The 101884-nt window shown below is 39.6% G+C and overlaps 9 protein-coding genes across 14 annotated transcripts; 5 read left to right on the top strand and 4 right to left on the bottom strand.

The window, feature by feature from the left end:
- The first annotated feature begins 291 nt into the window (after window positions 1–291).
- On the top strand, window positions 292–17000 carry rb1 (retinoblastoma 1). The gene is made up of 26 exons (XM_061055454.1): window positions 292–429; window positions 1023–1126; window positions 1385–1519; window positions 1611–1649; window positions 1761–1810; window positions 2023–2133; window positions 2456–2601; window positions 2712–2789; window positions 3574–3683; window positions 3766–3843; window positions 4701–4788; window positions 4885–5001; window positions 5099–5155; window positions 5448–5479; window positions 5628–5704; window positions 5853–6073; window positions 13563–13678; window positions 13940–14094; window positions 14374–14519; window positions 14607–14711; window positions 14846–14959; window positions 15063–15211; window positions 15335–15365; window positions 15474–15616; window positions 15739–15785; window positions 15890–17000. Exons 1-26 carry the CDS (start codon window positions 367–369, stop codon window positions 15952–15954), a joined length of 2577 nt encoding a protein of 858 aa, XP_060911437.1. The 5' UTR covers window positions 292–366; the 3' UTR covers window positions 15955–17000.
- On the bottom strand, window positions 10285–12404 carry LOC132988213 (lysophosphatidic acid receptor 6-like). Its single transcript, XM_061055457.1, has one exon. It carries the CDS (start codon window positions 12046–12048, stop codon window positions 10921–10923), a length of 1128 nt encoding a protein of 375 aa, XP_060911440.1. The 5' UTR covers window positions 12049–12404; the 3' UTR covers window positions 10285–10920.
- A 1924-nt stretch (window positions 17001–18924) lies between the features above and the next one.
- LOC132988210 (short transient receptor potential channel 2-like) lies at window positions 18925–26927 on the top strand. Its single transcript, XM_061055452.1, has 13 exons — window positions 18925–19001; window positions 19356–20048; window positions 20144–20344; window positions 20423–20587; window positions 20687–20861; window positions 20998–21198; window positions 21295–21457; window positions 21567–21659; window positions 21899–22091; window positions 22170–22297; window positions 22393–22465; window positions 22551–22647; window positions 25062–26927. The coding sequence occupies exons 1-13, from the start codon at window positions 18987–18989 to the stop codon at window positions 25949–25951; spliced, it is 3087 nt and encodes a 1028-aa protein (XP_060911435.1). The 5' UTR covers window positions 18925–18986; the 3' UTR covers window positions 25952–26927.
- A 425-nt stretch (window positions 26928–27352) lies between these two features.
- On the bottom strand, window positions 27353–32888 carry LOC132988209 (ribonucleoside-diphosphate reductase large subunit-like). Its single transcript, XM_061055451.1, has 19 exons — window positions 32751–32888; window positions 31886–31974; window positions 31573–31750; window positions 31187–31287; window positions 31032–31091; window positions 30909–30948; window positions 30639–30801; window positions 30383–30524; window positions 30197–30280; window positions 29928–30089; window positions 29749–29828; window positions 29461–29662; window positions 29195–29344; window positions 28879–29100; window positions 28718–28794; window positions 28477–28612; window positions 28294–28389; window positions 27991–28179; window positions 27353–27896 (listed from the first exon to the last, which is right to left on the bottom strand). Exons 1-19 carry the CDS (start codon window positions 32767–32769, stop codon window positions 27705–27707), a joined length of 2382 nt encoding a protein of 793 aa, XP_060911434.1. The 5' UTR covers window positions 32770–32888; the 3' UTR covers window positions 27353–27704.
- Window positions 32889–34294: 1406 nt separating this feature from the next.
- rnf121 (ring finger protein 121) lies at window positions 34295–41507 on the top strand. Its single transcript, XM_061055442.1, has 9 exons — window positions 34295–34449; window positions 36531–36568; window positions 36788–36929; window positions 37312–37466; window positions 37582–37689; window positions 38760–38880; window positions 38979–39112; window positions 40375–40476; window positions 40983–41507. Exons 1-9 carry the CDS (start codon window positions 34372–34374, stop codon window positions 41101–41103), a joined length of 999 nt encoding a protein of 332 aa, XP_060911425.1. The 5' UTR covers window positions 34295–34371; the 3' UTR covers window positions 41104–41507.
- Window positions 41508–42572: 1065 nt separating this feature from the next.
- LOC132988206 (interleukin-1 receptor type 2-like) lies at window positions 42573–43730 on the top strand. Its single transcript, XM_061055443.1, has 5 exons — window positions 42573–42666; window positions 42747–42788; window positions 42873–42935; window positions 43152–43281; window positions 43415–43730. The coding sequence occupies exons 1-5, from the start codon at window positions 42642–42644 to the stop codon at window positions 43593–43595; spliced, it is 441 nt and encodes a 146-aa protein (XP_060911426.1). The 5' UTR covers window positions 42573–42641; the 3' UTR covers window positions 43596–43730.
- Window positions 43731–43921: 191 nt separating this feature from the next.
- Window positions 43922–50464, bottom strand: nlrc3l1 (NLR family, CARD domain containing 3-like 1). The gene is made up of 7 exons (XM_061055441.1): window positions 50444–50464; window positions 48526–48779; window positions 47802–47903; window positions 46828–46905; window positions 46613–46733; window positions 46286–46526; window positions 43922–46163 (listed from the first exon to the last, which is right to left on the bottom strand). The coding sequence occupies exons 2-7, from the start codon at window positions 48681–48683 to the stop codon at window positions 44566–44568; spliced, it is 2298 nt and encodes a 765-aa protein (XP_060911424.1). The 5' UTR covers window positions 48684–48779; window positions 50444–50464; the 3' UTR covers window positions 43922–44565.
- Window positions 50465–54603: 4139 nt separating this feature from the next.
- On the top strand, window positions 54604–86929 carry LOC132988208 (connector enhancer of kinase suppressor of ras 2-like). Of its 6 annotated transcripts, none has more exons than XM_061055450.1 (22): window positions 54604–55101; window positions 59434–59597; window positions 61802–62004; window positions 63248–63335; window positions 64184–64225; window positions 64335–64454; window positions 66913–66972; window positions 67085–67153; window positions 71955–72101; window positions 73597–73715; window positions 75729–75937; window positions 76131–76220; window positions 77785–77978; window positions 78108–78156; window positions 78290–78468; window positions 78551–78624; window positions 79707–79778; window positions 80002–80069; window positions 81294–81394; window positions 81482–81968; window positions 85449–85648; window positions 85742–86929. In XM_061055450.1, the coding sequence occupies exons 1-22, from the start codon at window positions 55038–55040 to the stop codon at window positions 85787–85789; spliced, it is 2847 nt and encodes a 948-aa protein (XP_060911433.1). In that variant the 5' UTR covers window positions 54604–55037; the 3' UTR covers window positions 85790–86929. The 6 variants fall into 6 exon arrangements, with proteins under 6 accessions (XP_060911433.1, XP_060911431.1, XP_060911430.1 ...); XM_061055448.1 differs by having other exon boundaries at window positions 73582–73715; window positions 77788–77978; XM_061055447.1 differs by having other exon boundaries at window positions 73582–73715.
- A 1455-nt stretch (window positions 86930–88384) lies between these two features.
- Window positions 88385–95799, bottom strand: zgc:56585 (uncharacterized protein LOC393297 homolog). Its single transcript, XM_061055440.1, has 7 exons — window positions 95637–95799; window positions 93878–94001; window positions 92396–92502; window positions 91975–92071; window positions 91634–91710; window positions 90236–90393; window positions 88385–89588 (listed from the first exon to the last, which is right to left on the bottom strand). The coding sequence occupies exons 1-7, from the start codon at window positions 95727–95729 to the stop codon at window positions 89471–89473; spliced, it is 774 nt and encodes a 257-aa protein (XP_060911423.1). The 5' UTR covers window positions 95730–95799; the 3' UTR covers window positions 88385–89470.
- Between the last annotated feature and the right edge of the window lie 6085 nt (window positions 95800–101884).

The raw sequence follows: 101884 nt of genomic DNA, 5'->3' as shown, positions 1-101884 counted from the left end.
CGTATTTTCACGTGCAATTTGCAGAAGCATATCTAGAGTCATAGGAAGTTTACTCTGTAGTCTATTATTCAGTGAGTCTGTGCTAGTGTTGTTCTCCAGCCAGGCCTGTATTAAGAGCTAATATCTCTTCACATTAACGTCATTCAACCCTAAGAAATGGCCACTATATACCAAAAGGTGTAACATGAGCTTTAAAGCTGTTGACTTCTCCACAGGGGGTCTGTAGTAATCACTGCAGCATGTTTTGGATTTACTGTAACTGTTTTTGTGCTGTCCATGATCATCTTTTTTTGTCTTTCATTCTCTAGACACAAAGACAAGGATACTGAGTTTGTCAGCCTGTGTAAAGGTCTTCATGTAACAGACATGGTGTGTGAACAAGCCTGGAAGCTGTGGAAGACTGTTCAAGACACCATGGAAGAAGTCGCAGTATGTGTTTGTCTTGTGTGTGTGTGTGTGTGTGTTACAGGCTGAATGTGATCTTGTTGGCTGTCTTGTTCAAGTGTGTTATTAACTCGCATTGTTTGGTTGAAGACTGTCTAATAATAGAAGGAGGCAGCTCAGTTCACTCAGTTTGGTCAGAAGAAAAAGTCCACTCCGGCATCAGGCTGTAACTATTTAATGAAAATGTTGTCACGCCAAATAAATGTCATTGTCTAAACACTTACTGATGGCTTTCTTCAGATAAAGGATCTTTAGTCGAACATGTAAAGTGTGTTGCTCAGTCAGTCGCCTTTCAAGCAGAAGCCGAGGTCAGAGACAAAAGTTGACTTTTATGAAAATATAGTCCCAGATTTTTAACTCCAGAAAGGTGCATCGTACTAGGCACCCACGGGTCTTGTGTGAGAAGTTGCATCCTTGAGATTGAATGGTAACTTCAAAATGACATCATATCTGTATTTAACACGTTTGCCGATGTGGCACACTGTGTCAGTGAAGCTCTAGCCGTTGGACAAAGGTCAGGGTTAGAATGTTTTCTCTAAGATTCATATGTAGTTTTTTAAATTTACATTTCATTTCAGGACAGTCAGAAAAGGCTGTGGGGGGCATGTCTGTTTGTTTCGGCTACAGACATGGATGTCTCCTGTTTCACTGTAACGCAGGTCCTGAAAGCAGTCAATCTGAAGTAAGTATTGACTTTGAAGTCACAGTGCGTGATGTCGTGTTATTATCATGTGCTCCTTATCACTCACAGTGTATCTTTGTTATCCACAATAACCTGTGATGTAGCACTCATTCTTACTGCCTGACGTAAAAACCTATCAAGTGTCCTTTTTACTTTCATGTTCTAAATCCCAGACAGTGGAAGAATGTTACATGTTAACAATTTTAAGTTTCATGCATTTGATTTGATCTCTCACCCACATTCATATGATTTTTGCAGTGTGAAACAGTTTGTCGCTCTGGTGAGGAAGTTGGATGTGAACTTGGATACTATAAGCACCAAGGTGAATTCAGCTCTCTTGCGCCTGGAGAACAAGTATGATGTGACCCTGGCTCTCTACCAGAGGTTTGAGAAGTGAGTGATCACATGAATTCAGATTCAGTGCTAGACGCGTGTAGAATTATTTTGGGTAAAGTTGTTACTCTAAATACTTCTTTTGTTTCAGAACATGCAAGAAAATATTTGCTTTGGTCACGGATGAACAGTAAGTTGGACATTAAATCACCATATAAGTGAAATGTCCTTATCACCCTTCTTTTTTGTTATCTTCATGTGGTGAAGGTGCATGATTAATGGTTCACTGTCCCTTTTCAAGGGAGAGGGAGACCATGCGGAGCTGTTGGACAATGTTTCTTCTGGCCAAAGGTAGATTATTAGGATAGAGCTGGAAACACACTTCATAGAATAGCATTATTGTGTTCCCATCTTCTTCCGCTCATCCTCCTCTCATGCTCTTTTAAGGGCTCTGATTTAATTGTAAAAATGAATCTTCTTATTGTCACGGTTGTGTTGTTGTCAGTCCACAGCAATAGTGTTATGGCGTTGCTTCTCATGTTCTGCATCTCTGCTGTCTGCAGGAAGGGCCTTACAGGTGGAAGATGACCTGGTCATATCGTTCCAGCTGCTGCTTTGTACTCTGGAGTTGTGCATCAAGCGCTGCCCTCCAGAGCTTCTGCAGCCTCTTTACAGTAAGCTTCATTAGATATACTCGTTTAGCCTCTCTGTTTCTTTAATAAGCCTTTATTACTGAATAGAATAGAATAGAATATATCTTTATTGTCACTGCTATGTGGGGGCTGTGTGCATCATCAGTTGATCTTTTTTGCTTTAATGTAGGAGAGAATTATTCTCTCAAAGAATTTGTGATGATGGGGGTTAGAGCAACAGGACGGTAGGCATTCAGCTTGATTTTCTTTGGGATAGGGACGTTTTCAATGTTCTCTCTGACAGGATACTTTGTTTATGAGTATCATTAAGACATCAAACAACTTCAATGTTTTCTCCCCTCAGAATCAGCTATCAGCAAAGTTCAGAGCCCCCCAACACGGACATCTCGTCGCAACCAGAGCAAAGCCAAATCACGACCTGCAGAACCAGAGGTGGATCTGCAGCTTCTGAAAACCTTGTGCGACGAGAATGAATGCAACACAGAAGAGGTCTGAGCCCCCGTCTCTGTACACTTCCTACAGTCATATTATAAACATATTTCAATCCCCTTCTGCTCTGTGAGTATTTGGTTTCAATTGCCTTGTAATTGTCTTTGTAGGTGAAGAATGTATACCAGACGAGTTTCTCAGCCTTCCTGGACTCACTGGATCTATCCAAATCTCCAGATTTTCCTCAGGTAGGGAGGGATTTTTTTTTTTACTACATCTGCTCTTCTCCCACTGTATTAGTTATCCCTTCCTGCTTGCTGTTGTCATTGGTGAATGTTTTAGTGTGCGACAGCTGTCAGGTGTTCTCTTTGCCGCTTAGACATGTTTGTTTTTAAATACACGGTGTCAGGAAAATGTGTACTCAAGCAGGGGACCATTTGTTAGTGTTTCAGGGTAGTATATGGCAGAGGCAGGTATGAAAACAAAAGAGACAGGATGCTACTGTTTGCTGACAACATCACACTCCTCTGAAGAAGAACACAGGACATATTTGTTTAACTGTTCAATTTCCCCCTGTACTCTACAAGGCTCTCATATACCTTATGTGTATGTCTCCCCTTATTGATCTCAGCTATGAGAGGCCTGGGTACATCGTAAACAAACACCACATCTGAGCTCTCTTAATCTATGTAGCAGTACAAGGAATAGTTTGCCTCCTGCAAATCCTACAAAGGGAAAACACCCTCTTACAGTAGTACAGGGTGCATTTCATTTTCACCTCAAATATAGAGCTGGTAACATAATGTACAATGCTAACGTACTCGTTCATAAAGGAACCATATTTTAATCTACATGTATATTTAAGCACAAAGCACCTTTGGCTTAATTAAATATAGAATTTAATGGTAGAATCAATGCATTGCAGATGTTTTATTAACAATGTGCAGAAGTAAGTGCAGTTTATGAAACAGGGATGCTCTTTACTTTTGTTATTTTACTTTGAGTAAGTTCATCCTTTAATTTCCACCACAGGTGTCTGACCTAAACCAACAGTATGAAGAGCACTACCTCAAGAGCCGAGACTTTGACGGACGGCTGTTTTTCGACGGGGATGAGACTGTTCTCATGCCTAAAGTGGAGATGTAATTTATTTTCTCTTCTAAGGTTTTGATTGTTTAAATGTCATGTTAAATATAGTGTTTAATAATCCCCACCTGAATTCAGATCACAGGTGGAGAGAACGCCAAAGAAGAACTTTCCAGATGAAGACGCTGGAATCATCCCTCCCCAGACTCCCATCAGGTGAGCACTTAGCAGTCACTAGCCGACTCTATATTGTTTATCCCAAGGTGAAGGACATGAGTAGTGAGAAGCAGTGTTGGTTCTCAGCAGCATCTGTTTGAATGTTTGTGCAGTTAAAACAAACAGTATTGGCTGTTTAGCTATCAATGTGTGATTTTGGAGTGACTAATGTGAATATTTAAAAAAGTTTAGGGCTGAAAATCAAATCAAAAAACTACAGTGTAACATATCCCAATTCAAAATAACATCTTAAAACGTGCAGACATATCCACTAAATATATTTAGGAGAGTGGTCCTATACATTTTTTTTATTGTTCTATTTTAAATACTTTATTAATCCCTGAGGGAAATTCTTGTTTACACTCTGTTATTGGACAGACATGCTTCTCATACACACAGGCCCTAAATACACACACATGCAAAAACAGGACGTGTGGACATGCATTAGAGGAGAGATGTCAGAGTAGGGCTACACAGGGAGCACACCAGAGCTGTTGGGGGTTAGGTGCCTTGCTCAAGCGCACCTCGGCTGGCACATCTCCAGCTACCAGACCAACTCCCATATGTGGTCCGCCCCGGGACTTGAACTGGCGACCCTCCGGTTCCCAACCCAGTCCCTATAAACTGAGCTACTGCCGGCCCCTAAAGCAGGATCAACTACAAATTAACGCAAAAAGCTTACAAGATAATAAATTGTACAAATATGTATAGCATTATCTTTAAAATGTTTAAAAGTCCAAGCTTAAACTTTTCAAATGTTTGTAGCACCCAAACATGGGGAAACCAAACATTACAGATTGTTCTGGTTATTACAGTATGTCTTACAGCTCTGTCTGGTTTTTTTTTTTTTTCATCAGAGCTGCCATGACTTCCATTAAACAACTGAGAGGTGACCTCACCTGCAGTGGGGACCAGCCATCTACTAACCTTGCTACATATTTCAAAGTGGGTGAAGTCAACTTTTGGCTCAAATTAAAATGCTTCATGGAAGGGCTTCTTTGACCTTTTATTGAACTTGTTTTTTTTTCCCCATGTCAACAGAATTGCACTGTGGACCCAACGCAGGGCGTGCTGAAGCGTTTGGAGGTACTTGGTCTGACATTCAGCCAGAGGTTCGGTCAGGCAGTCGGCCCGCGCTGTGTCGTACTCGGCAGGCAGGTATGGAATCCACCCAGGAAGATGATGAACAACGATGACAATACGTGATAAACTGAAATTAATTGAATGACTTTCTTCTCTGACTTTTGCCCTTCAGAGATTTACCCTCGGTGTCAGACTGTATTACAAAATCATGGAGGCAATGCTGAAATCGGTACTTTTCCTTTTTTCCCCAATAATTGAACACTGTCTTGGTTTTTCCCCTTAGTGGATCAGGTTAATGCAGTTCCCAGGGTAGAGATGTATCTCAAAAAACAACAATTCATGTTCTGCATTCAGACATTTTTCTTTCACTCTTCAAACATTTGTTTACATAAACCATGTAGATAGGCCCCAACTTGCATGATCTGTAGTTTACATAGTGTCACGAGTCCCTAACATTCATGTCGTTTTTGTGTTCTTAAATTCATCACTTACTGGTATGTATTTATTTATTTATTTTGTAGGAAGAGAAACGACTGTCGGTGCAAAATTTCAGGTATGTGCTTTTTCAGGTTTTTTCATTTATCAATGGGAAATATGAACTCGTTTGTTATTTGTTTGTATTCACATATGTATGATTTTTTTTTTTTTTACGTTCTATTTTATTTTGAAACCTACTGTATTCTGTTTGATTTTCATTTCAGTAAACTCCTCAATGACTCTACATTTCACACCTCACTTGTGGCCTGTGCTCTGGAAGTAGTTATGGCGACTTATGGAGGTGTGTCCCACATTTTGTCTCATGTTACTTACAGATGCAGTGGCATATTAAATCTGAGGCAACTATTAGTATTAAGTTGTACTGGTATTTGTGTTGTCGATCTGATACAGGTTTTCAGTATGTTTTTTTTTTTGCTTTTTGTGATCAGAGAGCAGTTTTAAGACGGGAGGATACAACCTTGATGGTTGTGAAGCGGCTGAAACAGACATGTGTTTCCCCTGGATACTGGATGTGGTCAACCTCCCAGCCTTTGACTTCTACAAAGTTATCGAGAGCTTCATCAAGGCCGACCCCACCCTGAGCAAAGATATTGTCAAGCATCTGGAGATCTGCGAGAACCTCATCATGGAGAGGATCGCATGGAGGACGGTCAGTTTAGTCTCCTATCATTTCTAATGTATGCTAGTTATTATGTCACCGCACACTCATTACATACAACACAAGACAGATAGTGCTGTGAAATAAGCTTTATATAGCATTACATACACATTAGAAGAAAAACGTTCCTGTAGATTATTTAGACTACTTTTAAAATTCATTGCATTTCACACACACATTAGAGTCCTGACAAAAATATCTGAATTGAAATAAATGCTTCTATGTATAGCACTGAACCTCAGACTGCTTCATGTGTTACCACTGCTGTGGGCTTACGTGAACATATTGAACCTTTTCAATGAATGTAAATGATGTCTCAAACACACACCATGCTCTAACTTCGAAGAAATGTACACAGTATGAGGAATACTTTTAGTCTATTTTATGACAGGTACATTATAGTGCTGTAGTTTCTGTAAGGTATGGTTACATCGTTCCCTTTATTTTTTTTATAGAAAAGCTTTCTGTCACTGGGTCAAATTATCTGTGTCAATGGCTGCTCTCTCTGTGCACCAGGCTGCTGGAAAAATAGTAGATGAGTGGGTTGAGGCAGCAGTTAGAGCTTGCTAGAGATAGCACCACAGGGTGCAAAGCCCTGGTCACCTTGGCAAGACCACAATGTGGCAGCAGCCCCACATGTGTGAGTGTGTATCCCAGGAGGTTAATATGATAAGGGACAAAGCAGAGCAGGAAGACACCCAGCACACGGTAAATAAGTCTTAGCGTGTGTTGCCGGCTGTGGCGCTTGCTGCGGGAGCGGTGTCTTGGCTGGCGGAGCACACTCAGCACTCGGCAGTAGCTGTAAAGAAGAACCACTGTTGGCAGCAGAAATGACCCACACACTAAGCAAAGAGCTACCAGGATGATGGTGCGGTGGCGGTGAGAGGACGGATCCAGCAGGCAGGGCTGATGTTGTTGAGCAGCTGCATAGCGCAGCAGAGGCAGACCTATACTCAGCCCCAGCACCAGGCACCAGATTCCCCCACTCAGCAGCTGTGCAACAAGCTGTCTGCTATGCATAGTCACCAGCGGGTGCACTACAGCTAAGTAACGGTCCACAGCAATGCACACCAGGAAGAAGATGCCTCCATACAGGCTGATGTATTTGGGAATGAAGGTGAGGTAGCAGTAAGTTATTCCAGGAGTCCAGCTGAAGGGGTCTTTAGCCTTCTGGTTGTAGTAGTAGATTCTTAGAGGCAGAGAGATTACAAAGAACATGTCAGCAGCAGACAAGCTGACCATGTAAATGGCGGTGCTGCTCATTGCGCAGGAAGACTGACGCAGTCTGTGCAGAGCTAGGCTGTTCGTTACTAACCCCAGCAGGAAGATGACACTGTAAGACACTTGATAGAAGGTGAAGCGGTAGCTGGTGTCTACCGTGCAGTTAGACAGAAGTGAGAATGGCATTTCTGGCTCATCTGTAGTATTCCACAGCTCCATGTTCGAAAATGATTTTCTGCTCCAACACTTTAACTCACTTCAGAAGGTTCTGCTGGTGTAGTTAAACCTGTGACAAGTCAAAATTTAATAAACCCCTAAAGTCTGCTGTTTTATGGATGTAAATATACGGCGGCGACATGAATACACTACGTGAGCTAACACAGGTAAATTAATATTTGATATGCAAGACGACAATGAGACGCATTCTGACAATAAAGTTTAACTGCCAATTCCTGCTCCCATAAAGTAAGCACACATTTGGTTTCATTACAGGCAGTGGGGAAAAATAAAGATCTGACTTTGTAATACCATCACCCTGCAGTAAATACTTAGCAACGCTCATAATATTTAATTGACATATTCATAGTTCATTTACATAAAATGATGGCAGTAGTTTTAAGTGTATAAGCAAATATTTGGTCAGATATCTTTTCAGTCAGAGCGTCTCATAGTGAGCATTCTTTCTTTTATGTAAAACGTACCATCACGATTCAGAACTTCTTTGTCCGTAATATTTTTTCTTTTGAAATTTAGTCTTTTGAAAAACTCCACATATTCAAGACACAAAATTAATCTCTACATGAATTTATTAAACACTGATCACCTTCCAATTTAAACTTTCAAAAAGTTTTCTTTCAATCTCAGAGAAAGCATTTAATGAAACTATATTATTTTCTATAACAAATTTTGGATTTTCTATAGTCCTACTCAAATTGAATCTCCTTTTTGCAGAAATACTGAGTCCTGTATCATAATTCAGATACGATGTCTGATGAGTCCGTTACTCTGGCATTGATCTGAATGCAATCCTGAGGAACTGATTGACAATCCATAATCCTAATATCACGTAGTGTTCCTACGAGCACAATCGTTGTAAACGCAGCAAATAAATAAACAACACTCACCAGTATCAGGATGTCATCGATTCAGTGACCCTTTGATGAAGACATTTATCCGGTCAGCTGGTGTTCGGCAGCAGGATCAATGTTAGGATGCTGTGATGACACGCCTACCCCCACACACAGGTTAAATTCTCCCTCTCTCTCTCTCTTACTCTCTATCCCCTTCTACTCCCTCCCTCACTCCTCGTCTTCACACACCTTTGTTTTCAACCTCTTTGAAAATAAATACTGATACCTAGTTAGGGTTGAGTCTCCTTATCTGGTTTTTAACATTTACTTTGTCTGAATCGTGTCATCAGTTCAGAAATTATGTCACAGATTTTTTCATTACGTCTGATCCCTTTATGGCTGCCAGTTATAAACCTGCATGTGATTGGAGTTACCGGTAATTGTTAACTTTATTTGTTAGCCACCAACAATGCACATAAACAAGGGGTTGTAATTGGACATCGGTGTATCTGTGTCCTTGTAGAAAACCTTTGTACAGGTGCTTTTGAGGAGGGACGATCAGGGGTATGCCGCAGTCTATGGCTGTTAGAGCCCAAGAGAGATCATGAAATAATTTTCTTTTATATGCAGACGTAAAGTTAAAGCCTCTTCACTATGTAAGTTGTGTAAAATGATTGTTTTGGCACCTTGAATGCACATCGTTTTTCTTTCATATTGATCATATTAGATGTAAGGTTCAAAAGGCATGTAGTAAGACTTAGCTACACTGTTTAGCTCTGGTGAGACAATTTCAATTACCGTTAAGTAGGAATATAATGTACAAACAAAGGACACAAGTCTTTATCTAATGCAAATAAAATATACACCTCACAGTCATGTTATGAATGACGTGACAACTGAGACAGAGTTGGTGGTGAGGGGTAAGAGTTTCACTATTTATTCAATAAATCCTAATGGCACGAGCAAAATTATGTTCTATTGTCTGATATCCACATTATTTTTAATAATCACTAGTTTTAAAGCGGTATGTAGTATTAAATGATAAAAGGCTATATTTTTATGATTTCATTTTGGATTAATCAGATGCCTTTTTTTTAACAGAATCAATTATCCATTTTAGTCAATCAATCTTTTTATTGTTATCTCAAGACATAGAGACCAGGTCCAGACCTTATTCTAATATTATTTGCAAATGTAAGTATCTGCTTTCTGGGTGGAATTATATTTGTTTGCCATAAATAAGAATAGCAAGTCCAAACGTGGCAAAATCAGACATGAGAAACTTTCAATAGTCTTTTAGCTTACGCTTTCTGTCTCTATTCTGCATTATTTGCCATTTCTTTTTCAGTAACCTCCACTGTGCTCTATTTAGTAAATGTACCTTTCTCTCCGGAGGCATGTTGTCGCTCGCCTGCTTTGTTTCACAACCCTTCCCATTATTGAGCAGTGAGGATGAGTGAACTGATCTCAGTGCAGACCCTTAGGCTAAGCCTCGCAACAAGAATGCAGTAGCGCTCGGTCTTGCAGCACGGCTTTTTTTTAAACAAGAAAGAACAAATATTTCACTTGCATTCCAGCTGCTCTGTTTTCCATTTACAAAGAGTTGAGCTTTAGATTTTCTTATGAGTAAGCGTGTTAACAAATCGACATATCTTCATTTTTTCTGTTCTTATAGAGTTTAACACCTACTTGATGAGGCACTGTTCACTTGTTGTTGGCCGTTGCTACAAAGCTGTCAAATATATACCATACCTGGAGTCTACATTTTAAAACAGATTGACTAATTCAATAAGTGTGTGGCAGTGGCCAACTGCGACTTACAGGTCTTGACAAATCATTTGCTTGCACTCACAGACGGTGAAATAGGAATGACTAATACCTTACGATGTCAAATATTTCACAACACCCCAGTTTATCAAACAAGTAGAGAATCATTTTTATTAGCTTTCAGTAAAACAAATAAAAGCTGTTATAGAGCACACCGCTCTATAAAGTGCTTAAAAGCCTTAGTGAGGCCACAGTTGTTTTCAAATGGAACATAAAAGAACATAAGAAGAGTTTAATACTGGATGAGCGTTGCTACAGCAGTATTTTCCCTAAAGGAGAATCTGCTCGGGGGGGAAAAAGTCTACATATACAACATCAGCTCATACTTATCTGCAGCACCATGTTCCTGACTATGGAATAAACACCATCATTATTTTCACTTCGACATTACTATCTCGTATCTTTATAGAATTAATACTCCTTTTACATCCAAGATGTAAATTGCCGTCCTTTTTTAAGGGTACCTATGCTGCAAAACACAGTTTAAAAATGTCTTGTCTAAAACTTTCCCCTTCTTTATTGATTGGAGGGATCAGCCTCTTAAGTCCCAGTCTAAAGTCTTTGTGGCGTCCAGTAGACGAGAGTGTGACTCCTTAGTAACCATTATGTTTGTGTGTTATGATCTCCAAGGCCACTCTTCTTCCACCTGCGTCCTCCAATACAAATCGAGTATTACCAGCAATACTCACTGAATTATTCATCACATTACATAGTAGATGTTCAGACAGTCGACTCATTGTCAAACATTTCAGGTCTCTGGGACCTCAGGTTCAGGCTTTTGAGTGTAGTGCTTGGACTGCTCTGCGAGCTGTCTATTTGCAGCCTGTCGAATAGCCTGGCACCGTTGTGCCACACTTTGGTCTTGCGTTTGATGGAGCTCTGAATGGTCTCTGAGGTAAAGTAGTAAATAACTGGATCAAAACAGCAGTTGGTCACGGCTATGCACAAAGCGATTGGGTAGATGGTTCTAACCACATCTTCTGCATCACACCCCTTTAATATATTGGAGCGGACCAGGGCATAGAATATGAGATTGACATTGTAGGGAATGAAACAAAAGCAGAAGAGGAGCAGATGCACAATAATCATCCTCAGGATTTTGGTTTTGTTGAGGTTACCTCCACGGCTGATGGCTTGGGGTTTCCCTAAAGTCCGTAGCACCATGGCCGAGCAGGAGACATTGAGCAGCAGAGGAATGATGAAGCCAACAGTCTCGATAAACACCACCACCTTCGACAGCTCGGCCTTCCACTGCTTTTTGGAGTAGTTTTCAAAGCAGTAGTGTGCAGAGGAGTTGGCATTTTTGGGTGAAGTGGTATCCAAAAGGAACCCAGTGGTTATCCCTCCAGAAAGAACCAACACCCACACTGTACAGCAGGCCAGTTTGGCATTCCTCTTTGTACGAATAGTCTGGGACCTGAATGGGTGCACTATGGCCAAGAAACGGTCAACACTGATGCAGGTGAGGAAGAGGATGCTGCTATACATGTTGATGTAGAAGAGGGCAACAGATATCTTGCAGAGCACACTTCCGAACAGCCATTCACGTTGAACAAAGTATACAATCCGAAACGGCAGGCTGAGAACAAAGAGAGAGTCTGAAACAACGAGGTTCATCATGTATGTCGTGGTCTCATTCCGCAGCTTCAGTGTACAGCCAAAAATGTACACAGCCACCATGTTGAAGAACAGTCCTATTACAAAGACCACACTGAAAACAGAGCTATACAGAGGGTACTTGAAGTCATCACTTTTGTTGCAATTCATGTGATTTTGGTTGACGCCCGTAAGGCTCATTAGTTGAGTGCTATTAGACATGTTTAGATCTGCATGAAAAGCTTCAAACATTTAAAAAAAAATCCAAAAGTTATCCTCAGTCTGATGCATTAAAATCCAAGTTTGTTAGACAAGCCTTGTGCTACAGGCAGGGAGCATTTACCTGTAGTAGTATCCAAACTCGCGCTGATGTTTCTGTAAGTGCAGCTGTCCTACAGTTTCAGTAATTCCAGAGTTAAGGGAGCTTTTGAGTCTCTTCCCTTTTTCTCTCACGGATGAATGTTGCAATGTTTGTCCCTCGTAGAGAGGAGTCATGTGCCTCTGTTCAGCTGTGAGCCGCCGAGTAGTTCTTCCCTTCTCTCGCTCTCCTGTCTGTCCCTGCAGCAGCCTAAGGGGGCACAACTCTCCTTTCTCTTAACCCCAAAGCAGGTGTGAAGTCAGAGGCTCCACCACAAAGAGCTGTTGAAACAGAGGGAGGGAGGAGCCTAAACCTGGGCCAAAGTCCTTCTATTGCTGGCTCTTTTTTTGCACTGAATGAGACCCTGATACCCTGTGTGATGTGGTCCATCACATTTTTTTCTTTTTGTTTTCAAACTCAAATCAAGGGGCTTTCTTAGTAATCGTTTTAGATGTGTTGAGATCAGCCTCCTAAAAGCAATGTGTGTTTTCAGCAGGAGACTGAATTTTCTCCCTGCTAACACAGTATACAGCATAGCGTCATACCTACTCAATGCATTGCTTATAATGAAAACACTAAACCAGAGCAATAATACATTGAAGCGTTGGTATCAATAAGTAGTTCAATATCAAGTGTACTTTTGAAATGTGTGTGTGGTGTCAGCCGGGCGTGGCATGCATGTCCTGACGAATGTTCTCTCAGCAAGTCTGTACCTGCAGTTACTGTAAACTGCTGAGTAGTAAATCACACCCACTTGCTCGAATGATCTCAAGGCAGATTTTTTTTAGTTTTTTGTCTTGGTGGTTTGCGTGTTGAATGAGTGTAGGTAGCTGTGGTGTCTAGATGCTACACATTTTAAACCAAATGATTATTTAGTCTCTGTTAAATGGGACTTCTTTTATTATCATTTCTATCAGTTAGGTATGTTCCAGGGTGTGTCCTTGGGTCAACACAAAGCAGGAACAAATGTGTTATCTGTCTTTAGTTACAAATTAGCCTTTGGGGTTATTGTGTAAAATGTCATTATGAATCTTTTCCTGATCACGTTGATATTTATTAACTTCCAAACTTTCAACTTATTTATTTGATAGGGTACACTACAGTGTAAACATCAAAATAAAGTATGTTTCCTCATAACGCCCTGATTCTGTCTGAGGGTTCTTCATGCCAACAAAAAGCCGAGGTTGCATTATCTGAGAGGAGAACAAACGATGGTTCCTCTGGTTAGAGTGTGGGAATTGAAATGTCAGGTTTGTTTCACAGATCCAACACACTGCTTTCTAGAGCTGCAATTTTCCTATAATGTCCAAATATTGAACTGATATGAAGTAAACTATTTATTTTTTTTCAGTTTAAAACATACCAGTTTTCGTTAAATGTAAAAAAATGTATGTTAATGTCTTTGCAGGGCTGCCCGCTGTTTGAGCTGCTGAAACAGGAGCATGATGGCGGAGCAGCAGAGCAGGTGGAGACTCCAGCCAGCTTTAGCCAACCATTGCAGCACAACCACACTGCAGCTGACCTGTAAGTCTGCCATCCCACAATCTATCTGTCTTTTTATGAGTTGCTGGTCTAAGACTGTAAAACCGTTACTGCTGTTGAAAAAAAACACTGTGAGTCATAAGTGCAGAGATTGCATCATAATATTGAAAAAGAAAAAACAAATCTGTTAAATTCCATGACTAATACTTCCTACGAGCCTTTCTGTCTGTAGCTTGAACCTCTTCTTACCTTATTGTAAACCTTCTGGTCGTGGTATGATGGATTTAATCATTGTCTTTGCAGATATCTGTCTCCCATGCGGCCGGGTCTTCGTGTCCTGCCTCCTGAGTTCTCGGCCACAACCAGCTCTCAGACGTCCTCTCAGCCTCCGACCCAGCCTGCTGGTCAGACTCCAAGACTCCCAAAGTCCAACTCCCTCAGCCTCTTTTATAAAAAATGTAAGCTCTCATTCAAGCACTCACACTTCGTTGGTGTAATTTACACATCAAGTTATTCTGGTTAACTTCTGTAAGACACTGCCATGTTCCAAACTCTTATTCATTACACTCACCTTATTGGTCACAACTGATAAATAATTACATGGTATACATTTGAGGATAGTTTTTTTTTTTTTTTTTTCTCCCCTTAGAACCCATATCATTTAGTTTTTCATCAGTAACATGATTTCATTGTGCTTATCTCTTAGTCTGACACTTGATGGTTTCTTCCCTCCGTAGTGTACCGCCTGGCCTACTTACGGCTGAAGATGCTCTGCTCCTACCTGCTGTCCTCCCACCCTGAACTGGAGCCCATCATATGGACCCTGTTCCAGCACACTCTGCAGCACGAGCACGAGCTGATGAGAGACCGCCACCTCGACCAGGTTACAAGAGAAAAAAGGCTGCTCCCTCTTTAATTTACTCATTCATTCTCCTGATCCCTCTCTAACTAATTCATGTGGTTGTTATAGCTGATGATGTCCGCCATGTACGCCATATGTAAAGTGAAGAGCGTTGATCTCCGCTTCAAGACCATCGTCACAGCGTACAAGAACATGCCCAACACCAATCAAGAGGTGATTCTGTTTGATATGAATACCTCTTTCATCTTCAAAGCAGTATTTTTGCCGATTCAAACTTTTAATGATGAACAATGACATTTAAAGGATTTTTAATTTGTACAATCTTTGTGTCATATTGTTTATTGCAGACCTTTAAGCATGTGTTGATCTCTGAGGGCCATTATGACTCCATCATCGTCTTCTACAATCAAGTGTTCATGCAAAAGTTGAAAACCAACATCCTGCAGTATGCATCTACCAGGGTGAGGCACATAAAAAATAAATGTGAATGTGGTTAACAAATTCACGGATGGGTTAAAATGTGTATTTTGATTCTCTCTCATTGCTGGTGCTTTGTTTCTGCAGCCACCCACCCTCTCTCCGATCCCACAAATTCCACGCAGCCCCTATAAGTTCCCCAACTCGCCCCTGCGTGTGCCTGGAAGCAACAACGTGTACATCTCCCCTATGAAGAGCTCCCGCATGTCCCCGGGTATCATGACTCCTCGCTCCAGGTATTTTCATAGAATCATTTTTTTTCTCTAATATTTTGACCAAAATGGCCGTTCAGGGCTTCTTTAATTTTGAAGAAAATATCTGCTCATACATTTTTCTCATCCGTCTGTTTGTATTTGCAGAATGCTGGTATCAATCGGTGAATCTTTTGGGGTAGGCACTCTTGTTTTGCAGAATACCAGAAGGATCATCTCATTCTAACAACTGGAATGGTGATTATTATATCTAGATTCACTTATTTTTTTCTGTTTTCATCCTCAGCTGTCCAACAGGTTCCAGAAGATCAACCAGATGGTAAACAGCAGCGATCGCTCCTTTAAGAGGACTCTGGACCTCGGCTCCACTCCGAAACCTCTGAAGAGGTTACGCTTCGACGTGGACGGACAAGATGAAGCTGATGGCAGGTTGGTCACCACTGGTGCTATGTTCTTTTAAACTGTACATCATAGACACTTAAACACAGCACTTTTTGAAGCATGTGTTTGTACATCGAAAAGAAGTTCACCTCATGTTTTTCCTTTGACAGCAAATCTGGAGGAGACTCGACGCTGATCCAGAAGCTCGCAGAAATGAGTAAGTCAACAGCATTTTAGATTCAGCTCTCTTTTTGCCTTTTTATATTAAAAGTTAGTCTCCCTCGTGTTTTGTATTTTTATACCTTGTTTTGTTTCATTCAGGCTCCACTCGCAGTCGCATGCAGGAGCAGAAGATGAAGGAGGATGCAGAATCCAGGAAGGAGTGACTCTAAAAGCTACTGAGCTGACTTGCACTGTTAGTCGCAACGTGAAACATGAGTTTCTGTGTACATTTAGAATTGAATTTTAGTTTTTATTTAACTTTGTCTACGAGGAGTGATATGTGAATATAGAGGACTTTCTCCTCTCTTTTGTTCATGCTTTAACGGAGTGTTTTAACTGAATAATGATTGACAGTGAATGTCATTTCAATTTTGACTTGTTGAATTTTGACGTTTGGTTTTAGGAGTGATATTAACTTTGTGGGTGTTATAAGATTTTTTTTTTTTTCACAATAGCAAAAATGTTGAATTGTCAAGAGCATTGTTCAGATATTGATTATCTTGAAAAAAAAAATGGGTACGTCTATGTGCTATCAGGACCTTCACATGTTGACCTTCTTTTTGACAGACTCGTGTCCATGTTTCCAAGGTTTGAATCATGATGAGACATTTGTGTTAAATCATGATTATTTCCCTCAAAGGATTAGCTGCCAGCCTCAGAGGGAAATCATTCTGTCTTTTTTAATGCAGTGGTTTTACTTTTAAAGTGAGTGTGTGTTGGGGAATCTCCACACGATCTGAGGTTCATTTTTTGTCTGTGCCAAACGATAGAAGCTACAAAACGATCAAACGTCCCTGCAACAAAATCCTGCATGATTTACACTCAGCTTCACTTCTTGCATTTTGAATACCTTAAAGGATTCCTTCACAGGTCATGCTTTTGTTTGAAGTATTGGTTTACATTAACTTGAGTTTTACTTGGCAATGAAAAAAGCTAGACATCATATGCAAACACCCTTTATGTATCTCAACTGAAACAATATTTTTATATGTCTGCCAGTCATATCTTTCAAATACCATGCTAGTAAATGTTACATTTTTTTATGATGTTTTTTTAGTATTCAGAGAAAAGTGTGTGGGGGCATAGCAACTGTAATACAGCACATAAAGCAAATTCATATTTGGACTTTACTCGCAAATCTGGATGGAGAAAAAAAATCCTAGAAATGTCAATAATCTGACTTTTTAAATAAAATTGTGTTAATATTGTACTTTATTGATATAGTTGTTTGAAGGTGTAGTAAATATTTCTTTTAAAAATATTTTTTTGAATTGGTACTTTTTTTTGTAGTCTTTAAAACATTTAGATATTTTCAATTTTGGTTTTCAGTTGCCATGACTACCCTACCTAACAGTTTTAGTGAATAACAAGCATAGAATAGCCTTTGTTTAATTGATTATAGTGTTGTTTTTTATTTTCTGAGAGATCTATTTTTGTTGTTACACTAATGTGTGCAGGGTTTTTGTGTATGCTCCTTCTTGACACATGTCACAGGAAGACTTGTGGCGAGAAACACTGTTTTTGCTTGTTGATTACGAAAAGGCAACAAGTTAAAACCCAGTTCCTCTTTCTCAGGAATTGCGTGCCGTAATTTTCTACTTGCTTGTACAGATTCTGTTGTCGGTGGTCCCATTTCCCAGAAGCATTAATGGTAAGATTATCTCTAGATCCATTTTAGGATTCCTTAGGCTACATTTGAAGCTTTAATACAGTTCAAGATAATTTATTATTGGACCCATATACATAACAGTATTTCACCAGTCATCATAAATCAATAAAAAAAATACATTTTGAAAATAGATTTTGGAAATGTAAAGTTTTCAGTCTGTGTTTTTTTTATTTCCTGTTTATTCAAATGTACTGATATAAATACAAAGTACTTTAGAGTCACAGGTTGCTCTTTTACTCCCTCTACTGTACAAAAGTATAATCACAGGACTCGCCTCTACTTTCTCACATGGTTACCTTTGAGTCAAATTACTGATATCTAATGACATGTAAATGGACTCTTATTAGATGTAATACTCAAGATAATAATCATCTCACATTTATCTATAGTTCTGAGATCCATGGATGTTGTTTTTTGTCATATTTAGAAAATCCAATTATCTCTTTGGAGAGAAAGGAATCAAACTGATGAACCTATCCCAACACTTTAAAACAGCATTCCTCCTGTGGTTGATTATCTAATCTCTTGTTGTTATAAGTAATCTTGAGCCATTCACAAAGTGGAGGACAGATATTCAGAGGGGTAGCTTAGTGGTGAGTGTGCAAGCCCCATGTATGGAGACTTTAGACTTCTAAGCGTGCAGCCCGGGCTTGAATCCAACCTGTGGCTCACTTCCCGCATGTTAAATTAGTATCAACTCGTCAACTACTAAGTGTTTTTAAAATATCTGACATTACCAAAATAGATACAAAGTCTTTGTCATGTTATTGTGTGGTCAGAAATCTTTGATAGAAAACCCACTATGATGATGAAGGCTTCCAGGTACATTTTCTGAACATTTCTTCCTCAAATTTGAAAAGATGTACAAAGAGGCATAAGTGAAGTACGAGTATGAGACCTTAGATTTGTAATTTAATAATACTGCATTTAAGAGGATCTATAAAGTGACATTCCATCACAGCGTACAGTTACGGTGAAAAGCCCAGCTGAGAGAAAACCGTCCAGAAGTTTCACATCAAAAAGAGAAATGTTTAATGTTATTATCTCTACTTTTTGAAAGTAGAGTAGTGAAAATGATCAGTGTATATTTTAAAATTGCCACTCCTTGTTTTTCCCACTGCTGTGAACTCCTTCCAGGCCCTCTGGGGGAAACAGTGACAGCTGCTGCCTGTTCAGTAACAGCTACCTTAATTGTGCCATTGCTGTTTCCAATACAGAGGCTAGAAGCAGAAACAGTTGGGTTTGGAGCCAGCCAAGCATGAACACTTGTAACCGGTTAAGTTTTAATTGGCCATGCCCAATGGGGGATTCAAATGTGTTATTGAGTTTGTGGCCATTGATTCCGTGCAGTCAGCCGGTACCACATGATCGTAGGACTCCAAAGTGCTCAGTTCTCTTCTTGGAGCATCTTGTGTAAAGATATCTCCCTTTCATTTCTGAAGCTTGAAATAAAAATAGTCGGATCAAAACATATTTCATGCTTCTCTCTAGGACCACTGTTCACAACTGCGCTGTGATTTATCAGGGATGGAGAACCTCACGGTAAGTAGAGTTTTATTCACGTATAGTTGGTAGAATTTGGTGTTCATTGTGTCAAAGTTTAATTTAAGAATTATCGTGAGGCAATCACATTTGACTTTTGCTAGAATTATTTTAGTCCTGTCTTCTCTGAAAAAAAAACTTGGGAAGGCTTGGGAAAATGTCTTCAATTATGCACTCATTTGTAAAATGTGCCATGCTCATGTGTATCTTTTAATTTCTCAGAAAGTCTTAGCCATTTATTTAGAATTGAACTATGATGTTTTTCAATAATACCTGGCAACATATCTTGTATAAAAAAAATTGGATTTGACATCTAATCATGCATCTACCTGTCTTTGTCTGTCCTGTCCTTAGCCAGAACAATGGCGCGAGATTATGAACAGAAAGATGCGGTTCCCTCCGGAGCTCATCAGTGCCATTCAGGATGGGAAAATTAAGCTGCTGTGCGGACTGTTGAAGACCGGTGATGGCATTATCCGCCAGTTGGATGAGTCTGAGGATCGCCAGTGGAGAGAAGCTCTCAACCTTTCCATCCGCCTGGGCAATGAGGATGCAATGGATGCTCTCCTTCAGGGGGTTAAGTTTGACTTCCGGCAGATTCATGAGGCCCTGCTAGTTGCTGTAGACACCAACCAGCCCAAAGTGGTCAAGCGTCTGCTGGACCGTCTGGACCAGGAGAAAGGCAACAAAATGGATGTGCGATCCTTCTCTCAGGCCATCTTTGACCACTCTATTGACAACTCCCAGTTTGCCCCTGGTGTGACGCCTCTGACTTTAGCCTGCCAGAAAGACTTGTATGATATAGTCACAATGCTAACCCAAAAAGGCCATGTCATCCCATGGCCTCATAAGATTTCCTGTGCCTGTCTGGAGTGTCGTAACGGCCGACAGTACGACCTACTCAAATTCTCTTTATCTCGTATCAACACATACCGTGGCATTGCTAGTCGGGCCTACCTCTCAATCACCTCTGATGACTCCATGCTCAGTGCTTTTAGTCTCAGCAGAGAGCTGCGTAAGCTCTCACAAAAAGAACCAGAGTTCAAGGTGTGGGGAGAGTTGTACGTATTACTAGTTATTGTTCATGTTGGGTGTCTTTGTTGTTACTTTCTTCTTTTCTTTTTGGTGCCTCTCTTCCACAGCCTCAATACCTGGCTCTGGAGGAGCTTTGTCAGGAGTTTGCTGTTGAGTTGCTGGGCATGTGTCGCAACCAGAGCGAGGTAACCACAATCCTGAACAGCTGTGGAGACCAAAGCCACAATTCCATGGATGAGCAGGCCTTTGAGAAAGGAATTCCTAACCTGTCTCGTTTCCGGCTTGCTGTGAACTACAACCAGAAGCAGGTAGGTAGACAATACTGTCAACCCATTGATGAGAACAAGAAAACCCTTCTGATGCCAAATCCTCTGTACTGTTTGTAGTTTGTGGCACACCCAATCTGCCAGCAGGTGCTGTCATCTATTTGGTGTGGGAACCTGGCAGGATGGAGAGGTAGTAGGACAGCCTGGAAGCTTCTAGTCTCTGTGGGGATCTTCCTCACCATGCCCTTTCTCTGCCTTGTCTACTGGGTTGCACCCAAATCTAAGGTACCATTAAAAGAATTTGAGATCACTAAGTTCCAATTACTACAGTATAAAGGCCAAATGTGTGGTTTGACATGTAATTATTTTCTGTGGTTTCTAAAGATGGGAAAGATACTGAAGATTCCTGTTATCAAGTTTCTTCTTCACTCAGCCTCTTATCTATGGTTCCTCATCACCTTACTTGGAGAATCAATAATAATGGAGATGTATCGGGACAAATTTGCTTCCCGCCAACAGAACATCCTGCATAGCTCCTTCCACATGGTGTGGGTGGTTGGTAGGGTCACTTAGTCTTTAAACTTCTCTATGCAGTCAAAACAGAAACGTTTTTATTATAAATGGTTATAATACCATCTTTTACATTAGGGCCTGGATATCTTGTGTTGTATTTCAAATTGTGCCACATCTTGTAGGATTCTTTTGGTACGAGTGTAAAGAAGTGTGGATTGAGGGGCTTCGGAGTTACTTTCTGGACTGGTGGAACTGCCTGGACGTGATGGTGCTCAGCATGTACCTAGCATCGTTTGCATTACGTGTGCTCATCATGCTTAAAGGACACTTTCTCTGCAATGACCAAAGTGGCGGGGAGGATTGTATCTACTTCACTCAAACAGGTTAGTCAATGATATCGAATTAATGATTGATAGAATTTGTAAAAGTTGTCAAACATCTAACTTGGTGATTGGTGTTGATGTTAAACTGCCTTGCAGTGCGTGACAACTGGCGTCAGGAGGATCCCCAGCTGATTGCGGAGCTGCTGTTTGCAGTGACCAGCATGTTGAGTTTCACACGGCTTGCATACATCCTGCCAGCCCATGAATCTCTGGGAACTCTGCAGATCTCCATTGGGAAGATGATTGATGATATGATGAGGTTCGAGGACTTTTTGTTTCACCATCTGCTAATTTGTGGATTGGTCATTACCAAGGAGGGAAATCATCTTACAGGACTGAGCCAATGAAAATGTTGTCTTCTTTTATAGATTCATGTTTATATTGATGATCATTGGAACAGCCTTCCTCTGTGGGATCAACAACATCTATGTCCCTTATGTTGTCTCTCCACATCTTGGCAGGTACGGCATCTTCAGCTTCTTCAACTGTTATTAGCCCATAAACCCAAAAAAGATACCAGTCTGATTAAAAACCTGACTCTATTGGATACAAAATTTGGTTTCAGGTTTAAATGACAGTGTTGATCAGTGTTTTTTTTTTACCTTTGACTTTAAATCAGCCATTTCCAGAAAATGAGTTTATCATGTTAGTAAAGAAAATGTATGAAAACAGTATCATGACATCTACCCCTCCACTGCAGGTTTAACGAGACGTTCCACTTCTTATTCTGGACCATGTTTGGGGTAGCCAACCAGGACTACGTGGACATGCCACAGTTTGTGTTGGCGGAGTTTGTTGGGAGGATTCTGTATGGCATCTTCACACTCGTCATCGTCATCGTCCTGCTCAACATGCTGATTGCTATGATCACCAACTCCTTTCAGAAAATTGAGGTACAGAGAATTTTTATTGTCTAAGCTAAAACAAAAGGACAAAGGACTGGCACTGAAATCTCAACTTCGTTATTTCAGGATGATGCCGATGTTGAGTGGAAATTTGCCAGATCAAAGTTATACCTCAGTTACTTTAGAGAAGGTCTCACTATGCCTGTGCCTTTCAACATCATACCCTCACCCAAAGCTGTCTTTTATATTTTAAGGTGAGCTCTGAAATTCAAAACACCTTTTTCCTGCAAAGACAACAATGTTTTATATCTAAAGTATATGAATTTTTGCTGTTTATTTTCTCTTACAGGGGTATCTTTAGACGAATCTGCTGCTGCTGCACTTGTAACTCTGAAGAGAAGTATCCCCCATTGGCCTCTATGGTAAGTGTGTGTTAAGTCCTCACATGCAGAAGTTAGTTTGACATTGGTATGAAAAAATAATCTACATGTTTCTTTGTGTCTGAAGACCAATAATAAGGGATCTGAGCAACAGGTGATTGAAGCTTTAGTTCAACGCTACATTGAGTCAGCTCGCAAGGAGTTCGAGGAGACCAAGAGGAAAGGTAACAATGGCATAAATCTCACAGATCTTAACAGTCAGTAGAGTAAGGATTTCTGGCACAACTTCACCAATGACCAAAGTGCCTAGAGAATATACTACTGCTAAGAATATTGTGGGATAAAAAGTTAAACCACGAACTTGGTGTAGAACGGGGAAACATAGGCTAGCAGACTATATTGAACAGAAAAGCTTAATAGATACCACAGTACAGTAATCAGGAATCACAGGTTCTGCAGGGTACATATAATATACAAGACTGGTCGCAGCATGATTCAGGCAGCTAAAATGAAGTATATGGAAATTTGGTTTGGTTCAGTTTGGAGTGGAATGCAAATTTTTTTGTTTCTCCTAAGCTGATGAGTCATCAGTCAGTTTTCAGGGCTTTTTCAGTTAGTGCAGTACGCTGTGGAGGAGCACCATGAAAGTTAATACATTTGAGTCCTTTAGAATACCAGGGGTTTGGAGCTTAGTTCAGGCAAACCAGTGGACTAAAGCAGGTCCCAGAAAAAGAAGGAAGCTGGTAGCGGAGGAATTTTGACAAGAGGAAATGATAAGGTGCACAAGAGCAGTGGCTAAGGCAAAGCAGGGACAGTGGATGATCTGGGAAAGTGCAGAGAAGAGGAAGCTTAGTTGGAGGGACCTGTGGAGTATGGAGGACAGTTGTATTCAATATTTGTTAGGGGGTTCTTACAATGTGCTGCCATCACCAAAGAAGCTAAAACATTGATTAGACTGGGAACCATCATGCCCATTGTGTTCAGAGACATCAACTTTGAGGTATACTCTGTCAAGCTGTAAGAGTAGTACGTTGCAAGGTCATTATACATGGCGACATAATCAGATTTTTAAAAGCTTAGCAGCAGGTATTGATAATCGAAGACAACAGGTCAACTTGTGCTGAGGATTGGGAGATAGTTTATTTCATAAAACGGACAGTTCCATGGGAGGACTCTGTGGAGGAAGCATATGGAAGGAAAAAGCTTAGATATGCTTAGACTTGGGGGACAGAAGCTGAACAGCAAGGATGTATAGTCAGGGTTTGTCCGGGAGAAGTGGGGTGAAGAGGATTCATAGAACAATCAGCTATTTCATTACTGAGAGAATTGGGAAGCTGTGGGCAGGGTTTGCAAAAGATTGTAGGATAGATAAAGCAGCTAAAACCAGACAGTGGATTTGGATGATAAGAAATAATACCAGTTGGGGACAAATTAAAAAGTAGGAGAGTCTGTCTGCTTTGGTTTACTCTCTTCTCTCACAAGAATAAGGAAGTAGGGGGGAGGTAGAGCAACAGCCTGATCTGGCGGGGGTGAATGCTTCCACTGTCCATATTTACAGACTTTTCTCTGTGTTGCTCCATTTTCTCTTGTTTTCTTCTTGCCGTTCTTTTCATGTGTAATGTTGTCACCAGAAATAGATTCATTTCGGTTGTGAGGGCCAATAGGCGCCATGTTGTATGATCTGCCTTGTCACTTCCTGGTAGCTTGCATAAACAGAGCCTGTGTCTGTTGAGGCTGTGATGGCCATGTTGGTAAAATAGGTTGCCGGAGCTAACTGTCCAGCCTTCCCAAGGTGTCGAGGGTCTAATTGTCCTGGCTCTTGCTGCCCATGGGTCTAAACGGTTTAGTTATGGGGGCCAATAGGGGCCATGTGATAGGATAAGAAGTATCGGCATTGTCACTACCTGGTAGCTCGTACAAACAGAACCTGGGTCTGTTGAAGGTGATAATGCTGGTTTGGTTTCTGTGGCAGGTTATGTAATTTATCAGTAGGGAATAGGGGTATAATTGGGATGATGGGTTTCTTCACTCAGCACTTATCCTTTCATTGGGGCACAAGTATATTGTGTTTCTTTCAAAACTCCTGTTGACTCTCACCTCGACATGGCATGACACCCCTTACCCCTTACAATCGACAAAAAGGTTGTGCTTTTAAATGGTCTGAAGTACCGTATTTGAAGGAAGTGTAAGTAATGATGAAACTTGGCTTTTTTGGGCTTCCATATAAACATTTTATTTATTTATTTCTGTTTATATTTTCATCACTAGGTGAAAAATTATTTAAAAAAATTATAACAATGGCTTTTTTCTGAATGAACCAACTACAGGTTGCTACAATTCAAAATCACCAACACAGTATCTAAACCTTGATCCTTATGATTGCTCTTGCAATCTACTTCACTTTGAACTTTGGCTATTATCACTTTGGCATCAAATTGTGGAGTCAGTGTTAGCAGTGTAAGATAGCAAATGTTGGGTATAGCAAACTACCAATATACCCTTTTCTGAAAACTAGTTACACAAAAACACAAACATAATAACAATAAAACCCCAAGATTGCTTTAAACCAAAAGTTAATAGAGCAGAATTAAAAGTTCCTGCATTCTGTGTTGTGATTGGAGCATTTTCTTCCCCTTAGATATCGGTAATCGGATCACTGAGCTGAGCAAAGCAGTCTCCAGGATGCACATTGATATGAAAGTGATCCAGCAGCTTCTGGTAGATGATGGACACACTGCAAGTGATGCCCTGATCAAGGAGGGCTCCTCCGTACTGGGAAAATACATCATTGGTGCCAAGAACAATTTTGTAGGTTTTAACAGCAAACAGGATGAGAAAAATGCATCACTTAAAGTGACTGTGCACCATGGAGAGGAGGAGGTGGGTAAAGAAAAGGTTGACTCGGATAGAAAACAGGAGTCTGATGCTCAACAGAATCAGTTGAATGAATGTGTAGCAGAGGGGTCAAAGCCAGTAACAGACTGTGATGTGGTGAAAATGGAAGAAGGAAGAGCAGAAGCAGAGAAAGGAGACAAGGATGAAAGTGAGGAAAAAGAGCAGGTAGAAGCAGACAAAAATGAAAAAGGTGACAATGTAAAAGTGGAGGTGGTGGTGAGGACAAGTTTAAATAATGTAGAGGATAAAGTGAATGAGGCTAAGCAGGGTGAGGTAGAAAAAACAATGGAAGAAGAAATTCTGACAGGGACAAAGGCAGGACAAAAACATACAGAAATGACCCCTGAAGGACCTAAAAGCAGAAAAGTGAACTTTGAAAACCCAGACACACAGAGAGTAATGAACAAGTTTAAAGACTTAGAGCTGCAAGAAAAAAAAGTGGAGGCAAAAAGGATAATTGGTAGAAAGTTTGAGTATAATGCACCTGAGATGTCTGGTGCCACGGAGGGCAAAGAAAAAGCTGGAACAAAGAAAACAATCCCTTCACCTACAGGCAGCAGTAGCTCACAGGACACGGGTTTCGGTTCCCAGGAAGGTGAGGAATCAATTGATGGGATACTAGTGAGACCGTGACAGTGTCAATGTCCCTAATAAAGACATCCAATATGTTTGGTTAAAATGTTTTCTTGAAAGGTTTCAGCTTTATAATTTTGGCTATGTTAACAACAAGGCTTAGTGGTAGGGATGTTCTCAGTGTGTCCACTCAGAACTATAGTCCAAAGCAACAAATTGTAAGCAAAGGTCAGATTGCTTCAAAATATCTGATCGATTTGAAGTAAATTATTCTGTGTGATTTTCACTACCATTTGGACCTCATGAGCAGGGTCTAAGAAAATAAGTACCAGCAAATATAATGTAAGAATACTTGCAGGATATTTTTTGTAATTAAATTGGCTGAGCACACATCTTTATTGTCAGGTTACTGTTGTGCTAGAACCATTTGTAGATTTTTTTTTACAGATTTAAAAAAATCTTGAAGCAAAATTTCCTGAATTTAAGGAATGTAGCCCTTTACATTCCCGTCCATAAAACAGCAAATAGTTCATTTATTATTTTTCTACCATTAAAAAAAGCATTTCTTGTAAATAATAGAACTTTAGGTGAATTGCTGTTAGCCTAAAAGCGAGGCTAGCTTTTTTCTTTGTTTACCGTTGGGCTAGCATAAGCTAACCTGCAGCCAGCTTTAGCTTCATAATAACTGTACAGACTTGGGGGGTAACTATCTTCTCATTCATCTATCACCAGAATGCAAATCATGAGATACTTCGTTTATAACTTTTAATTGAATCCATGCTAATTGTCAAAGATTGTAGCATGAAGCTTTCCAGCTAATTCTACTCACATCATGGGTGAATAATATAATGACTCACTTAAGCCAAACGTATAAGACCACAAAAAAGTTATATGGTGGAGGTTCATGTCAATTAAGGCTGAATATATTGTTGTTTTGCTGTCCCTTTACTTACTCTTCAACTTGTCAGTAGCAAAGAGCCTAAGTCATTCTAACTTATACATAAAAATGCGCTTTGGTCTCACAAACAAGTTTCAAACTGGAGTTACTTTGTAACACTATTAAAACATTTACAAATTATTTTCTCTCTGTCTTTTTCATGATCATATTTTAAGGTGTCGTTAAATCTGTGATGAAAGAGATTGTGTCGCTTTAGCCACACACCGCTACAGTGTGACAGTGCAGGTCTCAGCTTGCTTAACGCGTATTGCTCCCATGAGATCATGTAGATGAACACACCACATAATTAATTAATCACCTGGAGCATCTACTGTCTCAGGGCACAATGCTTGCAGACTCTTCCAGCCGATAAACACATTAGCATGTAGCTCTTTATTTCAGTGTTGATTCCATCTCCACTTTTAGGTTTTGTTGTTTGGTCCTCCCCTGATCTACCACATTGTTTTAAGTATTAATTTAAGTATTCTTGAAAAAAAAAGAAAATAAACTGTAATAAGAATTTAATTTATAGCATTGTAAAACTATTTAATAACCCACACACGTAAAATACAAACATTAAGTTCATTTATGTTACCCAGATAATACAAAATTAACTATAAAAGGGCAAATATCAGATCACTGTATTCTATAAATTCTATACAAAAATGCATAAAAAAATGTTTCATGATAAAAAATGCAGAAGATCAAATACAAACTGCAAAAATTTGTGAGTTGAAGACAGCAGCATGTGTAAAACTCTTGTTACATCTTAAATACAATACAAAGAACTGATTGTTTCCAAAAATAGATATATATATCTTGTGGAAGCTGGAGGATAAGGGGGGAGTCTTTCTATCTGAGTGAAAAACACTTGAGTTAGGAGCCACACATCAGGCACTCGTCTTTGTTCGCCAAGGAGCACACCATGGCAGCAATGTTGCGCTCTTTGGTCTCCTCATCCTCACTCTTGGCTGTCTGGGCGTCCTTTAATTTCTCCTTGTTAAGGGTGAACTGGATGGGGTTGGCAGCAGGCTTCGTCCTCAGGTAGTACATGCCAGTTTTCAGGCCCTACAGAGTAAATAAAGACAGGCACTTTAAGATGTTTTACAAAGTACTACGACGCAGCATGCATCAAGTATGTGCTCCCTCAGTTACAACTTACCAGCTTCCAACCATAGAAATGCATGCTGGTTAGTTTGCCGTAGTTTGGCTCAGCAATATGAATGTTGAGGGACTGGCTCTGGTCAATGTAAGCGCCGCGATCTGCTGCCATCTTCAGGACAGTCTTCTGTGAGATTTCCCACACTGTTTTATACAGCCGCTTCAAATCCTCAGGGATCTGTTCAATTTCCTGTGGGCAGTCAGATGTGTATTAAAAAAACACATTTTAAAAAAGTTAAACATTGTTGGAATTGTACTTTATAGTGTATAATTTAATTCATTAAATTTATGTACGATCTTTTACCTGGATTGACCCGTTCTGAGCAATCAGCTGGTTCTTCATCTCATCACTCCACAGTCCTCTCTCTGTGAGGTCCTTCAGTAGGTGAGGATTTACAATCTATAGGGGAGGCAGAAAAGACACTTTTCAACATTTTGTCCATGGACACACCCCTTTGGAGTAAAAGCTCATGCACTGAGTACTGACCTGAAACTCTCCCGAGAGTACCCTGCGCGTGTAGATGTTGCTGGTGTAAGGCTCAATGGACTCATTGTTTCCCAGGATCTGGGCAGTGGAGGCTGTGGGCATTGGGGCCAGGAGCAGACTGTTCCTCACACCGTGCCTGAAGACACACAGAGGGAGGTGGATCACATATGTGCTATAATCTTTACACACAGTAGATAAGAGGTGAGAAAAATAAACAAGGAACATATTCAGAAAGACTCACTGTGCAATTCTCTCCTTTAATGCTTTCCAGTCCAACAAGTCTGTTGGGGTTTTATTCCACATGTCATATTGAAGAATCTGGAAAATAGAATAACTTAGGATCTGCTGCACATATTAACCTAATACCCACGATGGATCAGCTATATCAACAAAACGACTCACTCCCTTGCTGACAGGAGAGCCAGCATATGTTTCATAAGGGCCGAGCGCCGCTGCTAGCTCACAGCTGGCCTCCAGGGCAGCGTAGTAGATGGTCTCAAAGATGTGAATGTTTAACAGCTGGGCCTCCGGGCTTTCAAATGGAAAACGCATGAGGATGAAGGCATCAGCTAGACCCTGCACGCCGATTCCAATGGGCCTGTGGCGCTTGTTAGACCTTTCAGCCTGTAAAACAAAACAGAGGAGCCATTCTTTAACACAGAACACATTAGACCAGGCTGCATGTTCGACAGAGAAACAGCACTACAAGGAAGCCCACCTCAGGCACTGGGTAGTAGTTGATGTCGATAATCTTGTTCAGGTTTTTCACGATGACTTTGGTGACAGATGCAAGCTTTTTGAAATCAAAGGTCCTATCTGAGGTCACATACATGTTGAGAGCAATGGATGCCAGGTTACACACCGCGACCTAGTGAATAAAAAAACACAAGAAAACAACACTTAAATATTACAAAAGCTAACTTTATATTAAATAAACAGCAAGTTATACCTTTTAGTTATTGTTGTTTATGCATGACCCCTCACCTCATCTTTACTTGTGTACTCGACAATCTCTGTGCACAGGTTGCTAGACTTGATGGTGCCCAGATTCTGCTGGTTGCTCTTCCCGTTGCAGGCATCCTTGTAGAGCATGTATGGTGTACCAGTTTCTGTCTGAGACTCAATGATGGCATGCCAAAGCTGCTGAGCCTTCACCGAACGCTTAGCCCTGCCCTCATTCTCATATCTGAGGACAAAATTAGTTTGTGACAGGTTAGCTGCAATGAATGTGTTTTTTTCTCTTAAGAAATGAGTTTGATGTGCTGGTGTTACCGAGCATAGAGCTTCTCAAACTCCTCTCCCCAGCAGTCCTCTAACCCGGGACAGTCACTGGGACACATCAGAGACCAGTCCTACAAAGGCATGAGTGGCATTAGCAGGAGCACCAAACTATAAAATACAGTTGATGACATTTAAAAATGTAATATTGGTAGCAGAGATTCCCCATTCACCTGATTGCTTTCCACTCGCTTCATAAAGAGGTCAGGGATCCACATGGCGAAGAACAGGTCCCTGGCCCTCTGCTCCTCTTTACCCGTGTTCTTCTTTAACTCCAAGAAGTCAAACACATCGAAATGCCATGGCTCAAGGTACACGGCGAAGGCCCCAGGTCTCTGAACAAACAAACCCAGGTAAAGAGTGTTTTGATTTACTACCAGAGGAGACTCTCGATCCAAAATCTTAAGCCCCATTACGATGTGTTTTAAATGTCATTCCTTACCTTGTTTCCTCCCTGGTCAACATAACGAGCTGTGTTGTTGTACACTCGAAGCATAGGGACCAACCCGTTGGAATTGCCGTTAGTCTGAAAAACAATAAGCAAAGTTAAGTTATACAGATATGAGAAAGTCTTCATTAAAGCTCCTTTATATGTGCTTTCAATCGATGTGATGCTGCTTTTTCTCACCCCGGCAATATAGCTGCCTGTTGATCTGATGCAGCTAACAGCCAGTCCAATTCCTCCAGCTGATTTGGAGATGAGGGCACACTGCTTCAGTGTGTCGTAAATACCTTCGATGCTGTCGTCCTTCATGGATAACAAGAAACAACTGCAAAAAGCCAAAGCAAATTAGAAAAGAAAGGTTTAAAGGTGGAATAGTTACATTGGTCAACTCTGCCTAAAAGCCTAAACGTTACTGCATTATTACTGCAAGAGTCCTTACCTGGACAGCTGCGGCCTGTTGGTACCGGCATTGAACAGAGTAGGGGAGGCATGGGTGAACCACTTCTCTGACAGCAAGTTGTAAGTCTCAATGGCTGCATCAATGTCACCTTCATGAATGCCGACTGCCACTCTCATCAGCATGTGCTGGGGCCTCTCAGCAGCTACAGTAAATGAAGGTAATTGGCAATTCATAAATTAAGTATATGCACTTAACATGACATGTCAGCATGTCTCTACCTCAATGTGTTAGTGGTTGGTCAACACTCACCTTTGCCATTAATCTTTAACAAATACGACCGCTCCAGAGTCTATAACAGCAAAGTGATAAAATTAGATTTATAATCTTAACATCTGCCTGACATGTTGAATTTTAAATGACATTAAGAAATACCTTAAAGCCAAAGAAGTTGTAAGAGAAGTCTCTGTCATAGATGATGGCTGAGTTGATGCGCTGCAGAAAGCAGAAAATGCAATATAATATCAAAAGAATATTTTTTAATCAATTTGAAAACATGGACATAAAAAGGCACATTTAATGTAACTTACCGCCTTGTTTTCACAAACAATGTCGAGCAACTTCTTGGAGATCATAGGAGAGTGACGCTTGTTTAACGGATTCACGTAGTTGTACAGGTCTTCCATCACATCTGCAAACAGCAAACCAAAATGTTAAAATTGTAAGTGGCAGGGGTTTTAGTAATGGCCATGTCCACTAATCTTTAATATATATATCATTTAAATATTTTAGGACTATTTTGTAGCAACTACATGTAAATGTACCACTTGGTTGTATTATAATGTCTTAAATAGTGAATTAAGTAAATGAATTGTGATTTAAAGTCATGTTTATAAAGAGATGTATTACTTACCAAAAGAAAAAAAGGTATAATAGAGCATTGTATTCTTGAATGTACCTTAAATCTACAACTCACCACTGAACACTTTCTTTGTCTCCTTGTGCAGGTTGGACACAGCAATGCGTGCAGCCAAGATAGCGTAGTCAGGATGTTTGGTTGTTAGGGTTGCAGCAGTCTCTGCAGCCAGAGTGTCCAGCTCCACAGTGGTCACTCCACTGTACAGACCCTGGATCACCTTCATTGTGATCTGAGCCTACGAAAACAGAGAAAACTAATAGTTGACTATCACTGAGGTAGACTTTGCAACCAGTGCAAAAACATGACTTCAGTTTCTTTTTTTTTCTTACACTGATAATAAATTGTAATGTATTATTTATTTTAAACTTACAGGGTCGACAAATTCACAGTTGAGTCCATAACAAAGCTTCTGGATGCGAGATGTAATTTTATCAAAAGTAACCCCCTCCTGGCGTCCATCTGGAATACAAAGACACATTCAAAACCTTAATCCTATCCGAGATCAATTATCAATTATCAATTATCGACCAGGATTGATTCTCGGGTAAGTTGAAAAATGATGTATAACTGCAGTGGTACACAATCACATCTAAACAGAGACATTTCTATGTTAATTGGGCTCCTCTTGATGAATTAACCCGCGCACTAAACACCTGTCTAAAGAGTTATTATGATAACAAAAGAAAGGGCACCTTGCTTCTTCGCGCCATTAGCCTAAGAGATCATGATTGTTATAACTCCCTTCTCTCACATTTCTTAACTTTTAAATACGTGGTTGAATGATCAGCCTCTTTTTCTTGCCTAACAACAGGAGGAAAGGTTTAAAGATTACATTTCAAGAGAACAAGCCGATAACAGCGAGCTATAACAAACTAGGAGTCTCACCTTTTGCTGGTATTTCAAAACTCACAAAACAAAAAAATTCATAAATCATTGTTAAGTTTCAAAAAGGCAGCAAACCTGTCAAATAGGAAAGACAATGACATGTGCTTGCATTTGTCCTTTCACAAGTCAAGTCTTTGTCAGAGGTCTCAACGGAAACGCACCAAACAAAGAAACATATAACATATTGATATAACATATCAGGAACTGAGCAAGACATTAAAGTTCGGCATTTATTCACAGTATCACCATTTGAAGCAGTCACATTTTTATATTTTTCCGAGACCTGCATATTACCCTGCAGAGTGTCAGCTAAAGTGAATTTACAACAATATTGAAGTAAGCTACTTTACCTCGCTTAACAACATGCATGTTGGCAACAAAGCAGCTGGTCTCCTCAAAGCAGCTGGTTGGTGTTTTTTATTCTCTCCGCTCGTCACTTTAAACGTGTGAAATGATATGATGAAAGATATGAAGTTGTTACAGCAGTATATAACACCAGCAGACACAGTCGAATCTTAAATTGAGGGCGCCAACAAGCCACAATCCAGTTACGCTGCTTTGTGTCAGCAGCTCAGCCAATCAGAGAAGACTCCAGCACCTGTCTTAACCAATCACTATCCAGCACTCAGCTGGCACTGTTATTGCAGCTTCCGGAAAGAATGAAGCGGGATATTTAAAACAACCGGTTTGATATAATTATCTTTCTGCAGAAGCAGTTAATGTAAATGTTCAGTCCAAAAAGTATACTGACGGTATTGGAAATTATAGAAAACCCCAGTGTCCTTTGAAGATAAACAAAGGTTTATCCATAGACTGTAAATAGGGTTTAACTCATTAATTTGTTTAACAGTATGAACACATTACATTTTGGATTGTACGTTAAAACTTAATATACTCAAATTGCAATATCTTTAATAATATTCTATTGATGCTTTTTTTAATTGGGGAGACACATTCACAACATATAATTATCCATATCTAGTAGATAATACCTTTAAAATTAGTTTCTCATTTAACAAACAAAAAGAATAATTGACTGTTTAAGTTAAAAATATCTACAGGCAATACACCAGGAAACAATTGAATATACAGTAACTAAGTTAGGTAGCCTATATTAACTTGTTATTGTTCTTCTCGCATACAAAGGCTGAGCATCTAAAGTTTGATCAATATTACTCTGTTTACAGTGTAATCAAAGATAAGATAATCCTTTATTTATCCCACAATGGAGAAATTTACAGTGTTACAGCAGCAAAGAGCAAAGATTGCAAACAAAAAGTGAACACAGTACAATTTAAATTGAAAAAAAGAAAAATTAAGAATCTACAAAAAAAATAGATACTAAAAAATAGATTTAAAAAATAAAAAATAGGTCAGCTATTGACAAAAATGTAGTCCGTAATATTCCGTGTAACACAGAAATGCATCGTAATGAAAGCAATAGACTATCCTATACTTTATACAGCTTGCTATTATATAGTGTTTTATATCAATTCAAATCTTAACATTACTGTATTGTCCTTTTATCCTACTACAATTTTAAATATTTTCCTCTTATGTATTTATTTTAATATCTTGTTGCTTTTATGTGTCGTATTTTATTGTATTTTATTTTGATACATATATTTTATTTTTAATTCTTATTGGTGTACATTGATCTCTCAATGATTTTATAAACTACTTTTCGTCAATAACTTTTCTGCACTCTTGTTAAGCACTTTGAACTGCAATTTAATTTGTCTGAAAGATGCTATATAAACAAAGTTTGATTGATTGATTTATTGATTTATTACAGTAGCCATAATAAGTGTTTTACAAAAAATGTCAACAAGTAACTTTGACCTAAATTACACCACAACTTTATTTTGAAAAGGAAAAGGCAAGTCCAGGCCGGATGTGACGCAAGGTACGTGCTAATGCTAGTGATGCTAATGGTAATGGACCCGGAAAGGTAAGGCAGCAACTCCGAAGATGGCCGGGGTGTTCGATGTGGAGGTTGATGGTGTGGAGCACGACCATGGACTGGGGCATCATGATGAACCGCAGCAGGTGAGAGTAAAGGGACGCACTGATTTTTATTTGAACGATTACAAAAAGATGCTGGTGAATTTAAACTAGTTAACTAACTCTAGTGTGTGTGTTCGCTTTTTAACTCGTGGGTGTAGCCTAGCGTCAGAAGCTAGCCACGTTAAAAGCATTTGTTTTCAAACAGAGGGCGGAGAGTACGATAACATGTATTGTCTGATTAATTTCATCGAGTGCATTTTTTTTTTTACAATGGGGGTAGTGAGAAACGCCCTTATGAGAGACTAGCTGTGCTAACCTAGCTAACGCCAGCTTGCCAGGTAATGTTCAAATCTTGCATTCGCTTTAATTTGGTCGACGTGGCACCTGTGTTACTTTTTTTTTTTTTAAACATATATTTGAATATTCATGTAGGTGCAGTTCCAAGCATCCGTCATTTGCACTGCTTGTAAGAGAAATGTCTGACTCTGTGATTTATCGCAGCTTTAAAAAAAACTATTACAGCTGATGTGGCTGAGCAGGTTAAAGGTCATATCTGTGTTAAAGGGACAAGTGGTGTCAAGTCAGGGGAAGTGACCGAACCACTTCCGGCCTTTCAAGTTTCAGGTTAAACACAACCTTGATTGAATCGAGCAGGTGTAGGCCAGACTAAACCAGGTGTTAAAAGCGAAATGTAGCTGATCTGATGTGTCTTTATGCTTACAAAAGACTCACATACCCTCATGTTTGGGTTATTATTGATGTAAGCTTTGGTTTGAAAGGAAGTGACAAGGGGTTCAATTCAATTCAAAAAACTTTATTTGTCCCCAGGGGGGGCAATTCAAAGGCACACAGAGTGCAGGTAGACAAAACATTTTAACCTAAATATAAAGTGTCAATTTAAATACAACTTAAAGCTTAAACTTAACTTAAAAATATAAAATATAAAAGAGTGGACAGTGATCGGACTAACAGATGTAACCATAACTTTGTGCAGTAGTGACCCGATGTCATCTCTTGTGTAAAAAAAGAAAGAGGACAAATGTTTAATCAAAGATGTTTTTATTCCTCTAAGTAAAAAAAATCAGTTTCAATCAAGCATGGAGAGACTCGCCTATCTCACAGATATGTCAGCAGCATGTGCAGTAGGGCTGCATCGTACAATGTTTTTCAGTATACAAATCTGCATGCCTTTTTTTATTAGGATTTATTGATATATGGAAAATACTATGAGAAAAACCTAGTATTTTCAAGGGCCCACAGTTGAGTCTTTACATTTTTAAAATCTTGGATCCAAAAGTTCAAATCCCCCAACTTTTTTATTCATCTTCTGTAAATATGCTGTAAAAATTGCATCTAAGAAGCTGTATCCTGCAAATGTTTCACATAATAACTTGAAAAATATTCTGAATTATTGATGGGTTATTTGAATATTTGACATTTAATTTCTTCAGATCCGTGAATTTCAACTCTAATGTATTGTTAAAGCAATAGGTTCTAAAATGTAGGATTTATGATCAGAGGAGTTCATTTCCGACCTTCATTCATTTCCCTTTTTTAAAGATAGGATGCTCTGACACAAGAAAACATTGCGTCCCTTTCTTGCTGCCAGCTTTTAATTTCAACCCTCAGAATGGTCGTTAAACAAGCCGAACAACCTGGGAGTGACTGTTTGCTAAACATACTTTGTGTGATCTAATAGTTTCTTAATCTACGTTAGGCACTCTGAGTTTTCACTCAGATTTGATACATTTGCTTTCTTGCCACACAGGCACAGCTGAAGTCATTTGAATTCTAATCAATAATCCTTTTAAAGACTGATTTGTTTGCAATTAAAGATGTAGGGGTTTAAAGACAACTGTGTGAGAGGTCATTCTTGAGTAGTTTGCTGTTACTACTTGTATAAAGTTACTACTAAATCTCATCTGGGTCGGGTTTGACGAATGAATATTAAAATGTTGTCACTTTTTAATAAGGTTAATATACACGCACTGTGCTCAGCAACCCTACAGTGGTGTTTCTTCAACATCGTTTGGTGTAATTATCCTTAAAATGTCGAAGCTAACATTTTGGCTTTTATATAATTATTTGTTTTTTCCTCTTTTTTTTTTTTTTTTTTTTTAAAGTTCGATGTGTCCAAGCTTTCACCAGAAGAGAAGTGGAGGTTAGTATCTTTATAATACTTTTAACACTCTTGTCTAATTTTTAAATGTGTTCACTATGAAGATTCAACTTGTACTAGGTTTGCCAGTGCACTGTACAATTCTCCAACTTCTGGGCAATTGTGCAGCACACCTGTATTGGCACACCTAGCCTTCTTTTATACATTAACAAAAAATGTAGCTATGTGACATTAGCTGAGTGTGTTCCTCTTTGTTCACAGGGTGGAGCACGCAAGAATGCATGCAAAACATAAAGGCCACGAGGCCATGCACGCAGAGATGGTGCTCATCCTCATAGTCACCCTTGTCGTCGCACAGCTAGTCCTTGTGCAGTGGAAACAGAGACATCCAAAGTCATACAATGTAAGACACACTGGCCAAACTGTTAGCAATGCACCCACATCGTGAAAATATCTTGTTTGTTTTTGGGTACAGATAAATTCAGCTGTGTGCTTAAGGTGTGTTTTTACTGTGATGGGAATTAGAGACTATGAACACGCACAGGCTTGTACTTTGCAAGTAACACTTTTATTTCATTCTCTACTGGTATGTGGCAGCACATGACTATATTAACATTTCTGTATCCGTTGGGATGTTGCGCTTTCCTTTTGGTCCCCATTTCTATGTTAATGTAATATCTTAAGCTTTTTTCTTTGTATATTTTTGTTGGATTTTGAATTGTATTATTATTTTATTTTTTTACTTTACACACATTTTCTAACTTATACACTGTGCTGTCTTGTAGCTAGTGACTCTGTTCCAGATGTGGGTAGTTCCTCTCTACTTTACCACTAAACTTCACTGGTGGAGATTCCTGAGCACGTGGTTCATCTTTTCAGTCATCACAGCGTACGTCTCCTACCGTGCCACTCGCAAGCCTCTGGCCTGCACCACACCGAGGTATGACCCCCGTTTGAACTTCACCATATCCTGTCACTTTACATTTATTTGGATTAATTATTTTCTAATATTCACATATACTCAAACACACACTCTCTCTCTTTGCATGCTGTAGGTTGGTGTACAAGTGGTTCCTCCTCCTGTACAAGATCAGCTATGCCACAGGAATAGTTGGCTATGCTGTCGTTATGTTTACACTGTTCGGTATAAACTTAATATTCAGGTATGTATTGTCATGACAACATCACTTCAGTTGTGTTTATGGAGCTCAACCATGAACACAAATATCATTGTATTTTCTTATTTAACTGGTGCACATAAAACATTCCAATAAGTAGTTTACAGTCGACATGAGGAGTCTTCTGTATCAGGATGCAATTTAAGATTTCCATCTCAAATGAAAGAAAAAAAAAAGTTATGTTTTTTCCTGGCCTCTGTCAAACACGTAGCTCTTTGCTGCCACTAGATGATGCTTTATTTTTCTTTTATTATATCTGTTTTGGTTCTCACTCCAAAAAAACACCTAAAAGTCACTAAGTCCTAAATCACAGCAGCTTGATTTGTCTGGATTTGAAGTTGTGTGTAATACTGCTCTGTGTATTTTCTGGCAGCTGTTAATATAATCAGAATTTTGAAAAGGGAAACTCCACCTTTTTATAGCATTGATTCAAAATGTAATAATAAATGTTCTCGGTATTCTGTATCTATTTGCTTATAGTAAATGTTTTGCTTTGATAGTAACTTTTCTTCTACCCGAAAATATAGACTAATAGTAGAAAAGAACAAAAACAAAGACATGGCATTTTTTTGCCCCAGTTCAGTTGTGCTCAATTTGGGATTAAATCAAAATCAACAGTCAGTGAATTCACTCAGGATTCTAAATCATCAAAGAGTTTACAGGTTATGCAGCCATTACTAAAGTCAGTTCATGTATTGGTGAGGAACCTCTGGAAATAAGATCAGCTGTGCTTACATTACTTTAGTGAGTCTTCATCATGATTCACTTTCTGATCCTCTTCCTACCTGAAAATACATCCTTACTTGAATACTTCTTTGAAGTTGAGGCAAACCTTGGTTTTTCCGCCTTTGTAGGCTTGGAAATGTTTGTTAAAATGTTTTTGGTTTATGAATTGCGTTTTGGCTCAACCTCTACTTTCTAATATTTAAGGCAAGTTCACGTTGTTCTTCAAAATGCAGTAGATTATCCTGTGGTATTTGAAGGTAGACATGTGTTTCATGAGCTGATAGATGTTGAAGAAACACCAGCTGAGCCACCCTGCCTTCTCTGTCCAGGATAAAGCCGGAGGATGCAATGGACTTTGGTGTTTCACTCCTTTTCTACGGGCTGTACTACGGGGTTCTAGGGAGAGACTTTGCAGAGATGTGTGCAGACTTCATGGCTTCAACCGTTGGGGTAAGTAGACAGACTACAGACTCTGTATGTGTCTGTGCTGTTGGAGATAATAGCTGTGACTCAACTTCAACTCTTTTCTGTCTTTATTTCGTTTGTAGTACTACAGTGCATCTGGCATGCCAACAAAGCACCTCTCTGACGATATCTGTGCCGTGTGCGGTCAGCCTATCCTCGTAGATGTCAGTGAGGAGGGGATTATCGAAAACACATACAGATTATCATGCAACCATGTGTATCCTTCCTTTTGAGACTTCTACTGTACTCTCTTTCAGAAGTGCAGTGAGTATTTGCACGAGAGAATGTGTCACATAAAAGACAAAGGCGTAGGTATGTTTAAGAACCATGTGGTGTACTCGTCACAGACCCAAAGGGGAATTGCCAGTTAAGTTAACCTTTACGGCAGACTGTTGATGTTATGAAGATCTGTTTATGTGAAGCTGTTACTTCCTCCATTGTTGTGCTGTGTACATAACACACGGCACACATGTACCTTTTTAGTGTGAACTTCAGTCTGCTGGGTTTCTCTTTCAATTTGTTCTAGTGGTTGCATCTAGTGGAAATCTTTTTGCACATCATTACAATGACATGCATGAATGATAATGAAAGAACCCTGATTGGCTTAGATATTTCTCTTTTCACTCTCATAACATTTAGAGGCACACAAAACCTTTCACTGCATCAGTTTCTGCAGGTTTAGTATATTAGAACTTCCCCTCGCGGGATCAATAAAGTATAAATTCTTCTATTCTATTTGAACTCTTCATTACGGAGTTGAAGTTACATATCGAGTGTCGCTGCACCGTAACTTTTTTTTACATCTGTTGAATTCTATTTACTAATACTTGTTAATTTGATAAGAAATGAATAATGCAAATACAAAATGTTAACACCTTTTTAAGGTTTCCCTTGCCCCATGGTTCTAATAATTAACAAACACTAACGAAGTAACTGCTCTTATACTAATGAAAAATAACATCCTGTTAATGTTTTGTTTGGATGGTCAACACTGATTCATCCATTTTACAGATCAGAACGTTGACAAGCATCCCATTAAAAAAACAGATAAAATGTAATGCAAACTAACAAACCAACATTCAATTAAATTGAAAACAAAAAGTAAAATCACAAACTATTATAGCCTTGCCCTGTTTAAAAAAAACAATATCTGCTAACATTTCCTTACTGGAGTTTGATTTTGTCCTTTAAAACCTTCAAAATGTTGGGGTTGATATTATAATATATGCTTATTATTATTAGATTTATATTGATGAATTAGAAGGTTCCTTTTGTCCTCATGAGATGATGTGGTTGTCTCATTGTAACTTTGTGTACATATAAGCTGATTTTTACTGTGACACATTGTTTGATAAATTAGCTGTTTATTGAACCAGATGGTCCGCAGTGCAAACAAACCGTCTTTTTAAAGTAATAACATTTGTGTTGATTTGAACTGCTGATCAAACAACGCTGTGTCGAGCCTTAACTCACACCCAGGTTCCACGAGTTCTGCATCAGAGGATGGTGCATCGTGGGAAAGAAGCAGATGTGCCCGTACTGCAAAGAGAAGGTGGATCTGAAGAGGATGTTCAGTAACCCGTATCCTTTCTATTCTGTCATTCTCACACATGTGAGCTCCACATGCTTTTTCTTTTCCCCTTTGTACATTATTTAGAAAATGTTTTATTTTCATGCAATATAAAAATGATATCAGAGATTAAATTGGTAAAGTGCATGAATATAAATCTGGCCATTTTAACTGATGACCTCAAAGCAACATAAACCCAGTCATGCCTGGTTACTGGAGACGCACGTTATCATGTAACTAAGTGGAAGTTTAGGTGCTTTTTATGTTCAGAGCCCTATGCAGACTATTTGGAACCACATTATTTATAGGTTGTATATCAAGTTCCTGTTCCTACTTGTGGTTAACCTTTACACACTGATACTCTTAATTACATAATCACCTTTAAAGAAACTACCTCCTCTTGTTCTTATAACAGCAGGTAATAATGTTATAAATGATTTTTATGAGCACCTTTTTTCACTCATTTTTTTAATTTTTTATTAAACCGTTGTGTTTTCCTTGACCCATATGTTTGTAGCTGGGAGAGGCCACATGTCATGTATGGACAACTTTTAGACTGGCTTCGCTACCTGGTTGCCTGGCAGCCCGTCATTATTGGATTTGTTCAAGGCATCAACTACATCCTGGGTCTGGAGTGACCTGGGACTGGCAGCAATGGACACAAACGCCAAGCAACGCCATACGGAGTCGATATGCACTGGCTCAAAGGACTGAGGGCCTTACATTGAACTGAAACACCAACAAAAAAAAGTGTCTATACTTTTGTACATATTTATAGGCACACATCTGTATTCACGGTTGATTTGAATTTTATTAGTATTTTGGATGTCTGCTACACAACATTGCTACACAATGTTACATCCTATTAATCCGTTTGTGTACTTTTTTGGCCTAGTAAAGCGGTTGTCAAAAATCATTAGAGAGGTGCTTTTTACTAATTTATGTCTTAAATGTTGTTGATACTTAATTAAAAGATCTTGCTGGAGTTTTTGATCCTCATGTCTGATGGCTGTCAAACATGAGTAATAAATATTGACTGAAACCTGAATAATTCCTCCAAAGTACATGAACACACAATCTGGAGACTTCCTCTGCGTCATCTAAAGTGATCGCTCATGAAGCCGTTTGACCCACTTGCCACCGATTCCAAATTTGGAAGTGACACAAACGAGGGTTTCCTTATCGCTCATAGTCATGCGTCATGTGACTGGAGGCTTCCTCATCAAAAAGCAGGATTCCTCATGCAGTGCTAATAGAGATGGAACTTTCAAAGTTACTGGATGTGAAAGTGACATCAGCGTTTTCAGAGATGTGATTTGTTTAAGTGCAAAGTGTTGCTCACCGAAACAGCAACAAAAAATCCCACCTTCAGTCGTATCTAGCCAGGGACATAGTAACTCTGCCGGATGTGATTATTTTTTTTTATTTATCTCTGTTTTATGTTGACAGCAGAAAAGTAAAAAAAAAAAAGATATCGCAAAGCATGGGCAATAGAAGCAAAACTATCTGTATTGCTCAATACTGCCTGTCAACGGTGAGTGGTGCTCTGAAATAAGAACAACTCAGAAAGCGCAAACATTTGGTACTCATATTTCAAACTAATAAGGAGCAGAACGAGGAGAGAAAACGGTTGTGTTTTAATTGAAACTCACTGAGAGTGTGGATGGCTGAGTCTTATTTTCCTAACATCTAACATCCCTCTGGTCTGATGTGTTGTGTAAGATGCTTGGTTAATTATCATACCTCATAACACCAGCTGTCTTTACTCTGACCTCTCCATCAGCTCAAAGACAGCAAAGACTGCACGCTGTAGGACATGCCCACACGATCCATTTGTGTTGTCAATGTTTTCATTGTGATCAGATAATAAACATCACATGGCCCCGATAGTGAGTAGGTGTTTCATCCATGATTCCTCAAGAATTTGTTTCCAACCATCATTGGGTTTCGTTCAGACATATTCTAAGCCACTGGATTAGTCAGCAAGCTTTATTTATGTAACCATACAGTGTTCTCAATTTTACTTCGAAGATGAGTGGGCACCTTTAGCAGGAAATCCCCCTGTCCTTATATGTCCACACATTGTGTGTAAAGTAGAGGAAGTGCATTTTGTTTGAGTGTATATATAATCCTAACCCGTAGTCAGCCGCACAAAGCTCTCGGAGGAGGAATCATCATGAAGCTGGCATCCGTTGTCAAAGGTAACCCTACTTTCTTTTACCAATGTTCTTTTCATGTTATCATGGCATCGCTTGTGATTGTTGACATTTCTCTGTGACAGCCTATATACCTCTCTACCTGCTGCTTGCAGATGGATTTCCAGGTACAGTATGTTTTGTGGATAACAAAGTTTCATTTTTTATCAATTCTCTATTTTTTTTTTTACTTACCCAAATGTGATCTCCAGTTTCCAAGGATGAATGTCCAGAGATCATCGGGCCTGATCACGTTCAAATAAAAGCTCATCCAGGTAACAGTGTAGACATTACAAACTAGTTTTCTGAATTATACGGCTAATGAAATGTGTTTTTAGAGAAAAAGATTACTCCTTGTTATATTGTGCAACCTTTTATAATCATTGTTATATATATATATATATATATATATATATAACATCACATATATATATATATAGATAATGAAGCTATAAACAGTCTGATGGGTCTGGATATATTCTCGTCTACAGGTGACCAGCTGCTTCTTCACTGTGACGCGTTTGCAAACTGTGAAGTTGACATGGCCGTCATCTATTGGCTCGTAAACGGCGCTTTCCCTGAAGAAACTCCCAGCAGTGGCAGAATAGTAGAATCAGATGAGTGAGTAATATTCACAGTAGAGAATGAGGGGAACTGCCGTGCTGGAGTTATTATTTTTCAACTTTAAAATACTGCTGTTCTGACATCCTGAAGCCGACCTGCATCTCAACACAAGCGACTATTTGTTTTTTAGATCGACTTTAGAGGACGGCGCCATCCTGCAGAGGAGTTTGCTGTTGAAGAATGTCACATCAGAGGACCTCAAATCCACCTTCACCTGTGTTGTGACCAATGCTGCAGGGACAGCTTTAAAGAATACAACCTTAGCGACCAAAAGGAGTGGTTGTAGTGGAGGGAGAAAGAGAAAACACTAGAAGAATCTGTCAATAAATGCCTGTACTAAAGCTTCTTCATATTGACAGGAGAATATCTATGTACAATATGATTGGAGTTATTTGCTTGTGAAAAATAAATAAATGAAAGTTTAAACAATTAATTCAAAAACTCAAGTGCCCAGTTCTTTCTCAGATATGTATTTGTAATCGTGTCATTTTTTCAAAAACAAAACTATTTTTTTCCCAGGGTTCATCATCATTAGAACACTGAACCCAACACTGTCAAGTACAGCACTGATGAAAGCTGTCATTCCGAGTAGAAGCAGCCACCAATCAGGAATGACACACAACACAACTTTAAAGTAAAAAAAACAAACACTTTATTTATTTAACATTCTAAAAGCATCATGACGTTGTTTTAAAGTGCAGTTAAAAAAGCTCATTTTAAGACGTCAGTTGGTGGGTACAACAATGGACCGACTGAGAAATAAACCTTTATCTGTGTAGACGCCATCCATTTAATGATTCAACATTTTTGATTCACTTTTTTTTTTTTTTTTACAAAGTAGAGTATAAAAGAATATTTATGAATGACAGTTCAAAACAAGATATTTGAGGACATGATTCTGGGCTTGCCCACAGACAGATAAATTAGTTAAAGGATTAGATAGATAGATACTTTATTGATCCCGAGGGAAATTGAAATTGAAATTCAGATTAGTGCGATCACATTTTTTAATAATAGTAATGATATATCTCTGGAAAAAAAAACAGAAGCATTCTTCATAAAGAACTTAAAACTCTGAAACACATGACACACAATCAAACACACACTCACAACCTCTATTTCCTTTACACATCACACATGCATGGTGTGTTTTGCTTAAAGGCTTCTTTAGTGAACATGTTTGTTATAAAGGACAAATGTTTCTCCACTTTTAAAAAGTGAGCCTTTTAAATTATTGGAAGTCTATTTGTAATAAATCGACTCAGTGGTTATTGACTTGGATCAACTTGAGGCAGCCTCTGTGGCTGACACGCCCAGCTCCTCCAGGCAGCACTGTAAGTTGCTTGTCCTTCCAGGGTGATGATTTTCTCTGATCTTCTGTGTGATGAGGGCTGCCACATCTTCAATGACTGTTGGCCACTTCACAGAGGACGTGCAGAACGTCTGGAGAAGTTCCATGTTGGTCTTGGTTGCCATTCCAAACAGGAAACGCATAAAAATGTCCAGTTTGCCATCTTTGCACTGCAGGCTTCTGTCCAACGCGCTCTTGTACATCTCCATCACCTTGTTCCCCTTCAACATCCCCCTGAACTTGTGTTTCAGTTGCTGCTCGAAAATGTTCTTCCCCTGGTTTCTGAAGGAGAGAAACGCGTAAAGGGCAGCCAGATACTCCTGCATGGTGGGGTGGATGAAGCTGAGGACTTTCTCCGACAGCAACACAAATGGTTGTGTGACGTATTGTGTGCAAAGCCCGCTGTTAGTCACCGCCTCTTCATCACTGATTCCAACCTCCTTCCAGTCAGACTTTGTGATCTTGAACTGGCCTCGCTCCAACATGCTAAAGGCCAACTTCCCCAGTTTTAAGAGGAAGTCTCTCTCTCTTTCTGGGTCAAGATCTGGAGCTCTGAATATGCGAAGCTGACGTGTGAGTGTTAGCAGCAGCTTTGTGTACATGTGGGTGATGCTTCGGGGCAGCTCTGCATGCGTCCCCCGCTCTGTAAAGATGCACTGGCACTCATCAGCCACAAGCGAGCAAAACAAGGGCAGGTGGCACATGATGCGGAGCGTTTTCAGAGAATCGATATATGCGATCACACGAGCTGCTTGATCTGGATCCTGAAATCTTTTCCGGAAGTACTCGTTCTTGTCAGGGTCACAGAAACCTCGTAGCTCCATCTCGTCATAATGTGCATCCCAGGGAATGCAGCGCTTCACTAGCGGGCGAGAAGTGACGATGAAGAGGCCGCGGTAGAGAAGCCTCGCTCTGAGGAGGTTGACTACAATGATGTTCAGAGTGGTGGAATCCGTGTGGTCACAGAGAAGCTCGGTGTGCTGAAAGTCAAGGTTTCCGCTGTACTCGTCAAGCCCGTCAAAGACAAACATGATTTTGCAGTCATCAGATCTATATTCCTCATCCCTCAGTTTTTTTGTCTCTGGGTAGACTGTTTGTATGATTTCCAACAGGGAGACCGTACAACCCTCGAACTGTTTGAGTTCTCTGAAAGTAAAAGGAAACAGGAAAGACACGTGTTGATGTGAACGCTCTTCAATCCAGTCCAGGATCAGTCGTCTCATCGCCGTAGACTTCCCTGACCCAGCCACTCCTGTGATAAACATAGACTTCAAGTTGGTCTGCTTCAGCTTCTCAGGGCTCAAAATATCCTTTGTAGAAAGCGGTTTCCCTTCTTCCCGGTTGCTGTCCAACTTCTCTATAGTCAAGACCTCGTGTTCTATATTCGGGCCATTATCACACGTTGTGGTCATGTAGAGTTTGGCAAAGTTGTCATCAAAGGACCTCCTCTCTCCCTGTGTGTTCAAATCCTCACATGCTTTGCCGTATTTCCTCTTCAGAGTCTCGCTTAAATCATGACGCACCTCATCTGGAAAAAAAAAGTGTAAACATTATTATCTTTGTCTGTTTGGTCCCTTAACCTGAAATCAAATAAACAGTAAAAAAAAAAAAAAAAAAAAAAAAAACATGGACATGCAGGAGCTGACTTACTTCTGATGCACAAAGTCTGGAGATAATTAACCAACTTCTTCAACCCCATTTCCTGCAGAAGGGTTTTGGTGATCTGCATAGAGACCTCCAGGCTGTAACACTCGAGAAGCCGGTCCACGAGGTCCAACAAGTCCATGCTTTGTGGATGAGTGTTAAAAGACTGTGGGTAACGCTTCCACAGCATCCCCTTGAATTTCTGTATGTTATCTTTTGACAACTTCCCAAGGGTGTTACAAATCGCCTGATACCAGAAGAAGGATAAAAGTCACTGCTGTGGTTTTAGACCAGAGGATATTTTCTGCTTTAAACTTATAAAGAAAGACCGACCTTTAAAGTGAATGCCACTGTCAGAGAGGGATGCCTTATCTCATTTGGGTCTGTCATTAACTCAGGTGTGTCCGTGAGCTCCGAGGCAGCTTCCTCTTCGACTTTATCGCTGGTGAGGCCGCTGTGGAGAATTTTAAGAATCTTTAGGGTCAGTCTAACATGTAATCAAACTCTGAAAACATTTTAAATCAGCGTGAACTGGTTGTATTTCTTACCTTGGCTTTCTCTTCTCACAGTCGTCACTGTCAAAGGAGTAGCAGCTGGAAAATGAATCCGCTCTGTTCAGCTCGACCCTAAAACCAAGAAGCAGTAATGCTTCAATAATTATTTAGGCACAACAAAAAGTACATACTTAGGTACAGAGGCCAGTTTAAGAAAGCAGGTTTAGTGCAAACTCATTTCAGAAAGGGAGGTCACTCAAACCTGAGAAAAACCTCAGGTAACATAAACCCTTTTCACACATACGGAAATCTCCTGAAAAACTCCAGAGATTTGTCTACCGGGAGGTTCTTTAGGCTATGTGTGAACGCAAACAGCCACATTTTTCGCGCGGACTTTGCCCAGAGTTTCTCCGGCCAGACCCCCAGTATTTTTTCCGCAGAAAGTCCGAGTGAGCTGATGTCTGAACGCGGCAGCATATACTCCGGAGATTTCAATTTCAGCCAATAGGAAGATAATGACCTTTATATACAGTGACCGGCTAAAGTGTCTGCACGCGACCACTACGATCTCCGTGCACGTAATTGAACGGCTGGATTATGTTTTCTGTCCGTCAGTATGTCTATAGTCAGAAGACTATAGAAGCGCTATACAAGCTCAAATCCATTTACCATTTACCATCTATGCTAACTGAGACAGTGAAGAGCAGGTTTTCTTCAATTAACCCCAAGTTTCCCTCCATCTCCCCCTCGGTATGTCTGCATAAGAATTTCTGGTTTGAGAGGGGTGCAGAACTACGACCTCTTTTTGTCGCCAGTGGCCATGGTGAATTGTAGTATCGGGGCTATATTCATGTTGGCTTTTTGATTGAGTTGATTGAACAAACTCAAATCAGCTTTGCTGGAACATTAAACTCAGAGTTTTCTATTTTTTCTATCAGTTTTCTAAACTGAGAGTTTGTTAAACCTTCTTTCCGAAACAGGCACCAGCTGCAAGCTACTCTATTTGTGTGTGTGTGTGTTTGTTTTACCCTGTGAAGCATCCGTCCTCGTCCTCCATGTTTTCTGAAGTCTCCTCACTTGTCATTGAACCATAACTGAGAGCTGGAGGCGAGGCCTGGACCACATAATGCCTGAAACAAAAAGACAGAATGACGCTTTAATTACTTAGGGGGCCCAAAAAAAAAAAAGAACAGCAGTAGCCAGATAAGATAATTAAAATCTTATAAAGGACTGATAAGTGTTAATGTACAGACACAGGCTTGAAGTTACCGCTTTCTTTCCATGGCTTTGTGTGATTCTGAGAATTCTCATACTTCATGTTGAACATCAAGGCTTTTTGAATAACGCACTTTATTTTTTCCAACATAGATTGGACCATAAATATGGTAAAAGATATAGATGGATACAGATAGCCCCCTCAAATCTGCCTCATAGATTTCTGTAAGAAGATATTCAAAAAACTAGAGAACCAGATTCTGTTTTTCCATGACATGCTTTATGAAGCAAAGAGAAGACAGCAACCATCAGATGTAGTCGGTCGGTGGACTCAGTAGACTTGATTTCATCAACAGAACATGACAACAGGCTAGATAAAGTAAGAGAGAAAAAGCTCTTCAATAAGGACCACTATGGAGAACTACTGAGCTGCCGTCCCACCACTGTTTCTGCATTTGATTGTTGTTGTCCTGCCACAAATATTTCAGAATAATTCTATTAAACTACTTCACTGCAGTGACAGAGTGATCTCAGTACCAGTGGGTAGCTTCCATTGGACTTGGCCCCAGGTCCAGCGAAGGTCTCCTCTCAGGGATGTAGAAAAGATCCTCATCTTCTACATATTCATTCTCTCCTCTAGCAGACACTGCTTCTCCTATCGAGGAGGCTTCCACCTCCATTTCAGCGTCGTCCATCACACCGTAGAAATGGTCAGCCAATGACTAACATGACGGGTATTCACATCGTGAATTTTCCAGGGCTGATCCCTCAGGACGTCAACCAGTCCATACCTGCAGAATAAACACACGCATATCAGTTCTCAAATTCTCTGTCCGGTTATTTTAAGAAGTACTTAACCAGATGTTCAGGTTTCTGCTGGTGGATTCTTAATCAGTCTGCGTCTTCACTGTATTATGAAAGTGATGTACTAAACCAATGGTAACAATAACAAAACACTCTTAGCTTTCTGTACTTTGACTTTTGTTTTAGCAGTATGAAATACAAAAGGGGCCTCAATTCAAAGTTCAATGTACAAATCTAAATAACTAGATCCAGTCACCATCAAACACAAAATCTTAAACAAATGTGCTTCGATACAAGTTGAGGAACATTCAAATCAAAGGCTCAGTCTTCACATACCAGCAGCAAGTTCATCATCTTGCAAAGAAAGATACTAGACATCTGAACATTAGAAACCTTTTAATAAGAAAAAAGAACATTTATAAATTGTCTAATCACTCGGCTGTCTTTTGGGTTTGAAATGTGGTTTGATATTTTATGCTTTTTAGCCTCAATAATGTCTGCTGTCTGTGCTTAGGTTTGACAAGTTCAAGGTTTGAAGTTGATTTATGTACCCTTTTTAAAAAAAAAAATAAATGCAAGCAGTGACTACTTTATACAGCACACATAATAGATCACAAACAACAAAACAATCAATATTTAGTAAAGTAGTGTAAAGTCATACTCTTAGGTGCTAATAATAATAATTATTATTATTATTATTGAAACATAGGTTTACAAAGTGCTTTGACAGATAAAGAAAAGGAGGAATATAACAGATTAAGCATCAATAGTCATAATATTTACAGTCTAAAGGTCAAACAGAGACAGTAAGCTACAAACTTCAAACAAAAGTCAATCACAAAATGCAAAAGCAAAAGATCAGCAGAATAAATGCATACGGAGGATTAAAGTAGAACCAATAGGTCTGATGAGGTAGTATAAGTTCAAGCAAAACAACTGAAGTGAATGAAAGAATAAAAGCAGTAACAATGACACTAGCATTAAATATCGCAAGACGACTCAAGATTATGAGAGGATGTTAAGATGACGTGACAGAAAATAAAAAACAAAACAAAAAGGTAGATTAATTAACAGGTAAATAAAAAGCAATAAAGGCGTTTAAGAGCGCCACATCAGAAGAAGTACTAGAAATATGGATAATGCTTTTACTCACACCAAACTGCAGATACTTAAATGTGTAGATACTTTGCAGACTTAAAAAAACTCTGTTCCTGCTCACTGCATCACCACCATGTCTCTCTCATGTATAAACCACACACTGTAAATATTAGGTATAAACATGATAAAAACTGAAGCTGTCTATCAAGTAGTCTGACTTTACCTCAGCTACCTGGTCATATTTACAGTCTACGCCTGGTACATGGACGATCTGACAATCTGCTGCTGTATTGAGGCCTTACGTCACCGTCATACAACACCTCCGCACACACCATTAGAAATAATATTGACATTTTACAACACGTTAATGATTTGACATTTGCTGAGGCCTTCGGATGTCGCTCCACAAAACCAGGAACAGAAGACAAATAAATAAAAGTCACGCTATAAATACAATATAGTATGACCGTCAAACATGTGAATGTAGCCACATCCAATACATTATTCCTACTTTGGTGCTGCTATTCACGCCAGAAACTAAATGTTAACTTACCACGGTCAGTCCAGCAAAAGCATAACTTCCAAAAAGAAGGAAGCTGTGACTGTCAGTCACCTGAGCAGCGGAACCGTCCTGAATCACACTCTGCCCCCTAGAGGTCTGGAGGGGTGATAACATTCAGTCTACAGTGTCGCAGATAGCAATTTAAAGTGAGAATACCAAAATGAATGATAATAAGATCTACAACAAGCTAAATGTATATATGACTGTGCACTGCAGTACATGCCACAAATAAATAGTCTTAGGCCCAATTTAGCAAGGTTACAACCAAAACCTGAATGCAGAACCAAGTAAAGAGTCATTATCCTTTTTTTCCCCCTCAATCCTTTCTATGTTATAAGGTGGGGAGTTACAACAAATGTCCCTTTTTCGCAGGACAGCAGATCCCCTGCATGCCCACAATGCACCTTCAAGGCTGAAAGTTTTGAATGTGTACATTAGTAGATAAATTACATCATTTTAACTAACTCTCCCAGGCACCATGGAAGGCTTTGGTCTTTAAAACATTTTCACATGCAGCAGTCACTGTAAACATACACCGTGATTAAAAGAAACAATGGGTTTTCCTTTTAAATTTCTGAAAAGGTGATATATGTTTTTGTATTGTTTTTGTTTCAGGCAATTTGTTGCACTTATATAGCATCCCTTGGCAAGACATCTTGGTTTATAGCACTGCATTTATACAAGGCTGATACTGTAAGTGTTTATGTGCTTGTAATTCTAATATCCCCTTCAAACTGCAAAGAATGATTTATAAAGTTAAAATATAATTACAGCTTTTGTATTCATTCCTATTTCATTATAGGTTAAACTCATTAACATTTATGGGTGAAATTCAGCCACATCATCAAGCTTCACTTTATGAACTCCTGGTGCCTGTAGTCATTTATGATTATTGATTATGTTGAATGTCAGAGCTGCTCTGTTGGGGTTTCTGCTGTATTGATCCCAACAACCTGCTTGTTTTATATTGTTTGCGGCCTTTTTTTAATGTCAGAAAAATTACGAGGGCCATGTATTTTCAAATGTTGTCTTTTCTAAATCACATCCTGCTGTTTGTTTGATCTCATACTTTCTGTCAATGAAACAGATGCTTTTCTCTTGCTATTTTGCACATTTTAATAATGTATTTATGCTGCAGAATAATCAATTGTTATGCTGGGTGAAAGTGTCTAGACCTTTTAAGAAATGTTTAGCTAGAAACATGAATTAATTAATTAAAAACAAACAATTAGATTAATTAACAAAAACACATTAAAGCCCCTAGGCTTATAACATTTCAAAAACCATGTTATTAATTATATTTAGGGTTCACATTCAGTTTAATGTAGTATATAGAGAACAGTGACTGAAATGAGTATTGACCGAAACACTGAAACTGTTTACCAGTAGGCTACTCCAATGGGCAACATGGTAAAAGCGAGACGCTGTAAGCATCCTTGTCTCGTTAGTGACCGCTACACTGAGCTTTGTGTGATGGAGGCGTGAGCAGCGACAAAGACGGCAGGAGAAAACACTGGCATGTATGAGGGGTGATTAGTGCCCAGGCAATTAGAGGTTAAGCAAAGGAACTACTGTAAGGCCTACCATTGTGTAAAATGGATTTACCAAAGGCTTCCCAGAGAGCACAAACCGTGATTTCAATGTTGAAATGATGTTGAAATCAAGGTGAAATTGGGTCGGTATGTTTTGAAATTAATGTTTCAGAAAACCCAACTGAAAGAGTGAAGAAATTGTGATTTTGGCACTTTTGCTCGGAAATCATTTTTGCAGTGTTGGGTCTTATCTACATAAAGACCCTATGCATTTTTTTTTTTTTTTTAGCTTTTTTCATTCAAACCTTATAAATACAGGCTCATTCATAGTTTGTGCGTGTGAACAAATTGTGATAGAGGTAGATTTCCTGCGTCATTGAAAAACATTCACTTTCAACCCAGTTTTGAACATCTTTCAATGGAAATATGCTGTTTACATTCATTTGTTCATGCATCCTTGGAAGTAAGGGGATAGACATCTAGAGGGCCATCGGCATAGACATGATAGCCCTGATAATTCAGTCTCCTCTTGCTCCTCTTCAGCTCCAACCTCTCGCCCAATAAGGTCACATCTGGCTTAAAAAAACACCAACAAAAACATGGCATTGCCATAATTACAAACTCAGGGTTTTGAAATGGCAGTTCACAAACAAATCGGGGAATTACAGTCTAGACGAAGGATCTTGAATTAACATTTGTTATGAATGCTACAACAACATGACAAAAGCCTCCTACATCAAAGTTACTTTCTTAGGGCCTGTGTCCACAGACAGTTCTTTTTGTGCAGGAAAACGCTAATGATCTCTGTCAGACCACATCTTTTTTTTTTTTTTTTTTTTTTATTGAGTACACAGATAAAACATACAACTTCAGGAGATGCTTTTCAGTTACTCTTGTCCATTTTCTCATGAAATCCTAACATGCCATTTTACCAAACAACTACACATCCATATCCATACATGTATACACACACCCTTTCCTTCATACCTACATTAGATCGACATAAACTTACATACATGCATATAACCACACATATGACAGCCTTCACATCTTTTTTCAATCATTTTTCCTTGATTGACTAACAACTTCTGCAAACATATTGGCAATTTGCTACAATAGACAAGTGCATTTAAAGTAAAATAAATAAATAAATACAATTAAATTTAAAATACAAATATTAAGAGGTGACTAGAGCCCAGGCATCACTGGGGCCCATTTTGCATCAAATCTATTTGTTTTCAGCTGTAATCTGGCTGTGATTTCTTCAGCCAGGATGCTGTTATTGTTTTCTTTGCTATTAATAGCAAAATTCTAAGCAAGGAAATCAAGTCTCTGTCCATCTTGGTATCAGGATCTATGCCTAAAATAAAGAGTGAAGGATCTAAGATTAGATTGGTGCCCAGAATCTGACTTATTTCTTTTTGTACATTTTTCCAAAAATCTTGTGTCAGTACCACTTCTAACCAGCGCTCATTGTTGCTAGGTAACGAAAGCAAACCTCTGCCTTACCTCAGTAATGTCCGTTAGATGCGTTTAAGATAGCTCAGTGTGCTTAATATTTGCTTTAATTCAAGGAAATATCACCAAGAAAACATGAACACGATGTAAAGGAGTCATGTCCTGGCATCAGCAGCAGTTCTACCTCTGGAAATTTTGGCCTGTAAAAGACAAGTCAGACTAGCATCTCCTCCGCCATTGTTGTTGACAAAGCTGGTGTTGTTGGTCGGTAAGATGGAGGTGACATTGACGAGTGCGGCGCTGTTCCAAAAGTTGAACTGCTTTCAGTAGAGCGCGCTGGGAGCACTGAGAGCGCAGAGATGCCGTGGGCGTTTTAGCGCTCAGGGCGTAGAGCACTGAAAACGCTGAACATTGGTTTTGTGTTGAAAACCGTTGGACTGTGGACACAGGGCCTTAACAGTGATCCATTTGTTTCCTAAGTCAGTCAATGCTATTATTGTTTTCTTAATGGGAACATTCTGTACTAAAATATGCGGGCTATATCTACAAACATGAGGCCTACACAAAATGCTTCCTATGTTTTACATCCAACACAGCCAGATATAAATACTAACAACTTTTTTAAAAAATGTGCACAGTTTCCTAAAAACAGAAAGTGGAACAACTTCTGGTCTGTTGTTTGCTGTTGACAAGTTGCTAGCTTGTGTTTGCAGATTGCGCTGATGATGGTTAACTTGGAATCATCTGAACGTCAGCAGCAGCAGCGATGTCGTGACTTCAGCTGAAGGTTTGGTGAGTGATATAATTGTATGTTCCCTGCACACACACACACACCAGATATGGACGGTGACGTTTACATGATCCTTAACAGTTTTTGTCAGCCAGCTCAACTGGGCTTCAACTTTTTGGTTGGATAATAGCGTTTTGTGGAAGGTGCCACACTGCTCAATAAATCAAAGAACTAAGCTACTGAAAAAGTAACTTCAGGAAATAGTAATGGTACCACAATAGAACTAGTATAGGGCTACTTGTAGGACTCTAATTAACTGCCATTAAGACGCATCTCTTCCTCAGAGTTCTGCCTCTTTGTGGCACAAATCACCCCTCATACACACACACACACTCCGCACGGTGAGGGCTGTGACTCCATGTCTGTGTATGAGGGAGGATGCTCAGAGCGAACCCAACCTTCCCAGACAGCAGTGTGAAGTGACAGTCCATGCGTTGTTCTCTCTGCTCTGGATGCTAACTGGGATGTATTTTGGAAGGGGGGGGTCGGCCAACAGTGACCCAGCAGCATCAGCGCCACAGAGCCTGACATGAATGACAAGTAAAGATCTCTTTCAAGCGAGCAAACAGCACAGGAATGTGCTTAAGTCTGCTGGGCAACACTAAGGCTCTTCAAAGAGACATTTTGGACCTAGCTCGGTTTGTTTGTAAACACCCAGCACAAAACAATCGAGGGAGATTAGATTTGTATTCTTGTTTTTTTATTTTCTTCTTTTTTTTTTTTTTTTGTGCTTTTAGAGGGAGTGGGCTTTGCTGGGAGGGTTCTTGTCTTCTTTTGTGAGGCGTGAACAAGACAAACTTCTAACATGGCATTGGTTATGGAGCCTGTAAGCAAGTGGAGCTCAAGTCAAGTCGTGGACTGGATGAAAGGTAAGGGAGGCTTCAAGCACAACAACAGCAAAATGCATTGCATGTTTTGCATTTAATGAAATGGGAGTCGGAATGCATCTGAACTCGGATTCACTCGAGATGCAAAAAGAGAAGAGAGAGAGAGAAAAAAGAAAACACCTGCTGAGCCTCAGGGCTCTGCCTCATCGGCGCGACGCTTTAAAGGCTTTTAATTACAACAGACAAATCAATACATCGATTTCCAGGCCAGGCAGTTACGACACATACGACTTGTCCTTTCCAAGACAATATGTTCCTTACATCCTTTACGTCTTTAAATATCGCGAAACAGGTTGAAAGCTCCGTTTGCGTCCTCCGGTTATTGTTAACGCGAACACAGCGGAGATCCAGGAATAAACCTACACACTGAAAACGAACCCTCTGTGAGGATATGGGGGGTCAGAGTTTGTGTTCGGGGAAAACGGGTTCAAAGTTAAAGAGATAGGTTTAATTGTGTAAAAAGGACCAAAAAAAAAGCCTTCTTGTGTACGATTTAAGAGCTTGTGCAGCCATCTGTGCGAATTGTCCATCCACATATGCTGACACAAGTCATTAAAAAGTCACAGCTGACTTGTAACAGCATCATGAAACCCTGGCTTACATAGGTTTTTTTAAACCTTATGGTGCACTGAATTAGAAAGTTATACCCATCTAGTTATTTATATTCAAGACACACATTTACACTAATTTAGTCTTGACATTTTTTTAATGTAGCCTACATTTCAGCATCTCTTCCTGCAGAGAAAGGAGCTTGTCATACTCGTGCAATTTAACGCATCAAATGTGGCACTCTGAGGTCAATCTTAGAAAGAAGCTGATGTCATAAGGCCTGGACACATGGGCTATTTCCAGTTGGCAAGATTGAATATGAAGTTGTCAACATGAATTAAGTCTTATCACGCATTTGAGTTGGTAGCTGTTGTTTCTGTGAGACGTTCTGTCTGCTCATTCAGTCCCCCTAAAGACCCATATATCCCACACAAGCCTGTCAGGAGACTTCCAGGGCAAAGATAACTCATTATTTTGTCTGTTTGCATTGCAAAGTAATTACCACGGTTAGTCTGCTGCTATCAAATACAAACCGTAAGGGGAAGTGTTCAGCTCAGGAGGGGGAATGCGTTCACAGTCTGCATGTTTATCTGTTTGTTTAAAGTGCTGTAACTGTTTTTTTTGTACGTTGTTTCGTATAGAGCCGCATGCTCACATGTCAGGCCAAAGCCCTTTAGAGATGCTCTGGATGAAACACACATCTTTACTGCCTCAACAAACACGAACACACCCACAAACACACACATATCCTTACTCATAACTCTAAGCCTGAAGGCCCTTTTCTGCTGGCTCAGACATAGTGTGATGGCAAAGATCAAACCTCTCTGAGTCTCAGTCGTGTGTTACAAATTGTACCTGAATCCTGGAAACACGGGTTGTTTTTGACAGAAAATGCAAAGTGAACAGCTTCATGGAGGATTTATAAACACAAAGGAGACTCAGGGGTGACAGGATGTGGAGAAAAAGCGAAGACAGAACGGCCACAACAGTTCACAGGAGCTCTGTGAAGATGTGTAAATAAGCTGCGAGCACGAGTGAGAAAGGCAGGCAGCGAGAAGCGGAGATTGGATATGAGAGAGAGGGCTCTTCAGCGTCCCACATCTGACAAGTGGAGCAGAGACGATTCTGCGCCCAGAGCCCGGTAATGGTAATTTAAAGTGAGGGACAGAGTGGCACTGGGAGACACTGAGGGGGAGGAGAGGAGGAGGAAGGAGGAGGAGGAGGGGGGGGTTTCATTCTTATTTTACATCCCTTCTCTGCTCCTAAAGACTGGCACCGTTTTGCCGTTATAGAGTTCCATTATTAGCTTAACCCCTCTGTGATGTCACTAGAGGCCAAACAGGGGCACCCTGTGACCTTCCCACATTCCCGCTCTCCAACCCCCCTATCCCCATCCTCCTCTTGGGTAGTGTTTTGTTTGAGCAAGACGCCCTTTCCCAGCTGTGACAAAGCTGCTTTAAAGAGGAGATTGTCAACACAAAAGAGAAAGAAATCCAGCTTTGATGAGTTTTTTTTTTTTTTTTCATGGTAGCTGAGAAAACACATGATTGTTGCATTTTGGAATTGTTTTATAAATTTGATGTGTTTTTTGAAGCACAGACCAAATGCTCAGGCTTAGTATAATCTCTGTTCTCTTCCTGACTTCATGCATTATCATAATTCATGTTTAAAAAAAAAAAGTATATCAGTTTCATATTTGTGCTTTTTCATGCACACCAACCCTCACACACACACACACACACACACACACACACACACACACACTCACAGTGATCAGTGACAGGTCAGATTAGCATAAATCCTTTCTTACAATGCTAACAGTCTTAAACGTCTCTCTTACCTCACATTACCAGTGGATTATCGAGCTTGGAGATCAGGGTGTGTCAGAGCTGCGCTTTTAATTTCTCTTCATCCTGTCTGATAATCTGAGCCGAGCATGAAATGGACAGGAAAATTGATGCAGCGGAGATTACCTAGTGCAATCAGTGAAATAGACTCCAACCGAAAAGGGCTTTCTGGGAAATGATGCTATGAAATAAGATAAGGCATTTCGTTTTCAGAGGGGGGAATCATCAAACTTAAGCATTCATACAAAAAGCATGTCAGTCTATAGAGCTGTCTCATTCTTTGATGTGAGTGATATGATGTGAAATGTAAAATTCTGTGGGAGTTTTTGAATCAAAAAAAGCAGCAGTCACTTTGTGGACCATGCCCTCTCTTTGCTTATTTCTTTATTTGCTCCTGCAGTCAGAGAGAGATTCCCTGCCAAAAACCCTTTGCTTGATGGTTTCTATGGAAACATGGGGAATACTTCATTGACATAATGAGTCTCAATTAACTAAGTAAAGAGGCGGATTAGTTCAGCCTTTAAGTTTTATGCAAAACCGCTAAACTCCCTATGTTTCCTCTCCACCGCTTGGCTGCCAGCTGAACCCGGTCTGAATGCCTGATCAGGTTCAGACACAGCACTGAGGCACATGTACATGATTGGTCCACAGCAATGAAAAGGAGAGATGAGCAAAGGGTTGTCCGTGTTTGTGTGTGTGTGTGTGTGTGTGTGTGTGTGTGTGTGTGTGTGTGTGTGTGTGTGTGTGTGTGTGTGTGTGTGTGTGTGTGTGTGTCCTCTCCCACTCTCCCACTGAGAAGATGGAAACAGACCGGGTGTATAGAAAAGCCTCACAAAGGCTACTTTCTGTGTCTCTGATGGTAAAAGGATAGCAGGTTAGCATTCAGAGCACTTACTGGTGACATCCAGCTATATGTGTATCAATGAGTGAAAGCTGGAATGATACAAATAATACCTAGTCTATTAGAATTTTTTTAAATATCAGATTAACTATCATTTTAAAAGAAGTAAACTGCCCAAAATGAAAAGTATTGAATGATTAAATGATTAAATAAATGAATTTACTGTGCTGCTTACCAGTCACCACTCATTAGACTACATTAAACCCCATTACTGTTAGTCTGTAAATGTTTTCGTGGATGAGGTGTGGATGGTTGATTATTAATTAATACATGTAAATGAAAATAAGCGGCTTTTTAGGTGTTTGTAACAGCACACAATGTATGTGGTATGAACATGGTTTCATCTGTAAAGGGAGAACATGGTGCCATTAGCACATAAAGAGTTCTTCTGAAATAAACACGACCACGTGTGTAGAGTTTGTCTGGTGACACAAAAGGAATCAGTTTAAAATCCATCGACGTCGTTTGTGATGCTCTTGTTTAAGATTGTATTCTTTTGCATGAGGTCCTGGTGTTTGCACACTATATTGATGTATATGTTAGCATAGTTCCTATAGTTTCAAACCTCAGCTTAAACGGTGCAAACCACCGACTCAGACGGGGGTTGCGGAATCAGTCAGTTTGTTTTACTCTGCTGCTCTTCATCAACTGCTTCACTGAGCGACTTCACACCTGCTGCTGCAGTGAGAGATGTAAAACAAGCCAAGCGCAGACGCACAACATCCCTTTTTAGTTTTAAATGCACCTCAGGACTGTTGAGGAGGGGGGGACCTGTCAGTTTTTCTTCTCTGACACACAGACTGTTTCACACTTTGGGACATAACAAAATACAACCTGTGCTCACACTTCAGAGATTTTACAGCACAGATTCTGGTGAGAAAAACAGCTCCATCAGAACACATTATGCAAATAGATGAGAAAAATCGGGAAGTGTGATGCTACCAGGAAATAAGACTTTCACCTTGTTGTTGTGCTGTACTAAAAGTTTTCCTGTCGTCCCTGTGTGGTTTTTCTCAGGCCTGGATGACTGCCTGCAGCAGTACATCAAAACCTTCGAGAAGGAGAAAGTAGGGGGGGACCAGCTGCTGCGGATCACCCACCAGGAGCTGGAGGATCTGGGAGTGTCCAGGATTGGCCACCAGGAGCTCATCCTGGAGGCTGTGGACTTATTGTGCGCTCTGGTCAGTCCACACTTCTCACTCTGTCTTCCCACAAAACCGTGTTTTCACTTCAAAAAGTCCCAGAGCACTAGTGTTAGATGAAACATTAATCCCACATTTTGGGCGTCCTCATCTTGTCAAGCACTTAAAAACTGACTCAACAAAATATTTACTGTAAACAAACTATAACACACAATTATTTAGTTCCTGAAAGACGGACTCTTTAGATAATTATTTATTGAATGTATTTCTGTATAAAGTTATCTTAAACAAAGTCTCTTAATCAGTCAAAGATGTTTTTAGAAATGAGTGAATATTTGGTGTTTTGTCGAAATTAACACAATATTTTCAAAGATATTAAAAGGGTTCAAACTTCACAACAGGGAAACTGATTGAATTTCACAAATTTTTCAAACATCACAGCAAGTCTATCAGAGTTAATAATCTGGCTGGGATTGACTCTACAGGCGAGCCTCCGTGCTGTCATTAGTGCTGACATGGATTAAAGACTCCTCTGGAACTGATTTCTGCTCTTTTCTCAGAAAACAAACAAGTTTTGTGTGTGTCAGCACGGCGTACTGCATCTCTGATGATTGAGTTAACATGCTGCAGAAAACAGTGGAAGGCTAATATTAATACAGTAACAAATCAGCAGCCTCAGATCTGTGTCACCAAGCGATTCAGGTCGGCAGGATCCGAACTACGTGAGAGAAACTGTTGTGTTGTAACTTCCAGTTCAGGACACACTTTTCCCCTGTGAAGCAGAGTAAATCCTCATACATTATGTACATACAATGTTAAAATGAATGAGTACATACAACATCCTGAACAAAAAAAAAACGGTTTAGGATGGAGCTTTTTTTCTCCAAGAGAATAGCATTTATCAGATTTTTCATATTATTCCACTTGTTGATAAATATTCCCCTTTTCCCCTAAGATTACCCTGTCCTTATACCACAACAGGAACATTTTTAAGCAGCAGCAGAAAAAAAAACTGAAGAAAAGAAAAAGAGCACATGATGCAAATGTTGCACATGTAGTTTTGCTTTTTCACAGAAAGAAATACAGTGCACATAACGTTGAACATGTGACTGGACATTGTAAGCTCCTTGTATTATGCATATCAGTATTAGAAGTTTTTTTTTTTAAATATGGATGCACATAAGCGGTTGGAGAGATAATTTTTTTGCATTGTCAATCTGGAAACCTTTTCTTTAATTATTCATTGCCCCGTTATATTTCTCTGATGTCGTGGTTTGTTAGTTGTGAAAGTTGACTATATTTATCAAAAGGGGTTAAAACTAACAAACTAACTAACATATATTTATTGAAGAATCTGCAGCTTATTTGTCAATGGTCTTTTGTTAGATGAAATGTCAGAAAAAAGGGTGAAATGCCTGCTGTGATAAAAGCCTGATATGACGTCACTAAATATTTGATATGACAAAATGAAACAGAAAAAGACAGCCTATCCTCTTGTTATATTTTATTATATGCTGAAATCAGCCACTATTTGGTATTTTTGTTTGAAACTTAACTTAAAAGATGAATGAATTTAAAATATACTTTTAAAGTGGTATTAAAGCTGAACATTTAGACTGTTTATATATATATAAGAAGCAACAGGATGTATGAGAAGTAGACGTGATGAAGAGAGGGTGGCAAAGAGATGAAGATGTGTTAGAGAGAAACATAGACAGAGAGGACGGAGCTTTACTGGACCGAGGTCACAGATGCAATCTGAATCTAAAGTCCTCTCATCCCACACCGCCGCACGAGGGGTGGTGGTGGGGGGGGTTTCAGCCCCAAAGCTCCTTATGTAACTGGGATTTAGTTGAAAGTCTCTCCGGCGCTGCTGTATTAAATATGATTAGTGGCGCTACTGCCGTGCTTTCCCAAGAAAGTGTGACGTGACAACGCCCACAGGCCTCCACGTGCAGTTCTGTGTTCAGGATAATGAGTGTTGTTCTTTCTCTGCACATGCAAAGTAACAGCTGGAGGGGAGCAGGATGGGTGGATGGGTCACTGGTTTCAGTCCTCCTCACTCGTTTCTCATATGAGCAGCATCCTCTGTAGTGACACAAGGTTGGCTCTTCTGTCAGTGCTCTTTTATTTACAGAGAAGCGCCACACTGCAGAAATTCTTGGAAGGCATTGCTTTAAAACAAACAGAGACAAACTGGTCAAACAAAGTGAATTTACTCTCCTCTCTCCTCTCTCCCTTAGAATTACGGGCTGGAGACTGAGAATCTGAAGACGCTCTCTCACAAGCTCAACGCATCTGCCAAGAACCTGCAGAACTTCATCACAGGCAGGCGGCGCAGCGGACATTATGACGGCCGAGCCACGCGCAAGCTGCCCAACGACTTTCTCACCTCCGTGGTCGACCTGATCGCTGCGGCCAAAAGCCTTTTGGCGTGGCTGGACAGGTGAGAATTGCAAAAAGAAGTACCTATGCTTTTAAAAGCATGTGTAGACAGATTTGTACACATGTTCACAACAGACGCATATGATGCCCCCAATTGAACAAAAAACTAACAGGGTTTTTTTCCACAGAATTCATGAATTCAAGTTTTTTTGCCGGACGTTCCATCTCCAAATTATCATGATCATTTCTGACCTACAATGCTACAGTAGCAGAGCTGATTTTGTCAAATATGGCGTCAAATTTTGATAAAAGTTTCCCAGGCCCTAAAGTGCAATCCTCTAAATACATAAACGCTGATAACAAAAGTGATAATCTTGCATTTTGGTCCAATTAAATATATATAAAAGTCTTTTTAAAGGAATGAGTCAGTATTTTGAACTTGCATCACTCACTGGTTCCTGTAGTGTGTTTTCAGGGATTTCACTGTGTTTTTAGCACATATAGACCCGTTTTGTCTTTATGTCATGTCCATACCCAATGAGCTGACAAGAACAGATGAGTAAAGGCCTTATATAAGGAGAATTTGACAAGATGGCCAAAAAGGCACTGAGCAAGTCTATTTATATGTTGCTTTATCCCTTCCTTCTCTGTGGGATTCTGCCAATGTGTTTGCGTCTGCTAGTGTTTGTGTGTGTATTTGTGTGTGTGTATTTGTGTGTGTGTATTTGTGTGTGTGTGTGTGTGTGTGTGTGTCTTTGCTGAATACGGAAGTTCAAAGCAGACAGCATTCAAAAGAAATAAAGCGAATCACTGTTTCATTCCCAAAAATCGTCATCTACATAATCCAACACATCGACACTTATTGAAATTCAGTATCAAATGTTTCATCTTCATGTTTGAAGGCGTCGTAGTTGACAGAATTACACTCTGTAGTCTCTGACTCTGGAGGCATGCTTAATTTGGGAGAGAGTTGTGGAAATTAAAAATTGAATGTGAACTGTAGGCTGTGTGTATTTAACCTTCACACGGTCTTGGCTTATAATTCTCTGATGAGTGTCACTGTTTAATGTCCTTATTTGTAGCTGCGTTCATGTTGTTTCGTATTTTATTTGTTATACTGTGTATGCAAGGAGCATTCAAATAGTTCTCTGAAATCTGACTTTACACACACTAACTCTTCTATTTATGTCTTGTAGTAGGTAGACATTGTGTGTTTAGCCATGTTCCCACTTTTTTTTACCAATGATTTAGTCTCAGAGGAAGAATGATCTAATGGTTCATTCCAGGTGCTCCTTCTTTTTCAGATCTCCTTTTGCTGCGGTGGCAGATTACTCCGTGACCAGAAACAACGTCATCCAGCTGTGTCTTGAGCTCACTACAATCGTGCAACAGGTACATCCATTTTAAAACATTCTGTAGTTACCAAGTAGTTGTCAAATACAGGACAAAAGAAAGTGTTTTAGTGATGCCAAGATAACGTATAATATGTCTTGGTTTTAAGTCATGTATGTACAATTCAGTTCTGCAAAGAGTATAATTGTTAAACTGTCATTAACATTAACAGATAACTTCTTAAGGCCAGCTCAGTGCTGAGATGAAATCAAAGAAACATCAGCCTTTATTATTCTAGTTTCATAAATTTAAACCATCAGTCATTATAAGAAGTATTTCAAGTGGATTTCATCATTTTGTGCTGACATTCAAGCACGACTTCTCACAGCCAAAGAAATACATGTCAGGATGTTTTCAAACTAAATATGCAGCAACTTATCACAGCTCAGATTTTGACATTTTCTGTAGCCTGTCGATGCTGACAATCACAGTAAGCTCTGGATCACCCTGGATGACCAGAAAATAACAGCAGCACTGAGTCGTTTCTAGGATCTCTCTCTCTCGCTCTACAGAGAATAATGTTTATGTGGAGTTAAGAGAAAAATGTAAGTGGGAAAAATTGAAGGTGGGCGTGAAAGAGGGCGATCAGGAGAGAAAAGAAGACCGAGAGAGGAAGACTGTCAGAGAGAGAGAGAGAGAGAGAGAGAGAAAGGGAGAAAGAGAGGGACATGCCTCCGCAGTGGTGATTCATTTGTTTTTTGTTTGTGCATGGCTGTGTGGGAGTGTTGGGGGTTATAGGTGCCAAGCTGCTCGGTTTTTGCTTATATCCACCTACAGCAGAAATGCCAATAATAACTCCATTTTGACACGTTCTCTTGAGGTAACAGTGCTCTCTGAATGTTCCCCAGGACTGCTCGGTGTATGAAACAGAAAACAAAATCTTGCATGTGGTGAGTTGTTGACTTTTTGAATCCTTCATCAACTTTAAGAGACACTGAAATCTGCACACTCTTTCAGGTTGTATTCATCCACAATATATATATATATGTCCCCTCATAGTGTAAAACTTTGTCCGGAGTGTGTGACCACATCATCTCCCTGTCGTCTGACCCCATGGTGTCCCAGGCTGCACATCTGGAGGTCGTGCAGCTCGCCAACATCAAATCAACAGAAGGACTGGTAAGACAAAATACTAAGCCAGACTTAAAGAGCAACTCTAATCGTTTGAACGTTTCTCATTAGTCATTCAGTTGTTGAGGATAAAATCAGTCATTCAAATTAAAAAGATGAAACATTAAGAGCTTTTGGTATGGGTAATTCATATAAAAACTAAAATAACAGCAGATAATTATCATACAATAATCCATATTTTCAGTAGTTATTGCTCATACTAGGTTACATGTTAACACTCGATTCTCAATATGGCCGAGCACATTTACTATAACTTCTAAGTATTACAACATTTCATGTAAATTATCCCTGAAGTTCTTGCAGTATTTAAATTGTGAATAAAACCCCAACAGTATCCAGATAGCTTGTAACCTGATAATAATAAGGATTTTTTTTTGTTATAATCAAATCTATGGAGATACTCATTCAGAGACATGTTGTGTCGCTCCTGTGAACCAAACTCCCAAAAATGATGCCGCTGGCTTTTCTTTACTCAACAGCGTCAGTCTGCACATATCCTTCTTCTTCCTGGTAAACACAACAATCTGTGAGAAGCACACAAACCCAACAGCCAACCCAACACATGACGCTCCTGCATATAAGCAGGCTCTCTCCGTGTCCTTCTATCTTTACACAGTTTATTGTAGTAGAAAAGAATGAAGGTGTTATATTGTTTTCCAGGTTTGGTGAAATGAACACACGAGACAAGGCTTCTAAAAAGTAAAGTACAATGTTCATACTAATCATTTTACTGCTGCTGCTGCTGTTGCTGGTGATGGTGGTGGAAAACAACTCAGAGATGAAAACAGCATGACTTTGACAGCATATTGACTTCTTTTGGATTCAAATCGAGCATCAGCAAACTATCTTGCAGCATGTTTCTTGCTTATTGCAAAACGCAGCTGCCCCACACCTGGCTGTACTAACTCTTTCTACTTTATTTCTTGGAGTTATATCACAGTTTTGATTCTTTCTTCTATGATTCAAACACCATGACGGCTTCTGTACCAGGCCTGTTACTTAAAGGGTTGGTTGACCTTTATTACATAAAAAATAAATTAGCTCATTTACCCCTACAGGTGAACTCAGCCTGAACAATGTAGGCGTAGCGACTTCTATTGGTTGTGCTCACTCACTGCGTTGAGAAATTTGTATCATTCCTTCAGAAACAAGCCATTATGTCTCATGTTAATGTTGTCAACACAAAGAAGTTTTGTTTGTGTTTTTTCTTGAGAGATGTGGCTGCTTATTTTCTTTAAACATTTCTTTAAACTGAAGCATGTGTATCATTTCATCTGTTGGACGAAGGAGAATGTTTAAGTATAGAATAAACACTATGTACAGCTGCTATACTCTCCAGTAAATATGAGACTTCACTGCAGCTGTCCCAAAACTGGGCTTCGCTGAGCTCGTGGGCATATGAGTCAGTCGTCAAAAAGCAACATGAAAACAAAATGCTGCCCTGCTAGAAATGAGCAAAATACAAAATACTTAGATGTTAACAGTTCCAAGCAACAAATCACAGTCTCTGTTCGTAATGTTTGTACAAACAAGGTAACGTTGTTTACAGTAGAAGCAGTTAAGACACTTGGTATACACTGTATAACCATCAGCCCTTTGTTGGACTCCATCTTTACACTGACCTACACTCAGGCACGAGCGCCCTGCTCGGGGCCACAATAAAAAGCCCCAACCCCCTTTCCTGCCTCCCCCCCCCTACACACACATGCCAGCAGGGGACATGGAAGTTCTCTCATCCGTTCAGTGAAACCTGAACACAACAGTGGGCCGAGTGGCCTATAAATAAACCTCTTACCCTCCACTTGAAGACTGGCATGCTGCTTCTGTGTATCTGTGTGTTTGTGTGTAAGAAAGCGAGTACTCATGCAATTGTTTTTGTGATGGTGTGTCTGGGTGAGAGACAGAGAGAGAGAGAGAGAGAGAGAGCGAGAGAGAGAGAGAGTGTGTGTGTGTGTGTTTTTTTGTCTTTGTGGTACACTTTGGACCCTTTTTAGTGAAAACTTTTCCTGCAACAAACCAACCCGATTTCCTTTCGATAAATAATCCTTCATGTTTGACTCTTGTGCTTGAGGGACGATATGAGTGGGAACTACCACGTGGCATAAAATCAGATTGTGCTTTGCTTGTTTTCCAAAAGTACATCTATTAGATATTCAAGAACCTTCCTGCAGGGTTTTTCACTTTTTTTTTCCTGAACATGCAAATCTAAGATCAGATTGAAAAACACAGACATCTTTCACTGCTTGTTAGGAAAGAGTGAGATTAATTGAAATTCCTTCCAATCCAAGCTGATTAAAACAAACATCTAGATTTGCAGATAAGCTATGACCCTGATCTGCTCTGCAAACGGCTGCGTGGCTGAGCTGAGTTGCATTATTCTAAACGAGTGTGTTGTCAGAGTTTGCTGTGTAATGTTATAATTGATACCCCTGTTATCCTCCCACAGGGAATGTACATCAAATCAACTTATGATGGTTTGCATGTCATCACTGGGACAACAGAAGGAGTGAGTACAGGCCTTTTTTTGTGTAATATATAATATGTGTATTATGTAGAGTGAGGTTGTTGTATTACAGTGAGCAGCAGCTAATGACTCTTCTTCACTGTGTATCCATCAGTCCCTAGCTGACCGCTGTAAGAAAATCCATGCTGGAGATGAAGTCATTCAGGTCAATCATCAGACGGTGGTAAGACATCATTAATAGCCTGCTGGCTTATTTACATGTGTTTTTCCTATTTGCTGGCTGAATTTGCATATCATTTGTATTATTATTTTTGCTTTTTCCATGTGCAGATTGTTAATGCAAATGTCTGGTTAATTCATATATGTTTGTTTTTTTTAACTTAAGGAAACTCTTGCCTCAGAATGTGTTTTTATATACTGTCAATGTGTATGCAGTAATATCTATGTTGCAGTATGCACAGTGAGACACTGCAGCTTTTCTGGACCCTTCTATTGTTGAAGTGTCGGCCTGCAGGTAGTTGTTGATGATTTGGAGATGTTACTTTGACTGTGATTTGCTTCAGTCATTTTGGGCTCCTAAACTTTAGATGGAAAACATGTTTTTTGATGTGATTTCTGTTGGTAGTATTCAAACATCATTAACCCCACACATGTTTTTTTCTGCATTTGTAAGACTGCATCTCAGGATGTGTGCAGACTGTGCTTGATAGACGTGGTGCTCATATTTAAGCTAGTTGTGTTGCGCCTGTTAGAACAGTTGTTACAACTCACTCACTCTGTCCTTCTCTCTCACCTTGAAATACTTCATGTGAGATTAGTATAAATGAACTTGCTTTGCCATGCCTTATATTCCTCTTTTATTCTGCCTACAAATGGAACTTGTGGTCACTACAAAGAAGTCTTCTAAATAATATGTTGGATCTTTAGTGCTAAAGAGCATTTTCATTATTGTTGGTAGCTAGCAGCCACAGAGGCTATAACAAAGCTTTGCAAGGATGCAAAGTCAAGTTGACAGAGGGAAGAGATGAGGCTATTATATGTCAACATTGTCCTTACATATGTCGTCTTTTAAGAATTACAAACACTATATTGGCCATATAAACACACTTGTTTAAGGATTAGTCCTTCAAAAAATGGTGATAATTGCATGGCTGTGGAAAATGTCAGCAAATGCGTCACAGCACATCTACTGGAGCTTGAGGAAAAGTTTAACTTCCTTTGTTGTAAGTAGCATAAGTGGGTTTTTTTATGTCGCTTTATGTCTTAAACACTAAAAAGAGAAACCACAACAGACAAGCAAAGAAAAATTGGATGGAGGACAACATGATAAGCAACCACAGTCCTTGGCTGGGCTGTAATTGGGGATATGAACAATTAAAGCAGGAAAGTGAAACCCCTCGTAACCAAGGCACGCTAACCCTAGTTTATCCATCTTATTGTAACATTGGGGGTTTAGAGCTGAGCACATATCAGAACAAGTAAATGTTGATTCATTGTTTCTGTGCACTGTGCACATAGAACAGTGTTAATTCAGTGAAAATAAAAGCACAAACTTCTCGTTGTTCACAGTTTAAATATAGCCCCCCTTTTGTCTGAAATAATTGCTGCCTGTGTGTGCAACAGTAAGATGTATGATAATTACACAGCTCAGGTCAGGTTCATTTCAGTCACTCATCTCAACCAGTGGATGCAGATATTTTTTTTTACAGAGAATAAGTACAAATACAGAGCTGAGTCTGTTTAAAAGACTCCTTCATCACACTTTTAAGCCATTAGTTTAAAGGCTAACAGAAATGAGAGCAGGGTGGTGTCTGTGCATGCTCCTCATGTGAAACAATACATAACCTATAGACCTGCTTCATATAATATGTTGCCACTTATAGCAGGAACAGCACAGTTGTAATTTATAACATTAGTGATGCACAACAACAGTGTTTGGATAAAAAAAAAAAACCTTAATGTAAAGAAACATAATTATGTTACTAATGACATATTTGCATTTTATACTGATGTTTGTAGTCAAAAGATTGAGAGTCATTCATTGCTTGTATACTATCTGGTAAAATGGTATAAAGTAAAAATATTTGTATTCACTGTAGATAATGAGTGTGTACTGTAGTGTGAAACAGCATGTATGCAGTCACAGAGGTCGCAGGTGGATGCTGGGAGGTGGTGGTGGTGGTGGTGGAAGAAATGTTCCTGCTGCTGCAGCCGCCGAGTTAGATTGACAGCTTAAGTGGGTGATAGAAATATGTGAACTCAGTGTCTGCTGATGTCAAGCTAAACTGTCACTCATAATGACTGCCATGAAAAGATTACATAATGTTAATATGTTTAATTTGCTCTGGCCATATAATAAATTGCAATTTCATGATGGTTGATCCTGACGGATAATGAGGGATCATCAGCATGGATGGAACCTTTGGAGATATAAGGAGAAAAAGTGAACATGTTGAGGTCAATTTTTCCTGCAAGATGATGAGAAACACAAGTAGAAAAGTAGTGTTCTGAACACTAGAGATAAAAAAAGACCCAAGCCAAGAGAGAGTAGAACAAGCATCTGGGCTTACATTTTTTTATTCAGACAAGAAGAAGTGCTTGAAACAGTTCAAGGATCTATAATTAAGGCCACTGGGAGAAGGCCAGCACAGACCAAAGTTCACTGGGTTTGAGCGTCTGTTTCATCGAAAAGCAGACGTAAGAATGGCTGCTGAGGCAAAAGAGTTACATCAGCCAGAGAACATGAATGAAGGACAACTCCTTAGAGGCAAAATCTGCCTTGTGATGAACTTTTGAATATGACAACACATATAGAATCGTCTAAGAACACCTGAAGTGAAGAAAAAAAAACAGACAAATAGTCCAGTGCCTACAAGCAAAGGATCGAAAGGCTGTAAAAAATTAACGACACTGTGTCCGAAATAAATAACCGCAGGCAGCAATGACAAATTGAATTTCTGGTGCAGGTCAATAAACAGGGAAGGCTTCATACCCATAAAAAAGATCCATGCAGGACAGTAAATTTTAACCCTGAAAAGGGTCTACTAGCATCTCCTGAAGGATCAGAAACAAAATGAAGAAACCAGAAGCATTCTGTTTTATTAGAAACACCGTATAGAGCTAAACATTTAATTCACAGAGAGCAGTAGATGGGTTAAAAAAAAGGGGGTGTTTCCCTGCTTTAAATAAACTTTTTTGGCCACACACAGACAGACAATCTCTTCATCACAGAACAGAGCAGGTTTTGGATTATAACAGTGTGTGTTTCTGCCTTGTCTGCCTTTCTCATGCACTCTGCTTGTGAACATTTCTGTGTAACGGCTGTCAAGGTGAAAAATGACTTGGAAAGGAACATGGCGATTGCTAGGTCAGTGCCTGAAAAATGCCCGCTTTCTCAGGCTGCCTGGAATACACGAGCTGTACTGAAAGTCAGTGCAGCCTTCCAAGCAATAGAGGATATTTTCTCCCCAAACTGGACCTGGCATATTTGGTTCAGTAGTCAGTGTTTCTCTGGGCAGGATGTTTTATGTGCCAAATGTCATCAAAACTGGGTTAAAGAGTATTTACAAGGCATGCAGCTGTTCACAAAGTACAACATGGGGGCTTAGCACACCACGACAGCGCCTGCAGATTAACATCACAGGAGGTGTACAAGATGCCCTTTGGTGATTTATCTGCACTCAACATTCCCAATTTAGAGCTGCAGTTTGTTCTGCAGTTTCAAACCGTCAGGATCCACGTTTTATTGGAACGAGGACCCAATCAGCACCTTGAGTTAAAAGCCTGCTTGAAGCGTCCTTCAATCCTTGTGCGAGAGAGGAAAAGATAAGATAAACTGCATGCAAGAGGTTGATGCAGCGAGTTGATGACACCCATTATTTCTGGCATTTGGCATTTTGTCTGTTGGCATTTTAGTTTTCCGGAGCCAGATTTGACTATATGTGGGTGACCAGATTGATAAATCCTTTTTGACTTTTGACAAAAGATCTTTCCACTTATTCATAAGCTCTCCAACTGTCAACAGTCATCCATTGTATTCCTCATTGGTTGCAGCGTTTTCAAGCCATATTAGACATGTTAGCATTATTTATTGCTGATCTGTCATGCATCATTTGTTACGGCTTACAAGCTTCACTCACTCAGTGCTCTTTGATTGCACTTTGGATGTTGATGTGTGATATGTGAGTGTTTTGTTTGTTTTTTTGTGCTGTGCTGTCATTCATGTGCAACTGCTTTTTTACACAACTGATGTTCCGAAGATATTTTGCTTGAATTGAACATCTGCTGTAGAAGGTTTGAGGGTAGAAGTTACAGTGGAAAGAATTAAAAGGTGCTTGGCAACACCGAGCAGCAACCTCCGGTGTTGAAAAATTAAGCCTATGCGTAAGTGCAAAAACCTCCATCTGGGGCTGCAGAGGCTCCAGCGCTCAGCCTGTCATTAGGTTGACTCAAAGTTAGGGTGAGACAGCAATTCCAGCATGGAGACTGCCATTGACGGGATTCCAAAGCCCCCTGCGGTAACCAGTGGTGATGTCACTCAGGCTTTGTCCAATATTATAAACAGTCTATGGGCAACATGTATCGATTCTGGTGTATTTATATGGAAGTGATAAGATCTGGCAACGGTACAACAGTGGTCAGTTAGCCATGGTGGTAGCATTGATTACAAATTTAGCGTAATCAGTAGACTTCAAACTGAGTATAGAGATGATGAACTCATGTTTTAATGTTGACTGAAGTAATGAATCAAGTAAGATTTAGTGTCATTATTTCATCTGTTTTTGTTGAATCCAATTATTTATTTAACAACCAGTTGTGTTGCCCCCTACTGGCCGTTAGAAATAATGCAGGCATGAGACATTTCTGTGGGCTTCACTTTTCAAACCGAGAGGCTACAACATTCTTAATACACACTAAGTTTGATAACTAACTAGACATTTATGCTGACACGTTCAAAGTAGTAATGAGTCATATGGTTGCCTGTAACTCAAGGTTACGCTCACCGCGCTTTCGTCGTTTGACAGGTGGGTTGGCAGTTGAAGAACTTGGTGAACTTGTTGCGTGGGGACCCTGCAGGTGTCACCCTGACGCTGAAGAAACGCCCACAAAGCACGCTCACCTCCACCCCTGCTCTTCTCAAGAACATGAGATGGAAACCGTTGGCTCTGCAAGTATGATGGATACTGCCGTTGTTCTCCGCTGAGATTATGCATGTTTGTGTTTGTCCACATATTTATATTTGTATTGTAGCGTAATGCAATGTAACTGTTACATTTTAATCTCTGTGCTTCCTTGCCTTTGCTAAAAATAATAATGCATAGACTTTGGATACTAAAAACCAAAATCCCACATCAGACTATGAATAGCCCAAAAATATGAGATGAGTAGGATGGAGGTAGGAAGCAATGTAATACAAGAGACATAAGCCAAAAACTTGCTTTTCTACAGCTATGAGCCGTTGATGCTATATGTGTTTGACCCATATTTTGCAGGCATCGGTTAAATGGCGTCCGCCTCGTTTTCGTACCACAATTTTCTACTTATTGTTTGAAGGTTTTTCAACAACATTCATTCACATACTGACACTTCAGCCCTCAGTGGCATCTGTTGTCCTACTTCGGCCAAGCCAATTACAATATTAGGATCCTGTGCTGGAGCCAGAATGGGTGGAAATAAGAGGGATGAGTATTAATGTTTCTCGGCCATTCTTTGAGTTCCTGGCCAGAGAAAATGTTTTCTCCCCCCAGAGGCCCTGAAAAGCATTCCTGCCCGCCCCCCCCCCCTTCACATCACATCCTCGTACTTCTTCTTCTCTTCCACCTAAATCGAATTCTTTATCCTGCTGGCATTTCTTTTTAGGCCGAAAATGGAAAAAAATAAAGCTTTAATTTTTCTTGTTCTGAGATGTGACTAAAATTAAGACGTCATTCTGTTAAGTTAAAAGAGGTTGTGAAGTCGAAGCCCTGCAGTAACTCTGACACACATAATGGTCTTAGGATGGAGTTCTTCACCCGATTATAAATCTGTGATATTAGTCAGCTGTGAGTTATGCAACATATTTGCATAGTTTAGGCAGTGACAAATTAGTATTCTGTTGTTGCGAGAATTTCTCTTCTCACTTATTAAATAAGCTCTCAAGCACTTCTGGAAGTCCATGTTTTATCTCCTCAAAACAGGCATCTTTTGATTGGATGATTTTGCAGCCAACTGATTTGATTGTAAATGTGACAAGATAGGAATTAAAAACACATTTTGTACGTATTTTGTAACAAAATGTGTCATTAAAAAAAGAAGTAATCTCTCTCCATGTAAAGAACATGCAGGCTATCCTGCAGGTTTTTCCTCGACATGAATGAGAGGAAAAACTAGACCGTGCACTCACCTGCGCGCACTTCTTAGAACTGGAGCATCAGAAACGTGCAGCGTGCTGCTCATTTCACGCTCGAGATGCTGTGCAGCTCATTCTGAGCCGAACAAATGTTCCCCGACTGACTGACAAGTGCTGCAAAACTTCAAATGTCAATTCCTATAACTGTTCCCCTCTCTCTCTCTTTCTTTCTCCCTGTCCGCCTGTCCCTCTCTCTTTTGCACACGCTGACACATACACACATACACACATACACACATACACACACATTCACTCATACACAGCCAATCTTCCCTCAGAGCCCCAGCAGCAGTGTGGCCACCCCCACCAGCACTTTAAGCACACCATCCAGGAGGAGTAGCTGTGCCCTGCAGGACCTCTACATCCCCCCTCCTCCTGCTGAACCCTACACCCCAAGGTAAACGCATGAGCCTTGTTCACACTAACACAAAACTCCTGCAAAGCTCCTGAGGTATTCGGGGTGGGCCTTATGTGTGAACGCAAACTACTGAATTTTTCACTCTGACTTTATCTGGAGTTTCTCCTGCCAGACCCCTCATATTTTTTTCTGCAAGCAGTCTGCTTTGAGCTGATGTGAGAACGCAGCAGGATAAAATCAGGAGAATTCACCTCGAGCGAGTGGGAGGGGGTGGTGACGTTCTCTTCCCCGCATTCGGCGTAGGACAATAGACTGTATACATGGGACCGTGTGATATCGGTGCATGTAATTAAACTGCTGCATTATGTTTTCTGTTTGCCAGTATGTTCTCCTCTTTTTTGCACATAGTATTGATATGAAGCCAATATTCTCCTTAAAGCGGATTCTGTTGCTTCGCCCACTTGCTTTGAATTTCAGGAGCAGTCCACCTGAAATTGTCCTGAAGTTTTCAGGGGGGCGTATGTAAAAACCGCTATACAGTTACACATTTAACACAAATTCACCTGTATTGTAACTTTACCAAATATTAAACGATACCATACAGTATATAGATTTTCACCACTTAAAGCACTGAGAGAAATGTTTTTACATGTGATGATGAACATGGGAAAAGGACAAGCATACTCATTCCTGCCAGAGGCTTCATGAAGCACCAATGATTGACCTTTTGTGATGGTGACACAAATAGAAGTGTAGCACTGTACCAACAAAGACAATGGAGAAGACAACCGCAACCAAGGCTAGCGAACAATGAAAGATTTAGAATATTATAAAATGTAAAAGGTCTGTTTCACAACAGTTTCACAAGGAGATAAATGCATTCACCATGTCTGTCAAGTAGCCTAGATGCACATGGTGAATGTGTTTAGGTGCGTAAGACTAAATGTGAACCAAATCGAATTTTCATATTTCATTATTTAAGTTCACCACTTTGATATAGAATGAAATATCTCAGCAACTATGAACTGGATTACCATAGAACTTTGTCCAAACATTTGTAATCCTTAGAATATAAATACTGTTCACTTGGATTAATCCTTGAGATCAAAAGGTGACAACATCAATCTGTTAAAAACAAGGCCAACAGGTGTATTTTTGCTCCTCAGTAAAAAATGCTAAAACTACTCATAAAGAACAAATACACAAGAAAGCTACTCAATTACAGTAACTTGAGTAAATGTATTAAAAGATAGCATGCTAACAAGCTAATCTAAGATGGTATCTGTGGTCAATAGTATACCTGCCTGTTATCGGTTTATTTTAGGTGTCACTGTGAGCATGTGAGAGTGCAGATGTTGGCTTTAAGAACTTGATGGTGGACTCTTTTAGTACAGTTGACTGTCCAAGGAGAGATCCAAGCACCATGGCTCAGGCATGGGTCATATACCGCTGCTTTTTTCAGATGGTAGAATAAGCTCGCCTATATTTACCAAGAGCCAGATGTAGGTTTTAGCACAAATAGACAGTGAAGATGGATCGTAATGTTCTTTAAAAAGGTTTATTTTGGGGCTTTTTAGGCCTTTATTAGACAGAGAAGTGGATAGATTCATAGGTGGGGAGAGAGTGGGGCATCACAGATCGGATTCAAACCCTGGCCGCCCACTTGGGACTGTATCCTCTGTACATGGAGCACTCGAAAACCACTACCGCCTCAGTCATGTTGACACAGGAATAACACACTTGTAAATACAGATTTTATGTCTGCATGGGAAGAGTATGTCAACCTTTTTTAAAACTCAATACTGCTAGAAATTAGTTTCTAATTTCAATCCAAATTTAGTATGAATTAAATCTATGATGAAGCCTGATCAAATATTGGATTATTTACATTCATCAACAAGCGCAAACTCCAATATAAAGAGAAATGGCTGGTGGCAGCAGCTTCACAGCAGAGCTGCAGCTTACTCACAGCCTTTTTTTTTTTTTTTTTAAAAAGGCATTTTCTCTCATATTAGTCAAGCCGTCATTGACATTTTAATTTTGCTACCACAGAGACGACAAGGGAAATCTACCCAGTGATGATTCTCAATCCGATGTCCATGTCGCCGAGGGATCTGAGTCACCAAACTCCTACCTGGACCAGGAGTGTCGTGGGCGATTTCCTCTGGTGGAGGAAGACACAATACTGTACTGCTACGAGTATGACCAGAACCAGGAGGTGTCATCAGTTCGCAGGGGCAGCACCCCCACCCCCACCTATGGTATGACCTGAATCTCTTCTGAAGACTCGCTGCTGAAATTATTAGAGCCACGAGCCAATGTGACATGTGTATGCTCTAGAGACTATTTTTTTTTTAGACGTCTGCGTCTCTCTGGCATGTGTGTGTGTGTTTATGAGAATGTGTGTGTAGGCAGCTGTGTAATATTGACATTCACTGTTCCTCCTTCCTCCAGGCAGGCTCAGGCCCATCTCCATGCCAGTGGAATACAACTGGGTGGGAGACAATGAAGACCTGGCCAAGATGAAGAGAGAGAGCAGGAGAGGTGAGTGGGAGGCCGTGGGAGGGAGAAAAAAAAGAAAGAAAGGGAGGCAGAGAAAGGAGGGAGACAGAGAGGGACAGAGCGAGAAGAGGTGAGTGGGCTGATATCTTATAATATTCTCACCCTCTCAGATCTCCAAGCCAGGAAGTAGAAGGATGAGCTGGCCTGTCAAAACTGATAACATGCTGGATATCAGTTCCTACCTCCATCTCTCTGCATATGTTCATAATCTAGCTCTGCTCCTGTTCTCCCCTCATCCTTTTCTTCTCGCTCTCAGCTGTGCTGTTTCTCTCTGTTTGGATGTAAAAAGTACACTGTTGCTTTGGCAACAGTAGAAATACACCCAGAGATTTTCACATTTTGTTGGGGACTGTCAGAATAGGTGGTAAATGGAGTGTGAGTAGGCTGATTTGCTTTATTTCAGTCTCAAAGAAAGAGTTGAGTGATGTGTTTGTTTCCTCTGGGGACGATGGTGATATGTTGCTCCTTTGGGCTTTTTTTTTTTTCCAGAAAAAGTGATGGAGCTATATTTATCTACAAGAGGCAGTTTTTGGAAGTTTGAGGGCCTCCTGCCTGACAACAGTCTTTTTCTACTGATTATTAATGCCTTTCAAATAGGAAGTCTTTTGAAAAATCAGCATTCACTGATCTCAGAGAGTCATCATGAAATCACAGACAGCTGACTGATCCAACTGGAGATCACACAAAGTTTGATCACGAACCATTTTAGCAACTACTATATGATGATTAATTAACAAGGATAGATGAGAATTATGACTTTGTTCATTATTCAGACGCATTTTGGGGAATTCTGTCAATTATTTTGCATTAACTTTGTATAAAATGGATGATGCGTCTTCTTCCGTTGTACAGAAATAATCCCAAAGTACCGCCCACGACAGGCGCTGATATTTTGCGCTTGTGCTTCATTTGGGGCCAAAGTTGCGCAGTAGAGACTCTACCATGGTTTTGACATCCAGACCTTTCTACCAACTGAAAAAACCCCCCACATTTAATACACCGTTAAAACAGCAAAGACCCTCAGGTCGGTACAGACTCTTATTTAGGTCTTAAGCAGACACTCACAGTAACAGTAAAGTTCAATGTCTGTTTTTTAAGTGTTTGCTGCATTTTCTCTTGCTCAATTTATTTTCCTACTCTGCCAATCGAATGCACACAGACGCCTAATTTATCAACAAAGCTGTGAATCATGGCATTTGACTATTTTTTATAGAATCAAGTAACTAATTAAAACTTAATTTCTAAGAAAAATTAAGACTTGGACATGTACCAGCATAATGAGAACCATTTTTAAAGGCAGAAACCATGTTTGAGAAAAAGTTATTAAGCTGATTTTCTAGTTTGACCTATGTCCTGGCTCTTTACATGGAGTGGCAGGGCTTTAAGAGATATACTGCAGCCAGTCAGCAGGGGGTCTGGGCTTCACTTTTGGGGTCCTGTCATGTCATCTAGCTTTTTATTCAGTCATTTTATAGATACATTTAAGTAATGGTCCTTAAATTCAGAAAGTGTGTACGGTACTGAGTTTCCCTCTGTTGTGACCCGGCAGAGAATTCCCTGCTGCGCTTCGCGAGTGAAGATAAAGCCCCGGGGGATGACTTCTTGCTGGGACGAAGCCTGAGTCAAAACAGGAGGAAGACAGAGCGAGGAGCCAGCCCCACCCATTACACGCTCGTCCCTGCCCTGCAGATGGAAGTGTCCCTGTCCACATCCAGCTCAGACTCTGCCTCCCTCTACCATGTGAGTCACATATGTATCTTAAAATTGACATTATCCCCTGTAAAATAAAAAATAAAAATAAAAAGCCAACTAGCACACAAAAAAAAGGATCCCCGGCATGTAGTTATTCTTCTATATTTTTTTTTGCAGGTGTTTGAAAGATCCTCGCTGCTATCAAGGTCAAAGAAGAAAAGTAAAGGTAGGAGCACCTGTTTGAGGATTTTTTACCTTGAGTGCTCATGTTCACTCAAACCAAAACATGAGCAGACGTTATACAAGGCGTGTGTTATCTAACCCCTTCACCGGTTCTGCTCCCCTGCTGACACCTGCAGCTGGAAGTCCCCTGCCTTTAATCAGCAAGCGTCGGATTTCGTGCAGGGACCTGGGTCAGGGGGACTGCGAGGGCTGGCTGTGGAAAAAGAAGGATGCTAAAACGTATTTCTCACAGAAGTGGAAGAAGTACTGGTTCATCCTAAAAGACACATGCCTGTACTGGTACATGAATGAGGAGGTGAGCATGTGGATTCTTTTTAATTCTCAACATTTCGCCCATACAAGATGTAGCACTTTCACTGTGCTCTTGCTCTCCACAGGATGAGAAGGCAGAGGGCTTCGTCAGCCTACCAGAGTTTAAGATTGATCGTGCCACTGAATGCAGAAGGAAGTAGTGAGTACTGATTTTCAACCGGACACAAAAATCAACCAACAACAACCCAGTGTGTGTTTCTTATCTGTAACATATGAGGTGAACACATTTCAGTCCTTATAAAACTATTTTTTTTTTAAAAAGTATTACAAATCTCAAAAGTATTTAAAGGTCTCTGCATTTCATGTTTTTTGTTTTAAGCCTAACGGTAGTCTATACATGTGTAAATAAATAAAAAAACATTTAGAAACTTAGATCATCAGGAGGTCGCAGTACTATCTTTAATCTTTTAAAGATCCAATCACAAAGAACATAAAAGATCCACCCCTCTTTATGTTGGATTCAAGCCTCTCTGCTTTGAGCTGAATATAGATGCTATTTTTAGAGACTGAAGGCGAACTTGTTCTTTTCATATTCGTTTGCTTCCTACAAACAGACAGGAAGTAAGGTAACTAAACTTATATCTAGAGAAGCTTACCTAGAAGTCCATTCAATTTTGGCGGTGGGTCAGGATCAGGATCATCACTGGTTTCTTGAAACCAATCCTGCACAGACAATGTGTATATGGATTTACACAGTTCTTATAATCAACTATATATAAAATATTACGAAAATATCATTTAGCACATTTGATATGCAAAAGTCAAACTTATAGGCTTGATGCAAGCAAATTCTCGGTTTTAAAAACTCATTATGAGGTGTTGTGTTTCATCATTATGGCTTACCTTCATGTATCCCTCCTAATCCTGCCACTCAACTTCTGTCTCAACGTCTCCGTGCAGGATTGTTCACATGCACACATGCACACACACACAAACCCACACCCACACCCACACCCACACACACACACACACACACATACACACACACACACACATACAGTAAACTGACTCAGACTTTCAAACAGCTCCCAGAATTAGTTTATCTTTTAATGCAAGGTCTTGCTGTTTTTTTTCTTCCGTGTTGAATGCAGTATGAATTACTGTATGTGTGATTGGTGCCAGTTTATCTTGACAGTCCCCGGTATTCACACGTTAATGTGGGCTTTGCAGCCCTGCTCCTGTGCCTACATATGATTAAATATACCCTCGGTTCCCTTTCAGTGCTTTCAAGGCTTGTCATCCGAAGATAAAGACCTTCTACTTTGCGGCGGAAAACGTAGACGACATGTCCCGGTGAGTTAATGAGGCTGTGATAAGTTATGCTGTAAACTCCCACATTTAAACACCCGCTGGCCGGAAATTGAACCCTCCCCTACTGGACTGCCAACTCTCTTTACAACAGAGAAGTTATGTAAAGGGATTGGTCAAACACACACACACACACACACACACAACCCCAATATGTTGTAATGGATGTCGAACTGCTGTGCGTCATGACTATGACTCTCCCACACAGGTGGCTGAGTCGTCTCAGTATGGCTGTGGCAGGATACTCGGAGCAGGAGAAAATTTGCCATGACCAAGGTGAGATTAGTCACACACTCTGACGATGTTCACGCGAAGGAGACTCTATTGTCGGTCTCTCCTGTCCAAATGTGTACAGCTGTTAAGCACAGGGACAATCACCATGTTAAATCTAGAAATCGTGTATAACTGTTTCAGTAATGATGAATGCATTGATAGTTATTTTGCCTTGTCTTTGCTAACCCTGGTTTGAATATGCTATCACATGTTCACTGCAGTGATTTGCCTCCAGCTCTGTCTTTAACATGCAGAAAACAGGGAGCTGAAGGCTGCAGGCTCTGTGACTTTAATACACAACAAGCACATGACATTTCATTATACCTTTATATAGCGTTTTAATATGTCTCAAGAAATTGTGTGTTCTTGAAATAATGATTGACATATGATGAACTTTCTGTCCAAATAGCTGTGGAAATTTAAAATCAAGGCAGATCTCTCTCAAATTATGTGATTTGAGTTAATAACCAAGAAAACAAGTCCTGGTGGAAATAATTCAGTACATTTTGAGATCAGTGGTAGAGGATTCCTTTTTACACCTCTCCTTGGTTTCACCTGCACTTCAGATCTGATTGAACAGCTCTGCTTCGAGCTGAATATAAATGCTAGTTTATGAAGGCGTGCTTGATATTGAAACATTCTGCTGTTCTTTGGCATCCTTAAATGGACAGGAAATAATGTAACTAACCTACTTAGAAACTCTGCAGAAAAGTGGGAGGTGGGTGTGATCAGGTTTGTCATCGGTTTGATGAAGAGGGGGCTTCATCCTGCACAGACAAGTTTCTAAATTGGACCCACAACACCTCCAGAAAACTTACCAGGAAGTTCTCACTTATGAGATTCATCCTTCTTCACACTCAGCCTCAACAGCAGTCAGACGCGGACTTCACACCTACACCACACCAACGCTGCAGCTACACCTTTCTGAACACTTAGTCATACACAGAGCTGATCTTTGTGACCTGATGTAGCAGGGAAAAAGCTAAATCTGTCATAAAATGTACATGAATATATGTCTTCTTTAAGCTCTAAAGTCGCATAATCCATGATGAGCCTCAGCCAATCCACTGTACATCCAGGTCGGGAATATTCTAAAGCACAGTGCAACTGTATTTTATCCACATGGTTATGTAAAAGCTCTCCTTTCTGCAGCAATTTAAAGAGTTTTATTTTTATTTTTTTTGCTATAGAATGAATAACATGACACAGTCGGTTCATTCATGACAGATTACTGGAGTGAGAGTGATCATGAGGACATGGAGATGCCATCAATGCCCAAACAGGACAGTCCACCACCACCTTACGACACCTTTCCCAGAGCGTCCTCAGTGAGTCTGACAGTTTTAAAAGATAGATATCCCCTCAAGGGGAAAATTGTCTCCTTTTTTACTAACTAACCATCTGTCTGTGTTTAGGTGAGTCCCTACCTGGAACCCAAACGGGGCCATCTCTCCTCCTCAGACACTTTCCAGTCCCGCTCCTCCCATGAGGAGTTCCACTCTGAGCCTCTGGACGGCATCGGCAGCAACAACGGTGTGTCCCCTGGGCAGAAGTCGAGCGTCCACAGAAACTCCTGGCAGGACCAGATGGAGAGCAACGCCAGGATGCACTACCTGCAGACATTTCCCATGGAGGGCAGCCTGATCTCCGAGGACAGGGACCAGCTAGCGATGGAGTACCGCAGACAGTCCACCCTGCCGGCACAGCGAAGCCTGCTGCAGGAGCAGTACAGAGCCGTGCCTCTGCCGCTCAGGGCCAGCATCGACTCAGATGCAGGAGGGAAGCAGCGCAGCTTTACGCTACCCAGAGACAGTGGGCTTCACGCCATCCTGGCTGCCACCAACAACGCGTCGGATCAGAGAGAGCCACGACACTACCAACTGGAGCGACCCAGGGACACAGGTCAGAATCTGAGCATTACATGTTTTTACCTGAACAACAGGCAGCCCTGTCGGACTGGAGGGGGGGGAGTCTCAGGAGGCAGTACATAGAATGACAGAAGTAGCCAGTGCATCAGTGCTACTTGTAGTTTGACCAAAAGTCCCAAGACCGATTTCGAATACTACAACACTTACAGGTTGTACTGGTACAAGTACAAATTCAACTCAGATCAAAGAAAAAAAGACACCAACCTGCACTCTCACCATAATCTGTACTACAGCTGCCCTGATACGGTATGCACTTTGCATGCAGTCTGCTAACTATTGGGATATACTAGATCATCAGAAGAATTGCGCCTTGAACTTTTAAACGCTTTTGTATATCAGTGAGTATCAGTAGCCCATCAGTCTGTGCTTTCTCTGAGGCTCAGCTGATGTGACATCTCTTCAGCTGTGCAAAGGATTATGGGTCAGAATGGCCAGAGAGCATGTTGACTTGCATACTGCAAAATGAGAATGAATGTAGTAGAACATAATGATATGTTTGACATACAATTAATGGGACATACTACATCTTTTTCTGGCATGCTCAGCTGTAATGAAGTATGGACATATGAGTGCACCCCCTACACAAAGAAGGATAAAGGCCAGGATCCTTTTCTTATCATTCATGGGAAACATTTAAATTTCCCTTGTATACAAATAAACCTAATCAGTTCAAACTGTGCTAGAGGATTAATATTGGGAACTGATGCAGAAAGCATTAGTTGAGATAAAAGAATAACACATTAGACTTTATCAATTAATCTTTTCTAATTCTCTTGTCCACTGTTACACACAGATCAGCCTTTCCATCTGCAGAGTGTTGAGCAAGTGTGCGTATTTGTCGTCGGTTATTTTGTTAAAGCTGCTTACATGCAGCCAGAGCCAGCAAATGTCAGAGGTTGAATATGTGCTATTATTGCTTTATTGGATTGGATTTGCAGCCAGCCCATTTTCAGCCCCTCTGAGACCTCCGGGGCAGTTGTCTAAGTGAGATGAAATTTAGTGTCTTATTTGATCGTGATCTATGTTGGCAGTCCACTCTCTCTCTCACACACTCACGCTCACTCTTTCTCTCTCCCTTCTTGTCTCTCTCTTGCACAATCGAGATGTCACTGTGCCTCTCGGCAATATTTGAATGGTGAAGTAAGGAAGAATCCTTTCAGCCCATATTAGTGTTGAATCCTGAGCAGGAAAAAAAAAAACACGCCCAAGGGTCCTTTCTCCTTGTCCTCATTTATCTACTGCTCCACCGTTGACTCTTTCCACCACTGCCTGTAAATACAAGAAAGGAGCACAAAACAGGCGGCAAATAAAGCATGATACATTTCAAAGCTCGGCCCCAAAGCTTCAGGATGAAACACCCCACTTCCAAAACACAAAGTAAAGGGACGGCTAACAGAGTCAGAGGCTAGTACTAGTGTTAGTGTAGACAGTATTAGTGCAGTATTAGATTTATGCCAACAGAGGGCAGTGTGTGTAAATAAGAGACAAGATGGGTCCAGGCAGTTTATTACAAAATGTATGTGCTGTGCACAAAATGTTGTAGATCCAATTTTCCCTAAAGACTGTAGCATGATGAAGAGATGTACCAGGGACATGAATGATGTACTAAATGTAACACATCATGTGAGCCTTTCATGAAATCTGTATATTTACTCTCTGAGTAAAGGGAGAGGACATACTGTATACGACCATGGTTTAGTAGAAAAAATGAGGTATCTAAGGAGAACTAATATGAAAAGGAAATATTAGGAATGGGAGTAAGACTAAAGACATTAATGGAGCTTCGAGAAGTAAAACAGAGTATAAAGTGGATATATATAATGTGTGAAAGCATTATTTAAACTGTACTTAACTTACAATTAAACTACTGTACATTTGATGTCTCTATATATTAAGATTCCTTTTTTGCACTTGTCTAATCTAGCAGGGTCATTGTACGTATACAACCATTTTAATTTACTGACAGTTTATGGGTTTTTTTGCTTCTGTTTTCAGCATCAAGACTTAAAACTAAATGTTTTATTCCCACCTTTTTTTCTCTGAAAAGCCCACCCATCAAACAATGGTGGACAGTGACTAAGTGGATTTAATCAAATACTGTAAATAACTCTATTTATTTGACAGGTCTAATAAAGGTATGTTATTTCACCACGGAAATATTTCAAAAGCTTATCAAATAAGTAATATTAACCAGGCCGGCAAGGGGGCTCCTGGTTTGAATTCCCTCTCTGTTTGGAGTTTGCATGTTCTCCTCCAGCATGCGTGGGTTCTCTCTGGGTACTCCGGCTTCCTCCCACAGTCCAAAGACATGCTTGTTAGGTTAATTGGCGACTCTACATTGCCCGTAGGTGTGAGTGTGAGTGTGGCTGGATGCCTGTCTCTCTGTATGTCAGCCCTGTGATTGACTGGTGTAGCCCGCCTCTCGCCCAATGACAGCTGGGAACAGCTCTAGCCCCCTGCGACCTGGAACGGGAAAAAAGTGATATAGATAATGGCTGGATGGATTAACCAGGCCACAGTACATACAATGAGACCTGAAGTGATGGATTGATTCATTAATTAAAACAACAGACAATTAAAACTGTTGTAATGACTCATTAATCAAATTAAGAAAACGTGATGATCCCAGCATACACAACATTCTCAAATTAGAATCAACTGAATGATTCTGAAATGACACTAACACCTTTTAGAATATTTTATTTTGCTTTGTTCAATTTTAAACATAGATACAAACAAAACAAACAAAACGAACACAAGAAAAAGCACAATAATTAATAACTATGACAAGTACGAAACAAAAACAATATTCACCACTGCAGGAGTGCTGCAACAGTTTCAACACTTTTTGTAGAATAAAAAAATATGTTCCTATTTTTACCATACAGACCATTAATTAATGAAATATTCAAAGCAAGACTTTAACTTGCAACAGAGTATTTCTGCAGTGTGTTTAAATCACTTTCACTTAGCGTTAAGTATACCGGATACATGTCCACCACTTTATGCAACACACAGACAGAGCTTCATCTCAGTCTTTGCATGTCGCCTGAACACACTTAAACCCTGGCACTGTCATCAGGAAACAAATTCATCCGCAAAAACTCAACAGCAACATTTCTTTCCAGGAAAATGTCTGTCAGGATAATCCGCTGCCCTTGCTGTCAGATTTATTTTTGAGTCACTTTGCCAGCCACTTGTTTGCTCGGCTGTCTGCCATTTCCTGCTGGGCAGGTAGCAAACAGTCAGTTTGTGTGAATGTGTGGGCAGAGAGAGGCTGCCTTTAGGATCTTATAATGGTTAAGTGAAACATTCACTGCTAAGATGATTTTGCTGAAGTTCCTGTCTATGAAATGTGTTTGTTCAGTATAGAACAGGCAAAAAAAAAAAAAAAAATAGCAGGCTCTTTTCTCCTTCACTTTATGGTGAATTCTGTTGGTTTCCTTCTATCCAGGCCTTGGGCGGGACTGCAGGATGCAGGCGGACTCTCTTGGAGATTTGTACCGGGCTCTGGAGCAGACCAGTCTGTCCACCTCGGCTGACCATAGATCGGCCAGTCGCCTGGAGTACAAGCGCTCATTTGTCCGTAGAGTTAACGACCCCTTGCTGAATGACAAGCTTCATCGCCTCAGGGTCCTCCATAGCTCACTCAAGGTACAACCGCCATGTACAGCATAGCACATAAATGTAACCCCAGAATGTATTGATCATGAACTGATTACTGATGTCGACCCTTTGTCCTTACAGAATGTCCCTCTGCAAGACACACACCGCTCACTGGGTTATTTAGGGTGAAGATCAGTGTGCTGATTCAACCTAACGTATTGCCTCTGCTTGTGCCTCACACAGCCGGCATCCCTCTGCTGGAGATAAAAGGCACCGAAAAAAACCTTTCACAAAAAGCTTTCCCTGCTCGGCTCTACATCATCTCCTTTCCTTTAACTACTCCTCACCCTTGGTCAGCATGGAGGAGCACAAAGACTTGTTGCGCCTCTGCTCATGATCTCTCTATATATAAATATATATAAATATAATAAATGAGGGCTGTTACAGAAGGCAAAAAAGAGATCTAGGCTGACAAAATATCTTGCAAAGTCACAGGGTTTATGACAGGGTTTAGGCGCTTTGCGTTTGTGTCCAAAACTTGTTGGAGAGCTTTGTAAATCATCGCTCGCATGCATGGCCACCTCCCCTCCCTTCTGTCGAATTGTGTTGAACATTATGCTGCAGTTGTGTACAAATACTCAGTAAGCAGAAGCTATTTTGGATGTACACAACATGTTGACATGCATGTATGTATGATCTAAGGGTATGTTTGTTCCATGAGTGTACAGGAAGTTAAGCATTTATATACATATTTAATATTAAACTACAACAGTGACTACACAATGTTTTGGGGTACTTGTACAAATTGTAAATCAAGTGCTGTGCCTCAGTGATTGTGAATGTACATTGTACTTTTCCAAGACAGACGAGAGGTAATACAGAAAGCAAGCTATCCCTCGAAACAGGAGCACACAAAAAAAATAGAACGCTTGGCAATAAAAATGAGTATTGTACATTTTGAAGGAGTGATCAGAATAGATGTCTATTTTTGTATGCATGCCGTCTACCTAATTGATTGTAAATCAGTTTTGTATTTCTGAGTGTGTTTGGTCTGGAGAATACCGTCGTTGACCCTCCTTCCTGCCACCACAACTTTGTGTTTTAAAGACTTATTTTGCAATTTGACCCAGAGAGTTAAAGATTTTTTTAGTGTTGGCTACAAGAAGAGAAATATCTGTATTTATTAAGTGTTTAATGTACAAGCATGCTTTGTATAACTAAAACACATTACCATGCCATTTGAAAATTGACTGACATTGCACAAGTGTGCCACATTGTAGCTCCATGACTTTTTTTTATGAATAAAGTATGGCATGGGCACACATAGGAGCCATTGTTAATCGTTTTTTTCCTCATTATCACATTTATCAGAGGTATTTTTTAGAAAACTACTCAAGCATTTACATATATAAACAAATGCTTCACATGTGAACCCCTTTAATACATGTACCACTTTACCCCCAAAAACTTTCCAAAGCTCAGAAGTATTTTCAACTTCTGCACAGACACAGATCAAATTCACTCTTTGTTGTCTGACTTTGTCGTGGTCAGAGGTGAGTATGGAGTTTACAGTATCCTCACTTAAGTAGAAGTATGTAAGACGTAAGCAGGAAAAGAAGACTCTGCTGAAATTGATTATTTTAAATTATTTACACATTTGATATACATGTACTCATAGAAAAGTTAAATTTAGGATAATATCTTATTTTTGTCTCATCTGTCTTCTAGACAAAAAGGACCATGAGTTAAGACCAAAGGGAGATTTTGTCCATTTTCTGGTTTGTCTCTGAGACGATCCAGAGACATCAAAATGATTTGTGTCACAGTGAGCCCTGTGTAAGAGCTCTTATGTCTTACAGTTGTCTCATTCCAAGATCTCAGCTAATAGAAAAATGTCAAAGGCAAGTGCGAGCTCAGTCCCTGTGGAAGACATGATCAGGCCAGCTGCTGTCACTATAAAATAATGTTCATAGAATTGCAGCCCTACTCAGTGGGTCGGTCTTGAGCAAAAATAAATTCAAAGATTGATTATATTGGCACAAAGGTGCACTGAACCACCTGGGAGAATTCCTGGGTATGCCAGATTACCAGTCCAGTCCTGTATCTCATTTTCCATCTCACCCTTAGGTCTCTGGTGACAATTACTTTTCTTCTCACACCCAGGTCAAACAAGATGGCTATTTTCATTTTGAAGTTCTTAATCTGGAGGAGTTTGATTAATTTATTGCCTATCTACTGAGATAAAACCGTCTTAAGACTTTTCCTTTTCTCTATCATTTTAATCATATAAAAACCTTCCTGACTTCAGGTTACTGTAAGGAACTGCTGTTGCATTCAACTTTTAAGTTTCTTATTATATTGCATATTTGTGCTTTTTATATCTATATATTCTTTAAACTTATTAAATAAAAAGCACAATATGAAATACAATGAGACATGTCTTATTTGTCTATGAACGTTTTAACATTAGAAATGAATGTGAACATAAAAGAATGAATTGAAAATGACCGGAAGCTATTTGAAGAACATGATTTGACATCTGACAATAAAAATAGACAGTATATAAAGAACACGTGTTAAAATAAGGTTTGTCTCATTAATCAAAGTATGGATAAAGACTATAACTTAATTTGAGGATAAAAGGTCACATGACCTTGAAGCTTTTAAAAAAGCTTAACAAAAGTGCAAGAAGTGCAAAAACATGAGGAGGTAGGTTGAAACAACATTTCAAATATGGCGACTGCCATCAGTGGGCTTCAAAATTCACCTTCAGTGTCACGTTACTGAGGCATCGTCTATGTTTATTTGCAGTTTATTATCTTATAAAAAATATGTATTTGAAATATAGGAAGCACAAATATGTAATATACCAAGGTGTGTGTCTCACTTGTGCATGTTAAGGATTAAGATTGGCTAATCATCAATAATAAATATTGCACAATTATGTCTCCATGAAACAGTTATTTATTGATGGCCCCTTAGTCAGTCTCTGGTAGGTAAGGGCAAGTGCCAGGAGTTGAGGTAACCGTCCTCCTAACATCTTTCAGGGAGACCGAGTAGCCCAAGCGACCGTCGCTGGCTGCAGCGGGAATGCCTGTCCAATGTCCAACTTAAAACCAAATCTATGCTGTGATGGAGAGGCGACCTTTCTTTTCATAGGGAAGAAGAGGGATTCCTTGCTGTCAGTCTGATTTTCTCTGCTGTCTCTGACAATGAAAAGAATACATTTTGCAGGACTGAAAAGAAGCTCACTGGCCAAATCTACAACCGACTGTAACCAAGATCCCACCTTCCATGAGGTGCAAAAATCAAGTACTCTTCGTCAGGGAATCGAACCCTGACAGGCGGGGATACTCACCACCGACAGTACTGTGTTGTTCCCTTATAGTGGTTATGGTTGTGCCAAAACATGTAGGCTATATTCAAATTATTTTGCAACATCAAAAACATTAAAAACATAGGTTAGGCTAAAACACATTCAAATAAACATTTTGTGTCACTTTATTCCATCACTGTTTACGGTTTTACACAAAAAATAGACAAACCACAGCATTATGAAAATCCATATATTTTCAACAAACAAGAGTTAGACTATACAATTTGCAGAATAACATATATATCTGATTTGTTAAGGCAAAGTTATTACTCAAAGTCCAATTCATGGACTGGTGATTCAACATGTCAACCATTGAGGCTACAATCAGTGATGTCAACCCAGTTGTCAGTTACATAGCATAAGAGACAAACTTTCATAGACTAGTTATTGTAGTTAATAGCAAAGGTAATAATTGGGCATTAGCCTTAGCAAATGAAAATACAGAAAATATTCTGCTACATTACATATGTTGTGCAGTCTGACATACCCAGGATCTAATTGAATACAGGAAAAGTCATGTATTTCTTGGATTTAGGGCGCACCATGAGGGCCTCCCCGTTCTTCATCTCATCCACCACCAGTTCCAGGAGGCACTCTGCTACCTCTGACACACTGCAATTAAAATGTAGTCACTTTAAATGTTAAGAGGTTAAACTGATCATACCAGGTGATGATGAGGAACTTTAACATCATCTACTTTAGAGAACATTCATTTTGTGTGCTTGATAATGTAGTAAATGGAAGTCTAAACAACTTGCTAAGGTGTCACGATTTAAATGAAATGTCCACAGGTGAGACTAATGAAACAAGTGAATAATAATAATAATAATAATACATTTTATTTATAAAAACTCAAAGACACAGTACATTCGTCAAGAAGGTGAAGACAATGAGGGAAATCTGAACTGGAGAAAAAACACACAAGGGCAGAAGGAAAGACAAGAAACACTGGGGACAAGAACTACAAAACTAATCAGGAAACACAGAGAACAACAACACAGAGAACTCAAGAATGTAACAAGAACAATACACACTAGACCAAAGAGAAACACAAGGATAAGAAATGACAAAATAAAAGAGGAAACACTAAAACTAAACTCGGAAACATTAAGATAAAGAAATACACATGGGAAACAAGCAGCACTACCAAAGACAGAAAATGACAACCAAGCAACAAAACAAGGAATTATTTAACTAAACAAGAGTAATCCATGACAAATGGGGCACTTTATTTAAAAAACAACAGAAGTAAAACTGACCTTAATATTTCATTTTTTTCTGCCAGTTGTTTGATTGCATCAGCCAAGACGGAAAATTTCCCGAGTCTGGCTGGAATGTTGGAGAAAAGATCAGTTTGGACTAAACTTGGGCAGAGGGCGTTGATACGTACACTGTAGCCCAATGCAGAGGAGGCAGCCTGGTAAACAGCATACAAATATGCAATTAATTACAGTATAGTTCATTGTTGGACAATTTCCTCTAGCATTATATTCAAAGGATAGAGTGACCATCCCTTGCTAGTCTCACCCTGACTGTACAGGTGTTAATCAGTGGTAAAATATCGCCATCTGTTGATCTGTCCAGAGAACGACCAGAGGAACAATCAGGTTGTCTTGAGTGTTTGGAAATGCATTAGTTATGAGTTTCATTCACTCAGTGCACCTCTGTGAGCAAGTAAGATAGCTAATAAGCTTATCTAATGTCATGAATATAAGTTTTACAAGCAAGACCTCAAATCATCAGCCGCCATCCACAGAGAGGGAATCAGCAGCATCTTCAGCCAGTGAAATTCTACAATTCTACAATTCACTTAGCAGACGCTTTTATCCAAAGCGACGTACATCAGAGAGTAAGTACAACACTTATCCATTCATACACCGCCACCGAAGCAGCGTGAGCAATGCGGGGTTAAGTGTCTTACCCAAGGACACATCGGACATGTTGCTCAGCTGGGGAGCGAACCCCGACCTTCCGGTTGAGAGGCGACGACTCTACCAACTGAATCACAGCCGCCCGAAATGAGGCCAGTTTGTTATTAGTTATTAGTTAGTGAATGTGCTTGAGACTATGAGGTGACCTTTGATGACCTGGCTAGCGTTTGCAGCGGTCAGCATGATAGCCTTAACTATGGTCAGCTTGCACGCAATGCAAGTCCATTACGCTTTAGTTAGAGTCTGAAACATCTCACTCAGTACTGTTCAGAAAGATGCTGCAGTCCAACTCAGGGTAGCCAATCATGGGGCTGTACTTGTCAGCCAGGTAACCAAGAAACTTGATGCTTATCATAAGATCATCATAACAGACACACAAAAGCTCATCTGTGGGCCTAGAACGTGTGTATGTTGCGTGTGTTGTGATAGGTAGCAGTAAAAAAAAAGAAGTAGATGATAGTAGATTAGACAATTCTGATCTTTCACACAACATGAAAATTTCCTTTTGTAACCAAAATGACCAAATCAATGCATGACGTAAATTGATCCTGATTCTGAAATGACAGTTTCTAATATTGGCTGTCATGTGATCACCAGCTAGTGTGCAACATTTCTTTACGTTTACTTGAAAATAAATCTGATTGCTGGTTACGATATTCCCTGCTAATTCTTGCACACAGATCTCAGAGATATTCATCTGTCTAGTCTTAAAACAATGGTACTTACCGCCATGGCTCGAGTGAAACCCACCACACCATGCTTTGTGGCTGTATAGACAGGACAGCTTGGTAGACAACCTAGACCTGCAAAATATGGTTTCATTAATCGGCTGAGTTATTACTGTGTCGATACAGTTACATGTACTTGAAGGATCTGTACTTATAACTGCAGAATTCAAACCCTTTCTTTTCAGATTCTTTGAAATGATTTTTAAAACAAGTTTGCACCCAGTGAAGTTTCTGTTAATTTTATCAACACAATCCACTGTGAATCCTATCTTACATTCAAGAGAAGTGAAATCATCCAAGTGTTGTTTTCAGGAAGATTTAAACACATGTTTGCTTTACCTGCCATGGAGGCTGTGTTGATGATGACACCACCCTGACCTCCATTCAACTTGCTCATGTGCTCCAGAGCCAGGTACGTTCCCCTGATAACACCCATCTACAACCCAGGAAAAGTCAGGTTTGATTAATGTTGAAAGCAGGAATGTCTTTTTCTTGTTAATGAACACTTTGGTGGCATTTCTTTGTCAGTTTTTCTTGTGTAATGAAACAGAGGAAGTCAAATGCAATGTAAAACCTGCTGAATGTAGACTTCTTAAATTATTTCTTCTCACTCTAACTGCTGATACGAAAGCAACATTAAGTTTCCTCTTCTGCAGTTGTGCAAGCAGTACTTCACACACTGCAAATTGAATGTGTTACATAATCTCCTCGTTGAAGTGGTGTAACTGAATACATGTAATTCACATAGTTTGTTTCTTACCAGGTTGACTGAGACAGTTTTCTCCCAAGTACTCTCATTCAAGATGCCAGCATTGTTGCACATGATGTCTATTCCTCCAAAGGTTTCTTTTGTCGTCTGTAAGGCAGCTTGAAAAATAAAAACTGTTAGTGATTAACTGGTCTTTCTACAGTACTTACTTAATTAGTCAGTTAATCGATTACTTAAGCAACAGAAAATCAATCTGTAAAATCTTTAATATCCCATAAATCAATTAAATACTTTTTTACAACATTTTGTTTTATTTTCACCACTTCCAGCTTCTCTAGTGAGGTTATTCGTTTCCCCTCTTCTGATAGTAATCTGATTATGATTGTTTTTTAGACTGCTTATTGTAGAAAACATGGTGTAAACAAATGGCGAAATGTGGATTATTCATTATTATAACTAATAATCTGTAAATCATTCAATCTAGGGTGTGTTGTCAACTTTTAATAGAGTCTTTAATTTCAGTTGAGCCTGTCAAAAGTGCAGCATTGCCACTGATGTCACACCAGGCTTTATGAGAAGACCGTGCCAAGACTGAATCTCTGGTTTGCCTTATTAATAATGTGCCTTGTTTCCCTACTCTTCATTGTGGCTTATAGTGGAGCCAACAGATTCTAAAAGAGTCCACCTTCTCCACTATCAGGTCATAGATGGGCTTGAAGGAGGAGGTCATTATCATGTCCTCAGTCTTTGCCATAGACTTTAAGGAGTGGATGTAGCCTCTCTAACCCTTACCACCCATTTCAAAATTGAAGCCAGTTCTGATGTGCTTCCAACCTGCAATATTTTTGAAGGCCAGTAGGGGGAGATTGTGCTGGTTTCTAGATAAGTTTGATTGAGGAAGTGAAATGAGGACAGAGCTTACTTGTCACTTAATTTATTGCCTCAATAGAACTTGAAACATCTGTCTCAATTTCTTGACTTAAGTCTTTTTCCATACAGCAAGGTGTACATTTTTAGAAATAATGCTCCCATTTAGAGTGACAAGAAAGCAGGTCATGATTTTGATTGTGAATACCTGTGATTGACGCCCAAGTTTACAGCACAGTACTGTCCTGTTGTTCAAAATGGTCACTTCAGGTTTCACAACAAAAAAAAAAAAATCACAAGTCCAATGGCAAAGAGACTAACTAGTTCCAAACAAGCAAAGAGGCATATCGCTGAAAAAGATCACTAAAAAAAGTTTGAATTGTTGGCCTTAGCATTTCTTAGAGAAACCTCGACTCTCTGTAGTTACCTGATCAGTTTTAAAGGCCTAACTTATTTTCATTCACAAAGTTGTAACCTCCTTTACAACGTTGTTTTATTACTAACAAATCATAGTCTAAGTGTGTTCTAAATGAACAACCTTAAAAACCTTCTGGGGCACACAATGTTCCTGTGTGTGTGTGTGTGTGTGTGTGTGTGTGTGTGTGTGTGTGTGTGTGTGTGTGTGTGTGTGTGTGTGTGTGTGTGTGTGTGTGTGCGTGTGTTCACCTTTGGTCTGTTCCTCTGATTCAATATCACATGTGAGGAACAAAGTCTTCTCCTGTCCATACTGTTTTTGAAGAGCCTCCAGTAAACTCTTTCCAGCAGTTTCATTTAAGTCAAGGAGGGCTACCTGCAACAAAGACGAGCAATGACTTAAACAATTGTTGCAAGTTTATTAGTCACATTAAGCTCAAACTAATGCAGTTTAAAACACGATTCCTGTAATGGATCATACTGTGATCTTAGAGGTTATAATTATTTTTGTTTTGTTTAAATTAAGATTTACTTTTATTGATCCCTGCAAGGGGAAATTTCAGTTTTTACACTTTGTAAGTCATGAAGACACCCATAGGCTGAAATATACACACAGAAACAGGATCCTATGGACATGCACTAAGGGAGAGATGTCAGAATGAAGGAGCGGCCCACAGCGCTCCTGAGCTGATGGTGAGGAGGGGTGACACTAAATGGTGTCAGAGACGTCTTGTCTAAGCTTTATGATGAAATTGGATGACGAAGTTGCTTTTCTTGTAGTTTAGAGTTTAATTTGCTCTGGTATATTTCAGAGTATTGTTTCTATTATTTTCTATGTATCTCTCATTAGCTGTCATTTAGTTTTTCTGCTTGTTTATTCTTCTTTACTTCTCTTCTTTTTCTCACGGCACTGCTCCACTGTGTGATGGATACCCAATGAAGCAAGCTGGCAGGAAATACTTTCAAAGATTTAACATTCCACTTTGACGAGTCATAATCGTGTTGTATATCCTCCGTTACATACTACCTGAACTTCTAGCAAAGTAGAGGGAAACTCTTGCACTACAGCCACTCCACAAATGGAGGTCTGTGCTGTTAGAGAAGGTCTTTAGATTGTCACATGCAATACAGTGGACTCCTTCTCTCAGACAGGATAAGTACTGAAGCACATGGACAAATCACTTCAGGCAAATTCATTTTGGTGCAAAGGACGAATGTTTTGACGCACTGTATCTTCTCTTCCCTGGATTTTAAGAGTTTTACTGACTGTTCTTTACTGTTATTTGCTCTGCTTACTCCGGCCCTTTCACCACTCGTCGCCTGAGTATACAATATCTCAATTACAGACTGTTTGGATTGTGCTTCTGTGTCCGGAGTTGTGCTTTAGGGTCCGTACTGTCGTGCTGAGTCATAGAACCACAATTAGTTAGTCATCAATCTGCTTCCCATATGCTAACTTCTTCGCTTTCTGTTGAAAACAGTCCGATAAAGTTATGGTTATTTTTTTTTAAATCACTTCAAATACCAGATTTCCACACTTCTGAGTATATGCTCAGTAGCACTCAGAAGTAAACTGAATGGTATGTGGTATATAGAAGCTCTAAACTCCAGTAAAAAAAACAAAAACAGTGCAAATTGAGATCAGATGTCTTACACAACACTCTCCTAAAAAGGGGGTATATCAGACAAACATTTTGACATGTTTATACATTCTTTTAGTCCAAATATATATTTTTTAAATATGACTTAAAATACAGACCAAAGAAGAGTTTTGCTTTCAGGAAAATATGGGTGTGTAAAAAAAAAAGACATCTAGCCTATTTTTCTTAATAGAGTAAAAGTACAAAGCAGAGTAAAACAAGAAGAATGTGCTGCCAGTGCCTCGCATAAATTTCACTGCATTACTAGAGTGAATGAACTTTTAATTATTACCCAGAGATTCACAATAAACTAGCGGTATCCTTTGTGTCACACAAATAAGTGAGCTTTTCCCCTACGGAAAACACTTTACCTTGGCACCGTTTTGCAGTAGTATCTCCGTCATTGCCTTTCCTATACCCATGGCTGCTCCTGTCACCACCGCTACTTTACCATGTAACGCCATTTCAGCTGTTCGGTCAGAGGAGCGAAAACCAGATGTTGAAGATCCCTGCAGAAATGACAACAACAGAGAAATCGGCAGTGATTTTGTAGGAACTCATTTGCACCGCCCACCTGGAGACAAATACTGAGCGTGTCGCAACATGTTGCGCTAGGACGGCATATTCTAAGATTATAGTCATGAATAGGGTTTTATAGAAATGTGTGAAGACGCTACAAGAGACATACGTCCCACAGGCATAACACAAATGACTTTTAATACTCCTAACTTTATACACTTTCTACAGTGTTTCATATTATTCCTATTTTACTGTTTCAGTCTGCTTTCAGGAAATTCCTCTTCAATTCTGCATAATGTTCAAGGAGTTTGGAAATAATTTAAGCATTAAAAAGTTGCACGAGCAGAAAAAACACTTTCGCTTTTAAATCACAAATTCTCATGTTCATGTATGGCCACTTGATGGAGATATAGTGCTGTGGTTACTGGATGACTCATTTAGGGAGTTATATATATATAAATAAATAAATGCGCTGAGGGAGCTAAATGATGTGGTGTGGTTGTTATTTAGAAATAAAAAGATGATAAAGTGCTTCAAATTTACATAGGTTTACTTAAAGGTCTTTATGGAATCACCAAATCAGTGCTTAACTGCTGATCCAAATGTTGTAAAGCCTTTGAAGTAGGACGAGTTTAAATATTAATCAACACCATTGCTTAAGGAAATAAAGTAAACCAACCACAAACATTACATTTGCATTTTAAGAGTCAGTATATAGTAGCAAACCTTTAATGAGGAACTCAACTGGAAACTCTTAGGTTTCTAACCCAAGGCCCTATACTGAGCCAGTGCTGCTCCATACACAGTGAAAATGTGTGTGCTTATACTGTGTGTGAATTCACCTGTATTCACCAACCCGTTTGCTTAGGTCAAACACCTTACACCTGCTCTCTGTCCCAAAGATCTTGCCACTCAGTCCCACTTCTGATTTATGTTGTAATGTAAATAATCTTTGATTGCTTACTTTTGCCACACAAACTTAAACAAAGTGTTTTTAGGTGATCAATAAAAACATTAAAAGTGATCTAGTCTGTTAGTGATAATCTAGCACAGGCAAAAACATGAGTATTTTTCCAGTCTTTTATGCAGAGCTTACAGTTAAGGATATTCACTAAACTTTTTCACTATTTGAGTCACCGGGCACAGTTGCAGAGTTCACACTAGTTTTTTTTTCTGGTGCTTGTGTGTAGCTTAAAGGGTTTTGATAGGCATACTCAAGACTGTGCATGTTGTACTAAGTTGTAGAGACCGCTGACAGAAATGCTTTGGGATATTGAGAGTTACACAACAAGACACAGGCTTTTGTTAAGTTTAGCAAGAAGTACAACTGCCTCAATTGATTGATAAATACAGAAGTTTTTTTTGTGTGGCTGTCATGTTGGAAAACACACTCTTAAATGTAGTTAAGGTGGTGTAAATCTCCACACACAGACATTTAATTTCACTTGAAAATATGCAGTGACACTTTTAAAAAAAAGTTTTGCTATCTTGAATCTTTATTAAGTCCCTAATTGATTACCTTAATAGCTTAAAGGGATCCACACAAAACAGCAGCAATAAAAAAATATATATAAACCTCCACAAAAAACAGTGAAAAAACATAAAATGTTAATCTTGCATTTGAAAACACAAGTTGAAAAAGGAAATGAAGTTCAAATGCTCTGTTTGAAAAAAAAAGACTACAAAAAACTAACAGTGACATCTGTAGCTCACAACAATAACTAAAAGTAAAATGACAAAAACGATACAATTGATATGTGACAAGAAAATGTGTTTAATTCTCTAGTGAGAACTGAGGCCAGTCTGTCCTAAAGTACCACTAGGTGGTGTGTTAGAGTTGCCACAATATGTCAAGTTGCCTATTTGACTGGGTCCATTACATCATACAGAGGTTTCTCAGATACAAGAAGTTATAACAGATGGACACTGAAAGAGAGAGTTCTATTTGACTCGTGTGCATACCCTCACTGCTAATAAATATTTTTAAAACTTTTTAAAAACTTTTTTTCTTACTTAAAAGGACATATATTGACCACTTCTTATGTTCGGCATGTTGTTGCCTTATGATGATGTCATAATCTCCCTCCTGAAAAAGTCAGAAAAGAAAAGCACATCACTTATTCAGGGGGTGAGTCGTCAAAAAACACAATATATGATGCACAAAGACTGACAACACTATGGTTCCCAAAGATATACATATTTATTTGCTATATGCGTTTAAGAACACTTAAATAAATAAAACACTTAAGATATTAGCCCGGGTTAGAAATGTTGTGTTCTTTAATGCATATAGTATAACCTCCTCCCAACTGCTTGTCATATCAAATAACTTTTATAATTGTCATTCAAATAGATAGAATGCTTCTTTAATCTGAAAGGGACATTTCAGTTCTACTGAATCACACACATAATAATACCATTATGTGAAAGTTGAAAACATAAATCATATTTACAGGCCAAACTAAAAACTAAATAGAAACTCAAAGTCAAAATGCTCAAAATCTTTTCAGCTTCTTCCAAATGTACATGTCACACTGAGAATACATGGTTTCTATTTTAAAATATAATAAGAAAAAGACAAAGCAGGTGTTTAAAATTTTGTGTTTAACATGAGATAACTTTTGACAAAGGGAGCTAAACAAACAATCAATGGACATCTTACAAAAAAACACAGACTCCTTCAAGATGAAGTTCATCTTTCCATTACTGACAGTATAATGTTTAATTGTCCCTTTGGGTTACATTTTACAGGTGGTCAAGCAGTCTAAGAACCCCCATGGAAATATATAGGCTATTAATCCAAAAGCCTTTTTTTGAGATACGTAATTTAATTACATGAATGGTTATGAAAAACTTCTTCCCTTTCAACTCTATGCACTCACAAACCAAACCCACAAAGGCCCCCCAAGCTAGTCTTGCTTATGAGGCAAATCCACCATTTAGAAGCTTTCAGCTGTGATTTGCTGACCAGCTGCTGACTTGTGTTTTCATCCTGGTGGCCCATTGCCATTTCACTGGCGATTACACTGCTAAAGAGCTCCAGAGAGCCGGACAATGCCCGAGAGCTTTACATGTCACCAGTGTCATCGGCCGCAGAGAATAGAACGTCGCCATTGAACCAATTATCAGCCTGTTTACAGTGAGGGGCCAGGGTGAGGGTGTGTGTGGGTATGTCTACATGTCAATACCTACAGAGTCTGAATACAAAGGCTTTCGTTCGGGTGTGTGTAGAGATTATGTGGTTTAAGGGTGTGTGACAGAAACTTAGACATGAGAGAAATGTTTCAAGCTTGTTACACCTCAGTGGTCATACATTCAGACATGTTTGTGTGACTCTGAGAATGAGTGGCATTTATACAAACAAACTACACAACAGAAAGGTGTTTTCTGTCATCATTTTCAAAACCGCTGTTTTGCTACTGAAGTGCTTTTGCTACAGTCACACACAGATCCATGTGTGTTATAAGGTAAATACAGTGTATACAATGTGTAAATGAAATCCTGTCTATTAGGATAGTCTGTTTCCTTTGGAAGCAATAAATCCAGCTTTAAAATTACAAGCCCACAGCTACTATTGCAATACCTTTGTTTGACAAACCTCCAAAATTATACCTGCTCCCAACAGTATTCCTTTGGGCCTATAAAATAACATATAAGGAGTAATTCCACTTGTTGTTTCCCAAACAGAACAGCACAACGTAGCCTGAACAGGACAGAAGAGAGAAAGACATATTAGATTAAAAGAGGCTAAACAAAGGGATCGGTGCATATTATCACCTCAAGTCTTGTATCATGGTTTGTTGTTGTGATAGCAGGCACAATTAAATGAGAAACTATACAGAAAGTGGCAATATTGTTTTCAAAGGCATTCAAATTTGAAGTCCAACTTCAGAAGGACTTTTCAAACAACTTTGGCTTTAAGAAGAGGTGTAAAAACCTTTGCTCTGGCGTACCTCAGGGATCTTTGCTCGACCCACTTCTCTTCTGAGCAAATACAGTTTAGCATTGTTCAATAATCAAATTCAGTTCAGTAATCTTTCTTGTTTAGAAAGTCTGACCAGCATATCTAGAAATGGGAGAAAGGACTTTCTACTGTACACGTTTAAAAGAAAAGAAAGCACTGTAACCTTTTGTTTCATTTTGGGTGATTTGAAAGTATTTTGTTGGGGCACTGTCTTTTTAAGAGGGGAGTTAATCACTTTAGAATGTGTCTTAATTTTTGTTCTGTCCTTTAAATAATTTATTACTGCAACCATGCACTCACATTATTTTTTTCTTTTACAATTAAATAGAAAAATTGATATTCGGTAATTGTTTAAAATCAACATTTAATGGAATGGCTTTTACCCAGTACTGATATTCACAACCGATCATTGTGTCTTCTGAAATCTGACATTTCACTGTTTGCTTTCCCACATAGGGCTGAATTGCTGACAACCATGTGACTCAAATGTAAGTACAGCCAGAGGGTGTACAGCAGCAAGAGGAGAGTGACTGGTCCTGTCTTGTCCAACACACCCCATTTAACCGGGGGATTTTACATATTAAGAGTGGGATTTCGAGGATTTCAGTGTTGATGTGGATTGAAGATGCTCATTATCACAGACCTTGGTATCGAACTTCATTAAGTTATATTAAATCAAGTATAATGTATGCATAAATACTCAGTTGTCATAAAAACCTGAGCTCGAAATTAAAGAAATCTTTCCTGATATTTTACATTCTGAAGAAATTATTTTTTTGGCGGGGGTTTATTTATTGTGATCACAAGTTAACATTCAGCCATGCGTTTCCTAATGATAAAGTCACCCAGACAAATGGACCAGTTTTAGTGTAATATTTCTTCTGTTCTTTTTCAATATATTTGTCTCGTAGTGCAATACATTTATTTTTACTATATTCTTCTGGCTGAAGTCAATTACTGTCTATGCCATATTTTTCCATAAAGTCCTAATTCAAATGTGTTTCTTGTGTGTTTTCTTTGTGTTACTGTGAATGAATGAATGTTGTGCACAATAAAGCCTTTCTCATTGTTTCTATTATGTTCTATTTAAAAATAAGTTGCACAGCTATTGTATACCACTACTGAAGGCTGCCTAATAGTTTATATGACTCATGAGTAAGCGCTCAGTCATCAGAGAAGCACTGGTCCAAGGAGGAGTTGTAAAAAGTGTGTGTAAGTGTGAATTCATGAAGGTTTAATGTCAAACCCTTTTCCTTTTACCTTGATTCACAAAATACTACTTATTGAACAGTGACACGCCCGTCATTGCAACATTCAAATAGCAACCAATAGGCCTACTGCTCCCTTCAAAACAATGCAGCCATTTACAGAGGCACTAACGTAGAGTAGCCTACACTATGTGATCAGTAGGCCTCCTGGCTGACAGCATATTAGAGGCTTTAGCCATAAACACACATGATGCTGCAGTGTGTCTACTTCAGGAGCTGCTGAAGTAGGCTATTTCTGAAAAATAAAAACACTTCAGGGAAGCTTCTCCACTGTTTGACAGCAATGGCATCGTTAAATAAGTTTACACTATGTTTACAGAAACTTGTTTCTTTTCCAGAAGTCATGACCTTTGTTCTCAGTTATGTAGTTAGGCTGCATTTAATCCCAAACATACAAATTACAGTCACTTAAAATCCGGCTCGTATGCCTATTATATAATCAACCACACACAATAAAAAGGGCCCTTTAATGTTTGAATGTAACTACATAAACATCACACATACCGGGCGCTTAACAGTAATGGCCTCTTCACATATACACAACCCTAAAACACGGTAGCCTATGTTATGGTTAAAGTACAACGCTTGAGGGAAAGCAAGCTAAAGTTCTCTGGAAAACAGGACTGAGAGCGTGAATGCACACGTGCGTTTTCTGTAGGGACACGTGTGTGTAGGAACAGTGTTGAGGTGTTAAGGTGCAGTTTCCCATCTTCTTCAAGTTTTATAAATCAAGATACCAGGAAATACACGAGTGGGGGACATACACATATCACGACATTAAAATGATGTTGTGAAATCGGATAGTTACAGTGAGACCTTGTTTATTTGAGGGATTTTTATTTAGGCAAGTAACGATGAATTGCGGAAT

Source organism: Labrus mixtus, chromosome 14 (assembly GCF_963584025.1).
Source record: "Labrus mixtus chromosome 14, fLabMix1.1, whole genome shotgun sequence".
Lineage (NCBI taxonomy): Eukaryota > Metazoa > Chordata > Actinopteri > Labriformes > Labridae > Labrus > Labrus mixtus.
Note: the sequence above shows the minus strand (reverse complement) of the source record. Positions and strands in the feature narration are given on the sequence as shown.

What these genes read in the sequence shown, in the direction of transcription:
- rb1 (XM_061055454.1), top strand. Translation starts at nt 367, where the DNA reads ATGGTGTGTGAACAAGCCTGGAAGCTGTGGAAGACTGTTCAAGACACC. An exon ending in CCTCCCCAGACTCCCATCAG is followed by an intron (nt 3,844 to 4,700) that starts GTGAGCACTTAG and finishes TTTTTTCATCAG; the next exon opens with AGCTGCCATGACTTCCATTA. An exon ending in ATCATGACTCCTCGCTCCAG is followed by an intron (nt 15,212 to 15,334) that starts GTATTTTCATAG and finishes TTGTATTTGCAG; the next exon opens with AATGCTGGTATCAATCGGTG.
- LOC132988213 (XM_061055457.1), bottom strand. Translation starts at nt 12,048, where the DNA reads ATGTTTGAAGCTTTTCATGCAGATCTAAACATGTCTAATAGCACTCAA.
- LOC132988210 (XM_061055452.1), top strand. An exon ending in TGAACTACAACCAGAAGCAG is followed by an intron (nt 20,345 to 20,422) that starts GTAGGTAGACAA and finishes TACTGTTTGTAG; the next exon opens with TTTGTGGCACACCCAATCTG. An exon ending in ATCCCCCATTGGCCTCTATG is followed by an intron (nt 22,466 to 22,550) that starts GTAAGTGTGTGT and finishes TTGTGTCTGAAG; the next exon opens with ACCAATAATAAGGGATCTGA.
- LOC132988209 (XM_061055451.1), bottom strand. An exon ending in ACTGTGAATTTGTCGACCCT is followed by an intron (nt 31,751 to 31,885) that starts GTAAGTTTAAAA and finishes CTGTTTTCGTAG; the next exon opens with GCTCAGATCACAATGAAGGT. An exon ending in TTGTTTGTGAAAACAAGGCG is followed by an intron (nt 31,092 to 31,186) that starts GTAAGTTACATT and finishes TGCTTTCTGCAG; the next exon opens with CGCATCAACTCAGCCATCAT.
- rnf121 (XM_061055442.1), top strand. Translation starts at nt 34,372, where the DNA reads ATGGCCGGGGTGTTCGATGTGGAGGTTGATGGTGTGGAGCACGACCAT. An exon ending in TCATGGCTTCAACCGTTGGG is followed by an intron (nt 38,881 to 38,978) that starts GTAAGTAGACAG and finishes TTTCGTTTGTAG; the next exon opens with TACTACAGTGCATCTGGCAT. An exon ending in AGATTATCATGCAACCATGT is followed by an intron (nt 39,113 to 40,374) that starts GTATCCTTCCTT and finishes ACTCACACCCAG; the next exon opens with GTTCCACGAGTTCTGCATCA.
- LOC132988206 (XM_061055443.1), top strand. Translation starts at nt 42,642, where the DNA reads ATGAAGCTGGCATCCGTTGTCAAAG. An exon ending in GCTGGCATCCGTTGTCAAAG is followed by an intron (nt 42,667 to 42,746) that starts GTAACCCTACTT and finishes TCTCTGTGACAG; the next exon opens with CCTATATACCTCTCTACCTG. An exon ending in AGAATAGTAGAATCAGATGA is followed by an intron (nt 43,282 to 43,414) that starts GTGAGTAATATT and finishes TTTGTTTTTTAG; the next exon opens with ATCGACTTTAGAGGACGGCG.
- nlrc3l1 (XM_061055441.1), bottom strand. Translation starts at nt 48,683, where the DNA reads ATGGACGACGCTGAAATGGAGGTGGAAGCCTCCTCGATAGGAGAAGCA. An exon ending in CCAATGGAAGCTACCCACTG is followed by an intron (nt 47,904 to 48,525) that starts GTACTGAGATCA and finishes TTTTTGTTTCAG; the next exon opens with GCATTATGTGGTCCAGGCCT. An exon ending in GAGGACGGATGCTTCACAGG is followed by an intron (nt 46,906 to 47,801) that starts GTAAAACAAACA and finishes TCTTGGTTTTAG; the next exon opens with GGTCGAGCTGAACAGAGCGG.
- LOC132988208 (XM_061055444.1), top strand. Translation starts at nt 55,038, where the DNA reads ATGGCATTGGTTATGGAGCCTGTAAGCAAGTGGAGCTCAAGTCAAGTC. An exon ending in CTTTTGGCGTGGCTGGACAG is followed by an intron (nt 62,005 to 63,229) that starts GTGAGAATTGCA and finishes GGTTCATTCCAG; the next exon opens with GTGCTCCTTCTTTTTCAGAT. An exon ending in GTCAAAGAAGAAAAGTAAAG is followed by an intron (nt 78,157 to 78,289) that starts GTAGGAGCACCT and finishes TGACACCTGCAG; the next exon opens with CTGGAAGTCCCCTGCCTTTA.
- zgc:56585 (XM_061055440.1), bottom strand. Translation starts at nt 95,729, where the DNA reads ATGGCGTTACATGGTAAAGTAGCGGTGGTGACAGGAGCAGCCATGGGT. An exon ending in AAACTGTCTCAGTCAACCTG is followed by an intron (nt 92,072 to 92,395) that starts GTAAGAAACAAA and finishes CCTGGGTTGTAG; the next exon opens with ATGGGTGTTATCAGGGGAAC. An exon ending in GAAAAAAATGAAATATTAAG is followed by an intron (nt 89,589 to 90,235) that starts GTCAGTTTTACT and finishes TTTTAATTGCAG; the next exon opens with TGTGTCAGAGGTAGCAGAGT.